Raw genomic sequence first — 117892 nt, forward strand, 5'->3', positions numbered from 1 at the left:
ATATGGACCATTTTAAAAGTCTTTACTGAATTTGTTACAGTATTGCTTCTGTCTTATGTTTTGGTTTTTTGGCCACAGGGCATATGGGATCTTAATTCCCTGACCAGGGATCAAACCTGCACCTCCTACATCCAAGGCGAAGTCTTAACCACCGTACTGTGAGGGAAGTCCCTAAGAACGTTTCTTTATAGATAGTATCTGTGCCTCCAATCAGCTCCTTCCTATGGGCCTATAATCATGTTCAAGACTTTTCCATGAGAAAAAACCAGGACACTTTGCCCCTACCCTCCCCTATGATCCATCCCCCTTCATCTTGCAGAGCCAGTTCTTTATCAAGTTCCCACTGGACTGCAGGTGGCCTTCTGGAGAGGATGGGTTTCCATTCCATGTTCCCACTCAGTCATATCTGACTCTTTGCAATCCCATGGACTGTAGTCTGCCAGGCTCCTCTGTCCATAGGATTTCCCAGGCAAAAATATTAGAGTGGATTGCCATTTCCTCCTCCAAGGGAACTTTCTCATCCGGGGATCGAACCCTCAGCTCCTGCATTATAGGTGGATTCTTTGCCCAGGGAGCCATGGAGAAGCCCTGGGTTTCCATTATCAGCAATATCAGCAATTATCACGAATTGCACCCCTCAATACTGTTCATCACATGCTTCCTGCTTAGCCATCTGCTGCCCTCATTCTGGGGTCCTGCCTTCTGCCTGGTGATTCTCTTGCATCCTCACCTTTCGGGTGGACTTCTCCCTTCTTCTCATAAACCTCAGGGTCCTCACTGCTCTGTCCTCTCTACACATGCTCGCTCTGATGCCGAGGTGAAGATGTCAACTTCTCTTGAGTGAACAACAGACTCAGGAGCCCCTGGAAGAGGGTGAATTAGGAAAAGGCAGCCCGCCCCCTCCTCCCTGCGGAGGCACAGCTGAGACCAGGGCACGAGGGTCCTGGAATCTGTGCCCTCAGGCATCGCCCCTGGACACTCGTTTTCCTGCTCCGGGTGTCTCTTTGCTTCTAGCTGGTTCTCACTGTTTCAGGAAATGCAGTTTAAAATGTTCCTCTGCACTGCAGGTCTCCTCCTTTAACTCACGGCCCCTTCATTCTGCTCTGATGAAGGAGACTGGCGTCTGTAATTACAAACAAGATTCACCTCCAACTGGCATGTTTTCTGAGAACAGCAGGAAGCACACAAGTACTGATAGTAATGTTTTCTGGATAAAATTACAGGTTTTTGTTTTTTTTTTCCATTCAGAGTAGCTTATCAGAATAGCTTTAACTAATATGATTCCCCACTCATCTCTTCAATGATATCATTTTAATAAAAATGTATGTGTATATATATGGTAGGAAAATTATTGGAGAAATACTGGGAGAAGGTGAGAAGGAAGTTGCTACCAGGAAATGGTCACTGATGATGTGTTCATTTAAAGATTAACATTTCACAAAATCTCTTTTCAATATTTCTTTGTATTTCCTAATTTTCAGTGCAATTTTGTCTGTGTTGACTTGCTAATGTATTTGTGTGTCAATGAAGAATAATTTGCAAGAAAAAATACAGCCTAATATTAAATAACAACAAACAGCATTGCTGTTGTTTCCACTAGAGGTCAGACAAAATAAACGTGCCGCAGACTTTGTTCCTGTGTCCTTCATGAAATATAATAAAGCTGAGCTATTTCCAGTGCATATTAAACACATGCTTTGTATTTCTCCTAGCTTTTCCATGGAGCCAGAAGAGAATGCATCTATTACTCTAGATTATGTAGTCGAAATCGTATCCGTTTATTACTCTGACTTTTTAAATGAAATGAATAGTTTATGAATTAGTAATGAAATTGTAAGCATTTACAACATTATATTCCTTACCCGACTGTTGCTAGCTCAACTCATAAAGATATATGAAGTTTCATATATATTTTAAAAAGACATACAATGTGAATCAGTGAAAGGATTTTGCCCAAGATTCTTTTATAGTAACTAGCCTTAGTAATGAGCATATTTTATACATTATACTATCTTTTTTATAAGATATGTTAGAAATGGACTTACAAACGCAGAGAACAGACTTGTGGTTGCCTAAGGGAAGGGGAGGAGAGAGGGCAGGGTGGATTGGGAGAGTGGGGTTAGCAGATGCAAACTCGTATATTTAGGATGGATAAACAACAAGGTCCAACTGTATAACACAGGGCACTAGTCATTATCTTGTGATAAACCATAGTGGAAAAGAATATGTACAAGATGTATGTATATGTATAACTGATTCACTTTGCTATACAGCAGAAACTAACACAACATTGTAAATCAACTATATGGCAATAAAATTAAAATACAGATATATTAAACACTGAAGCTCAGTAAAATCTCTACTGAGTACCAAGAGAATCTCCCTCTCCACTCCCCATCGCCCAGCCACCTCCTACCCTTGAGTCTTTACTGTGAAGATGGAATGGACAGGCCTGGGGGCAGGAGGACCTGGCTTTGATTTGCATCAAAGCTGTGACCTCAGGTAAGCTCAGCAAATTCTCTGAGTCATGGCCTGTGTTCACAGTTGGAAGGAGCCATAAGGACCAGGGCCAGCAGCTGCAAGGGCTTGGTGGGGGGCGGGTGGTGACTGGATTGTGGAGGCAGGAATTCTTACAGTGAGAGGTCCTCAGAAGAGCACAGACCCTCTTAGATCCTAATGGGTTTGGAGAAGGTGCTGGAAAACCTGTAGATTATGGGGCAGAGACTTGAATTAAATCACAATTTCCTCTAATATCCAAACAACACAGAAGCTAGAACTTGAGGATGTTTATAATATTTGTAAATAATGCTGCCTCAAACTATTTTACCTTGTGAAAGACAGTTAACTAAAACACAGCTTACAGGTTAAATACCATTAGCTGCTCATACCTCACTTCCCGAGAGTTGTCCACGTGTTGTGACTGCACCCTGTGGACCCCACTACCTCTGCATCCCAAGTCTTGCTCGCCCTGCTCTCATCTACTCTTGTTTATGTACCTGTCCCAGGTGATGCCCCTGTATCACCTCTGCGCTAGTCAATCAATATAGGCCCCCCCATCCTGGGCTCCATCCTGCACTTCATGTGTCTCTGCCTTGTCTCCTGCTGGCTCCTTTGTACAGGTATCTATCTCCCATCTCCTCTCTGTGATTCTGTTCATCCTTCAAGTCCCAGCTCAACTATTACTGCTTGGAAATGAAGGGCTGGGGGTGCACTCAGGCCAAAGCACTGACACTCCCTCCCCAGCTTCTGGGAAATGTGTGCTCCCCACTGAAGGGAGCCCCCTGGGCCTGGCCACACCCTCCATGGGCTGCAGGGTCTCAGGACTCTTTGGAGGTTGGTGGTGGGTCCCAAAGGCCCATCCTCTTGGCTTCAGCATGGACCAGCTCTGCGGTGCTAAGCCATCTCAGCAATGGAAGTGCAGTGTCCCAACCACTGGAACTCCAGGGATGTCCCTACTACCAGCATTTTTAGAAAAAGCCTTAAAATATTTTAGGGACTATTAAAAGACTTCCCTGGTGGCTCACATGGTGAAGAATCTTCCTGCAACGCAGGAGACCTGGGTTCAATCCCTGGATCAGGAACGTGCCCTGGAGGAGGGTATGGCAATTCACTCCAGTATTCTTGCTTGGAGAATCCCATGGACCCAGGAGCCTGCCAGGTTACAAACCGTGGGGTCACAAAGAGCTGGACACAACTGAGGGACTGATACACACACACAAAGGACATTATCAAAATGAGAAAATTTTCCAGGTCTACAAAATAGAGGCTGCAGGTGAATTGATTATAAATCGACTAAGCAGAGCTTTTGACCAAATTCAATCAGAGAATAAATTGGACTATCTTCAAATAGAATATTGTGTAGGTTTGACTGGAAGAGTATCATGAGTACAGAAGAGATAGAAGAAAAACAAATTAAAACGAGTTGTTGAAAGTTGTCATGGTCCGTGAGATCCATGTAAACCCCTCTCCATTTCAGTGAGGCCCACCCCCACCCCAAGCCACCCCCACTGTAGGTCCTATAAACCAGCCTTCTCCTAAAGAGTAACAAGTCAGGTGCTGCATGGATCAAGTACAGAAACAGCCTCAGAATCCTGTGGGGACATTCAGGAAGAAGATGCGCGTGATGATAGGAAATGGTTTTGGAACCGAGCGCATCGTGGGAAATGTGTGTAATTCAGCCACAGGAACAGGCTAAAAAAGGCTATTGAAAAGTTGATTCACTCATTGTGTGGGGCCAGATCCAAGTGTAATTGCAGTGGAGAAATTAGCATTCCATTATTGCAGAGCGGTTCTGAAAAACTGTGTCTTGGCCAATTTGTTTCTCAAATCTGTGTAACATTATCGAACGTGAGTCAGGCAGTAATATTTTTCAGGCTCTGCCTACTTAGTGCCAAAACCCCTAGATGCAAAGTTAAAAAAAAATTATTCATACAGATGCAGATGTTTTTAGCTCTATACCAAATATTTCACCTACAGTTTTTACTTTTATGAATAATAATTTTACAAGTTTTGGGTGAAAAAAAAAACCACTGATTTGCCTATTAAGTAGGATTTTTCAGGGTGGAGAGGAGAGGGTGACTGTCCTGCCACTGGGCTGTCTGTGGGCATTTCAGGATTGGAGTCTTTTAGGAATTGGACTTCTTAGCCCCCTCAGATTTAGTCATATCCATAAATGCATATAAACTTTGGACATATGCAGTCCTTTTAAAGAGTGTCTAATAATTTCAAATGTCCGTTTTTCAGGAAGAAAAAAGACTTACCATAATTATAAAAATCAATAAATTCAAAGTATTTTCAAAATAATGATTTTTAAAATTGTGGTCAGAGGAATGCTATTATTTGAAGAATTCTTGCACCCAATTCTGCCCTGGGTAAATGAGTCACAGGTGATGTTTCTACATTAAGTGGGCTCCGAGGTAGAAAATGAGAGCTATCTACCTCAACATCCATTCTCTTCTTTTCCAGAAGAGTGACAGAACTCAAATTCCAACTCTTGGCTACATACGCGTGCATGCTCAGTCACTTTCAACTCTTTGTGACCCCGTGGACTATAGCTTCTGTCCATGGGATTCTCCAGGCAAGAATACTGGAGTGGGTAGCCATTCATTTTTCCAGGGGATCTTCCTGACCCAGGGATCAAACCTGCCTCTCCTGCATTACTGGTGTTTTCTTTACTGCTGAGCCACCAGGGAAGTCCCTTGGCTACATATGTTATTATACAAAATAAAAAACTTCCTCTAGCATTAGTTAAGTCCATGTGACTAATTCTGGTCAATGAAAGTAAAGTACAAGTGTTATACGTGGTATGTAGGATGGACAGTTAAAGGGATATGTTAAGATTTGTGGCTCAGTTTTTGCTCTTTTGTCATTCTTGTCATTCTTCTGTTAGTCTAGAATGCAGGTGAGATGGCTGGGGTGCTAGTAGCCATCCTGGCTCTTGTGATGACCCTGAAGATGCAACCTAATGATAGGATGATATCTCATAAAGATTGATGAAACTAGAGCCACATTGAATTGTCTGCCATCCACCTTCTTGAAAAAAGAGAGAAAGCAGGACAGAAAAGCCCTTTCTATCCTTTGAACTGGGATTCCCAGGTGGCTCAGTGGTAAAGAACCCACCTGCCAATGCAGGAGACACAGCAGACAGGGGTTCAATCCACGGGTCAGAAAGATCGCCAGAGGAGGAAATGGCAACCCACTCCAGTACCCTTGCCTGGAGACTCCCATGGACAGAGGAGCCTGGTGGCCTACAGTCCATGGGGTTGCAAAGAGACAGACGTGACTGAGCACACATGCACCGTCACTTGTACTAGAGTTTTACTGTTACGTTCAGATGATCCAAATCTAACACAGTGACATGGCATCTGGTCCCATCACTTCATGGGAAATAGATGAGGAAACAGTGGAAACAGTGTTAGACTTTATTTTTTGGGGCTCCAAAACTACTGCAGATGCTAATTGCAGCCACGAAATTAAAAGACACTTACTCCTTGGAAGGAAAGTTATGACCAACCTAGATAGCATATTAAAAAGCAGAGACATTACTTTGCTAACAAAGGTCTGTCTAGTCAAGGCTATGGTTTTTCCAGTGGTCAGGTATGGATGTGGACTATAAAGAAAGCTGAGCGCCGAAGAATTGATGCTTTTGAACTGTGGTGTTGGAGAAGACTCTTGAGAGTCCCTTGGACTGCAAGGAGATCCAACCAGTCCATCCTAAAGGAAATCAGTCCTGGGTGTTCATTGGAAGGACTGATGCTAAAGCTGAAACCCCAATACTTTGGCCACCTCATGCGAAGAGTTGACTCATTGGAAAAGACCCTGATGCTGGGAAGGATTGGGGGCAGGAGGAGAAGGGGACAGCAGAGGATGAGATGGTTGGATGGCATCACCAACTCGATGGATATGAGTTTGGGTGAACTCCGGGAGTTGGTAATGGACAGGCGTGCTGCGATTCATGGGGTGGCAGAGTCGGACACGACTGATCAACTGAACTGAACTGAAAATAATTATAAGTCATTAAGATAACAGTGATTTTTTTTGTGGCTCTGGAGAAAAGCTCTAGATATTTGGATTGAACATGGGCCTAGAAATAAAGGTGAGATTTTTCATTTCTTACTAGTTTCTGTGCTTCAAAGGTATCACAGTGACAAACACCTGACACTCAGAAACGGAGGCTTCAGCATTAACTTGGACGGTATCTGGGAAGCTGGGAGTGAGTACCTAATCCATTCCTTGGGTGTGCAAGTCTCTGGAAACCCTTTGGAATGTATTTGATCTTCATTCTACTCTCTGAAATGTTTCCTTGAACTTGGTCTCCTCCCAGTTTCCTGCATGGTCGCCTTTGCTCAGAGCCTCACCATCTGCTCAGCTTTGCAAGAGCCCTGGCATCTGCCCACGCCCATCCCCACCATGTACTTCACCCCCCATCCAGATCTGAGATTTTTCTCAATCATGGATCAGGTTCAGCGTAATGAGGTGGGAGAACCATGGTGTTCAGAGTCAGACAGACCTGAGTGTAAATTCTAACCGTTCTACTCGCCAGCTGGGTGATTGTGGACAAGATGTTTAACTTTGGGGAGCCTTTGGTAAAATAAAAACACAGTGGCCTGCCTCATGGAGGGACATATCCTGAAGTCACACAGGTCCAGCATTCGGTGGCTGTGGTTTTCATTAGGCGCCCCTCCCACAGGTTCTGCCTCAGCCCTCTGCTCATCAGTTTCACAGTACTCAGGGCTCTCGTGTACCAAGGGCGAGGAAGCGGTGTGCTTTCTGATCCGCCCATTTCACGGTGTTCGGGTTGAAGCCAATGTCACCGGTGTGCTCCTGCCGTGTTCTGAGAATGTGCCGTATCCCCACACCCAGGAACTCTCGCTGACTCTGGCCACCTGGTCCCCACACCTTCCCTGAAGCAGATTCTAGCAGCTCCAGCGCCTGAGGGCTCCTTTAGTCCACAAGGAAGTCTAAATTTACCCTAGAGAGCAGACCCCACCCTCCACTTTTGTCATAAGAATCACCAGGGCCTTCCTACTGCAGTGTTTCTGTGCACATGGCTTTACTAATCCAGGCACTGCCATCCAGAAGATGAAGCTGCAAATAACTACCTTGTTGGTTTCAGGAACTTCCCCCAAATCCACTTATATGGACATTGGATTGGTCAACTTCAGGTTCCGTTTACTCTCCAATACTCCCTCCACAGCTCTCCTCTCCTAACTGGGGGCCACTGTAAGCGATTACACCCCACACCTTACCCAATCAGGCCCTTGCTCAGAAAGAGTTACCTAAGCCAAGAAGAGCCACCTTCACCTTCCCTTCAGGATCAGAGGTCCTCCTGCAGTGGAAACAATGAACTCAGATTTGAAATGCAAATCAAACCACCAAGAGTTATCATCTCACACTGGTTATAATGGCCATCATCAAAAAATCTGCAAACAGTAAATGCTGTAGAGGGTGTAGAGAAAAGGGAACCCTCCTGCACTGTTGGTGGGAATGTAAATTGATACAGCTGTTATGGAGAGCAGTGTGGAGATTTCTTTTAAAAACTAGCAATAGAACTGTTAGGGGAAGCACAGTGATTGAAACCGCCCACCCTGGCCAGGCACCATAGTAACCATTTGCATAAGTTGTTTTATGACAGGAGATCCGGATAAGGAATAAGCCACCACCAACCGGAAGAGCTCGGGAAAAGTCTAAAGGAGACATCGTGTGTCCATCCACTTCCCAGAATCCCTCTCGCTAGCATCCATCTTGGCTGAGTGATACGTGCACCACCAGGAAAGAGTTAGAATGATTGGCCAAAGACCACCCGGAAACTAATCCCATCACCATAAAACCCGAGACTGCGAGCCAGCGGCAGAGAAGTTCTCCTGGGTTCCCTTACCCTGCTGGTCTCCACCGGGGTGCCCTTTCCCAATAAAATCTCTTGCTTTGTCAGCACATGTGTCTCCTCGGACAATTCATTCCGAGTGTTAGACAAGAGCCCAGTTTTGGGCCCTGGAAGAGGTCTGCCTTGCTGTAACAGAACTACCATATGACCCAGCAACCCCACTCTTGGGCATATACCCTGAGATAACAATAATTGAAAAAAACACATGTACCTCAGTGTTCATTGCAGCACTATTTACAATGGCCAGGACAAGGAAGCAACCTAGATGTCCATTGACTAAAAATGGATAAAGAAGATATGGTACATATATACAATGGAATATTACTCAGCTAGAAAAATGAATGACTTCAAGTCAGTTCTAGTGAAGTGGATGAACCTAGAGCCTGTTATACAGAGTTCTGTTAAGTCAGAAAGAGAGAAACAAATATATATAATAATGCAGATATATGGAATCTAGATAATGGTACTGATGAACCTCTTTGTAGGGAAGGAAAAGAGACACAGACACACTGAACAGACTTGCAGACATAGAGGGGCATGAAGAGGGAGGGGCAAAGTCAGAGAGTCTCGCTAAAACATATACATTACTGTATGTAGAGTAGCTAATGGGGAGTTGCTGTCTAACACAGGGAACTCAATGCTGTTCTCTGTGACAACCTAGAGGGGTGGGATGGGAGGGAGGTTCCAGAGGGAGGGGATGTATATATTATGGCTGTTTCATATTGATGTATGGCATTAATCAACACAACTGTATAAAGCAATTATCCTCCAATTAAAGATAAAAATTTTAAAAATAAATTCAAATTCCTCCCCCACAAATTGTCACTGTTGCTTAAGGAAAAGAAGTCCACTGGATATTTTTTTGGTTCTCTAATTTCAGACTGGTTCCCTAAGCTTCCAGTTCAGCCTTGTAGGCATATATGTACTCAAAAAATTATTTCAAGGTCTATAGTAATCTTTTAAAACAGAATTTGGTTGTGTAGATTGGTAATTGTTAAGGAAAAAAAAAGCTGAAATGAGTAAATTTCAGGTTGTGTGAACACATTCAATACATTTATAGATTTAATGGTGTGATTAGCTGCTTTGCTTTCTTGCCTGAACACATAAAATTTATAATAGGTCTCGGATGTTTTCATAATTTGGCAATTTCTCCCTCAAAAAAACAGAAAAGGGAGGAAAAAAGCCCTGAAACTTCTCAGCTGCAGAAACACACTCATGGTTTTTCTGCTTGAACAGTCTTCTGGCTCCTCACAGAGGAAATGGTCTGATGATGACGTCCAGGAGATATGCAATGAGAGCGACACGCAGACTTCACATTTTCTAGCGGTTACATTAAAAAAATAAGTGTAACAAAATGAAAACTAATTTTAAAACTGTATTTTATTCAAGCTGTTATGTGCAGCATGTGTCACCCCACGGCACTAGCTGGCACTGAGCCGGCTGCTCCCGCACAGGGAACAGGAGGGGGACAAGAGGGCCAGGTGGGTGAGGGCAGTGTGGATAAGCACAGTCTCCAGGCTGGGAAGGGGCCCATGGACAGTGGGTCTCAGCTGAGCTCCCGTGACTCAGCCCCTGGGTGACTCCTCTTTAGAGTATGCAATGATTGCAATCATTCGCAGCTCTCAGAATTGTAGTCAGAGTTAAATCACGTATGCAAAACCCCTGGGAAACCCCTGCTGAATGTTCAGCACTGAATAAATATTAAAAGAGACACGTGTGTGTGCATGCATGCTGTAGTGGGCTACAGTCCATGGTGTTGCACAGAGTCAGACACGACTGAATCGACTTAGCATGCACACATGTTCTCCATAAGGAATTTGCATTCACTCTTCATTAATTTTTTTCGTTAAAATATTTATTTTCATTTATTTATGTTGCTTCACAGGGCCTTTGTGGGCTTGGAAGAGATGCTCCCGGTGAATCGGAGGAGACAGAGGGCATCTTCAAGCATGAACGGTCATTCTGGGCTATCAGTTGTTCTGAGAAGGAGTGTTTCCACTGAGAGCATGGCAAGTCCTTCCCAATGTGATATGTGTATAGTTGAGAAGCTGCTGACAAATACTGAAGATGCTAAAAGACTTTCTTCCTGGACAAGGATTTCCTGGAGTCAGGGAGACACTGGTGGTCTGGGTGTATCAGAGCATGGCATGGCCAGCAGAGTGTGGAAGCTTCTTCCTCTCTGGTCCGAAGGTGTTATTTGTTTATTTATTTTCTTGGTTGCCCTGGGTCTTTGTTGTTGCTTGTAGCTTTCTTTGGTTGAGGTGAGCAGTGGCTACTCTATAGCTGTGGTGCGTGGGCTCCTCATTGTAGGGGCTTCCCATTGTGGAGAATGGGCTTTAGGGTGCATGGGCCCCATAGATGTGGCAAATGGGTGGAGTTGCCCCTGGCATGTGGGATCTTCCCAGATGAGGGATTGAACATGTGTCCCTTGAATTGGCAAGTGGATTCCCAATCACAAAACCAGCAGGGAAGTCCCCTCTGGCCTTATTTCTGAAATTCAAGGATGCTAGTCTTGGTGAGAAATGTTTACAGCGATTTCCAATGGATAGATGTTTGATCCTTCACAAGCTCTGTTAATGTCTGTCCCCAAAGTGCCATTCTTCCTTCCAAACATCTAAACTATCTCCTCGTACACTCAGTCCTGGATTTCATGCCAGACAGAATAAGGTAATCGGTCACAGAAGGAAAATAGCTGCATTTATATATGATAATACAAATTTGAGCGGAAAACTCTGAAACAGCAGATGTTTCTTAGAGCAGGGAAATATCTTCTCTTTATGTTTCTACATATTTAATCACTGGTAAAGGTCGGCACAAAGTGTCCTTTACTCATTGGAGGCCAATGTGAAGCTGTCACTCCTACACAAGACAGCTTTGAACCCAACTCAATAATTATGTTGTTCTGCCTTAAAAACAACAGCAAATATAAGTCATTTATATTTTCCTTATTTGGGGGCAATTATAATCCATATGGAGAAGGAAATGGCAACCCACTCCAGTATTCTTGCCTGGAAAATCCCATGGACGGAGGAACTTGGTAGGCTACAGTCCATGGGGTCGCAAAGAGTCGGAGATGACTGAGTGACTTTACTTACTTACTTAAAATCCATATGAAGATTTTCAATCCCAATTTGTCAAGTTAATGATTAGGGTGTCAGATTTGCATGATGGGTCTGTACAAGGAAAACACATCACAGGGGTGTGGCTGAAATGCAAAAATGATGCTTCTTTGAACAACTTTATCCAGATTGGTGGTGACATTGACCCCTTCTGCCCTCAGGCTGTTGGGACGTCGGCTGGGAAGTCGGGGGTTGGCCTACAGGAGGGACAGGGGCTTCGCTGGGGGTCAGAACTGGGTTGAATCCTGACCCTGGAGTTCTCTCTGGCATGTGAGGCAAATTATTGACTCTCCAAGTCCTGCAATGCTGACGTAAACCTTTCCATGCATTGTGTCTAGGAAGCTATGAGGATGAACTCAGGACCTCAGGACACCAGGGGGCGCTGTTGTCCCATCAGGATTTAGGGATAGTCCACATATCTGGGCTTCCCAGGTGGTGCTAGAGGTAAAGAATCCCCCTGCCAATGCAGGAGACATAAGAGATACCAGTTTGATCCTGGGTTGGAGCGATCCCATGGAGAAGGAAATGGCACCCACTGCAGTGTTCTTACCTGGAGAATCGCATGGATAGAGGAGCCTGGCTTGCTGCAGTCCATAGGATTGCGAAGAGTCGGATACGACTGAAGCAACTTAGCACACATGTGCCTGGGCCCAACAAATCTTTTTTTTTTAAACATTCAACTTTGGAAAAGCACATGGCAGTATTTATTAGAGCTGACCCTAAAATCCTATTCTTAGTTTTAGACCTGAAAGAAATGAGTGAATACCAACAGATGTCATAATCTTGACTAATTCTTGTTTTCTTTTTTCCAGTTGAGACAACAGCCAACATGTGAGTAGATAGAGCCCCTTGGCCGAGATATTAAAAACAGTGGAAAGTGGTCCAATCTGACTGTACCCTTTCCTGGTTTTCTGGTCTTGGACAACTTATCCACTTTCCTGAGCAACAGTTTCCTCATCAGTGTCTTTGGGCCTTGGGATGTTTACTCCATAAATGTGCTTGAGGATTTCAGGACATGACTATATGGGCATCAGTGATGGGGTCTGACACTGTCACCAGTGATTAACCAATTAAATCTGCTTGTGTTGTAATCAGCTGCTCAATCATGACAGGAAATAGCAAGGTACTGCTCCCAGACCACAATAAAATGGATGTGATGGGTGGAAAGAGACGTAGAAAACACAGTTTTAAGAAGATTAGTAGAATATTTAAGTATCATGATGTCAGTTTTAAAACATTTTCTAGGGAGCCAAATCAAAGACTCATTTACCCTCTTCTTTTTGCTCAGAATGTAGTTACAGTAGAAGAATTTTACTTCTCTGCCTAAAGGCTCCAGGACTTTTCACAGGCTGGTGACAAGGTTTTCACTTGAAAACAACCACAGCAAAACTCATCATCAGTTTTTATTTCCTACCAAATATCAGAGTTACAGCACTGAACACAATTGTGTTGCCTTCAGGTAAGAAATTGTAGGACTTCCCTGGTGGCTCAGATGGTAAAGAATCTGCCTGCAGTGCAGGAGACCGGGGTTCAATTCATGGGCTGGGAAGATTCCCTGGAGAAGGAAATGGCAACCCACTCCAGTATTCTTGCCTGGAGAATTCCATGGACAGAGGAGCCTGGTGTAATTGTTTGAATGGATGGAACAAATTGTCTTTCATGGAGATTTGATCCTTCTTTGGTTTTAGATCTTTCTTTGGTATTCTGGAGTCTGTGTGTGGAAATTATAATTCTTTAGCACAGATGTTTATAAAATGTCCCCCTCTCCCACTTACCTGGGCTTCTTGCTTCTTATGGCCTCACTTCTCACTAATTTTTAGATATTTCAAATACCTGCTTGGTGGATGACCGTCTCATTGTCATCTTCTGTAGATGCTTCTCCACACTGCCTGCAATGCCTTTCTTCCAACTGCCAGCTCGTCTGTAACCAGCACTTCTTTCCAGGGAATCAGAGTCAGGGTGGTACCCTGCTCACTGCATCCACAGGAGGCTGTGTCCCTGTCACCCACTGCCTTGTCCCCCGCGAGGCTGAACTCCCTGGGAGCGGGCCTGGCACACACATCTTCTGATAAAACACCTGTTGTCTGAACGTCTCTGACTCACCATCCTGTCTTGTTTCTCCTCTTCTGCCACATCGACTGACTGGGATGTGTATGCAGCTTGTGGATGTAAAACTCCACAGAGGGCAAGATGCCTGTGCTCTGCAAGGGGTGGGCTAAGAACCATGGAGCAGATTTGTGGCTTGTGATCCTTTTATAGGAGGGATCACATGTGTGTCGTAGATACATCAACTGGTGATTTCAAGCGAGCTACAGGGACTTCCCTGATGGTCCAGTGGGTAAAGAATCAGCTTCTCAATGCAGGGGACACGTGTTCAATGCCCGGACCGGAAAGATCCCACATGCCTCGGAACAACTAAGCCTAATCACCACAACTACTGAGCCAGCACACCTGGAGTCTGGGAGCCGCAACTATCGAGTCCAGAGGCCGCAACGACAGAACCCGAGTGATGCAGTGAAGTCCCCCACTTGCTCCGACTAAGACCTGATGCAGCCAAATAAATAAATAAGAAAATTTTTAAAACTGTATATAAAAATACCAAGCGAAATATATATTTAACTGCTGTGTGCCAACCCCTATGATGCAAAGGTCTATTCAGGTATCGGTCTTTTCTCTGGGGACCCAGACTCCCCTTCAGTCCAATTTGCTTTAACACAAGGATGACATGGTTTCTTTCTTTTTAAAAAAACTATATTGAGTATAAATGGCAACCAACCTAGATATGTGTAAAAGTGAGCAAGAAACTGTAAAATTAAATTAAGCTGTTTGGAATAAGATAGGAAAAACACGTAAGACAAAGAGGTACTGTGAAGAATTAACTATTTTCCTTTAATCTGAGTTCAGCTGGCTTGTAGGAATACACAGAGATATTCCTCAAAGCATGAGGAGGCTGGGGCCTCTCTCTTACTGCTCACCAGATGTGGGTGAATTTCCAGCAAAGGTTTCCTGACATCGGAGGCAGCCCCCCTTCTGTATGTGCATTTACTGGAACTCAGGCGGGGATGGCGTAGCAGTTGGCAAAAAGTCTTCTCCACTTGGGGTGAGAAAACAATCCAAGCAGACTGGCTGGTGGACCCCAAAGAATCAGAGCGACTCAGAGGTTCAGGGGTGCCCTCTTCCCCCACACTGAGCTCCTGGGGCGGGGGGATAGTGTTTATTATGGGCTGGCCACAAGCATCTCGATATAGCAGCTCGAGAAAGACCACAGTGAAACTCTTTTCCATTTTTATTTCCTACCATACACCAAATGTACAGCACTGAACACAATCGGTTGCTTTGATGTAAGAAATATTAATTGTTTGAAGAAATGGTATACAAACTACTTCAAATTAAAAAAATGCATACATCATTGCCTTTTTTGTTTGTTTGTTTACAAAAGACCCAATTTATAGTATCGATCATTAACATCATGGAAAGAAACAAAAATTCAGTGCACGTTACAAAACAGACCAAGTACAAAGGAGGCAAATAAAAACAAACATCCTTCACAAAACCATCCTGTTCAAACTACGCGAACACAAATCAACGCACCTGAATCGCAGTAAATTATGGTAATAAATACATAGGTTGGTAAGATTTCTTTTAAATTAAATAAAATATATAACAAACTCGTTAAAATATTTAGCAAATTAAACCTTTGTCTTTGTAATAAGTGAACTCATTTGTATGCATCTATCGAGGACTGTATAGCAAAATGTTTGTAAATACATAACTTTGATAGAAAATTTCGTTTGGTGTCCTGTTTATAATAGACAGCACACGCGTTAGCTCTTTTTTCTTAAAGTTGATTTTTAAATACCCACCGCTCCTACCTAAGAACAGACATTTCATTTTCACTAGACTAAGAGTCAAGGATTTCAATGGACGCCAAACCAAAGATAAGCCCCACTTAATACAGACCAATGACTAGTGTCACGGTGGGGGGAAGTACCGCGCATGGCGCTTCTGCTGGTGCAGCATCAGTGACAACGGTGGGAAACAGCAAGCCCGCGAGCGCCATGGCATCCAGTCCACATACACATCCATGTTGCTAAGAAAAATAAACACTTTGTTACAGCACAGAAATCAAGCCCATTTACACGGAGGCACGTCGCACACCCGGGGTGTGTGCACAGCAAAAAGGCAGTTTAGCTGGTTGTCTATACCTTTCTCTTAAAAAAAATAAATATAAAAAAACTTTTGAAACAATGCTTAACTACTTTACAATCCCTGAAATAGACATTGCCTTTCCTATAGCAACTACTAACCTCTGATCCATCCAGAAACGCGAGATCGAGGGCTCAATCTCGTGTCGGTGAGCGTGTCTGTGTGCCTGTGGGTGTGAGTGTGTGTACTCTGCAGCACTCCTCTGTCTGCAGAAAGACTTTCGTCAAATCGAAAGCTGTCTGTTTGCCTCAGGGGGCTGAGACAATGTTGCCAGTGTTTAAAGCAATGACTCAGATCCGGGTATCATTGGTGCTTGTGTGACTGTATTTTCCATTCCTTTCCAGTCAACCCAGTAAGATAAATGCTATTTCAGGGGATATGGTATCTACACAGTTTTCCATTTGGGTGCGTTTACATTTGCTAAGTACAAATCTACAATAGTGTCCCTTGCGTATTGTACCAACAAGTGGCAGGAAAGCCTGGCCAGTTACATCAAGTCTTATTTCTCGTCTGGGGTAAGAGCCGCCAACTATCTGGTATAACCTGAAAAACAAATAGACAAACCTGCATCGCTAAAAAGCTTGTTTCTTGAAGTAATTTCAAATAAATAATTCATATGAACTGAAACCGGACAGCCAAGTCGAATACTTTGCTGATTGCTCTATTTAATTATTGCTAACAAATTTGAAACAGGCTGGTTTTCAGTCAACTGTGCTTCTGTAAGGCACACATCCTGTGAGTGAGTGCCTTTTATCTGTGTCCCTCCACGCATTTTACCCAAGCCCGTTCGAAAACACAAAGCTCGTGAAGGGGTTGGGGGTGGGGGGTAGAGTGTGCAATAACAATTAAACTGGTCCACAGTGCAGTCCTTAGACAAGGATTTTCCTTCATATTTTTTTTGTCTTCTCCTTTAAACCCAGCCAGATATGTGATTTGAGAATAGCATTTCTAATATTTAAATTCTATTGGAAAATAAATTAATAAACACACTTGTAAAAATATGGCAGACTTCAAAATGCAGTTAAAAGATAAAAAACTCTTTGATTAGAAATAAATAAAATATAAAAATGTCACATTTATTTTACATATACTGTACAAAAAAAAAACCAAAAGAGTGCAATGAAGGAATAAAAGGAAAACATATGAAAATAAATAAGATCTAATATTTGACTGCATTGCTTTTTCATCCAAAGAGTCTATCATAGTTTTTCTTTCCTTTTCACTTCAGTTGGGGGGGGGGAAAATTAGTGCAATGTTGCAATTGTAAATGCAATATGGCCACTGCCTGCCCGGGTGGCCTGGAGCCCCTCCAGGTGCGTCTGTGAGGCTGGCAGGGCTCCCCAGGGCTGGGGCACTGCGGTCTACACGTGGATGCCCTTGACCGCCTGCTTGATGCTCTCCAGCAGAGCTTTGCACTCCGGCGAGTAGTCCCGCTCCAGGTTGCTGTACATGTCTGTGAGCGTGTTGACATACGCCTCGAAATTCTGCTCACTGATGGGCCCCTGAAGGAGGACAGAACACGGGGCTCCAGTCACGTGACCTGGGCTGCTGGGAAAGGGGAAGCAGGTCTATGGCGTGTGGTATTCTGACCCTGGAGCCTGGGGAGGGGTGAGGGGACCCGTGTGGTGGTTGGAGTTCAGGGAGAGTCAGAGGTGAGTGTGTGGTGGGCTGGCTCTTCACTCAGCTAGCAGAGTGAGTGTGACCACTTATCTGTGTGTGTGTGCCAAGTCCCTTCAGTTGTGTCCCACTCTTTGAGACCCCATGGACTGTAGCCCACCAGGCTCCTTTGTCCATGGGATTCTCCAGGCAAGAATAGTGGAATGGACTGCCATTCCCTACTCCAGGGGATCTTCCCAACCCAGGGGTTGAACCCACATCTCTTACGTCTCCTGCATTGGCAGGCGGGTTCTTTACCACTAGTGCCATCTGGGAAGGCCGACCGACTGTCTATACTTTGGGAAAAGCTTGGAGCCACATAGGGTGGAGGTCTGGCTACTGGGTCAGGCCCCTCCCAGCTGCACCCCTTCTGCACCCCTTCTCCCGAGGAGGGGTCTCAGCCTCAGCTCCTGTGTGCATGAGCTCAGCACAGAGACCTCGTCTGTGGAAGGGGGTGCAGGCCAGGCAGGGGAGGGGAGGCCCTGCTCATGCCAGAAGCTTCCCCAGACCGCCCTGAGCTGGGACAGAAGGGATGTGGGGGTGGGGGGACAGCTGTCTGGTGGGAATTGTCCTCTTTCATCCTCCAACCCCTTTGTCCACATTCCCCTTCTGAGAGTCAGAGGCAGGCTCTTTTCCCCCTTTCTCTGTCCTTCTAGGTGATGATGGGATCCACAGTCAGGTTTGTTCACCTCCTGCTCTCTGTGTGCTGGGGCACCTCCTCTCCCTGACCTGATGGCTCAAACTGAACAGCCCCTGGACATGTGGAAACTGCACACGAGTGGAAGGACCGAGTGACCAGCCCAAGCCACCCCTCTGCTCTAGCCCTGGGAGGGAGCCTGGGGGCACGGGGAGAGAGCCGTGGCCTCAGACTGACCATCTGTGGGAGCTGGATGTCCGCAAGGCTGGAGATGAGGGCCTGGCTGAGCCCCGCCAGCTCCTTCAGCAGGCTCTCATTGTTCTGTTCTATCAGCTTGTTCTCCTCCTCGATGGTCTTTAAGTTGCTCTCCATGGACGTGATCTGAAAGGGAGAGAACTTGGGAACGTGGAAGCAGATTTCGGAAGGACAGGGCACCAAGTGGGTCTTGTCCCATCCTTATCCCTTTCCCTCTTTATTTCTTTTTACCTGTGTCTGGAGTTTCATCATATCGGCTTCAATTTTAAGGTTGGACTCATTGAGTTCCTTTATTTCTTCATCCAAATGCCTAATTTCTTCATCACTCTCTATACCTGTAAAAAGTCAGATTGTTTCATTTCAAAGTGAAAAAAGAAGACTGACAAATGTGAGTCCATCTATGTTTAATGTGTGGTTTGCTAAGTGAGAGCTGGACCGTAAAGAAGGCAGAGTGCCAAAGAATTGATGCTTTTGAACTGTGGTGCTAGAAAAGACTCTTGAGAGTCCCTTGGACTGCAAGGAGATCAAACCAGTCAATCTTAAAGGAAGTCAACCTTGAATACTCATTGGAAGGACTGATGTTGAAGCTGAAGCTTCAATACTTGGGCCACCTGATGCGAAGAGCCAACTCATTGGAAAAGACCCTGATGCTGGGAAAGATTGAAGGCAAAAGGAGAGGGCGACAGAGGATGAGATGGTTGGATGGCATCACCAATACAATGGACATGAACTTGGGCAAACTCTGGAGATGGTGGGGGACAGGGAAGCCTGGTGTGCTGCAGTCCACGGGGTTGCAAAGAGTCAGACACGACTTGACAAATGAAAGTGAGACTTTAACTTGAAATGTTGAATTTTTACCCAAATCCATGTCCAAGATTCTAAGAAAGTGGGTTCAAAGTGTTGCAGGATGGACTCCCTTGGTAAGAAATGCCCCAGCATTCAATGTAGCTCTGCTGTGTTCCAGGTCTGCTGCCAGATGGGTTCACAAGTAAGGTCTCATTGGAACTTGGCTGGACCCTGTGGGGCAGGTGTCATCACCCCTCCCGCGAAGAAGGCCAGAGCCTCACAGGGCCTAAAGGAGGCTCACTGACCACTGACATGACCACATCAGCTGGCTGGGGCCAAGGGAAGGGGCAGGGCTGACCTGAGATCCAAGGCCTGTGAGTCCTCTTGTGCACAAGCTACCAGGACAGGAGCACCTGGACTGTGCTGATTAGTGACCAAACGTAGGGAGCCACTATTAGAGGCAGAGGGGGTCCTGGCAGGTGGGTTCGAGCCCAGGGACCCATAGCTTGACTTCTTCATGGACTTTAATCAGAAGCAAATGTGGTGTGGGGGCAGTGTGGCTTTGGAGTCTGAACACTGTCTGACCCTTGTTCTTGAAGTTGAGTCACTTCACCTCCTCGTGCTTCAATAAAATGCTGTGAGAATTAACACAAAAAAACATAAAGTGCTGAACAGACAACAGGTTCTCAATGAATGGGGTTATCTTCCCGTCATTCTTTTATAGGAGGAATATGAGTGCATTTTAAAGATTTTAAAAGTTAGGAATAGTGGCTGATATTCAGATGCCAGAAGCAGGATTTAAGGTCATCTCAACAGTCCAGAATGATGACTCTAAACCAGAAGATGACAATTCAGCAGGATAAATGTGATCACCAGCGTTTAGATTTAGTAAGATCAATGCCTGGAAGCAGGCTGGGTGGGAATCGACCGCTTATGTGAAGAGGTACAGGCTCTGGGACCCTCCTGGGTCACTGCTCTGGAACAACGGTGTATCACCTACTGAAGCTGGGCCTCGCAGGCTCCACGGCCGAGCAACTCTACTCCTAGGGCCACCCCTGGGGCAAATGTTACACACCTACAACAGGAGGATGTGCGAGGTGCACGAGGCATATTGTGCATGGAAGCACAGCCTGGAAACAAGCCACTGTTTCTAAGAGTCACGCATGGATTTAAAAGATGGAGCAATGCTTTCAGACTCGTGTAGAACTGAGTTCCAAAGATGCCATTGACTAAAATCGATAAAGCCAAGTAATGACTTCGCCTCTGTTCCCCAGATGCGTTAGGATGATCTTGTAAGAGAAGAACGCAAGCCTGAGAAAACGCTGATAAGAACTCAAGAAAAGTACTTGGAAATCAGAGGGACATGAGAAGATTCCAGTAGGGAGGGTGGCTTAGCCACTGTGTTGGGGGTCGACCCTGGGAAAGCATGCAGGGAAATAGAGACAGAGATGCTGAATTAAACCATCTGGATTCACCATAAAAATATCATTCTGGGTGTAGGACAAAAGGTAAGGAAGGATTCAAACATGGGTGCCCAGACCTTGAAATTTGAAAGAGGGCTCATACCAGGAACACACACACATGCAGGCTCATACAAAAACTGTCATTTTAAGATTGAAGGACAAAAGTTCAACCAGTGTACCCTAATTCATCCAGCATCATTGCCCGATTTTCTTTGTTGGAGATCCTTATTAAAAAATAAGGAAAAAACCAAGACATTGTTTTTTAGAGAAAGTTATAGCTTAGTTCAAATTTCAGGGAAGCGTCTTTCTTGCCCATTCAAATAGCACTTCCAGCATGGAGCAGGGTTTGGATGTAGGCCCCTCGGGGGGCCAAACCTTGGGGGTCGTGGCCCCACCCTGTCCTACCTCCAGATGCTTTGACCTTGATGGTCATTAGTTCTTCAGAGACCTTGCCCTTCTTGATGGCTTGTGCATTGAGAGGACATCCAGACAAGCTGTGAAAGTGAAAATTACACCAGTGGGTGAAACCCATACTATTTCTTAGAAAAATTAAAATTTTGTATTCACTACATACTCTTTAAGTCTTTGCCTGCCTACTCATTACATTATAGTCTGCAGTCTCTGTGCAGAGAGTAACAATATCTCCTAAAACAAAAGCAGTGAAAGTTGCTCAGTCCATGTTTAACTCTTTGAGACCCCATGGACTATACAGTCTGTGGAATTCTCCAGGCCAGAATATGGGAGTGGGTAGCCGTTCGCTTCTCCAGGAGATCTTCCCAACCCAGGGATCGAACCCACATCTTCTGCATTGGCAGGCAGGTTCTTTACTGCTGGGCCAGGTACCCGACAGGAAAATAAAAGGAGGGGCTGCAGGCACATTTAGGTGCCCTCATTGCTCGCAGTACACTGTCCTATAGACTGTTTATATATCTTTCCTACAAAGCTGTTCCATTCAGGCCTGCTTCTTTCATCTGTTTTATTTAAATTGCACCAAAATGATAATGACAACATTGAACAAAACATGTTTTCTGTTGGACATGATGAGATGATTTTTTGTTCTAAGCAGCCATTAATTTTTTGTCATTTGTTATATTTTTGGATCAACAACTTTGAAATAAAATTTAAAAATTATAATAATCAACCATTGAAAATATTTTTTCCCATGGAAATTTGGTTACTAATTATTCATGAAACAATCATTTTCCATCCAAAGATTAGGACATTTGGTAGAATGAAAGAGGATATTTCTGAAGCAAAACCCTTAGTAAACGCTTGTAGAGTGCATGCATTTTTTGAAGAATTTAAAATTATTCTATATTAAGATGATATGAACTAATACTAGATATGTATTTTACTACATGTAAAAGGAAGGCTGTGTGGTTTTCCGAGACGTGATAAATTATGAAATATTTTACACAGGGAAATAAAATAATGGAAAAGCAGAAACTGAACTGTGACCATGATATTCTGTTTTGGAAACTGCTCATGTAAACAGTGGCCTCAACTGGCACAATATTATAAAGCAATTATCTTCCAATAAAAAAAAGAAAGAAGATGTGAAAAAAAAAGAGTGGCCTCTATACGCTGCATTATCTTTCTTTATTTTTCTGGGAAGTTTTTGCCAGTCTGTCTTGTTTTATGTCACCTATTGTGTTCTGAGAAAAGGGTCACAAACAGGATTACTCTCTAGTTGGTAAATGGGACTTTAAAAGTGACCTGCGGGAGGCTGGGAACAAGATGGATGTTAACGCCTCCAGAGAGTTCTCTGACTCTTCCCTTGAGGGTCTGGGTTATCCAGACAACGCGGGGTGAGAGGAGCGGTTGTGTGGATGGTCAGTGAAGCCCCACAGCCACGGGACTGACATCGAGTAGAGTTCACGACAGATGCAAGACTCCGGCCTAAAGATGCCACTGGGGGCTTCCGTGGTGGGCCAAGGGTTAAGAGTCCGAGCCTGCAACGCAGGGGCACAGGCTCCATCCTGGTGGAGGAACTAAGATCCCACATGCTTGTGGCCAGGCCAAGAAAAATTTTTAAAAATGCCACTGGGTATTTTGTATCTCCAAGGATATGAAACAAATCCTAAATTTAAGAAAACTGGGGCTAAAAAATATTTTTAAAGTTCCTTTTTCTTTTGAGGAGGCCAGGTCCTCCACAAGGCTCAGTTCTTGCTGCTCAGGGAAAGGGGAGGTTGGCCCGGCGTCACCTTCAGGGTCTGGGCAATGCTTTGTAAAGGCAGGAAAGATGTGCTTTATATGGCTTGGACCAAATTCACAGTGCTATGAAAGTACAGGAAGGCAATTTTAAACTATATCTTTGTCTGCTCTGTTATAATGAAATTGCAGGTGACACATTTGTGTGAGGGACGTCCCTGTGTATTTATAATCTTCAATAAAATGACAGTTGTATCTAGTAATAAATGAGTTATATTTAGTCCCAGGACTTCTGGTTTTCAGCTTCGAACATCCATGAGCGTATGTGTGTGTTTGTGTATTTAATACAACACCATTTGTCACCTCAGTTGCCATTCTTTCAAAGTGGAGGTTTGTAACATGAAGACGCAAAGCAAGGTTGTAAAGTACTTATCATGTAATCCTGATGCTGGGAAAGATTGATGGCAGGAGGAGAAGTGGGCGGCAAAGAATGAAACAGTTGGATGGCATCGCTGACTCAATGGACATGAGTTTGAGCAAACTCCGGGAGATAGTGAAGGACAAGGAAGTCTGGCATGTGGCAGTCCGTGGGGTTGCAAAGAGTCAGACATGACTTAGTGATGAAACAAAAACAACAAACACAACACTGACGTCATGCACAGGTAACTGTCCTTCATAATTGTTCTCATTTTGCTGAATCTCAAATGGGAAAAGTTACAGACCGTGCCTTAGAGGATGCCCAAGAGGAATCTGCAGGAGTGTTTGCCTGGTGGTTGGAAGGAGCCAGGAAACACCAGGGGTGGGCTGGTACCTAGCTCACGAGAGGGGCTTTGTGTCCTGATGCTGTGAGCTGTGCACGGGGGCTATTCTTGAACTTCCCTGCACAACAATTTGTCTGTCAACGGAGGCAACCACAGCGCCTGTAGCTCATGGGGTTTGTGAGAGTTTAAAGGAATAAACAGTGTGAGGAACTTATTTGGAACAGGCTCTCTGCCAGGACAGAGCAACCTGGATGGCAGATGGCCTTTGGCAGAGATGGGAAAGACAACCGAACCACGTCAGGATGTTAGAGGCAAGAACAGGACAGATAAAGGTGTATCGTAGGCCAGTAGTGTGATCCCAGCACAAGTCATCCCTACTGTAATGAATTATTGCATATATGCACATACATTAATACAACTGTTCAAAAGGGAAAGGAAATAGTCTGTGTCAAACACTTATTATGTGCCAGGCAATAAGCTAGGCATTCTATTATATTACTTGTATGAAATCCCATAAGCATAAAAGAAAAGCATTCCACCTCAAAGAGAATTTCCCCAGGTGACGTTCAGGCTCTCTGAGTAGCAAGACTGAAAAGCAGTGCAATCTGAATTATTCATTTGTCTAAACTCTTAATTGTTTCTCTCCTATAAAATAATATCTCTGCATTAATATTGCAGCCTATACTTTTTGAGCTCCTAATTTGCTTTTTCACATTACAAAATAAACAGCCTGTACATAGATACACACAATGCATATCTGCAGTTGAAAGAACAGCCTTGAGGGGTTTACCATGCGTTTACCTGCAAACACAGAGCATGCTTTCAAGCCTCACCAGCCCCTTAGCAAGAGCTGTCTCCTGGCCCCCAGAGACGGCCACTGACTCCAACTATAGAGGAGTAATTACCTGACTCTTTAAAAATGGGATTTTGCTACATGTTTTTTCACTTGGTGGAAACAAAATCACAACACACGTGTCCCTTGGTGCTGTGTCACTCAGTACCTGCTCCAGTCCTCGAGGGCCTTCAGGCCCACACGGATCAGCAGCCCCACATGGGGAACCACTGCTGTTTCCTGTGCTTCGGGGACCGTGGTGGGGGGTGGGTGGGGGGCGCGTGGGCCCCGGCCTGGAGTCAGGGGAGCACACCTCCTCGGACACGTCTGTCTCCACCTCCAGGTTCAGTGGTGTCTCTGGGGCTGAGCCGGCAGCTGGATGACAGGGCACCCTTGCTCACCTGCCCCATTACACCTGATACATCAGCTTCCCGACAGAGTTCTTTCAGCTCCTCCTCCTCCATCCACAGCCCTGAGGGTCCCTGCACCCTCATCAGGCCTTGGTGTCATCATGTAAGACTATCCAGGTGTTTACAGAGAATTCTAACTGAGGGATGTGCTCGCCACTGTCCAGCATTGAAGTTTCATTATTGATGTCAACATGGATATTACAGTCTCTGTGATAAGGAAGCATGGCCGCTGTGGAGCCCGTGTGCTACTGGGCTCACCTGATTTGTGACTGTCCTTCCTAAATAGGAGATGGCAGTGCAGACCCAGCAGAAAACAGTGTGTGCTGCTGTGAACGTGCTCAGACATCTGAGAACCATCAGAAAAGCAACCACCGGAAGAATTCAGGGGCACTTCCCTGGTGGTCCAGTGGCTAAGACTCCACACTCCCAATACAGAGGGCCCAGGTACAATCCCTGGTCAGGGAACTAGATCCCAAAGGCCACCACTAAAGATCCTGTATGTTGCAACTAAGACCCAGCACAGCCAAATAAATCAGTAAATAATAAATAAATGTTAAAGGATAAAGAGTCCAGATTCCTCTACAAGCAGGTGTGACTCTCAGAGAAGAGAACCTCATTTCCCGACATACAGACACGCACCTGGGAATGGATTCAGCTTTGCTGTGTTTGCATCCTGCCCATGAGCAGAGCGCCAGGACTCCCTCGTGCTTCATCAGATCTTAAATCTGCATCGTGAACCACAGCCCCACAACGGGAAGGGTCCAGTGCCCGGAGAAGCATGCAGGAACCCTCCAGGTCCTCTCCTTGAGGTGGAATGAGGATGACACCTGGGCTAGGATCAGTGTTCCTGGCCACGGGCCGGGGTGAAGCGCATGCCACTGAGTGGAGAAGGAGCTGAGTACTTGGGAAGCTAGAAAGGCTTTTCTGAACCTCTCTCGTCCTCTGTGTACTTATCAGTGGCTGTGTCCTTTTCTTTCTGGCTGCTGGGACGAGTCATAGCTTCCCAGCTGCAAACTATCTACCATTTGGTCTGAAATGGAGCCAGTTCGTGAGCAGAAGGGAACGACACCAATGAGTAAAATGAAGCTTCACAACCATACGACATCAGAGACTCGTTGGGTCACCACCTTCTGGGTCACCACCCAGAAGTAAAACAAACCCTTGAAAGACAGAACCATCCGAAAAACAGTGGCATGAGCAACATTTGAGGACAAAAGACACAAGCACAGTTTTGAAAGTACCTGAAAGTCGAGCAGTGAATTTCAGAAATAGAGAAAAGAACATTTTCCATCTTTCAAACTGGTCTAATATCTCTCTGGCAAGACTTATTGCTTGAAATCTAAGGTGCTCATTTGTCGAACATTTCTGACCTTGGGGGGTCTCTCCCCCCAACCCAGCAAGTGACAATCAATCATAGCAACCACATGACAGACAGCAAAGCTCACCTCCTGTGGGTGACGAACACATTGTTGACGTGGCCCAGCCCATTGCAGCCTGGCAGGGGGCAGTGGGGAAGTTCCTGTTTGTTCAGCTTCCAGGAGAGGGGTGCCCCATTGATCGGGTTCTCCTTCTGTCTCTTGGCAGCCAGGGGACATCCAGACGCCGTGCGGTGGGACGTGTATTTACCTGATATGTGACCTTGGCCGTCACACCCAATCACAGGGCATCTAGAGAAACATAACACAGTCATTAGCTGCTGGGGGAGATGAGATAACCCAGGTGAGGCGCTGTGACCAAATCGAGGAGGTGATGGTGAGTTCAAATCACACAGGAATCAACTAAGGGAGATGACAGGGTTTACCAGATGTCTGATAGATGCTGTCTACCTTCAACCAGGGAGACAATGGGTCCCGGCAGTGACAATGGTCCCCAGGCTCTGAGCTAAGCAACTGTCATGCATTATCTGGAGGAGAGAGCTGTCATCCCACTTTATCAAGTCATTGTGCCAACTCCCTTCAGTCGTGTCCGATTCTTCCTGACCCTATGGACTGTAGCCCACCAGGCCCCTCTGCCCATGGGATTCTCAGGTGAGAATACTGGAGTGCATTGCCATGCTCTCCTCCAGGGGATCTTTCTGACCCAGGGATGGAACTCACATCTCTTAAGTCTCCTGCATTGGCAGATGGGTTCTTTACCACTAGGGCTACCTGGGAAGCCCATCACCCAAGGCTTGAGGCATATTTCTCAGAGGAGGGAATTCAATTTAGATAAAATTGTGTCTTAGGCAGGATGGAAGTTCCAGGGGAGGTACAACCATGTTGATGACACCAGGGCACATCCCCAGGAGGCTTCCTTTTGAAACAAACTGAAAAAAGAAACCCCCTACTCCTTCTGCAGCATCTGAGAACCGAGCGAGCACAGGTGGGGAAGTGGAGGTTTCCTCCAGCCCCTGACCGCTCTGTCTGTGCTGTTTCAGCACTCGTGATGCTGGGTCCCCAGCCACCTCCCAACCTGGATCCCAAGTCCTGCCCGCTGACCCTCGTTAGGCTTCTGCCCTGAAGCCGGGTCACTTACTTGAGTTCAGGGTCTTCTTTTTCTTCCTTGGTAGGAGTCACCTTGACACCACCTTTCCTAGCACGAGGGCAGCCGGACAGGCTGAAGCAGGGACCCAACAAAAAGCAAGAGAGAAGTGTGTGATCTCATGGTATGCTGCTGCCCCTCTGATCTCCATCTTGGGGGCGGGGTCTGTCCTACCTGCGGTGGGAGGCATAGTTTCCAGTCACATGCCCTGAACCGTCGCAGCCTGGGGTAGGACACCTGGAAAAATGAAAGCAGAGCTGGGGCCCTGTTGGCATGGCAGAAGAGTGGGTCCCACAATACAGCACAGAGCCAGGTATTCAAAAACAGGATGAGCCAATTTTGGGGGGTTCTTTTTGCTTAAATACAACTGGTTTTGGCTAAGAATTCATTCATGCTGATGTATGGCAAAACCAATACAATATTGTAAAGTAATTAGCCTCCAATTAAAATAAATAAATTTATATTAAAAAAATAATAATAAAAAAAGGAAATGCTGATATGTAACTACTTCCCAATGCTTGGGAGAAACTGTATCTGTTGTTATCCTGCACTTGTCTTTTCTTCTTTTTAACCTTATTTTGGAATAACCTGAGATTTGACCCACAACTTACCACTGGGCACCTGTCAACATCATGCAAGGTTCTCATCTTTTGCTCAAGGCCAGTACATTTCCAAGGCCAGTAAATGAACTAAACTAAATTTCAGGGACTTGATTTTAGTTGTGTACTTTCGGTAAGAGGGTACGTGGCTGTGGTTTACTGAGGTGCCATCTGCCCCTGGTTAGGACCACCCTGGCCAGACACAGGTGCAGAGGCTGGGTCCACACTTACTTGAGCTCCTGAGAGTTGGCTGCCATGAGGGATTTCAGGGTCTTATCCGCCAGGGGACATCCAGAAACACTGAAGAGGGAGGAGAGAGGCAAAAATAGAGACACGCTGCCACATGCAGGCCTGACCCGGGGGGCAGCCTCAGATTCTGAACAAACCCACGTTCAACCCATGGACAGGTGTCTGGGAAAAAGAACCAGGTCTGAACCCGGGTTAGCTGGATCAGGCTTTGGACACCTGGACTACTTCTTGTAGACTGTGGTTTGCTATTTACCAAGCCAGGGGCTTTACCCAGGGACACGCAGACCCTAGTGATGACCGACCCAGAGAACCCTCTGTCTGAATCCTGAGGGATGGTGCTCAGGGTTAAAGCCACAGCCAGAGGGACAGCGAACCACACAGTGACGCAGGAGAGTGGAAGGGCCGAGCTCTCACTGTCTGCTCCGCTGTCTCTTTACTCCTGCACCAGCCGCCGGCCCGGGGGAGGAAGTCCCCACAGCGTGAAGGGTAAGCCCGGTCACTGCTGTCCTTCCTACCTAGGTTTTGTGTAAAGCTAAATGGGACCACAGCCTGAGGTGAACCCTAGCTTCTGGGTTGTAGCCTGCACCACAGGATCAGAAAATCATTTTTGATCGTAAAAGTATAATTTCTTTACAACATAAGTAGAAAGACTGAAGATTTAAGTTAGCTTTATTTCTGAGAAACAAAATGAGCCAAACACCCAACTAACTCAGCCTCCAATTTCCTATGGAGAGAATGTCTTTCTAGAAGGGCTGAGGACAAGTCCTTGAAGAGGATGGGATGATGGAGCCTGACCCAGCAGGCGGTGAGCTACCTGCGGTGAGATGCATAGTTGCCCGTGACGTGGCCACTCCCATCGCATCCTGGTGTCGGACAGCTGGGTCAATAAAAACACAGAATCGGGATTAGGTGCATTCATGGGGGCATTGGCTCTGCCTGACTGGTTAAGAATGTGGTAGCTTCTCTTTTAAGACAAGTTAAAGGCAATGGCAACCCACTCCAGTACTCTTGCCTGGAAAATCCCATGGACAGAGGAGCCTGGTAGGCTGTAGTCCATGGGGTCACTAGGAGTCAGACACGACTGAGCGACTTCACTTTCACTTTTCACTTTCATGCATTGGAGAAGGAAATGGCAACCCACTCCAGTGTTCTTGCCTAGAGAATCCCAGGGATGGGGGAGCCTGGTGGGCTGCCTTCTATGGGGTCGCACAGAGTTGGACATGACTGAAGCGACTTAGCAGCAGCAGCAGCAGCAACACATGTGAGATGTGCAGAAGCTAAAGTAAATAAGGAACTAAGGATGTAGCTGTATAAGGACCCGCAAACTCGCTAAGAAGAAATTTGTATGGGCTTAGCTGCTCAGTCATGTTCCACTTTTTGCGACCCCATGGACTGTAGCCCACCAGACTCCTCTATCCATGGAATTCTCCAGGCAAGAATACTGGACTGAGTTGCCATTTCCTCCTCCAGGGGATCTTCCCAACCCAGGCGTCAAACACATGTTTCCTACATTGGCAGGTGGGTTCTTTACCACTGAGCCACCTGAAAAGCTCAAGAAGAAACTTATGGTCCTAAATTATGAGTTTCCAGCCTTGTATCAGTTCTCTGATTCAGAATGATGCCAGAAAGTGATGCTAAAACATGTTTTCTGGTGATGGGTGAGAGTCAACAATCAATGCTGTTCTATTTCTTTGAAAACACGAGTTAAAAAATAATTATTATAAACCCATGCTTTATCATGATAGTGGCTCTTAGGATTACTGGTACCAACTACATCATAGATTTCAGAAAGTTTTGTAAATTTTTAAAGAGAAAGATAACGTAGTAGCTTCATAAACATGTTAGAAATCACCTGAAAAAGATCTTTGAAAATACTACCTATGGCTGACACATAAATAGACATTTCAGATGGGAAAGCTGCTGACAGTACAGAAATAGTTAAGAGGTCTAGTTAATAAAGCTTGTGATCAGTTTCATCCTAAGGTTTGAACTCACCAAAGACACTCACGAATCAACAACCTAAGCAGTAGTCTTTCCCACCCACCTGCCCAGAGTCTGTCCCAGGCACTTCATTCATCTGAGAAGATGGTCACATTCTGTGTATCTTATGTGTGGCTTAAAAATAATGAAAGAGGATAGTTGTTCTGAACAGGTTTACTCCCATAGTTAACAGGTATACCTTGGTTTCTCAGCCATTTATTTTTCTCTGACACTACTAAAATGTTGCTGGGGGTGAGCAGATTAACCCCCGCCCACTCAGTGGCCTTTATGACGGTGCCAATAATCAGAGGAAGCATCAGCTATGTCAGTCATGCCTTCTGATGTTCTAGGCACCCTGCCTTATGGAGAGATTTACCCATGTGTGGAATCAGACTCTGTCCCTTTAGAGGAGTATCTGGGGATAGTCTTATGACATTTAAGATTTCTGAAATGTCACCTTCTCAGTATATTTTTCCTGTAAGCTACTTTCCAATCATTCTCAGGTAGTCTAAAGAAACCATAAGAGTAGAACACCTCCATCTCTCGAGAGATGCCTAATTTTCAGAGCTTGATCTGAGCTAAACCAGCCAGCTCTCTGCCCACCACCTTCTTAAAACATCAGGAAGGAAAATTAAAAACTACAAATATATGCAAACAAAAAAAAGAGAACAATAATTCACATCTGAGCTGAGTTATCCTGCAAGTGCCAGTCGCCCGCTCAACAGAGAAACAGTCTTTTCTGATCATTATGCAGCTGGAATATTCAGAGCGTGAGGGATGGCTTCTAACAGCCTGGGAATTCCCACTTTGGAAATACATCGCCACCTGGTGTGCCAAAACAGCATTGCGTTTATTTTATTTCACTTTAAATTTTATTTCTTTTTTTTTTAATCATCCTTATTAATACTGCCAGGAGAGGCAAAAAAGTGCCAATGATTTTTAAACCAGACAGTGATAAATTACTTAGAAAGTATAATGATAAAGTGTGCATTTAGGAAGTATAATGATAAAGCATGCGTTTAAATAGTGGCTAATTATTTTGTTGAAGCTTTGTGCTTTAAAGAGGTCAAGCAATAAAGCAAAGGCTGAAGGAATGACATAGTAGGAAAAACTGATGCGTTGGGCTCTGATGGCTGGGTTAATTTACAGATCTTCGATGAGAAATCTTACACAGTAACATGTGCCAGTTGGGTGATATGTTCTGGGAAGATTTGCAAAGGAAAGCGTCACAGTTTAGAGAAAGGAAACCAGCTAGTTCCCTCAGTAAGTGGCGCTCAAAATCTAAATGAATTTATGTTGATCCCATAGCATTGAAAAATCTACTCTAGTCAAACAGTTTCTGGTAAGCAATTAAGGCACATTTACCGGTTAGAAACATAAAGCATGATAAGGACTGGGTGAGTTGTTTACAGAACCTGTGTGTGACACAGGTTCGTGGGAGTGTGTGGTACCCACCCCAGTGCTCACCTGTCCTGAAAAAAGAGGAAAACCACAAGGCCTCTAAGGAGTTCTTGTCCTAGGAATTCATGACTACATTCTGAAAATCGTTCACCACATTTTTGGAGCCCTTTCTCTTTGCACCAATGAGAAGGGCCCATGACAACATAATTGCACTTCATTTTTCTCTCCAACATGGTGATGCAGGTTAATCATCAGTTTTTCACACTACATTTAGTTTGAAACAACTATGGAAATTTCCAAAATCTGCCTTCAAAGGATAAACATTGGCCCTTTTTGAGGATCTTTGAGATAATATTGCAGAAACAAAATCCATACAAAAATTTTAGAAACTTGACTAGCAGGCCATGAGGACGTAAGTACCTGGCTGCCCAGGTCACCTCCCAGGGGGTACAGTGATCAGGGACGCTCAGGCATCAGGAAACACTATTCTTGTAAGGGAACCCAATGCTTGGACATTCTGCCTTTTCTGCTTTGACTTGGCTGAACTTCCTATGGCATTTGAAACCACCAAAGGCCCAAGTGGGAATTTTCTGAGCTCTCAGCTCCCATGACCATCATTTTCCTCCTTGTCCCCAGGTCTGTATTCTTTGTGGGTGTCTCTGACCCTCTCAGGTCCCAGCAGGATGCGTGCTCTCAAATTCTGGGATGAGCACTCTGTCCCCTTCCTTCTATATGTCTTCCCCAGGAGCACCATCTCCCAGGCCACACCTCACGTTTGCATCTCTAGTTAACATTTTAGAAGATCTTTCTGACCCCAGACGGTCCCCCACATGCATACGGCCTCAGAAGAACTTTGCACACTGCTCTTCCCCAAATAGCCCAGCACTAGCTCATGTTTCTGCTCAAACATCCTGTGGTCTGTTTATGGAAAACTTGAACCAGGCCATCTTCTCAGGACCCTTGTCCTGCCCCTGCCTTCTGACTCTGTCTCTCTTCAGGCTGCCTGGTCCTGGGGCTCAGCGTAGGGCCTTCTGGTCCACGCAACCCTTCCTGATGAACAACCCACTGCAGCTTGACCAGTATTACCTGCCTGGGTCTTTCAACTCTCCTGAGTCACAGAACTCCTTGAGAATGTAACAAAACCCATGAACTCCCTTCCCAAATAACATTCTGCAGGAAGTTTTAAAAGTTTCTGGGCTTCCCTGGTGGCTTGGACGGTAAAGAATCTGCCTGCATTGTGGGAGACCTAGATTCGATCCCTGAGTTGGGAAGATCCCCTGAAGACAGGAATGGCAACCCACTCCAGTATTCTGGCCTGGAGAATTCCATGGACAGAGGAGCCTGATGGGCTACAGTCCTTGGGGTCACAAAATGTCAGATACAGCTGAGTGACTAACACTCACACAGACTACCTCTAGCCCTAACTTGGCTCCTCTGAGGTCAGGGAATGTCCGATTAAGATCTCTGATCAGAACATAAACATTTCTAATTGTTTTGCATATTTTGTCTTTCAATTTGACTTTTAATTCCCTTAGCACAAGATCAAGTTATGCACCTTTTTTTCATAATCCTCTTAGTTCTGAGTAGAGATCTAGGTACACACAGCATATTTAACTATCGGTCAGTCGAAATTGCCCTAAAACAGTGCCAAGTCAACTCCATAAGCCAAGGTGTTATTACTCAAGGCTTTGATCAGGAGTCTCCATTCTAGAACCACAGGTCACTCACGTGATGAGTTCTTTCTTGAGATCTCTGGTGTGGAGCTTGGGTTTAGGGCTTGGTATGGAGGCCTCTCCAGAGAACTTCTTTTCCTCTAAATTTTCTAGAGAGCTCACTGGGTCTTTCTGGAAAAAAAAAAAAATACAGAAGCACACAAGGTGTTAGGAAACCCTGGAAAAACAATTGTATTTGAAGTCATCGGGGTCAAATCTGAGTTCTGGCTTAAAGACTTAGATGACATCCCCTCACCGGATTTGTACACAAAATAAATAAAATAATAAGGGTACACCCGGACTGCCATGGACCTTTATCCTTGGTAAAGAATGAGAAATTATAACTCACAGACACAATTTTTAAAAGTTCACATGTTGGCAGATAAAACTACAGAGGAATTTCTTGAGCCATGTAACTAAGTTAATATTTTACTATATTAACTTCAATATATTTCGAGCTTTACAGTATAATAAACATTTCCTGGAGAACATGGAAATAATTCTTTATGTACATAGTGTGTGAGTGTGTTAAGTCGCTTCAGTCATGTCTGACTCTTTGTGACCCCACATAATGTAGCCCACAGGGCTCCTCTGTCCTTGGGATTCTCCAGGCAAGAATACTGGAGTGGGTTGCCATGTACACAGTAGGCACTGGTAAAACAAAAGAAATTCTGCAAAAAATGAATCACTAATTTTTAAATAGAGAATTGAGAAATAAATTTAGCTTATTAGAATGTCCTTCCTGATATGCAAATAAAATTTAAACTATTTGCTTAAATGCACAGTGGCTGAGTCCACAATGTCTCGGCAGCGTTTAGCTTGATTTTTCTGGACACCTGTTTTTAGTCTCACATCAATCACTTCCTGTTTTCCTTTACCTCTTTTGCTAAGTTGGTTTTTTCTCATGTTTTTACTCTCTGGATGGACTATCTTGTTGGATTATCATTAATTTTCATGGTCTTCTTTTAAGCTTAGTATTGATCCTGATTTCATAAGGAAATCTCATTGACCCTTTCACATCACTTATTTACCATCTGATATATTATTGTCAGGCAACTCATGATGGTTTCACTCAAACACATAATTAGTTTACTTTTATCGTTAAGCTTATATTCAGTAAATGTAATACTTTCTGGATTTAATATTAAAATCAGGTTAACTACTTTGCCAACAAAGGTCTGTCTAGTCAAGGCTATGGTTTTTCCAGTGGTCATGTATGGATGTGAGAGTTGGACTGTGAAGAAAGCTGAGCCCCGAAGAATTGATGCTTTTGAACTGTGGTGTTGGAGAAGACTCTTGAGAGTCCCTTGGACTGCAAGGAGATCCAACCAGTCCATTCTGAAGGAGATCAGCCCTGGGATTTCTTTGGAAGGACTGATGCTAAAGCTGAAACTCCAGTACTTTGGCCACCTCATACGAAGAGTTGACTCATTGGAAAAGACTCTGATGCTGGGAGGGATTGGGGGCAGGAGAAGAAGGGGACAATAGAGGATGAGATGGCTGGATGGCATCACTGACTCGATGGACGTGAGTCTGGGTGAACTCCGGGACTTGGTGATAAACAGGGAGGCCTGGCATGCTGTGATTCATGGGGTCGCAAAGAGTCGGACACGACTGAGTGACTGAACTGAACTGAACTGAACTATTAAAAAAAAACTGTCTCCTAAATCTCAAAAGTATTGATCCATTTAAGATGAGAAAACAATTTTGAGTTATTGAAGGCAAATCTCATTTAAATTGCATGGACATGACATTGCAAGGGTAAATACAATTTTAATCATTCTGAGTTGACACTCAAAATCAATGGAAAACAAAATCCGTGGATTTTCCCAACCTAAGAAAAATTCTAAGCCTTGATCTCAGTTATAAAGGCAAATGTAATCTCCTTAATTAATTACCTGGACAACAGTTCAATCGATTATTTTACACAAGACCACACAGTGGTGAAAACATGCATGAATGACCTCAAGGAACAGGATCTTCAGAGCAAATTAGTAAAACCTGGTTTGGTCTAATTTCTTTTTTCATATTAAATACTGAGTATTCCATTTTGAATTATTGATAAATGTTTGAAACTAGTAGCAGAAAATCATATACCGCTAAAAAACAAAGAGAAATGGGTGCTTGATGATCGCTGTCTATTAAGGTACAAGGAGAAAGGTTATTTTAATGCTGCTTCTGTGAAATATATAGAAAACAAGTGAATGATGCTTATGCTTTCACATTTCACAATGTGACTAGAACAAAGCAATTCCTAATTATAAGACCTTAAACTGGATACACTATTTTTTAAAAAATATTATTTGCTATTTATTTGCTGGGCTGGGTCTTCATTACTGCCTGGGCTTTTCTCTAGTTGTGGCGAGCAGGGGCTACTCTCTAGTTGCGGTGCGTGGACTTCCCATTGCAGTGGCTTCTCTCATGGAGAGAAGCTTGTGGAGCACAGGTGCTTCAGGAGTTGCAGCTCCTGGGCTCCAGAGCACAGGCTCAGTAGTTGTATCGCACGAGCTTAGTTGCTCCGAGGTACGTGGGATCCTCCTGGACCAGGGATCGAACCCGTATCTCCTGCATTGGCAGGTGGATTCTTTACCACTGAGCCACCAGGGAAGCCCCCAGATACACTATTATCCATTTCATTTGGAGGTGCCTGGATTCAGCGTTGGGTAGTGTTTTCCACTATAATTTACAAAACGTCTTGGCCTTTTACAAATGTATATCCAATGACCTCTTCTGCTAAGTTGTTATTTTGTAATGCTTTTACTCACTGGATGGAATTGCTATTAATTGATCCAAAAGCAATGTTGGATCATTACTAATTTTCATGGCCTTCTTTTCAGTTTAGTACTGATCCTGACTTCACAAGAAAGACAAAAAACAGACTTTGTTTTTCTGTTCAGATGTTAGATTTTTCACAAAAATGGCATAAAGCAGAAAAGAGCTATTTTATTATTTTCTTTGTGATAGAACTTAGCAAAGTATCTCTAAGAAGGCATGTACATTTACAGATGAACATATAAAGGTTATCAGCTGTTGTTTGTTGAATCTGCACACTGTAGAAGACAAGGGAATAAGAGATTCTGAAAGAAATAATCATCTATGAAAGCTTAACTTACTTGACTCAAATACATTCAAAATTAATTCTTGCAGAATATATGGTATTTAACTTAGCACAGTAAAATGTGGTGCTGTTTCAACAGAATAATTTTATTGGATATGACCTTTTAAATATTTTGTAACTTCCTTAAAAAATTATGGACTCTTGGATATGCAATCGCATTATGAAATAATTGTCTCTCCCTTCCTCCTTTTTTTTTTCTTTTGGCTCAGCGTTCTACCTCTAGAAACTTGCAGAGAGCATATGTATTAAAATACAGGTGACCCTCATTATAAGAATGTTTAATTTTGTTACTGAAGCATTGTATATCATATAAACTCCTAAATTGCATACCATAAAAAATATGTCAACATCATTTGTCAGATTTTTTTTTCAAAATTTATAGCATCCTTTTGAAAATAATAATTTATATTGGTGATACATAAGAGAAAATGTGGCATACATATATGTGTGTTTAGAGAGTGCATGGGTGCGATGAAATTCCTTTAATGTACAATAGGAGTTTATATTGATTTTAGTAAAAAGCAGAACATAATGAGAGCATGAATAACAGATAATAGCATCTGGCACTTTTAACATCTGAAGTCTTTGGAGAACTGACAGTTGAACAAAACTGACAGCTCTAGTTATTTCTCAGCACTTTCCTTTCGAGATAGTTTGAGTTTTTTCCAGATTCAGGATTTTTTTTTTAGGGGGCATCTGGACAGGCTATTTCACTGAGAGAGACAGACAATATTTTCTGAAAATTACCACCAAAATTAAGCAACTGTTGTGCATATGAACAAGATAACAATGAATTAGAAATAATCACCCAGTTTCTGGTCATGAGTACAGGCGTGAGTGTTGTGTGGGGTGGGGGGTGGGGAGGTATGGGGGGTGTGGGGTATAGGGGGTGTGTGGTGTGAGGGTGTGGGGAGTGTGGGGTGTGTGGGGGTATGTGGGGTATGAGGGTTTGTGGAGTGTGTGGAGTGTGTGGGGTGTAGGGGTGTGGGGTGTGTGGAGTGTGTGGGGTATGAGGGTGTGTGGAGTGTGTGGGGTGTAGGGGTGTGGGGCGTGTGGAGTGTGTGGGGTATGGGGTGTGGGGGTGTGTGGGGTGTGGGGTGTGAGGGTGTGTGGAGTATGGGGGTGTGGGGTGTGTGGAGGGTGTGTGGAGTGTGTGGGGTGTGGGTGTGGGGTGTGTGGAGGGTGTGTGGGGGTATGTGGGGTATGGGGCTGTGTGGGTATGGGGTATGAGGGTGTGTGGAGTGTGTGGGGTGTAGGGGTGTGGGGTGTGTGGAGTGTGTGGGGTATGTGGGGTATGGGGTGTGGGAGGGTATGGAGTGTGGGGCGTGAGGGTGTGTGGAGTATGGGGGTGTGGGGTGTGTGGAGTGTGTGGGGTGTGGGTGTGGGGTGTGTGGGGGTATGTGGGGTATGCGGCTGTGTGGGTGTGGGGTGTGGAGTGTGTGGGATGTAGGTGTGTGGGGTGTGTGAGGCGTAGGGGTGTGGGGTGCGTGGAGTGTGTGGGGTATGTGGAGTATGGGGTGTGGGGGTGTGTGGGGTGTGAGGGGGTATGTGGGGTATGGGGCTGTGTGAGTGTGGGGTGTGAGGGGGTGTGGAGTATGTGGGCTGTGGTTATAGGTGTGTGTGGAGTGTGTATGGGGTGTGGGGTGCAGGGTGTAGGGGTGTGAGGGGTTATGTGGGGTATGGGGCTGTGTGGGTGTGGGGTATGAGGTTGTGTGGACTGTGTGGGATGTAGGTGTGTGGGGTGTGTGGGGTGTAGGGGTGTGGGGTGCGTGGAGTGTGTGGGGTATGTGGAGTATGGGGTATGGGGGTGTATGGGGTGTGAGGGGGTGTGGAGTATGTGGGCTGTGGTTATAGGTGTGTGTGGAGTGTGTATGGGGTGTGGGGTGCAGGGTGTAGGGGTGTGAGGGGGTATGTGGGATATGGGACTGTGTGGGTGTAGGGTGTAAGCATGTGTGAGGGAGTATGGAGTGTGTGGGCTGTGGTTGTAGGTGTGTGGAGTGTGTGGGGTGTGGGTGTGGGGTGTGTGGAGGGTGTATGGAGTGTATGGGGTGTGGGGTATGAGGGTATGGGGTGTAAGGGGGGTGTGGGGGTGTATGGAGTGTGAGGGTGTGTGGGGTGTGAGGGGGTATGTGGGGTATGGGGTTGTGTGGGTGTGGGGTGTGAGGGTGTGTGAGGGGGTATGGAGGGTGTGGGCTGTGGTTGTAGGTGTGTGTGGAGTGTGTATGGGGTGTGGGGTGTAGGGTTGTGTGGACTGTGTGGGGGCATGTGGGGTCTGGGGCTGTGTGGGTGTGGGGTGTGAGGGTGTGTGGAGTATGTGGAGTTGAGAGCAGCCCAGGTTCACAGAGCACCCTGGGACCCTGAGCAGCATCTCGGCAGAGCTCCCAGGAAGCACAGCCAGGACTATCCGTCCCTGGTTTGCATGGTCACTGGCCATGTTCTGCACCCAGGCTCAGAACTCTGGTCCCACCATCCTGAGATGGCACCTGGTCCTGCCACCCAGGCCCATTACTTAATTTCTATATGACCAAAGAACAGCAAGTTCACTCCATCTGGCTTCAATTTCCTTCTCTAGAAACTTTGGTAATAATCCTGCTCTTCAGATTAGTCAGGAGAATGAGACACTGTACAGAAAGAGCCATCATCCTTATTCTGACTCAGTGTGGCCACCTTCTGCTACCTTCGCAACGAGGACATTGACTACCATCGATTTCTACAAAATAATAACTATTGAGCATCACATTTCTCATTCTGGGTCAGAACAGAATGTGAAAAATACTCTCTTTCTTTCACACACGTAAATCACCTTGGCATGGACTCAGGAACAAAGAGCAGGGGTCAGGAACCGTCCCAGGGCTTACGGTGATTTTGTGTGTGTCCCGCAGGGATAGCGCCCAGCAGTGAACCACCCACGCTCAGACCCAGACAATAGGCACTGAGCTTAAAAACTACCTTGTCAACTCAAACCTAGAGCAAGCTCTAGGACTCCAGGAACTCAGGATCTCCAAAGCCGTCTTTGTTCTTGTTATAACATCGAACTTCCAGTAGCTTGTCAATCCCAGATATCAGATGTGTGCTGTGTGCTAAGTCACTTCAGTCATGTCTGACTCTTTGCGACCCCAGGGACTGTAGCTGGCCAGGCTCCTCTGTCCATGGGATTCTACAGGCAAGAATACTGGAGTGGGTTGCCATTTCCTTCTCCAGGGGATCGTCCCAACCCAGGGATCGCACCCATGTCTCTTATGTCTCCTGCATTGGCAGGTGGGTTCTTTGCCACTAGCTCCACCTGGGAAGACCAGAGGTCAGATACTTAGGTTGCAAGTTGTAGCAGTGAGCCTGCACTAGCAGACCTGAAGGAAGTAAGCTGCTCTGAAAAGAGCAGACGTCTAATCGAAAGGATCCATCTTCCCCATGACTGTGCTGGGATGTCAGCTCCATCAGCGTTAGATAGGAATGGACCCCAGCTGAATCCACAAAGCTGCCCAGATGACTCCTCACATGTTTCTAAGGAGAGAATATTTGTTATGAGACTTCACTTTCTGCTAAGTGATAAGAAGTACACATAGCCAAGGAGGTCCCCAAGGGACCTACTCAACCCCTAAGTGGCAGGAGTGCCCAGAATATAAGGAGTACCCTGCAGACATTGCTACAGACATTATGGTGGTGGTTTACAGCTAAGTCATGTCCAACTCTTGCAACCCCATAGGCTATAGCCTGCCAGGCTCCTCTGTCCATTCCCAGGGATTTTCCAGACAAGAATACTGGAGAGGGTCGCCATTTCCTCCTCCAAGAGATCTTCCTGACCCAGGGATCAAACCCACATTTCTTGCATCTCTTGCATTGGCAGGCAGGTTCTTTACCACTGAGCCATCAGAACCTGTGGGAAATGACACAAAGACCCTGAAAGGGAGCAAGAACCCACTTTGCTTTGTTACTGGCGGGGACTGGACTGGATGTCTGACCCTGTGCAAGCAGAAAGGAGACTTGGGGTGAACAGTGACCATGGCTGGTATACAGTGGGGTTGCAAGGATGAGGAAGAGAAAGTCCAAGCCCCCAGCACATGGCACCAAGCCTCTCCAACATGGGGGTTTCATCCCAGCGGACTCGCCCCAGAACAAGGATGCACTAGCGGCCACTCTGTAAGGGACCATCCTCCGTGCCACACATTTTTGACTGGACCCCACCTCCAGGTCTCATAGCTGGGATTCAGTTCAGTTCAGTTCAGTCACTCAGTCGTGTCCGACTCTTTGCAACCCCATGAATGGCAGCACGCCAGGCCTCCCTGTCCATCACCAACTCCTGGAGTTCACTCAGACTCACGTCCATCGAGTCAGTGATGCCATCCAGCCACCTCATCCTCTGTCGTCCCCTTCTCCTCCTGCCCCCAAGGATTAGGTGCCCTCATTTGGGAGTGGTTTAGGCAGGAGACTGGTTGGCAATAGAGGGGGTCTTCTGGACTGGGGGTGTCCCTGACTCAGAAGAATCACCATCCTTGCTCTCATCTGGGCTGTGCTTCCAAAGGATCCACCCCCACCACCTCATCTCCACCTCAGACCCCAGTGTGGAGTGATGGCAGGTATGAATGTAGGCACATTTCTGGATTTTACGGCAATGACAAAACAAGGTGTAACCTTGGGAATTTGCACAAGCTGACTAGGGAATGCGGAGGAGGACAGAGACACATGTTCACCAATTCTCAATCACCACCTGAGGCAAACCAGCTTCTTACACTTTGCAGGGTCTGTTTTACATTAAAGTTGAATGTGTGTGATTTAATAAAATTTTTCTAAAGTAGTGTTATGATAGATTAACTCAAACCATCCCTAAATACTTGGGTGAACTTTTAAAAGCCAAAGAAAGGACAGTGACTAAGCCCCACATGGCATAATCTAACTGGAACCTGCTGCTGTAGGAGATCCCTGCCCTCCTGGGAAGGTGTGGCTGGTGGTGACGGAGACGCAGACCTGCCTTGGGTCCTGGAGGCTCCTCCAGGCCACCCCCCTCCAGCTATTCTGCATGCCTGCTCGACTGCTCACTCATCCAGGAGCTTGGCTACAGGTTGGTTCTCCTACCAGATGGGTGTCCTACATCCTCAGGGCCAGTCTTACTGGACATGGGGATGCCAGTGAAAGTGTGTGTGGGGGGAGGGTGGAAGGGAAGGACAGAAGGGGAACAGAAAACACTCCAATTTTTTGATCACTGCCATTGACACTGACTCATGCCCAGAGATGTTAAGGAAGATGCTAAAGTCACACAGGGAACTATACTCAGTATTATGTAATAATCTGTAAGGGAAAAGAATCTGAAAAAGAATACACACACACATACACATATATATGCAGAGTGAGTAGTGTTAGTCGCTCAGTCATGTCCGACTCTTTGTGACCCCATGGACTGTAACCCGCCAGGCTCCTCTATCCATGGGATTTCCCAAGCAAGAATACTGGAGTGGGTTGCCATTTCCTCCTCCAGGGGATCTTCCCGACCCAGGGATCAAACCCCAGTCTCCTGCATTGCAGGTAGATTCTTTATCATCTGAGCCACCAGGGAAGCCCATATATATGTATATATATATGTGTATGTATATGTATCTGAAGCACTGTGCTGTACTCTTGAAACTTATATGATATTGTAAACCAACTATACCTCAATAAAAAATAAAGTATATGTTAAAATCAAATTAGCCTCCCTCCAAAGTCTCTGAGCTTCACAAATCTGAAAAAGGGGGATGATGCTTACTTCCAAATGTCTACTTCAGTTCTTCAAACGTGTCAGCTGGCAAGCACCAAGCACTTCCCTAGGACAGACAAAATCACTTGCAGGAAGGCTGGGGTCACATGTGCAGTGACCCAGAGTCTAACCAGTGGAGGGTGTAGCCGTGAACTCTTTGGAATGACACTGAGTCAGGGCTCATCAGACCCACCCCAGGGGGCTCCAGCCATGAGAGGAAGCTGATGGCTTCCTGCGCAACATCTGACTTCCAGGGTGACTCCACCTCCAGAGATAACCCAGCTCACAACTCTGGGGTTGCCACAGCTTGGACACCCGATAGCCAGGATCAGTCCCTGGACTACAGCTCTGCATGGAGGGGTGCTCACACCATCCCTCCATGAAACCACGGAAGGGAATTTGACAAGAAGCATCCCTGTACAGATTTGCTCTCGTGTTCCAGCCTCTGGTGCAGAGACGCATGGGCTCATGGCTCACAGGCTGCCGTGTCCTAGGATAGATGACACCACCTCTCAGTGCATATAACTCAACCCTTAACGGTGATATGACAGACTCTAATGACATCTCGTTTTAGGCAAGGGATGGGAAATGTTGAATTCATTTGTAAATATCTCTTGAAATTTAAAATCATCGCTTTACCAAAATCAAAAACCAGCTACAGAATTACGTGTTATCTAAATAGGATGGTGAGAAATGGTGCAGGAGGAATAAGTGGACCACGCTCTCCGATCTCACTCTGTCTCCAACTTATTGATTGACACTGGAACAGTACCTCTTTCTCCTCCTCTGTCTTCCCGTGGGCTTTGCTATAGTTGATGGGTGTGTCCCAGCCCTCGTGGTCACACAGGGCCTGGTAGAAGGCAGCGTTGACCAGAAGGCTGCTGGTTTTGAACGGGGAAGAGGAAGCGGTTGGAACAGAAGGGTTAGTGGAAGTTAGGGGTGCAGCTTTGTCCAGGATTCGAGCTTTTTTCATGCTTAAGTCCAATGTGCCATTCTCATCCACTTCTATCTCGGCCCCCTGTGTATAACAGGAAACAAAAAAAAACCATGTAAGCAGTTTGCAGTGGTAGCCTGGCCATGTGGGGCTTTTAAGGGATCATTTTAAATGCAAGCTTTTATGGAAGTATATCTGATTTTAAATCTCGCTTTCTGATTCGCTTTGGTTAATGTTCAATTCTTAGGCAGACTTCTCAGAGAAGCCCCATTAGGGAGTTTCGTGTTTCTGGGTTTAAGCAATGTAAGCCTAAATATAAGTAAGATGGTCCAAATACTAAATGTACTGGCTAAATGTATTTTATCTTTTTTTTTTTTAAGTTTAGCTTTAAATCTTCCTTTCTAGTTTGCAGAATTATCACTCCCAATTCATCCTTTAAAGCATTAACACTGGAGTTAATAAAGAGACACACTATCCCCCTCCCAACATGAAAAACATGCAAAAAACAACCAGCTGGGAGAGAATTTTTATTGGGAAATATTAGAACCATATTAGATTACTGTGACAGTGACATTTTACCCTGAGTGACTTGAACCAGAAAAGCTTGGTTAACTCATGGGGGGTGGGCTGGGGGAGGTGGGCAGCGCACGCCTAGTTCCCCCTCGGGGACGTGAGGTGGCAGCTGGCAGCATTACCAGGGTGGGGGCAGGAGGTTAAGTTCTACATTGAAAACTTCAGAATAAAGGTGATTATTTTCCAGATACTCAGTATGAGACTTTAATTCTGCCTCACGACATTTCTCCTCGGGAGACCTTGGCTAAGCTTCGTTTTGTTTTTAAGGTTCAAGTGCCAACAAGGTCCCCATGCATCCTGGCCCTTCTGCAAGTCACGTGCCCGAGGATGGTGTGCACTGTCCTGAATCGTGAACGCTGCCAGACAGTAACTCCCAGGACTCTCGGAGAGCGAGCTTTTTACCCTCCTAAGTGGGTCAAAGGAATACCTTCCCGGGGTTCTCATTGCCGTCCGTCAATTCACAATTAACTTCTAGACAATGTCTCTTCTCTGTTTCTTTTGTCTGGAAAAGCAGGAGACTTCCCTGAATATGTTCCTAAGATCCCTAACAGCTACTTCCCAGGGGTTTATTTTAACCCCACAGTTACACTCTGCCTTTATCCCCTCCCCTACGTTCCCACTGAGATGAGGTCCACTGTACTGTTGCTGAATTAAAAAATAAAAGCATCTCTTCTATCTGCTTGTTTTACCTGCAAAGTTTTTGTTCTCAATCTCTCAGGTAAAGATGCTTTACGATATCTATGGGAGGTAAATACACTTCTAATGTATTTGTACTAAGATGCTTTCGTCCTGTCTTTCTGTCCTTTTTAGTAAATAGTTTAATCTCCTGTGATAGTTTTAAGCCCTGAATTTCACAGTAGAGCTTATCCAGGATAATAACTTAGTAACCACCACATCTTATGCCATCTGTATAATATCAAATACATTTTTATACCAGCATTAATAAACCTTAGTTACAAAAATCCAAGATATTAACCATATCTGTGCTGCACACTCTCTCCACGATACAATGCAGTCTGCCACAAGCACATCAAAACAACTTTTGGCTTCAACGCTGATATGTAACTATAGCAATGAAACAGAGCTATAGCAATCAAGTTTAATGGCCAATGTAAAGTAAAATGCTAAATATTGTAGTTGCTGACATTTTTTTCACAAAAAAATAAAAAACTTGGGTTAAGACTGCACAACCAACATTCACATAAAATTCCAGACCTCTGTGACAGATGGCTTAGGAAAAAGGAGCCACGTGACTGGGCTGCAGCGTTTTATAGTGCAAAACCCATAAATAGTGCAGATTCGAGCTTGCTGAAAAAAAAAAAAAATACCAACTATTCCAAGACAACACTAATATATATTTTAGTTTCTACAGGAAACTAAAAAAAAAAAAAAAAACTTCCAATGAGTAAATGAGAAAAAAAAAAAAACCCCAGAGATTCTGAGTTGTGGTGGTTCTACATCTTGAGTAATTATGGGTTGATCGAAAAAAAAAAATCATTCCTAATGTTTGAAAGAGGTGGTTTTCTGTGCCCCGTGCCCCAGCCGGCTGCTCTGAGCACCTGACTGTGCTGGGGAAGGGGAGGGGGGTAGCAGGCGGCCATGCGGGTACAGATGGGCTTTAAGTGAGCTCACAGATGCACTCGACAATTACACATAGCACCAGAGAAGGGCCCCTTTCTGCCCATGGATGGGTGGATCACACGTTTACTGCATGGATTTCATTCAGAGCAGTATCAATAGACATCATTTCTCTCTGTGCTTGAAACTCCACATGGCAGGGCAGTGAGGAGGGGGTGGTGGTGGTGGGAGAGGCCGTAGGAGGGGGAGAGGACAGCCCTACCCAGACAGGGACCCCCAGCCTGACTCCTAAGATGCTCATTTCTCAAAGGGCTTAGATCTTATTTGAATTATTTGAATTTTAAACTTCTTGAGCCTGGTCTAACACTGCTCATATACTCTCCAACTTCGGAGCAACATCAATGAGCATGTAATTCAGCCACTTCTTAGTTAGAGATATTTCCTGTGAGGTGCTGATTTTCAAAAGGATTGAGAAAGCACATAACATTTTCAAGCCACTATATTTAGGGCAAAAGAAAATGGAAAAATCTAGTGTCGCTGCCTTCAAGAAGCTTATTTGATGCATATAGGACATTTTTAGTGAAATTGACTACAAATTATTATTTTAGTTTATATAACTTATATATAAATTATACAATTATAAATTATTACTCAGCTGAAAGTTGAGGTGATTATCTATTATAAGCCTTATCTGTACTATAAAATCAGTAGTGACTCAGATGTCTGCCAACAGAGCGACAATATTACACTGTACCTATTGACTGGCACATTATGTGATCAGTAAAATGGTAATTTCAAGGACTTTGTTTCAACAGGGAAAAGACTTATGTCACTGAAAGCAGGAGACAACCTGGAATTTTGGCTACACTTACAACTAGGGAAAATGGGAAGAAAATCATTTTCTGAAGAACAAAAGGGAAAACACAGAAATTCTTGCCAGGATAGGCTTAGGGCTCTTTTCCTCAAGTATTTCCCAGGATAATTATAATAGTACATTGTTTCAAAAATAAAAAAATTATCTTACATTCAAAGATGGTGACAAAGTAAATAAAAAAACAAAACTGTAATTTTACTTAAATGTTCTGATTATGAAAAGCATTAACTTCCAAGGCGTTGGTAGAATAAGATAGCCTTGTTTTCCTTATCTGGCATATTTTCCGTTGTTAATAAGGAGAGGTTAACCACCTCCTCGTTTTGTGACAGCGCTAAGGCGAGTGCAAGAGGACGGGGTCTGCGGACGGGGTTCTGCTCCATCTCGCCACTAAGGCTTTTCTGTTCCTGATTCAGGGGTTTTTTTCTGCAGAAACATGTTCTTCATATTGGAAGTCCTCTGAAACATGTTTTCAAAGTAGGCAGGGTACTGAATACAGTTCACTGTGCTATACAGAAAGTCCTTGTTAACGATACCCTGCCTACTTTGAAAATATGTTTCAGAGGACAAGTGTGTATATGTTAACCCCAAGTTATTTATAGCACAGGGCACTCTACTCAATAATCTGTAATGACCTATATGGGAAAAGAACCTGAAAAAGAATGGATATATGTGTATGTACAATTGAATCAGGTTGCTGTATACCATGAACTAAAGAACACTGTAAATCAACTATAATATAAAATAAAAATTAAATTAAAAATCAAATTAATATAAAAAAATAAAATCCTCTTGCTTATCCTCAAAAAAGGGTAACCAGGTACTAACAATAAACAAACTGGGACTTCCCTAAGGTCCAGCGGTTAAGACTCTGTGCTTCTTCTACCGGGGGTATGGGTTTGGTCCCTCGTCAGGGAACTAAGATCACACATACCTCAAAAAATTAAATGCATAAACGAATAAAATAAATGAACTGAAAACATCTTATTCTTACTAAATAGCAATTGAATATTAATATTAATACTATTAAGAGTATGATTCATGAGATATACTAATAGAAATCCTGTGATGGAATTCAGAAGAGAAGTAAGTGACTGAGAGAAGGTATAAAATTCAAGTGTTGTTTAGTCGCTCAGTCATGTCTGAATCTCTATAATCTCATGGACTGTAGCTCACCAGGTGCCTCTGCCCATGGGATTGCCCAGGCAAGAATACTGGAGTGGGTTGCCATTCCCTCCTCCAGGAGATCTTCCTGACCCAGGGATTGAACCCAGGTCTCCTGCATTGCAGGCAGATCCTTTACCACCTGAGCCACCAGGGAAGCTAAATTTATAATCTTTTCCCCTAAATCTTTGTCTGACACTTAACGTCATAGTGAAAACTCTTGGTAGACCAGTAGTTTGTACACCAGGGAATGATAAATTCATCAAGGAGATCAAAAGTTAGGCATGAATTCAAGTTTTATCTCCAACAGTTGTAGCTGTGCCATTTAGGAGCAATTATTTAATATCTCTGCACTACTTTCTTCACCTGCAAAATGAGATGCCATTCAAGTATTCCTGGACTTCCCTGGTGGCTCAGACAGTAAAGAATCCACCTGCAATGTGGGAGACCTGGGTTCGATCCTTGGGTTGGGAAGATCCCTTGGAGAAGGGCATGGCAACCCACTCCAGTATTCTTGCCTGGAGAATTCCATGGACAGAGGAGCCTGGCAGTCTACAATCCATGGGGTCACACAGAGTCAGACATGACTGAGTGACTAAGCACACGGCACGTTATGTGCAGAGGGCTCATTTATAGTGCCTGACACATAGTAGGTATTCGGTAAACAACACAACTGATAATAATCATAATTTGATTGGGTTTTTGGACTCTAAGAGATCTCCCTATGCCGTTCTACATGGAAGCAAAGAGGTGGTTTCCCCATACACAGTGCTGGTTCTCTGAGATCCTGACTACAGTCCCTCAGAGCAGTTCACTCACGTTGTGCAGCAGCATCTGACTTCACATTAAAGTTACTGAAAAAGGCTGATTTTGGATTCTAACCATCCCCAGAGCCACCGGGTTATTTCTGAGAGAAGGCAGCAGGAGTGGAGATGTGATAGCATGTTGTTTCTCGGCCTTGTTCAAGCACAAAACAGACTTTGAACTTTAAACATTTCAAGCAAGTGTCAATTTTTTGTTTTCTTTTAAGGCACACTGTGCATATGCCACTTTGTCTAAACAGGTGGGGAAAACACCAAAACAAACAACAGAACACTTGGCAAGCAGCAGGGATTGGGATAAAGATAGACTGTGTGCCTGTTCCTACCTCTGCTGATGAGGGAGGAGGAGGAGGAGGAAGGTGGGGAGGAAGGAGGATGGCGTGGACCCCGCAAACCCCCGCTGCTCACTCCTCCTGCTGCCTGGTTGTCCTCAGCCCTGTGCTTATCTCAGGAGCACCATCTCCAGACTCAAGGAGGAATGTCTGAAGCTGTGGTCCATCTATGTTTTGCAAATTCACAGGAATTCCACATGGAAATGAAGCACAGGCTACAAATCTCAGGACCAAGGACAGTTCCAGTATCACACTATGGCTCATGCTTCAAACAAAAGTGTCTGTAACCACAATGATCTCCACTTGGTATTGCTATTACTAATTTTTCTCTGACTTGATTTCTCAAAAAGATACTTAAAACACCCACAGGTGATTTAGGCAGTGTGGATATGCTGTGTAAGTGCTGGATTGGATTTTAACAGGAGCAGTTCTTTCTAAGATCTACTTTTAGGATGCAGTGAATGTGAGCTCAGGCAGCAACTGAGAGCGTTTGCACCTCCACCCAGGGCTGGGAGGTGAAGGAGGTGTGTGGGGTAGGCAGACACTCAGGCTGAGAAACTCGGAAAGGAGAACACTTCAGAATGTTCATAACATTCTTCATTGTTTTTGGAAGAGGTTCTCTTGCCTCCCTGAGGCTTGCCTCTGCTGTCTTATCTTACACATGAGTAGGGATTTTGCATATCACGAATTCAGTTATCCTGCCAAACTTGGGGTGAGTTATGACTTTGCACATAGCTTGAAAGAACTTGTATTAGCCCTGATGAGTGGGTATGAAGCCAGTCTTTAGGTCAGTGTCCTTTGCCTTGATTTTAACAAAGTCATGCCCACATGCAAGATTCGTAACTTGTTCTCCTCTCGGGCTCTTTAAACAACTTCTGAGAAACTCACTGGGGGAAGGAAAGGACCAGATAGAGGCAGAAGAAAATAAATCCTTTGTCAAAGTTCTGGTCAAATTCCCTATAGAATCACCCACACCTCCGCTGGACCTCAGGAAAGGCCCCTCTGAAGACCTTGCTCTCCTCCTGCAGTGACAACTTTTTTCGTCCTTCTTTAACCATAAGATCCTTGAAGGCAGGGTCTCTGAGGGACTCTACTCTGTTGGGCAGCCCAGCACCTACAGACTCTCCAGTTGGGACAGCTGAATCCTCCTGCCAGAATCTCTCTAGTCCATCAACAGTGCTTCTATGCTCAGCTCCAGAAGTTGAGAATGGGGGAAAGCCATGTATTTCTATATCCTGTTTTCCTAACTAGGAACTCAAGAGGTCTCTGAATTCTAATCAGCAAAAACAAACACACCAAACATGCACCATGAAGGAAGCCCTGCATCCTGGTGGAGAGAGAATCAGGCTAGTATTCATTGCGGAGTGAGATTGTTTACACTTAATCCTACATGAAACAAAGGGCACAGAGCAGAGGGCATTGCGGACAACAGAAACGGCCGGCACAGGGCACTGCTGGATTGGAGCCCATATTTCGGGGTTAATTACTTTGGCTTTTTCTCTCTCTCTTTTTTTTTTTTTTTTTTGCTACAATAATTACTTTTTGTGGTTTCAGGAATGTATGAGGTTCTCTTTTAAGGTCAGAAAATAGAATCCAACCAGGATAGAACTCGGCAAATCATTACAGTCGTGTGCAAATGCAGGCGTGGAGGAGGGTGACACAAGGTGACCGTGTAGGGGGCCACACTGATCCCGTTTACCACCCACGATGTCCAACGAGAAATGTTCATGGGAAAAAGGTTTTGAAAACTGCCAGCATCACAGATTCTCTAAAAACCGACTGCCGCACTTTCTGGCCCTTCGACTCTTATGGTCTCATCTGTGGCGGGGCTTCTGCAGTTAAGGTGTGGTTGACAGTTTTGGGGCTCGGACATTTGGGGGGTTCCTGTCATCTTTGTTGGATTCACTGCTTGACTTCAGCAATTGATAGAACGTGGAGAATACAAAGGTAAAAGGCAGAAACGCGAAGGAGCCAAACTGTATCTATCCACGGAGAGCCTTCACCCTACAACCATTCACTCAAGCAAATTTAAGTAGCGTTAGCCATTATAACACTGGCACTTTTCTTTGTGCGTGTGTGCTCAGTCGCTATAGTCATGTCTGACTCTTTAAGACCCCATGGACTGTAGCCCCCCAGGCTCCTCTGTCCATGGGATTCTACAGGCAAGATTACTGGAGTGGGTTGCTATGCCCTCCTCCAGGAGATCTTCCTGACTTAGGGATCAAACGCATGTCTCATGCCTTACAGGTGGATTTTTTACCGCTGAGTCACCAGGGAAGCCCCTTATTCTTACAGGACAGCCTAAACTGACAATAAAGCAAATAAGAAGGAAGACAGTTTAGCATCAATCCAACGAGCTGCACATTAGAATATCCCTTTAAAAAGGAGAAATGTATTCAGGTTTTTAAAAATGAATTTAAGAACAACCAAAGTTACATTCTAAAGGACCCAAAATCATTCATTTATGTAAATAATCTCTGACTGTGATTTCTGGGGAAATTGGAGTTTTCTTTATATTTTTGAGGCAACGTGTTTTTCTTTGTTTAAGGAACTCATTTGTTTAAAACAGTTTTTGAGTGGTTTTTGGCCACCAACTCTTCCTGGGGTTTACTTGGCTCAGACCTGTCCAGAAGCTAATTCTGATTCTTCTGTCAAATGCGCCATGCCACTGTGCGCCCTGCTCTCCTGAAGGCCTGGCACGCACATAGGTGAGCAGCTGACTGCACCGGGATGGGCTGAGCTTAAAGGGAAAGGGGAGCGAATGCCTGTGCTCACTGAGTTTGGGTTAGAGTTTAACCGGGGCATCTTCCACCCAGAGCAAGGGGAACTCTCTTCTCTAATCACCACTTCTTTGGTGGCTCAGATGATAAAGAATCTGCCTGCAATGCAGGAGACCCAGGTTTGATCCCTAAGTCTGGAAGATTCCCTGGAGAAAGGAATGGCTACCCACTCCAGTAGTCTTGCCTGAAGAATCCCATGGACAGAGGAGCCTGGCAGGTTACAGTCCATGGGGTTGCAAAGAGTTGGACACAACTGAGTGACTAACACTTTCACTCTTCTCCAAACCAGCCTGGGCACGCTCTGTCAGCTAGCTTCTCCCAGCTAGGTAGGAAAACAATTTCTTTTAACAGCCTTCCATGTAGACAGAAGTTGCTGGCTCTAGCTGCCTGCAGCCAGTTCTGGCACCCCCATCTGATGGCCACTGTTACTCTGAAACATCACGATTCCCTCCTCAAAAGCCAACACACAAAGGATCTTTGGTTTTTATTTTCATCAAGACATCCTAAACACAGATGTCTACTTCTCCTTGTTAGTTGGAGAGGAGAGGTTATTAGAGAAAGGTGATTAATTTTGTGAGCTCCAGAAAGATGGGGACCTTCAGAAACTTCCTAGAATTTGGTTCTGGATTTGAATTTGGGCCCTGAGCTCTCAAGAGCCCTTGATCCTTCTCTTGTTGACTTAATGGACCTAGGTTTTATGATGTCCTTTGAGAAAACTACAGCATCTCAGACCATTTTATGCTCTATGATGGTTCCACACACAGTAATGAGATGTCATGAATTTTGCCATGTTTTACAAGTGGCGGTTTCATTAAACACATCCCACCATCTTTGATTCTCAGACAGCGAACAGTTTCTGCTGTTCAGACAGATTCTAGTGCTGTTTGTGTTCATGCCGCTGTGGCCAGGATCCCAACACAAAAAGAGGTTTGGAATCCACTGGGCTCCCCAGCCAGTCTCCACACCCCCCACCCAGCTTCCCTGCACAACCAGCAAATGAGCCATGGTCTCCCTGCTCCTTAAATCCACCAGGCTCGCCCCTTCCCAAGACAAAGGGGGCCAGGCCACGGGGGTGGTGAGCATGGCCAGGATTGTGGAGGCAGCCTATCCTCACGGCGAGCCGCTGGCCCCCCTCCGGGCTCTTGGCCTGCCTACCTTGGCGTGCAGACCCTGCTGTCTGTTGGCGAGGATGTCAGCGGCTTCCCGGCAGCGGGTGGACAGGTTCAGGATGGCCGCAGCTGCTGCGATGTGGGTGTCTTCACTGCGCTGGCCGGAGCCGTAGGAGCTGGCACGGCCTGGGCTCTGTGTGTGGGCGCCTGCACTCGGCAGCCGGGGGGGAAATTTCCCTGGACTGGAAAAATGCTTCGCTGTTGAAGAGAGATTTGATTAGCAATTGCACAAACATGGATTTACTCATTAAATAGACTTGTTTGAAAGACAACTTCTTGCATTAAAATACGTGAAGAATACACAGAAACACAATCCATTCTCTCTGTGTACCTTAAATGAATGTTATTCAGATTGGTTTTCACTGGAGTTCATAGATCAAACAAGGTGACTGCTGAGAAGGAAGGCCTATTCTCTTAATATTTTTTGTATTATACGTTTTATGAGAAAAACTCTAACTCAGGTTACTGGGCACGTGCTCTGGCAGCACAGGTGGTAAAAATGGTAGATTCAAGTCTATGCTAGTGAAACTTATCAGGGACTAGAGAGGCTTAAGGCCACAACATCCGCAAACAGTGTAGGTACGAGAATCAGCGATCCCTGTGGAGGAAATGGACTGCTTCATATTTGTTCTCACACCAACAATTTATACTTAGATTCAGAATTGCATGCTTTGCTATTTGTTATGCAGGTTTGTTTTGTGCTTAAATCAGTAGCAGTTTCTCTTCCTCCAACTTGGTGGACCTGAGGAGATGATGAAGCTTTTTTTTTTTTTTACTTCATTTTTGTGTTCAGGTGCAGGGCAGCGAGTAGGGGATGGACTGAGCCCAAGTTCTCAAGGTGAACAGAAAAGCACTGAGTTATCAAGGCCGAGTCCTCCCTTATGCTTCTGCTATGGGTACGAGGGTGTCCCTGAGAGAATTAAAGATGTTTCTCTTTACTCTGGGTGTTTGCAAACATCATTCAGGGACCGGGAGGCACATCCAAAATTTAATGTGGGCTATAAAGGCATTTGGCTGTTTTACTGTATGTAGTGTTTATTTTAAATGTTTGATCATTATTTTTCATAAAATATAGTTTAAAGCATTACCAAATGTTATTCCTGTAGTTATAAAAATGTCACTGAAAATTCTACTTTTTAAACCAGTATCCATATTATATGAATATTTAGAAGGCTCTTATTAACTAGTTTCACCTGAATTAAATATATATGTATGTGTGTCTATTTTATATACATATAAAATAAAACTATCTGCATATAGATACAAAACACTGTGTGTGTATTTGTGTGTATAATTTTCCCCTTGAATCTAATAGGTTGTCATTGGTTACCTATGTTGGTTATACTTTATTTTTAGTAAGAACAGGTAAAACAATCTTTTAGAGTACAATATATTCTAGTTGATGGACACACTCCTCCCTAGTCTGTTTAGCCACTGTTGGGTTTTATACCGCATTCAAGTTCTTTGAAAAATTTGGTGATTCATATGACAGAAGGGAGAAACATTCTGTGTTCCTAAGAGCACCACATCTAGGTAACTATGTGTCAGATCAAAGGGAGCCCAGGGACCTGCACAACGCTGTGAAAAATTCATGGTCTATGGAAGGCTCCAACTGGGGGATTATTTCCCTTTGTAGAAATCATTCCTGGATTTATCCCCAGGTGAAAAATCTCACCTACTCATTAGAATATTCAAGGACTCTAAACAACTGGAGAAAACTATTAGTAAAAACATCAACTTTTATGTGTTACAAGTGCCTTTGCATTATGACTGTCCATACAAATGTGTCATTGTTAGAAAATGAACACATTTCTGCATTAATTCTTAAATCTGTGGGTGAACATCTCCATAGCCACACTTTTTTTTTCCTAGTAAAATCTTGATTTTTGAATTGTGAGTTTCCTCCTAGGCCTTTCACTTTTTCTCCCACCTTAAGCCTGAAAGCTTTTGCTAATGCAAGTAATACTTTAAGTAGTATTTCGCTATTTTACCTATTAGATTTTCATAATTTTAATATGAATTAAAATTACTGTATTATAATAGCTATTGCAGTTTTCAGTGTACTAAACCCAATCTTGGCTGAATGAGAATTAAATATTTTGTCAGAATTACTGTATTTAGATTCAACAATGGCACCATATTTGTAGAATAATTAAAACACAAACTATTCACCATATTCAGTGTAACATCATGTAACATCAATAGTACTGATTAACTTATTATTGTTATTCTTATTTTATTTCACTATATATTTTCTCTCCTCCCAGAAATAGTATATTACCTATTAAATATTGCTAAATATTACCAATAAATAATATATTACTTATTTAAATGCATCCCCTCCCATCACACACACATACACAAGATACATTTTGGGGGATAAGTACTGGAATTCAAGCTTACATTCAGGAAATGGTGGTGTTTTCCGACCTGTTTGTACAAGGGGGCATTTACCAAAAACCTGGGCATCAAAACTGGCGTAATCGAAGGGTATTTTTCCAAACTTCTCTTGCTCTTTTGACACCGTGGCTCTGGGCGACGTGATGGCTTGTGATCGGAAGTTGAATTCAATTTGCTTCACCAAGCTCGTCCTGAAGAGAGAGGCACAGAGCTTGAGAGAAATAGGAGGACACTCTCAGTGAGCGTCCCAGAGTCAGAATTTAAAGCAGGTTGGATATGTCACACCCGTGGATGCTACAGAGACATGCACTGGGGAAAAGCGCTGTGGTCACAGCCAGACAGGGTGGAGGGACAGGGAGGTGCTTTGGGCCCTGGGTGGCCGAGTCGGGGGGTGTGGGGGGCAGTTGTACATGGCTTGTCTGAGTCTCTCATCAGTAAAAGAGGGAGCATCATCCTCCACTCATTAATAAAGATGCTTAAGGAGCAAGTATGTAATGTCTATTTGCACTCTGATCTACTTAGAGAAAAGGGTCATGTTACTACCACCAGGGCACTGATAAGGTGCATGCATCCCACTGTTCATCAGAGTAGCAGTGAAAGTCATGGCCGTCGCTAGTGAGGAAATGTCATCATATTCTGTTCGGCAGAGCCAGCAGGACCCTGACATCCAACAGGGTCCGTGTCAGCACCAGAGACTAGATTTCTGAACCAGGAACTTCTGAGCCTTTTTACTTTTTATCCCCCAAGTTCAGATTAAATGCTTTTGCTGTGTTAGGTAGTATTTCAATATTTTATCTATTAAATTGCCATTGCTTCAATATGAATTGAAATTACTATAATAGCTGTCACATTTTTCAATAGAGTTATCTTAATCCAAGCTAAATATGACTTAAATATTCCTTTAGAATTACTGTCTGGATTAAACCAGGGCATCATGTCTATGTAGCACCAATGTCAACCAAGGAAAACACAAATGTTGTGTTGCTGTGGTCTAAGGCTAAAGAACACAAATATACCTTTCACAGTTTAGTAGTATCAAAATTTATTATTTTTCTTATTTTTCCCACCAAAACATACTTTGCTCATCAGAATGTCAAAGTTTCTGTGATATTTCTTGGATTAGGTAAAAACCTTTTGAGTGCTACATCAAAATATTTAAGTGATTAGTTGATCTTGTTATGGCATAAATAACTAGATTTATAGCCCTAATATTGCAGCAGTGTTCTAGCCTAAAATAATACGTCTCTTTTAAGTAATGGGCAAAATGAAATAATGCTATTTCTGCGTTTGATAAATAACCTCCTTAGGGAACTTCCCTGGTGGTTGAGGGCTTAAGAATCCAACTCCCAATACAGGGAAAACAGGTTCGACCCCTGGTTAGGGAAGATCCCACATGCCATAGAGCAACTTAGCCCTTTTACCACAACTACTAAAGCCCTCAGGCCTAGAGTCTGTGCTCTGCAACAAGAGTGAAAGAAAGTTAAAATGTTAGTCATTCAGTCATGTCTGACTCTGTGCGACCCCAAGGACTGTAGCCCACCAGGCTCCTCTGTCCATAGGATTTCCCAGGCAAGAATACTGGAATGGTTTGCTATTCCCTTCTCCAGGGGATCTTCCCAACCGAGGGATGGAACATGGGTCTCCTGTATTGTAGGTAGATTCATTACCATCTGATCCACCAGAGAAGCCCCTGTAATAAGAGAAGCCACTGAAACTGGAGAGCAGCTCCTGCTTGCCACAACTAGAGAAAGCCCTGGAGGCAACAAAGACCCAGCATAGCCAAAAAAAAAAAAAACAAAAAACTTACTAAGGGAGAAACTAGAAATACAGTAATACTGACAAAAACTCTTGTTATAAGATTTTTAATTGATAGCTACTCAGTAATTCATCATGATCTTTGCTTGACTTATCTTTTTCACTCATGTAATCTTGATTCTTGGCAAAGTCATGCCAATTGGCCCTTTTAATTAAATCTACAGAAGCAAATATTAAGGGATACCATATCTTAAAAATGTTCCTAATAACTGTTTTTCTCAGCTCAGTGTCTCAGTAACAACAATGAAGATCTGGTTATCTGTTGTAATCCTGAAATCGTTTTTTTCCTGCATGTGTGATTTTTCTGTTAATAAGTGCATCATTTCACACTGTCTGGTCCTCTGTCATTATTTAGGTGTATGTAAAGCCCTCCAAAGTGCTTGAGAATGTAGAGGACCCAGGACCAACAGGAGGTATTTTATTACAAGTTACCAGTTTGGAATGAATTTCTGTTTTAAAGAAACTATATGCATATCTGAAAAAGAAGGATGAATATACAGCATCACATATTTTGAGTGATGAGATTTATGAGATGGAAATGAAATCGTTCAGTCGTGTCTGACTCTTTGCGACCCCATGGACCGTAGCCTATCAGGCTCCTTCGTCCATGGGGTTTTCCAGGCAAGAGTGCTGGAGTGCATTGCCATTTCCTTCTCCAGGGGATCTTCCCGACCCAGGAATCGAACCCGGGCCTCCTGCATTACAGGCAGACGTTTTGCTGTCTGAGCCACCAGGGAAGTGGTTACGTCAACCATAAGGTGGTGCATGCCTGACTCACGGGAGGGCTTGCATTGAGTGACACAGAACTTTGATTAATACATGCTATCATATGAAGTGAAAGTGAAAGTCACTCGGTCATGTCCGACTCTTTGTGACCCCATGGATATACAGTCCACGGCATTCTCCAGGCAACAATACTGGAGTGGGTAGCCTTTCCCTTCTCCAGAGGATCCTCCCAACCCAGGGATCAAACCCAGGTCTTCCGAATTGCAGGTAGATTCTTTACCAGGGGAACCCAAGAATACTGGAGTGGGTAGCCTATCCCTTCTCCAGCAGATCTTCCCAACCCTGGAATCGAACTGGGGTCTCCTGCATTGCAGGCAGATTCTTTACCAACTGAGCTATCAGGGAAGCCCATGTTATCATATATTTCATATCTTTTTGATTCATCCACATTACGTAACTCTGCACACAGATTAATTTTAAGTTGAACTTCTGGAGGGTCTAGCAGTTCATTTCAGTGACATGATGATGAACTGGGCCGGCCTTTCAAGTGGACAGTGGCTGCTGAGCACTGAAATGAAGGTAGCCCATGGTGCTGACATGTGGGGGGCGAGGGACCCTCAGTGTAGGATCTCCGAACACAGGGAGCATAGGGGACTGTCATACCTGTGACCCTGCTCAGGACACTGTCCGGTTTTGGGAGAATCAAGCTGACTTTTGTCCTGGGACATTGCCAGTTTTTCAGCTGCAGCAATTGGACAACCAGAAAGACTGTTAAAAAAAAAAAAGTGGGCAGATCTGAGTCAAAAAGAGAATGTAATTTGTCTGGGCACCTACCTCACTCATCCTTGGCGTGCACCAAATGTTGTTGTCATAATATTAATAGTTCTCTTAGCACCATTATCATCCTAAAAGATCCCAGAGGGCTTTGCAAACTACTGTGTCAACATTTGTCCCCAAATCTCATCTCAGAGGTGATAGAAAACAAACTCATTTAAAAATCAAAATATTATGTAAAGGAGATATAACTGAATTATTTGGAAACTTGGTGATGTTTTAAGTATTAACAGAATGCACTCATCCAACAGCAATTGTCCAATTATAGCTAATTTCATGATATAATAGCTTAGGGCCTACAGGCAAAACGTTAGGAACTTAATTTTACATCTTAGTTTAAATGGAGAGTACAGAATATAAGTTTTCTGGCAATATGCATATGCATCAAATAGTATTTCATGATTACATAATCTATACATGATATATGTAAAACAATAAGCATTTTACCAAACTATTTACATGTATGCAATACATAAATGCACAAATGTGTTTTAAGTTAGTTGCGATCTCTGTGGAATAACTCTCAATCAAATGAAATGATGTTTACCTTTAGTAATCTGAAGTTTTATGGTGACTGCTTTAATGCACATTGGATGGGGTTCAAGAGAACCCCTAAGCCACTCTTTCCAATATCAAACAGCTCTGGGGAGGTTCAGAGCAGAGGTCATACTCTGTGTGTGTCCCTATATGAGTATCTACCCCTGGTGTTCAAATATGACATTTTTTGTTGGCTGCTCTATGAAGATTTCTAGGGAAATAATGAGGCATTTTATTTTTTACTCTCCACACATTGAGAATATTTCTTATCTATGTCAAGTGCTAACACAGTTGACAGTGATCCAGCAATAGTGATAACACAGGTTAAGTCCCTGGAGTCTCATTCGTATTACCTCCTGTGCGTGTTGCGGTTGCTGTTCACATGCCCTCGTCCCGTGCATCCCGGGGTGGGGCACTTGAGCACATTTTCATGCATGGCAAGAACTAAGCACAAAATAGCACAGAAAAGAAAAGAGCGATTTACTACCAGTACATCACATGCCAAGATACTGACATCTCAACTTCGCATCCAAATGAATTTAGTTACAATCCAGCTTGCTCCCTTCCCATACAACTTCGGGTTGAAGACCAGAAGCCTATGCGGATGTCCAGTATTAAATGTCTTTGGGGCGGCTGGCACTGAGACATGCCCATGAGGGCAGGTTGTGTGGCCTAAGAGGTGTTTCAATAAGAGGCTCCAAAATAGAGGATGGAGCCTGCAGGTATTTCAAAGCTTAGGAGCAGCTCCTCCCTCCCCTCTCCCTCCAGTTTTGGGGCTCATGGGGGGACATGGGTGGAGGGACCAACAGGCCTTCACTCTGCAGGAATGTCCTGGGTGACGCCTCAGATGCCAGGTGTCCCTGCTGCCAAGGAGGCAGGGGACACAGGTGATGCTCTGGAATCTCAGGTGAGAAAGGACCACAGGGCACACAGAGCATCACTCAGGCCTTTTATCTCCTGTATATTCTGAGGCCTTGACACTGGGGTCTTGCTCACTCTGGGGAGATGGCCCCACCTCGTGCTCTCTAATTCCCAGAAGTTGTAAACACTTTTCAAATGCAAACCAGACAATTGGAGTCCACGTCTGACATCCTCCCCCATCTGATTCTCACTCCAGGGCGCTCTCCACCTGTTCTAACCCCCAGCACCAGGTCCCAGACAACCACAGACAGCCCCCAAGCTCCAGAGCTCCCAGGAAAAATTCCAGCTGGTTGATCTGAGACCGGCTTACTTCAGCGAAGGCTCTTGCCAACGATTCTTCCCTGCTCTCCTCAACTCCCCACCTTCCCTGCTGGCCCTGGTGCTTCCCTGGAGGCCCCGCCTGGCCTGAGGAGCCCCCTCCTCTTGGGAACTGTGAGAAGCAAGTTACGTTTTCAACGTCAGTCATCTCTTGATCTGTTGGCCTCACTGCACCCCAATTTTTTATGAATATGCTGTAGTTTAAAACACCTGGCTAGATAGAAATTGTCTTGGCACAGAGAAAAAACTTAGTGTTTCCATGTCTAATCCCAAACTGGAGGAGAAAGTGGGCGATCCCATGGACTTCTTCCAGGGCCAGGCGGCACTCACTCTCCAGGGGGACCCGCACTTTGTGGGGGCACCCCGAAAGGCTGCGGTGGTGGGGGTATAGTCCCGTCACGTGCCCTGTGCCGTCGCACCCAGGGATAGGGCACTTGGTCTCCCTCTTCTCAGGCCTCGGTGAGTCTACGGAGGAATTAAACAGAAAGACAGCTGGTCAGTCCTCGCCCTCCCTGCAGAGAGCGGCCCTTGTGGGGGCGGCCTTCTCACGCTGCTCAGCCTCCACATAATAAACACTCGCCTCAAATCACCCTGAATAAGACCCTCCACTAAGACCCACGGGAGCAGAAAAAGTGCTTTCTCTCTGATTTTCTTGGTGTCTTAAGCAGAGGCTGAGACAGGGTAAGGGTGTGTCAAAACACGGTGATGGTTTCAAGCTGTCATGTCAGATCGTAGTTGTGAAAAGTCAGCCCTACACCAGAGGATGAGTAGGCTCCAGAAAAGCAAGAGAAGGAATTTATTTAAACCCATTTGTCTCTTATTGAGGGAATCTAGAAAAGCCAGGCTCAGCCATCACACGATGAAGAAGCTGTCCTATTTGAGGAGGGACTGCCTGGCCAGCCCAACAGGTCCTGGTGGCAGGTGCAGTGGCCCCAGGGCTCTGGGTTCCAGCCACATTGGGATTCTGACCTGACAAGAGGCCACCTCTTGCCAGTCCCGGCCGGTGGACAGGGCCGTAGGGGCCTGGGAGGCCCAGACCCCCGTGGTCGACAGCCCTGGATCAACTCGCAGCAGCCAAGGAGGAGAAGGGGCTATGGTTTCACTCCTGGTGCAGAAACTGAAGACAGAGGCCTGGCAAGGACGCATCCTTGGGGGAGACCTGCAAAGTGTGGGAGCACAGAGAGTGGAGCGGCCTGGAGTGGTTCACAGGGCGCTGTCAGAACATGGTGTGGGGCGGGGGTAGACCATATGCGCAGCTGTAGAGGAAAGGGACACCTAGTAACGCACACAGTCAGGCGGCCTAGAGGGCGTGGGTGGAAGACAGCTCAGGGTCCTCATTTCGCAGCACACCTGAGGCTGGGGGTTAGACAATATGTGTGAGTAAGTGTGTCTGTGTGTGCATGTGTGTGCCATCATGTCCGACTCTTTGAGATCCCATAAACTGTAGCCCACCAGGCTCCTCTGTCCATGGGATTCTCCAGGCAACAATACTGGAGTGGGTTGCCATTTCCTTCTCCAGAGGATCTTCCCGACCCAGGGATTGGACCTGTGTCTCCTGCATCTCCTTCATTAGAGGTGAGTTCTTTACCCCTTAACAACCGGGGAAGCCTGAGGGTTAGATCAAGGATTACATCAATACATAAAATAAGTGAGGACTAACATGAATATGTTTATACTCATGACTGAGGGTAGATAAGCTTAAAAGCGAAATGCATTCTCAGAGGTGAAATTGCACTCTTAACTAGTGAGTGAAGTGACAATGCCAGCTTGGGACAGGTCTGCCCCTCACATTCCTCACACTGGGGCTTCTAGAGAACCAGGACCAGAACGGGCAGAGAGGGCCTCATAGAAAGGACCAGCATGGTGCAGAGACTGCGGCTCAGCAGAACTCCATCGTCAGGAATCGGGGAACGCACAGTGCTGAGAGTGAAAGTCAACAGTCCACGAGGTCCTGCCGCAGGGAAGCCATGGGCGAGGGGTGCGGGCACGGTCTCAGCTGCTAGGACGCAGAGGGCCATATGCTCCGGCTCCAGAGGTGGCACAGAGCACCAGGCAGCGCTGCCCGATGAGTATTGTGGAGCGCAGACGTGCCTCAGTGTGACCATGCCACCCCAATTTTCAGAGGGTAAACGGTCCTGGGCAGATGGGCACAGCAGGTTGTGTGTAATGCAATTATTGGGGGTGGCGGGGAGGGGGTGCTAGTTTTAACAAAGTGGGAAGAGCCAAGGACCCTTGGAGTTAGAAGTGCTGCCTGGGGTGGGGGGCCAGGGATCGGCAGGGAAAGGATGCAGTTGGTGGGAAGGGACACTGGAATAGCCACTGTGTGTGTTTTCGGAGACAGGATTTAATGCCAGGATGTGGAGACTACACTGTTTTCTGTGAGAGACAAAGGGACGTATGAAGAGTTCTGACATGTTGCATGATTTTGTGGGCCTATTTTTCACTGAGTCTGAAAATGCTGCCAAATTTCAAGTTCGTTTGGGTACAGAATGTCTGCAAAAAGCTAGTCAAAACCCTCGACGTTTGATTAACATGAAATCGGGATGGGGGGTGCTAACACCCTAAGCGAACGCATTGGAAAGAAGAAGCAACCTGAATTCTGATGGCCTCCCTCCCTCGGATCTTGGCCAGGTGAGGCTGCATTTCCAAACCAGAGTGAGAAGTCTGGCCACGCTATCTGCCTGCCGGAAGCCAGAGGGGGTGTGGGAGATAAGGGAGGCTGGCCCCTGCCCAGGTGGGGGCTGTGTCTGCCAGCCCCTCTTCGTGGGAACAAATATGCCCACAGTGCTCTCTAGGGCCAGCCCCGTGCCTGAACCAAGCACAGCAGCAGCTCTGGGGGTGGAAGGGCTCTCTGGCCTGGCTTTTCTTTCTTCATTTTCTTTCCTGGATGCTGCTTAATGAAAATGACCTTGTACTCTGGTGACCTGACATCCTGATGGACTCGTGGGCTTGTTCCCATGGCTCCCCTTCACCCTGAAAATGTCACAGGCCGCAGAATAAATTATACGGTGACTCTACTTACCCTGCGACCCAAAATCTCCCTGTGGCTGGTGGCAGCAGGACAGCCAAACCTGGTAACTTAAGACCTGGGTGAAATGATACTTCAAAATCCTAGTATTCCTGGAGCGCAAAGTCCCATGCCCGAGGCGCATGGGAAATTAGTGCTAACTTGTCGTTGTTTAATCACTCAGTTGTGTCCAACTGTTTGGGACCCTATGGACTGTAGCCCACCAGGCTCCTCTGTCCATGGGATTTCTCAGGCAAGAATACTGGAGTGGGTAGCCATTTCCTCCTCCAGGGGACCTTCCTGACTTAGGGATTGAACCCGCATCTCTTGTTTTGGCACGTGGATTCTTTACCACTGAGATGCCTGGGAAACCTGATGTTAACTTAGATGCATGGAATATACTCTCAAGAGAAAAAAAAAAAAAAAAACAGCTCCTCTTATGATCCCACACCAGGGATGAGAGGAAGAGTATGAACCTGGACATTCTCTGAGAGAAGCCTGAAGCCCCTGCAGTCGGCTTCACTGTTCTGCCTGTTTCTTCCTGTCTGGAATGAAGTTCCCTGCAGGGACTTGACATCCCAAGGCATGACCTCACCCCCTACACACACACACACACACACACACAGGCTACACCGTGGATTCATCTAGTCCCATCAGCGATTCTCTAAGGCTCCACCATGACCTGTATTCCCTAACTCACATTCTATTGCCTTGCTAATTTTTGTAAACAAAAAACGTTTTAAAAGTTCTATAGAAGAGACCAAAGTATTATCATGTGTTTTAAACTGTGGAACAAACAAAGTGTCTCCGAAGTCGAGATATCAGTGGCTGAAGATGCCATCAGTTGCAAGAGGAAATATTATCCTGTGTGCCAGTGAGAAAGGAAAAACAATTGAAAACTGAATAATGGCACACCCTTCTAATTTTACAGAGATGCTAAAATGGGAAAACTGTGTGTCTTAGAAGGAGGAAATAGAGTGCTTTGGAAATGATGGGGTTTGGGAATAGGAAGTAAATCTCATCTTTTTTTCTGATTTTGTTGCTCATTAAAACACATACACATGCACACACACACAGGTAAGTTTCCAAGCTGAGTGTGAATGGAGTGCTCAGGGCTGCTTATACAGCATCCTGCCCCAGACTACATGCTGGTCCTTAATATTCAGCCCTTACAGTATGTACCCAAAGAACTACTTGTCTTATCCCTCACCAAATGACATTATTTTATTCTTTTTTTCCTCAGAAATGAGCTGCAACACAGTATTAGACAAGATTGCAGGTGAGTACTAAAATGGATTTAAAATACCCACCTGATTTCTCGATAAATTTCAGTGATCAAAACATCTAGCCAGATAGCACATTATTCTCATCAACCCTGTAAGTCCCCAAACTTGACCTTCTCTAGGATATTCCTCCCCTAATTCTGTGATTCTCAGATTTTATGGTGTCCAAGAGTCACCTCAGGAACTTGCTTTAAAAAAGCAAGATATGCACATGAAAAGATGCTCAACATTGCTAATTATTAGAGACATGCAAATCAAAACTACAGTGAGGTACCCCTTCATGCCAGTCAGAATGACCATCATTAAAACGTCTATAAACAAAAAATGCTAGAGAGGGTATGGGGAAAAGGAACCCTCCTGCGCCACTGGTGGGAATGTAAACTGGTACAACCACTATCGAGCACAGCAAGGAGGTTCCTCAGAAAACTAAAAATAGACTTACCATATGATCCAGCCACCCCACACCTGGGCACATATCTGGAGGAAAATGTGGTTTGGTTCAAAAGGACATATACACCCTAGTGTTCATCGCTGCACTATTCACAATGGCCAAGACATGGATGAACCTAAATGTCCACTGACAGAAGAATGGATAAAGAAGAGGTAGTACACACATACAATGGACTATTACTCAGCCATAAAAAAAATAAAATAAAATAATACCATTTGCAGCAACATGGATGGACCCAGAGAGTATCATACTAAGTGAAGTAAGTCAGACAGAGAAAGACAAACATCATATGATGTTGCTTATATGTGGAATCTAAAATAATGGTACCTATCCATGAAACAGACTCACAGACATAGAAAATGAACTTAAGGTTACCAGTGGGGAAGCGTGGGGTGGGAGAGATAAATTAGGAATTGGGGAATGATGTATACACACTACTACATGTAAAATAGATAACTAACAAGGACCTACTGTATAGCACAGGGAATTATACTGAATATTCTATGATGACCTACATGGGAAAAGAATCTGAAAAAGAATAGATATATGTATATGTATGACTTAGGGCTTCCCAGGTGGTAAAGTGACGAAGACTCCACCTACAATGCAGGAGATGCAGAAGACACAGGCTTGATCCCTGCGTAGGGAAGATCCCCTGGAGGAGGATCCAGGACTCTGGAGTAGGTTGCCCTTAAGGACCACCCCTTGGGACACCCCACTTAACTGAAGGACTCATCACCAGGCCCACACAGTGCGGGACTTGGTGGTGGTGGGGTACATCTTCATGGGAGATGCAACTTCCCAAAGTCTGAGGATCGATTTTAAGGTCTCCTTCAAGCACATTGACTTTCTCTTTCAAGTTTGGTCCAGATGTTTCCAGACCCAGAGTCAGAAAGCTTGTTTAAAGCATAGGCTTATAAAGGAATTAGCTCCCAGTCTCCTCCCAAGAATGATGAGAACATCTTGCCTGGCTTTGCAAGTAGCCTGACGTTGATGAAACTCCAAGCTAGTGAGATGATCCCAGAAAGAGGGTGGGAAGGAACAGTTAAAATTCAGTAAGTACTAATGTACTTCTAACGTATCCAACATACCACTTTTTTAAAAAAGTACCATATATTTTTTAAAAAGTCATATTAAGAGAAATACAGTCAATAATTTTTCTTGTGTGTGAAAACCAAGTAAAACCAACCAAGCTTGATCTGAGAACAAGCTAGAGAATAGGAGAAAAATTTGGTAATTTTATAGTACAAATTGGATTTTTAAACTGTGTTAAACTGTCAAAAAGCTATCTGGCAGAAGCAATCAAATCTCACTCGTTCTCCACCCCCAACTCTAAAGCAATGTTAAATGAAATAAAAGCAAAACTGGGTCTTACGTTTATTGGGAAAGACTTGTCTTCCACCCATGTCGATGACTTTGGTTTGCCTCCTCTCCCCGGAGAGATGCTCCAGCAGAAAGCGGTCCAGCTCTTTGTAGGTGTTGTGGAAGACGCAGCCTCGCTCAGCCTGCAGGGCAATCGCCTGCTCCAGCAGACTCAGGTTCCCCTTGGCTTTCTCCAGGGCAGTGGCCTCCTCCGTCCCCGCGGCCGGACACCCACGGCCGTGACCACGGTCCTCACTCCTTGGGAAGGAGGGCTGGGCTGGGCCATCGGATGGGTCCAACGGAGTGTTCTGAGGGTCTTTCCTTTCTGTTTCTGAATCACACACATTTTTGCAGGAGATAAACTTGTTGCCTTCAGTTTTTATTTCGGGAACTTCCAGTAGGTCTTTCCTATCATCCACTAAAACATACTTTGGGACCCTCGGAGGTTTGGCTTCTTCTGAGAAGCTGGAGCCACTGTCCCAACCATTCTCCGCACTTTCAGAGTTACTGTCGCTGTCGGAGGAGGGTGAGAACCGCAGCTGGGAGATGTCGGTCTTATCTTTTCCATCGTCGGAAGGAACCATAAAGCACTCGTCCACTTCGTCCCCCTCTGCTTTTAGAGACTGGATGCCACTGTCGTTTAAGTTTTCACTTATGGTCTGAGCAGATGCACTTTTTTCCAGTGTCCCCAAGTGCATTAGAGATCTGACCATGAGTTCCTGATAACAGCCATATCTGTCTTCCTTCCCATCTGAGTTTTCTTGTGCGGTTGAATGAAACTTCTCATCCATGGGTTTTATCATGATTTCTTCAAGGGGAAAAAGAAAGCCATTATTTGAAAAACAAGAATAAAAATATTTTAAGGAAATTACAATGACCAATAAATAAATAGATACATATACAATGGGCTTCCCTGGTGGCTCAGCGGTAAAGAATCCGCCTGCAGTGCAGGAGACACAGGTTCGAACCCTGGGTCAAGAAAATTCCCTGGAGGAGGGCATGGCAACCCACTCCAGTATTCCTGCCTGGAGAATTCCATGGACAGAGGAACCTGGAAGTCTACAGTCCATAGGGTTGCAAGGGGTCAGATGCGACTGAAGTGACTTAGCACACACACATACATATATAATAGATGCAATATGTGAATATGTGGACTCCATCAGTTTTATAAACATTGGGTAGAAAAATATACACTCTCGACAAAACAAAGTAAAATTCAGACCTTAATGTTCTTAAGAATTACTTTTAAAGAAATGAGCTATTTGAATTTTCAACATGTCAGAGCTAAGTGTGTTTAGTTACTGAAATAAATGCTCAACCATCAGAGTTCTGAATGTGAAATTCACATTACTGTACGTCTTATATTTGCAAGTCTCAGCCAAATGGAAGAAAATCAAATATATGTCCTATTATACATTTTAAAGGAAGTATTCATTGGTTTTCTCTGCTCGCTGGCAATATATTTTCAAAGCTTATTCAGTCGATTTTCTCTACTTCTGTAGTATCCCAAACAAACTTTCAGATTTTATGGAATGTTAGCTAAAATACACAACTCATCTACACAGAGATGGTAACTAAAAGAAGCCCTGATCACTTTCATACTTGTAACATGAAAATTCCACACCAAAGGAAACACAAGTAAATGGAAAAAGAGTAAGACAGAATAATGCCTTGACCAGGAGCACAGTTTCTGGCCTGGCACCCATGTACACTTATGTGAAAAGAGAGGTAGGGAGAGTTAGAGGATGCTGAATGTCAGCTAGTTGTTCCCCGTCCTGATGGTCAAGAAGGCCTGGGACTGAGGACAGGCGCCCATACCCGTGTGTCCTTGTTGTATCCACATCCAGAGCAGCCATCGGTGTCGCCCCCTTCCCTCTTGGCAGTGGCCTAGTCGGGGTGACAGACTGTGTGTTTATTTATATACACTGTCCCCGTGCAAACACACCAGCTGAGGTGCAGGTCCGTGGGTGCCCCAGCCCCAGCCTGGCACCTGGGGAGGGGTTGCCCAGGGAGCTCAGCGCTTGCCAGCCTATGAAATACACCAGACAACCCAGCAGTGGTCCCTGGCATTCATAAAGACAAAAAAAATAAAGCAGGACCATTGCTGTGTCTCTACAGGCAGAGTGGGGGATGGGAAGACAAAATAATAAGCCTCCTTAAAGACTGTTAAAGACACCAAGTGCAGGGCATTCTGCGTTAATGCACATCTCGGGAGGAAAGAAAAGCACAGACGTCCCGCGGAAGGGCTGCGGGAGAGGGTGTCTGTGCAGAAGACAATATGCCTTTTTTTGGGTCCCATTTAATTTTTTATAAACATTGTCTCTGACAAGGACACTCAAAAATACATCTCCATCATCTTCCTTTCTGGTAATTATCTCCCTAAATCAACACTGGACTGCCAGGATCAAGTAAATATTGCCATAGTAACTAAAAGCATTTTTGGATGAAGAGAAGAATTGAGTCACAACACTAGCCCCTTTAAATACCACTGATTATAGGGTGCAGTCCTTTGTTGGGATCTATTCAACATAAACTGAAAAATTTAACATTTTACTTCCTAGAAAAGAGGCTGGCAAAACCCAGCCCATAATATTTGAGAGGACGGTCTATCCTCTCCTGAATTCATATCAGAGGAACTCCAGGTTTAAATAATGTATTAAACATAGTCTAAAATGCAAATGAAGTTTTTCTCAATATCACGGCTGGCTATTAAGAGAAAGTGTAAAGGGTTATGATAATTTTAGAGTATTATGAACTACAGAAAACAAATAAAAAGCGTTTTCCGTGAATATGCTCAATTCATTGAACTATTCTCTCAACTCCACTTAAGTACCCACATGTGTACAATAATGATTTATAGACATTATACCTAATTATGCATATTTGGGCTGTGTGAGAGTGCTAACAAAAGCTCTGGAAAGCAACAATTACCTCTGTTGCTTAGCTACATAGTTTAAAATATTCCTATTAAGTGCAGATCGTCGGAGAGGCGGGGTGACAGCCGTGCACGTGCGCCCGACAATGCGTGTCACCGAGCCGCTGCCAATGCGAGCGTTTTGGGTCACTTCCAGTTTCCATAATTGTTTGGTTCAACTGTTGGTTATATGCTAAAAGAAAATATTTATTAATTATTCTTCAGAAAGAGAGGAGCCCTGCCGGGAGAGGTGCCGGCGAGCGGTGTCCGGGGGCTTCCAGGCATGCTCAGCAAACCTGCCAACCAACCTGCCCCGCGCCCACCCGCTGCTGTCGCTGTCACAGAGAGACCCTGAGTTCACTTCGAGCCTGACAGATCTGTGATGGGGTGCCCAGGCTCCCTATATTCTCTATGCTCATGCAATTTTATTTTCCGGGGTGGCTCAGTCATCTATTTTGTGCTTCTGCCCCTGAAATAACCCAAGAGACCTGTGTTGGGGACCTCATTTGAGTCTGGGCCTGGCATGTGTCTGTGTCAACTGCGATGGCTCCTCAGCCTCATGGGAGAGCAGGTGACACCCTACGGGTCATCAATAAAGGATGGACACTGTCCCTTTCCTGACGCTGCAGCAGAACAAGCGATGGCAGAGGAGACATAGGAGCCTCCATCTGGACAAGGTGGGGCCTGTCTTCATTCAGAGTGAGTAGTGACCTGCTGGCCATGGAAGGGCCCAGTCTTGCATCTGAAGAGGACTCAGCCCTGGTTGCCATTGTCTACATCACACACGCTATGATCACCAGCTGCCTGGGGGATGTGAGGAGTCCCCCTCCTCACGTGCACAGTGTGGAGGGAGACTCCTCCCCAGGTTTGAAGTCCAGAGACTGGGGGTCATGACCTGTGTGATCTCAGGCAGGCCACTGTCCTTGGAGTCCTGGGTCCTCATCTTTAAAGCAATGATAAGGTGCTCCCCTGGTAGTCCAGTGGTTGAGAATCCACCTTTCAATGTAGAGGACCCGGGTTCGATCCCTGGTTGGGGAACTAAGATCCCACATGCCTCGGAGCAATGAAGCTTGTGCACTGCAGCTACTGAGCCCGGTGCTGCCAACTGTGGAGCCCACGGGCTCTAGAACCTGTGCTCTGCAACCAGAGAAGTCCCCTCGTGCTGCAACTAAGAAAGCCCTTGAGCCACAACAAAGACTCAGCACAGTCAAAATTTTTCTAAAAAACGATGATCCGATATCCCAGTGACCAACGAGCCAATAATAAGATATCCTGACAATAAACTGGTATGTCCTTGATATAGTGTCCAATTACTTATTTCATTTAATCTTCACAATAACTCCAAGAAAGGTACTTTTGAATCTCTTCTACCAAAGGGAAACCAGGGTTCTAGAGAGCTAAGGGCTTGCCCAGTTCACATGGCCAGCCAGTGGGGGGCTAAGAGTCAACTCTGAAGCCAGGTGCCTACTGTTTGCCCAAATCTGGATACTTTCAAGACTGAATTATAGGCAAATACTAAAATACACCTGTCAGCTAACTGGTGATGAAAAACAACACAACCTAATGTATAAATAAAAATACAAAAAACAAACACAACAACAGAGCAAAAACTAACACAGTGCATCTCACAACAACACGTGATGGAAAATTCCTCTGGTGCACTCCTGGGCTTGGAGAGGGGCAACACTTTCCTCGTAGAGCAAAAAATAAATAAACTGTTCTTTGGGGGGGGGGGCCTGATATGTAAAAGCTCACATTTGTTGATTTACTTTACGTCAAAGTCTCTTCTCTGAGGGGTCTGGTAATCCTGAATGTACAGAGCAGTGATCACCCATGCATGTCAGCTGTTCTGCATCAAAACGGTTTAAACAAAAGAAATCCTCCTGGTGGTCCAGTGGTTAAGAATCTGCCTTCCAATGCAGAGGACACAGGTTCAAGTCCACGTTGGGGAACTAAGATCCCACATGCTGTGGGGCAACTAAGCCTGTGCTCTGCAACTAGAGAAAGTGTGCGCTGCAACTAAGACCCCATGCAGCCAAAAATAAAAATAAATATTAAAAGAAAGCAAGCCTCCGAATGTCACAACACGTTTTGAGTTTGATTCCTTTAGTATAACTAAGTTTCGGATTTTAGTTCTGTTTCTAGCTAAATGATTTTTACAGGCAAATTAGTTTTCCAGGCCTCCTGAGTTATGTCAGTTTTGCTGAGAATAAAAGCCCTAAGAAATGAATTCGTCTCTCAGAGTTTTTAAGTGGGAGTGGCTTATCCCTTACTTGCTGTTTCTTGAGAGATAATACATTCAAAATGTCACCCCAGCCCTCAGAGCTCCCACGAGTGTGAGGAGTTTCTCAGATCCACGAGCTAGTGCTCACAGCCTGGGAAGGACTCCAGACAGTGGTTCACCCTACTTCTTTCCTTCATCTGCACTGGGAATGTGTGAGCTCAACCTGCCTCCTGATGGTGCTTTGAGCTCACCTTCCGTTTGCCCCAGTGGAAACGGTGCATCTGCATTGTTTTGTCTAAATTCTCTTCTATCTATTGCTCTTTTCCTAAAAATGTTTCTTCTGTGGCACTGGGCTTTTGTCGCAGCATACAGGATCTTTAGTTGCAGCATGTGGGATCTAGTTCCCTGACCAGGGATTACACCCAGGCCCCCTGCATTGGGAGCTCAGAATCTTTGTCACTGGACCACCAGGCAAGTCCCTCTTCTATGATTCTTATTGCCCACGGGCAGCTCTTGGAAAGATAACCGGCAGAAGGTGCAGGAGGCACAATTTTGCCATTAAAGGGACTCAAGTTCATGACCTTAGCTTTCATGAGCTTGTATCCTCTCTCATCACCTAAACTGCCCACTGAAGACACAGTCAGGCACACACCTGGTCAGGTGAATACCTTGGGGCACCTGGATGGTAGATAAAAGCCCTTAGGCTGGGCTTGGATGAAAACCCAGCTCTCTTTCTCTCTGGGGGACTTGCTTAGCAGGCTAAAGACCACTTAGAGTTTTCCTCTCTCAGCCAGGGAAGGGAGCACCTGGGACTGGTCATTTCTGGACATGTGACTTCGTGACTTGACATGGGGGGAACTTTGCCCAATCTGCCTTCTAAAGATACTAAGAGCATGAGGACTGGATTATGGAGCATGGTTAGCTGAGAGATCAGAATCTTGCTTGTCCTTTGACTGTCTCTTAATTATCTTCTTTCCAACAGCTACAAGCTGCATCACCTTCAGCATTAACTCGTTTGTCCTCAGTGGTCTCATCTGCACACCTGTGGTCACAATTACACAGTCATGTCACTGTTGGGTGGGTTAAGTGATATGATTTATGTGTTCAAGATATAGTAAGAATCAAAAGTAATGGCCACCACAGTGTAAGTTTAGCATATTCATTATTAGTAGTGGTGGTTCTAAAATTGAATATAAAAAGAGTGAACCTTTCTGAAGCTGCAGAGAGATGTCCATCAGTGCTTATAAGTGAATATTTAACTGAGAACATTTGACAGTATATTTTCCTGATCAATATCAAGCACCTACAATGATCATTCAGCGACAACAGAAGGTGGGAAGCCAGTGGGCAGGTACAGACCTGGTCTTCATGGCATCTACAAAATGTGTTGGTGTAAAAGATGCCCATTTTCTTGAATACTTGGTAAATTAATGTCAATGGTATTAATTATTGTGTGTGTATATGCTGTGCTCAGTCATGTCCGACTCTTTGTGACCCCATGGACTGTAGCCCGCCAGGCTCCTCTGTCCATGGGATTTCCCAGGCAAGAATACTGGAGTGGGTTGCCATTTCCTACTCCAGGGGATCTTTCTCACCCAGCGATCAAACCCGTGTCTCTTGCATCTCCTTATACCTCAAGTCTAACCATACTAAATCAAGGATTTTCCCTGACACTAGATTCAACCTGCAATTTTCAGGAATCAACAAGAAACTGACCAGCCCAAGGAAACAAACAAACAAAAAAGTCAAGGATGATAATTTACAGATGAGCCATGAGGCTTGAAGACGTATGTTAAATACAGAAAAGCCAGGAAATTTACTCCAACGCTAATAAATAAGAATACAATTGTTTTAACTACAGAATCTCACACTACTTGCAAGTGGAGATTACTGGAGACCGATGATTGTGCTCCAAGATTTGCATCCACTCAGTCAATACACTTTGACACTTTTTCTGTTAACTCCTATTGCAATTACTACCATTTTATATGCAATAGCTTTTTATGACCTAAGAATCTCATTGCCTTAGGCTTGTATAAAGTATATTTCTTTCCAAACGACAATTTATTTGGTATATTTTGATTTCCTAAAAACACATTAAAAAAGATGTGTATGTAATAGCACATGAAAGTGAAAAGTGTTACTCGCTCAGTTGTGTCCAACTCTTTGCAACCCACGTACTGTAGCCTGCCAGGCTCCTTTGTCCATGGAATTCTCCAGAAAGGAAAACTGGAGTAGTTTGGCATATCCTTCTCCAGAGTATCTTCCCAACTCAGAGATCAAACCCGGGTCTCTCACATTGCAGGCAGATTCTTGACTGCCTGAACTACCAGGGAAGCCCATACTTAGGTCTAATAGCAGATACGTACATTTAATTTCACTTTCTAATTAAGTCAAGGTTTAGATCTCCATGTATTTTTAAAAACAAACTTTTGAGATACTTGGCATGTCCTTCAATGTCAGCCTCATGCACAAAGTGGTCTGTGATGGTCTAGCTCCTGGAGGTACCGTGAGAACCGGGTCTAGTGGGTGTGACCGTGAACTGGGGAGAAGCACATCCTAAAAATTTCAAAATAAAATTTGGGATGGGGGATTAAGAGATGCAAACTACTATGTGTAAAATAGATAAGCAACAGGGTGTATCACACAGCACAGGGAATTATAACTGTTTATGGTATACAGAAAAAATACTGAACACTATGCTGTACACCCAAAACATAATATTGTGAATCAATTATAAACGTCAGTAAAAAATTAACAAAGTAAAATTTCAAAATGGAGACTGCATCTCATATGTCATTTGGAAATGTTGTAAAGCTCATTTTGAGGTTTTCTCTTTTAGGGATTGGACATCCGCCCCATTGCTGAGTCAAGGTCTTTTTCAATTGCAAGGCTGAGCAGCTTTTACCTTCTGCAGAAAGAGGCACAGTCCAAGCTTGTGCTCCTGCAAACGGCCCAGGGGCAAGGATGCTCTGTGGCTTGTGTTTGACCTCCCTGCTGTAACAGAGGAAAGCCGGTCCTTGCTAGCAGATGCTGAGGGAAACCAGTGTCTGGTTTTGATCCCACGTTGGACATGCGGCATGTTCCCCCTAAGGTGGGCCTGGGTCTGTGTACTGGGGAGGAAGTGAAGTAAAGCTGGGGCCAGGCCCCGTGCTACCTGTGCTGGGGTGATGGTTGGTCTCTAGGCGGCCGTCCTGCCCCTCTGCCTCCGCCTGGTCTGCACGTCCCTCCTCGCAGTCCACGCTGGGGCTGTAGTGTCGGGGCTTCATGAGCAGGGACTTTCTCTTGTTCACCGGGACCCCCAAAGCCTGCTCCCCGGCTCTTCTCTTCTTGACCGTGGTGCAATCGTGTGCACTGCAGTAACAGACACAGGTTAAGAACACGGCAAAAGAGTTCACAGCTCCCTGACCCTTGACCATCACCAAGTAAACCCAGAGGAAGTTGTAGCCCAGTTTGGGATTAGTTGTCGGCACTGACAAAAACAGCCGGGGAGTTGAATCCATTGAACTGTGTAGATTCTATTTTACTGCTGATCAGAAGAGTTAAAAAAAAAATCATCCTTAATCCTGAGTAAGCATATGTTAATCTGAGCTTTGCCTGGCACTAGACTAAATACCCAGGGACGGATGAAACAAGATTTGCACTGGTTTGTTAATCCCAAGAAAGAGCTAATGTGAAAAATATACCACCAGCTACGAGAAATGTGTCCAGTATGGATAAATCACAAGGTTTTTTGGATAGTTGTTTGCTACTGAAACTGCTTATCTCCGCCACAGTTGCATGTCAAACTTGAGATGCCATATCCTGGGCTTTGACTTGAAAGATGGGGCATTAAGTGTGTGTGTGGGGGGGGGGGGGGCGGTGGGTAGGCTGTGAACATTTGATCAGCCCATCTCCAGGCACAGAAAAAAGTGGAAGGATGCTCATGGCACTCTGCCGTTTGAGTCTCACCCATTTGGCACACAGAACAAACAAATAAAAGGAGGAGAAAGAAGACTGGATTTCACAAAAATGGACCACAGTTTATCCTTACTCCTGCTCTCATAGCGTTTTATTTGGAAGTCCTCCTGAGGATGGCCCTTTGAAAACACATTTCCTACATATAGCTCGCTTGGCGTCAGTGCAGCTCACTCTGTGCTAAAGTTAAAGCAAACATTCTCTTGGTGAGATCTAGGAAGACCAGAGGGTTCAGCCAACACTGAGTCTCTGACATATATTTATTAAATGCTCTTTGGAGAAAAATGCGAGGGCTTAAGATGAAAAGATCCAGAGGAGAGAACCCTAGTCACAGAGTAATGAGATGTTATTCATTCCATCTCTAAAAGAAGGTCGAATATTCAGTAATTATTAAGACAAGGCCTTAAACTGTTCTCTTAAAAACATCAATACGGAGAAATACCCATGGTGGCCTGTTTGTGAAAATTATCTGATCATCATCATACATGAATTCTTGGGCTTCACAGGTGGTGCAGTGGTAAAGAACCCGTCTGCCTAGGCAGGAAACTCAAGAGACTCAGATTCTATCCCTGGGTTGGGAAGATCCCCTGGAGAAGGGAATGGCAACCCGCTCCAGTATTCTTGCCTGGAGAGTTCCATGGACAGAGAAACCTGGAGAGCTACAGTCCATGGCATCACAAAGAGTGCGACATGACTGAGCACAGGCACATACACATGAATTCTTGAATTTAGAAGGGTAGCCTTTAAAATTTCAGAAGAAAATAAGTGCTATTCTTTCTGGGAAATAAAAGATTCTAGAAGGAGGGATAATTCAAGAGGGATAGAAATCCCTCAGAAAAAAAAAGATTAAAAATTGAGAATTGAAGATTATCCTGATGTGGAAGAGAAGAGCAAGTTTCTGAGACAAACTAATGTGCTTTGGCAACATTTCTCTGATGAGTCCAAATTTAAAGTGACCATGTACAGACAATGGGGTAGAATAGAATCTAAGCAAATGAGCAGGAGAGCAGACAGGGGCCTTCAGGAGGAGACTGCATGGCCCGAGCCTGGCCAGTCAAGCAGCACAGTCCATAACACATGTGTCCTATGTCACGGGAGCAAACGCAGACAGATAAGCAGACCTCCTGGGGCCCATGCCTTCTCTGGCCAGGAGGACAACCTGTGAAAGGGGAGGGACAAGAGAAGAAAGCTCCCAGGAATGTGAAGAGGGTTCAAGAAGCCCCCTAAACCAAGTCTCCTAAACCAAGAGAGTTTCCATCAAGATGCTCACAAAACACACAAGTAAGACCACTTAACCACTATCCAGAACCAAGAAGATTTATGGAAGATGAAAGAGGCTTCCAGCAAATGCCATTCAGATACTAAAATGGGGAAGGAAAGTGGACTCTAAACACCAATGTAAGCAGAGCATGGGCTTTGGAAAAGAGGCTGGGAAGGTTTATTCAAACAAAGCTTCATCAGCACCAGGACAAACACTGGTCACAGACACCTGGCTGGAGGCCTTGGCCAGTCCAACAAATACCATTACTTTCTGATGGTTGAGGTGATGGATGAAGTGGAACATCTAGTTCCGGTGGGATTCTTACAGATTTTGCCTTGTCAGTATATATTTTTGAAAATAAATTATCTCCTGGAGCTACATAATTTGTTCTCATTTTCTTTTTTTTTAATATAATTTTATTTATTTATTTTTGACCATGCTGGGTCTTCACTACTACATGGGCTTTACTCCAGTTGCAGCAAGGGGGGTCTACTCTCGACTTGCAGTGTGCAGGCTCCTCGTTGCTGTGGCTTCTCTTGTTGCAGGGCATGGGCTCTAGGGCACACGGGCAGTGCATGGTCTCTAGAGCACAGGCTCAGTAGTTGCCACACATGAGCGTCATTGCTCCACGGCATGTGGGATCATCTTACATCAAGGATCAGACCCATGTCTCCTGCGTTGGCAGGCAGATTCTTTACCACTGAGCCACCAGGGCAGCCCTGTTAATATTCTTATCTTGTTAATGTTTTTATCCGAGTTTATTTAGGAAGACAAGGAACTTCTCAAAATCACATGACCTGTAACTTGTGGGGCTGATATTTGAATCTGGCCTGCTGGTCCCCAAAGTTCATGTTCTCCCTGTGTGTCGCCAAATCAGAACAAGGAACCTGGGTAATTTCCATCTGCCTTTGACAACTAGGTGAAGCAGGCCCTGTTAAACCAGTCACCGCTCTAACCGAAGGAAGCCACCTGCCACAGGGCTGATCCCAATGATTCAGGTCTCATTAAATGAGGAGATGACACTCAGTCAAAGCAAAGAAAAATGCTGCAAAATGTGGTTAAGACACAGGGTCCCCCCACAATGTCCATAGTGCAGAGCAGTGGAATGAACATAATGAGGAGACATTAATAATAATAAAGATCAAGTTCAGCATTTGGGTCCAAACAATAACTTGTGGAAGGATGAAAAGGATATTATGGTTCTATTAAAAAATACAAATATAGTTTCAAATAAATTAATGCATTTGATATTAACAGTGCATGAAGCTCCTTATATAATATTAGCTGTGTCATCTGCAACGAGTAATTGAATCTTCTGGGATGCTAAATTCCTCATCCAACGAAGAGGGATAACAATTCCCATATCACATGTTGTGGGCAAAGAAGGTGCTATTCGTGCTGCTGGTGACAAAAGCAGGTCAGGGCAAGGCGGTTCTGACCCCCGGTTCTGACCCTCTGTGCCTTGGACTCCACCAAAACTCGGCTGAAGGCTCCACCCAGCAACTCCAAACTCTCCCCCACCGGGTGCCCTGCACAGACTGACGCAAGCTTCTGTGTCTGTAAATGTGTTCTACTTTTTGACGTCGTATTTGTATTTACATAAATTACATTAGATTTATATACAACATTTGCTTTAAATCTCACATTCTGTGCATTTCTCCACTGCAAAGTAGCTGTGGCCCAGGCAGCATTTGGAGCTGAAATGAAAGCCTTTATAATAAATATTGCCCTTTGTGTGTGCATGGAGAATGGGCCCCCTCCCTCGTTTTCCCCGAGGGCACACTGTTTTGGCTTTAGTGTGACACTTCACTGTGGCACTGCAGTGAGGGAAAGCCAGGCTTTACATGCCACTGAAAGAAATGCCACAAAATGCTAACATATCTTCTCAAGGTTGCCAGAAATCATTTCCACTGGGTTGTGTTTTCCCATCTGCGGAGCTCTGAAATGTTAAGGAAATAAATGAGCTCTATTATCTATATTTTTCTAGTAGATGAGAAAGAAAGAGAAAAAATACACTCAGCCCTGCATTTATTGTTCTATTCAATCAAACTGTTGCTTTAAACATGCAGAGTCCTCCAGGGAGCGTTACCGATGCACCGACTGCCTTTCAATGCCATATTTCATATCTGTGGTTTTGATTTTATTAAAATATCTTTAGAAGATCTGTATTTTTACCTGAAAAATTTGGTTACATTTTCAGAAAATGCTTCCATTTGGTAACTTGAATTCTAACTTGAAATGGTGCTCCCTTTGATGACAACATATAGCTGAAATTTTATTCAAAAATGATGGAGGACAATAGCAATCAGATAACACTGATGATAGATTCATTGTTGGAGGTCTGTTTGACGTCAAATTCACTGACCTTTCAGGTTTAGGAAACTGTGAGTCCCTCAAATCTGTGCAATGAACACTGGTTTCTAGAATAATTTTCCAGCTTATTTTACACAGTAATAAATCCTCAATGCAAGTTAACAGGAGATATGTAACACATTTAAAAACACAGGTTCATATATGGGAATGGGCTTCCCAGGTGGCACTAGTGGTAAAGAATCCTGCCTGCCAATGCCTATGTAAGAGACGCAGGTTTGATCCCTGGATTGGGAAGATCCCCTGGAGGAGAGCATGGAACCCCACTCCAGCATTCTTGCCTGGAGAATCTCCATGGACAGAGGAGCTTGGCGGGCTACAGACCTTAGGGTCGCAAAGAGTTGGACATGACTTAAGTGACTCAGCACAGACATATATTGGGACATCTATTTCCCACATATATGGGAATAGAATCTAAAAAAGAGTGGATATATGTATATATATATAACCAACTCACTTTGCTATATACCTGAAACTAACACAGTATGGTACATCAATTATTCTCCTATAAAAATTAATTTTAAAATGTAGGTTCAACAATAGCTATATTTTGAGTACATCCCACCAAAAGAATAGAACAGGAAAACAAATGGAAGTTATAAATCCCTGAGTCCAAGAAATTATTTACGTGCTCCAATATTTCCAGAGAAAATTCATATTGGGTATTTCTGTTGTTTTCTTCTGGTTAGAAAGAAAAGCACAGACTCACAGGAAGGGACCCAGAAGAATGAATTTGAAAAATGACTGGCAGGAAAAAAAATGCAGGTATGATGTTTGAAAAAGAAAAAACTTATACTATATTTTCAGAGACATGATATTATTTGAGGAAACCCCCAAAGACCCTACAGATAAAGTATTAAAATAAGGAAGCAAATTTAATGAAGTCACTGTTTAAAATGATTTGAACTTCTATAAACCAGTGATAAAAAATGAGAAAAAATTAAAATAAAACCATTTATGATGCATGGAAGTATGAAACACTGAGGAATAAATTAATACAAGACATGTAAAACCTATACAAAGCAAATAACATTTTGTGAAAATTAAAGACAATCTTCATAAAGGAAGAAATAGAAAATGTTCATGGAATAAAAGATTCAGTACTGAGAGATTTCAATTCTTCTCAAATTTTCCCTACTAATTTTAATGCAACCCCAAACAAAATCCCAAGAAGAATTTATATATATATATATATATATATATTTTTTTTTTTTTTTTTAGCAATTGACAAGTTAACTCTAAAATTTGGATGGAAATGAAAAGAACCAAGAACAGCAAAAATGGTCTTGAAGAAGAACAGTGAGGAAGTTGAAACACTTACAGACCTGGATGTCAGAGTTAATCATAAACCTTTAGTACCTGAGACAGGTATTTCTGGTGCAAACATAAACAAATAGAGGAAAAGAACAGAGTATACAGCCTGTCTACTGGATCCAGAAATAGACTCACACAAATACAGGCAATTTATGGCAAAGGTGTCACTGGGGAAAGAGTTGTCTCTTCAGTGGCTGGCACTGGGTCAACTGAATATTTATCTGAAAAAAAAAGTCTTGACTCTAATTGATGGTGCATACAACAAACTATTCATGACAGGTTATGGGTTTAAACCATGTACTATGAAGCAATAAAACTTCCAGAAAAAAAAAAGTGAGAAAGTTCTTTCATGACCTTGGCAAAAACTTCCTAAGCAGTTTACAAAACATAATGATTTAAAGGAAAACACTGGTAAATTAGAACCTCTTAAACTTAAGAACCTTTATTCATCAAGAGATACCAGCCAATAAGGAGAACTTCCTGTCAATATTCTGGTTTTTAATCTATTTACACAAACTTGTTTAGGTCGTGAAAATTCATTGAGCTCTCCTCTTATCATGATAAGTACATCTTCTGTAGATATATTACACTCTTCAAAACAATAAAAGGCCAAGACAAAGAATTCTTTCAAATAAACAGGAAAAAGACAAATAACTTAAAAGTGGGCAAAAACATGGCAGAAAAACTGACATGCAATTGAAGAGGCACTCAGGCTCTTTCCTCTCCAGGTAAACACAAAAACATAACTGGCTTCTTGGCAAGTGAAGTGGGAACTGTAAGTGGAATCCTCTAAAACTTCTCCGTCCCAGCATCAAAATAGTAACCCCCAAACATCATGTTCTAGAAGAAATGACAGTGGTTAGTGTCACTTAAAACTTAGAGGATGCACAGCTGGTGGGCCCTATGTTCTTTCTCTTCATTAAATTTAACAGTGTGAGTGAAGGAAGTTAGAGAAATAGCATATGACATCCTTTATCCATGGGATCTAAAAAGAAGTGAATCAAAATAGCTTATCCACAAAACAGAAAGGGACTCACAAGACTTCAAGAAGAAACTTGTGGCTGCCTAGGGGGAAGGATGGGGGGAAGGGAGAGTTAGGGAGTTTGGGATGGGCATGCACACACTGTTGTATTTAACATGCATAACCAACAAAGACCTGCTGTACAACACAGGGAAGTCTGCTCAGTGTCACGCGGCAGTCTGGGTGAGAGGGGAGTTTGGGGGAGAATGGATCCATGTGGATGTATAGCTGAGCCGCTCTGCCATGCACCTGAAACTATCACAACACTGTTAATCAGCTATATTCCAAAATAAAATAAAAAGTTAAAGTGCAGACTCTTAGTAAGACTGATCCTCGGGGTTAACAGTGGGCAACCACAAACTCAAATAATAGTTCTAATTGCAACTGTTAGACCAAAATAAAGGATATTTGCTTTACAGATTAACATAGATGCAACTATGAGTGTTTCGCAGTCACTGATGTGGCAGATACATACTTTCCATCAGCGAGGGGAACCAGGACTGTTGGCATCCCCCCACTGGCTCAGCAGTAGAGAGTCCTCCTGCCAGTGCAGGAGACATGGGTTTGAGCCCTAGGTCCAGAAGATCCCCTGAAGAAGGAAACGGCAACCCACTCCAGTATTCCTGCCTGGGAGAATCCCATGGATAGAGGAGCCTGGAGGGCTACAGTCTCTGGGGTCACAAAGAATAGGACACAACTCAGCGGCTAACACACACATGTACTTGAGTATGGATTCGCCTGGCCCATCTTCAGCGCTTCAGACAGCACTGCTATCTGAACATTCTGCCAACAAGCATTCTCATGCATCTCTAAGAGACCCAGCTAGGAAGACAAAGAAAATAACTGGATATACCACTGGTATGACTTATAGCATATCCTGGCCTGATGGAGTGGCAGAATAACTTCTCAAAGGCAAAGCTGAGATGCTGGCTTGAAGGTGCTACCCTGCTGAGAGGGCGTGCCTTCTTTGGGGCCAGTATGCACACATGATGACCGTTATAGTGTCCTGCCCTCCATGGTTTGGATATTTGGGCCCAAGAACTAACAAACAGGTGGCGTTAGGAATGACTCAGTTTACTATGATTCCTAATGACTAACTTGAAGGATCTGTACATTACTCCCCCTAAATCTATCCTCTGAGGGTCTGAAGATCCTGGTCCCTTAAAAGAGGGCTTCCACTGGGGGACACCTGAGAGTCCGATCAAAGTTCCAGCTCTGCCTGCCTCTCAGTCATGTGGATTTCTTGGGCGGGGAGTCCAGCAGGCAGGAGAGGATTGCCGTCCTGGCAGGAGTATGGATCCTGGCTGTCGGGAACAGCAAGGCTGTCATTAAATTTGGGGAACAGAGAAGAACACATTTAGTGACCCTCTTGGCCTCTCCTAGTTCTTTCTGGCCAGACTTGACAGCCAATCAGCTGGGCAGCAGCCAGAGAACTTGAAGGTCGTGGTGACCAGGGCTCAGGTCCCTTAGGGATGAAGGTTACCAGGTAAGCCATCTAGGCAAGCAGGGATGCTAGGCAAGAAGGAGGACGTGGATGGAGGGGTATGTAGGCAACGAGAGGGACCAACGCTGGGAGCGGCCCCCACAGCTGAGCACCCGGGAGGAATGGCGAGACTTTGGCAGCAAGTCTCGCCCGGCTACTCGACCAGCTTCTACGGAATCAGGAGGCAGGCGCCTGTGGGAAAGTTAAGTCTGTGTTCACTTGAAATGGGCCTCCTGATTCCAAGTCACAGGCTACCGCAAACACAAGTTTACTTTTACACAGATGAGCCTGGGGGTCACTTTTCTTTCATGGAGGACAATCCCCGAGTCCACGCCCAGCTTGCTCAGCCACATGGTGGACACGCGTGCCCACGCTGTGTGAAGCACAGAGCTGTGTGAAGCACAGCACCCACAGAAAACCTATAATTTAAGCTTCTCCTGTGACTCATGTCATCAATTCAGCAGCCATGTCGTTGCTATTTATCGATGGTTGGTTTGCTGTCATGGAACACTGATTCCATCGGCAAGGTTATTTGATAATATCAGGTTTATAAGAGTGAGAGTTGTTTTCCCATAAGGCCAGAGCTAATAGATGTTTTTTCCTCATTTAATTGGGATTAAGTTTTATGAATGATCAATTACTTGCATAATGTCCACAACAGTTTTTTCATAAAATGGTCAAGCCATTAAAAGCCACACTGTAATAATAATAATGATAACAACAACAACAATAATAAAAACTTACTCTGAATCCTGAGTAACAGTGGAAGAAGCTAAGAAGACTCTCTGAACCCTCCTGCTCCCCTCGCCCCACCATGCTGGTGGACACACTCTTCCCAATGATATCATTCTGGCAACACTGTCAGAACACACTCCTTTTGTGCCACCATGGGGGTCTGGAAGTTTCCATGACTGTAAAACTTAACTCCCTAATTGCCGTTGTCTCTCCCAGTAACCTGGAACTGTCTTAAAGGGAACAGAGTGCTTCTTGTTCATTTCTTATCTCCTGTACATCTATAGACATCCCAGGTGGCGCAGTGGTAAAGAACCCGCCTGTCAATGCAGGAGATGCAGGAGACAAGGGTTTGATCCCTGGGTCGGAAAGATGCCCTGGAGGAGAAAATGGCAACCCACTCCAGTATTTTCACTCCATGGAAAATTCCATGGACAGAGGAGCCTGGAGGGCTACAGTCCGTGGGTTGCAAACAGTCGGACATGACTTGAGCATGCATGCACCAGCACCAATGCATCTATGAGCCTGGGTCTTGGTATCACATTTTATAAATGTGGCCTGAAGCTGAAGTCCATCTAGATGTAAGTGTATGAAGATGACTTCATGCAAGCAGGAATTGCCTTTCCCCAGGAGAGGCATCAAAACCTACCCAGTGACTGTTCAGATGATGTGGCTGCCCATTCTCCTTGGAACAACAGGTCGTTGATCCACATGGGCTTTTGCTCCTAGTTGCCCTCTCCACCGAGGAAAGCCAGAAGAGAGATGGTGGTGGGTGGGGTTAACAGGAGCAGGTGAGTCAGTAAATCCTACTTTATTTATTCACAAAGTAAAACCATGAGCTAGGGATGGGTTTGCAGCCTCTTTGTGATCGTGGGGCCGTCACTCCCGGAAACACATCAGGACCATACAAGTAAACCCTACATTTGGTGGCTTTAAATGAAGATCAGGAAGCATAAAGTACCACCTATTTTAGTACTGAATGACTAGAACACAGGTGTCCTCTGTTCTCTCCTGTGAACATTTACTGACTTTTTCTTATCCCAAGATATGCAGACTTGAACTCTTTCTAAAGAGCAGGCTCTGAATGGCTCTGAATATTGAGAATGACAGAGAGTAAGGCTTAATTTGTTTAAAAATTTGATTTAAGAATGAAATGTTTTGGGTGCTTCCCTGGTGGTCGAGTGGCTAAGACTCCACTCTCCCAATGCAGGGGGCCCAGGTTTAATTCCTGGTCAGGGAACTAGATCCCACATATCAAAACTAAGACTTTACAGGCTGGAACTAAAAATCCCCCACACTGCAGTGAAGAGCAAAGATCCCATGTGCCACAACTAAGACCTGGTACAGACAAATTAGTTAATTAATTAAAAAATAAAAATATTAAAAAAGAATGCAATGTTTTTACATTCAAAAGATAATCATAACCATATTTGGCATATTAGCAACTAACATAGTGGCTTCATGCTCTTTAAAATATAATGAATTCGCTTCTTCAGATGACATTTATATACACATACTTCTGTCAGGCAGTCTTTATATTTGATTATTGTGTAGTAAGAAGGAGAGTCACATCATTTTTGTCATCTAGAATGGATTTTATCAATGTTGCCCTTTTTCATTATTTGCTGATTTCTTTCCCTGGTTATTCCTGGTGTGGTTTCTACTATACATATTTCTCAGTGTTCAAAAGAATGATTTTCTCAGGTTCAAGAGGGGTGGGTCTAGTAGAACATTGAAAGTAGACATTTGCAAAAGAAGAAAAGGTAATGTGAAGAGAAGGAAAGGGGGAGAGAGGGAGAGAATGTGAGGTGGAAACATCAGGGAAGGGAGGCTGGGAGGAAACTGTGTGTACCCATGCCTGAGTGTGCACCTGTGTGTGTGCCCATGTGTGTGTGCGTGTGCACCTGTGTGTGTGTGTGCACTGTGTATGTGCCCATGTGTGTGAGCATGTGTACCTGTGTGTTTGTGCACTGTGTATGTGCCCATGTGTGTGTGCGTGTGCACCTGTGTGTGTGTGCTGTGTATGTGCCCATGTGTGTGTACCTGTGTGTGTGCTGTGTATGTGCCCATATGTGTGTGTACCTGTGTGTGTGAGCACTGTGTATGTGCCCATGTGTGTGTGCGTGTGTACCTGTGTGTGTGTGCACTGTGTATGTGCCCATATGTGTGTGTGTGTACCTGTGTGTGTGCACTGTGTATGTGCCCATGTGTGTGTGCATTTGTGTGTGGGTGTGCCGAGGGCACAATGTCAAAGACCAGCAGAAATAGACACCAAGAACGACCACCAGGAGGGAGAGGCTCACCCACTGATGGAAACAAAACAGACCAGGGACACACACAAACACAGCAACACAATTCCCTCAACTAACACAGTGATGTCTGGCTTTTAACATGACTGTGACAAAAGACACTTTTAGAGCATGTGGCTCTTTTATGACTATCATCGTAAATGCCGATTTTATTTCTTGACATTTACCTGAATGCAGATATTTGGTCCATAAATCTAGTTTCCTTTCTTAGTTCCCTGAACTAAAAAAAAAACTAGAAACTTACAGATACACACAAGGCCATCGGTATGAACAAGAGTTGTCTGACATTTGGATGGCTTACATTTATCCTTCTCCACTTCACCAAAACATATCATGAATCATTTCACAGAACTTGCTGCCGTGCAGGAGAAATATTTAAAAGGAGGATCAAGCATTAAAATAATCAAGTGAGTGCTGAATTAGCAGGGATCATCTCCTCCAATGTATTATTAAAAATGGGTGTATGTAAATGTATGTGTCATCTCACTATATATGTGTATGTGCAAGTATATATATGCACACACAAATCTGTGCAGTGCTTTGGCAGCCAAGTATTCCACTGAATCTGAAATAACTTGTTTTTAGAGGCTGTCCCTGATTTAGAAGCTCTCAGCTAAAGATTGAGCCTGCAAGTCCACAAGTCACTTCCCATCAGAGTGAGTCTGAAGTTCAGGAAAGAGCAGATTTGACATGCAAGTGGATTGAAAGCCTGGAAGAGTTCACCAAGAAGTCACCAGCAAAGAGGGTCAGGGACACACCTGGGGTGGGGCTCCAGCGTTTAGAGACTGGGGAGCTGAGGGAGAACCAGAGCTAAGAGCTAAGATAGAATCAGAGAGGCAGGGGAGGTCAGGAAGGTGAGTGGGCCTGCCAGTTCTTCCTTCCTGCAAGGAACTTGGAGCCCCTGACCCCAAGACAGACGATGGGCTCTGTGTCTGCCTCTACCTTCAAGGACACAGGCCCTCAGAGGGCTGAGGGGGTTTGAACTCCCTCAGCTTTCACGGGGTACCAGGAAGAGCAGAGCTGACTCCATGGTCACCCCGGGCATATGAGATCGTTTCCCTACAAGTGTGGCTGTCCTGGCCTGGAGAACATCCTGCCCCATGAGCAGCATGCCATGGAGTGGAGGCATACCCCTGACCTCAGGTGGGGACCACATGAGCACCTTCACGAATCAGACGCTCCAGTGCTCACCTTCCTGCAAGGGTCCATGCATCCAGTAGCAGCGGTTCCACCTGCTGCCCTGGGACCCCAGGCCTCCTGTCCACACACTCACTAGCAGACTCCTTACAAAAGCATCTCAGAAACAGGCAGTAGGCACTTATATTCTGGCTATGATTTCTCTTCCTGACTGAAAATGACCAAAGGAAACGAAGGGCGAAAGTAATAGAATTAAGAGCACCTTGTTTTTATGTTGGATGAAATAGACTGTAGAGGAAAACATGTATTGATGGGAGAAAATAAATGAGAAATGACTATTACAGTGAGAGTGGCCTGGTTTGTAGTCAAGGGGCTGGTGGAAGCTTTGCCAACTAAACAGTCTTGATTTTATTTATTTTTGTTACTTTTTTGGCACTTTTTAATATTTTATTACTATGGGGTCTCAACCCTTTTAAATAGCCTTGACTTTGAAGGGACAGAAGTAGGGAAAGAATTGGAGAATTTGAAAGCAGAGAGGTTATAGGCACTATATAAAAGAGAATCAACATATTAAATAAAAATTCCTTCATATGAGTCACTAATTACATCAACGTAAAGGTGCTTGCTCAGTCATGTCTGACTCTTTGCAACCTCATGGACTATAGCCTACCAGGCTTCTCTGTCCATGGGATTTCCCAGGCTAGAATACTGGACTGAGTTGCCAATAATCTCTCTGCCAGGTCTCCAGGTCTTCCTGACCCAGGGATTGAACTCCGGTCTCCTGTGTCTTTTGCAATGGCAGGTGTATTCTTTACCACTGTACCACCTACCACTAATTGCATTACTTATTCTCTAAATGAACATTGGTAGACAATAAGGAAAAAAAACACCTCAAGTAAGATCATGTACTAAAGATACAATAGTAAATAAAATAGATTTCTTGTTTCCAAAAAGTTAACAGTATATCAAAAAGAATTATGTATGATTCATTAAAGTTTTGTTCAATAGTTTGCTCTTTTTTTGATGTCTCACCAGCTAAATTCTAAACTTGAAGGCAGGGGATCTGCTTTCTTCTGGATGGGTGGACAGATGGATGAATGAATAATAAAATAGCTATAATTCAAAGTAATAAGTGCTTTAAAACAGACAGGAAAAGAAGTGCTTTGGGGACACAATGGAAGAAAGTATTAGTCAGCCTGGGAGGTCATGGGGACAACTCACGGTGGAGATGACATTAGTCATTAGCCTTAAAGAGTGCCTACAAATCCCGCAGGGGAAAAGATAAAGGAGAGAATGCTGCCAGGAACAGATGTAATAGAACTGAGATGGAAAGAGAACGATATAACATAAAATAAAATAAAATAAGAAGGAGTTTTAGGCTTGGGGTTTCCTGCAGAAAACAGTCTGGTGATGAGACTGGAAGAAGAACATTTGAAAGTGGATGTGATACGAAAAAAGCACTTTCTGTTTCAAGGAGGATGAAATAAACAAGGAGAATGATCACACAAGGGGAAAAACGAAGTGAAAAGGCAGCAGAGAGCTTCAAAGGCGAAGACAAGTCAGAAGGCACATCTGCATAAAGCTGGAGGCCAGTTTAGCTCTGCTTGGAGGTGGGGGACAGTTCGCGGGACCCAGAGGCTGAGACTGAAAATGCTGCATGGAGCAGCCTTAGTCAAGGAGGCAGAGGGATGTGACATTTGAACTTGGCTCCGAGGTCCCACAGAGGGTCTGACCCACCACTAGGTCCCCTGGATCCAGGGTGGTGGTTCACCCAGTTTCTCCCCAACACACTCCCCTGACAAAGTCCCCGTCTGCGTTGAGTTCCAGGAAGTCGCGCACAGAGAGGAAACACTGCAACTAAAGCACACACACGCTTTAGGGGTAGGGAGTTGACATGTCAGCAGGTGGGACACGTTTATCTGGGTTCACACTTCCAGCGGGAAAAACACAACAAAGAGTCAGAACTCTTGTTTACAAACACATACTATAATTGAGAGGAGACTTCCAGTGGGTGCATTAATAGCTTGCTTGAGAGATAACAGCAGAGATGAAGAACCTGCCAGTGATTCAAGTCAATCCTTCCTTCTCAGAAGATGAAGGAGAAATAAGAGATGGAATGAAATACTTCTACATTGGGTTAGAGATGCTCCACAGAACAACTGGGTGAGAAGACAGTGACTGCATCTGAACTCTGATGTGCCTGGGCAGGTTGAGAGGAACCTCAGTGCATTGGCTACCTACACATCAAGGTGACAAGGCAGTCACGTAATCCATGGAAGCTGAAAGAGACTCTGGATTTTGTCTGAGACATAACCAAATCCTCTGAGAATATATTGTAGATGCCTGTGAAAAGTGAAAGTGTTAGTCACTCAATCGTGTCTCACTCCTTGCAACCCAACAGACTGTGGCCCGCAGGCTCCTCTGTCCATGGGATTTCCCAGGCAAGCATACTGGAGTGGTTGCCATGCCCTCAGAGACCTCATAAGAATGCAGGTTCACTCAGTCTGGAGTTAGCCTGGGAACCTGCACTTCTATAAGCACCCAGGGGTGCTCCGAGCAGGTAGGCTCTGGGTGACACCTGGTCCCCGAGTAGGAGGGGACCTCTCCCTCTACAATGTCACCCACAGGGATGTTATCATATAATCCCCTGGTTTATTATACCAATGTGCTAACTGGGGCAACACTGGTGCAGAGTAAGTGCTGAACAAACACCACGGAAGGAAATATTCTTTCCTCAATCAAGAGTAGCAAATTGTGCTGTGTAAAAAGGTTTGTGTATCCAGGTGGCGCTAGTGGTAAAGAAACTGCCTGCCAAGGCAGGAGAGGCAAGAGATGCGGATTCACTCCCTGGGTTGAGATCTCCTGGAGAAGGAAATGGCAACCTACTCCAGTATTCTTGCCTGGAGAATCCCATGGACAGAGGAGCCTGGCGGGCTACAGTCCATGGGGTCGTACAGTCAGACACAACTGAAGCGAGCAAGCACCAGAGAAAGAAGAGCTGAGTGGATAAACAGTGATCTGTGTGGTTGAGTTCTGCAAGCGGAAAGCCTCGGTGGGTGCATCTTCATGTGTGGCCCACAAGGGTGGCCTGCATCACAGTTTTAGAAAAGGTCTGGTTTCTGGAGATGTTAGCGCCATATGTCCTAGAACCATTGGCTGACCTGTACCACCCATATCCTTGTGATAATATTGGAACATGGAAAGAAAAGGTAGAGAAAAGAAAGCACGTTTGCTTGTTCTTATTTTTTTCTGAGAAACTTTACTTGGAATAATTATGTATAAGCCCCATGCTGTTTTTCCCAAAATTCAGGCTTTATGCTGGAAAGTAGAACATACACAGCTAAGCTGGGGAGCACCCGCCCCACGCAGCCGTCACGTTATAGATGCAAACGGGAGAGCACTGCTCTTCAGTCTCTCAGTTCCGCCTGCTGTGTTGGCCCCGTTCTAAAGACCCGTCCTTGACCTCAGGCCAACGGCAAAAACAACACGCACCTCATGATCTGTAAAATCCATCTTGGAAGGACAAGGCCCACGCCAGTTCATCGCCTGGGAGACAGCGTTTTGAAAGGAAAACAACTAGAATGAACAGAAATTTGTACGTACTCCAGGTATTTTAACACAGACTTAAAATCACATAACCCATTCATGGAATACAAAAATCCGGAAGGAAGGACAGTGATCTCTAATCAGCAGAGAGTGCTGTGAATCAAGAAAACGCGCTGGGCTTGGTTTGTAGGTCTGATACAGTCCACCTTGATTTATTCATCCATTGGTGAGGTGTAAGTAATTATTCCCCCAAATGTGGATCCTAAGATGGGATCTCAACATGGCAGTGCAGGTTCATCAGCTGTAACAAAGATACCACCCGGTAGGGGTGCTGACGGTGGGGGAGGCTGTGGGGGGTCTGTGTGGAGTTCTGCACCTTCTGCTCAGTTTTGCTGTGACTCTAAAACTGCTCTAAAAAGTAAAGACTATTGGGGGAACAAAGGAATGCTAGGGTCTGCAGTATCGGGGCAATACAGTGACTACACTGTGTCCAGTGAGAAATGGAGTACACTCTGGACCACAGACAGGCCCACAGTTCTGACTCTGGTCCAGTCTCTTTCAGTCAAAGACCCTTGCGGGAATAAAGCACTAACTTCCCCCAACCCAGCTTGTCCATTAAACCTAGACAATGTCACTTGAAATCAACACTGAATATTCATTGGAAGGAATGGTGCTGAAGGTGAAGCTCCAATCCTTTGGCCACCTGATGTTAAGAGCCGACTCATTAGAAAAGACCCTGATGCTGGGAAAGATTGAAGACAAAAGGAGAAGGAGGTGGCAGAGGATGAGATGGTTGGATAGCATCACTCAATGGACATGTATTTGAGCAAACTCCAGGAGATTGTGAAGGACAGGGATGCCTGACTTGCTGCAGTCCATGGGGTCACAAAGAGTCAGACACGATTTAGTGACCGAACAAAGTAAAGAGACAACTAAATTAAAATTTTATTACAAAACTTCAGCTAACTAGGAGGCAGCAATAAGACCATGAAAGGACAGTGGGATTTACCTCTAATATAATTAAGAGCCTTGAATTCACTTGTGCCTCTAAAGAGTCACATCGAAAAGCCATTTCAGAGGCTGGAATATATTTTCCTAATGAGAGGAGAGGGGCTGGACTGGTGTAAAACACTTTACCGACGCACAACACAATTACCAATATTAGCAGATGCAATTGCAGGAGGATCAGATTAAGGATAACAGTAATAAAAGAAAAGAGCACAGAAAATCCAACGGTCATGATTTAGACGGACGCACGAGAGCCCCCTCAGCACCACATGTAACCTGAATTGTGCTGGAGGAAAAGCTGGAAATGCTAATAAGACACATGATTAAAGGTGGGTCTGGGGTTATAAATTGCTTTTTTAATGGTGAGGATAGTAGCTGACATAGAGGATCATAAGAAGATGAGAATGTCAGTATCAATTTTTATTAGTGTCAGGAACAATATGCAGTATATTTAAATCAGCTTCATTTGTATTAGTGTTTTTGTAAGTAGTAGCTGTAGAAGCAATAACATGTTCAATACATTCTAAAAGAAAGAACTAAATAAAGTTGCCAAGGTTCTCTGTAAAAGAGCCACAAGTTTTACACTGGGGAAAATCAGCCACATTTCCTTAGATACTCAGAATTCAGGAGCAACAAATTCTGGGTTCTGGACTAGAGCAAAGCTACAGAATCAGTCAGAGGAACAACTGTAGCAAATGGATAAAGTTGGACAAAATTAAAAAGAGACCAAGACTATAATTTTCCATACAAATCGGACTTTTTTTCAAGGTTTATATAGAACGGCAATTAGGGTTCATACCTGGATCAACTTGAGCCATTTAAGAAACAGCTTGAGACCTATTTAGCCTGAGCATGATCAGGCTGTTGAAAATAAGTAATTATCAAATTAACAATAATCAGTAATTTTTATAAAATCATTCTCAGTAAAGAAAAAATAGGTGAATTCATTTTGCTTATGAATTTTCCAGCAATTATCACAAGCTTTCTGAATTGATTAACTAATTTAATGACAAGTTAGGTAAAATTGAATATCTAACAAACATTTATTTAGAAAATTAGGAGACTAGGAAATGTTATTTTTAATTGAAGTGTATTCTTTTTTGAATTTCAGAAAACTAGGCTTTGAAATGCAAGTTTGATCCCTGGGTCGAGAAGATCCCCTGGAGAAGGGAATGACAACCCACTCCAATATTCTTGCCTGGAAAATCCCATGGACAGAGGATCCTGGCAAGCTACAGTCCATGGGATCACAAAGAGGTGGACACAACTGAGCAACTGAACACCAACAGGCTTTGAAAAATAAACCATAAGGGTTACACTACAAAATTGTAACAATCCAGATTCTGAGGACATGGATGGCAGACTTTCTTTTTGATTCATATGCTGGATAATCAGCATTAACTGCGCAGGAGAGAGCACGCAGCCAGGGTGAGGAGCTGGCCTGAGTTAGAAGTCTGAATTCCTTACTAGTTGTTTAATCTTAGGCTATTTATGTAAACTATTTATTTTCACTTTCTTCATCCAAAAACTGGAAAAATAATAGTTTCTACCTTGTAAGGTTCTTGGAGAATTGATGAAATAAACTGCTCCAGGACACTCAGGACTCTCTGGCTCTCAATAAATATTAGTTTGACTGTAATTATTGATGTTAATAAATATTAACATATTTAATTATCACTTAGATAGTAATCTCTATTTCTCCATTAGTTAAGTTCAGTTCAGTCACTCAGTTGTGTCCAACTCTTTGTGACCCCATGGACTGCAGCACACCAGGCTTCCCTGTCTATCACCAACTCCCAGAGCTTGCTCCAACTCACATCCATCAAGTCAGTGATGCCATCCAACCATCTCATCCTCTGTTGTCCCCCTCTCCTGCCTTCAGTGTTTCCCAGCATCAGGGTCTTTTCCAATGAGGTTATTTAAACAATGCTGCTTCTCTCACAAAGCTGTTTCTCTCTGCTAAAGTCCTCTTTTTTTCTCTATGAATTTAGGTCAAACACAAAATATATTCATTTCTCCAAAATTTTCCTTTGTTTTTCACATTATTCTTCAAGACACATTACTCAAAAGGCCTTCCCTGCCTCTGAGTAGTTTAACTCCCTACAAAGAACCCTACTGGAAAACACACTTAGTTCTTCAGCAGTGAGACCCCCAAGAATCCCCCCTGGGAGGGCACGTATCACAGACCCCTGAATCCTTGAGCATTGTCCACTTCTCTCCTCTACTCCTCAGAGACGTCATCTCCAAACAAACAGGAATTGTCAACAAGAAGAGATGCAAAAGCAAGAATTTAAGGGAGCCAGATACTTCAGCCATTTAATCCTGTCCCTATGTGTGGGTGTATTCTGGGCTCTACTCTTATAAAAGCAGTTTAAAATGTAAAATTCTCAATGACAACATCCATGAAGAAGGGGCCATGGCTTTCCTACAAATACATTTCCACAGAGAAAAGCACCAGCATGAAGGCTTGTACCCAATTCTGACAGATCTCGTCCCATTCAATTGATGAATGGACCGAAGGTACTCCTTTAGGGAGCCACAGGGCACAGCTGCCTGGAAAAATGACGATGTAAACTGTCAATGCACACACTGTAAATTTCCAGGTGTACCAGACACTGTTACAGGTTCACACACCAGTGCAGGTCCAGACACTGTTGCCCGTACTCCAGTTTTCACACACTTCCCCCTAGGAACATGCATACTATCGCTGCTTCCAGAAAGATGGATTAGACCCTGAGTTTGGGACTTTCTGGGTTTGCACACCTAGAGAAGAGATAAGGGGTTCCTCTTGCTTGACAAATCTTGTTAAAAAATAGCACCAGGACAGAAAACGTATCAGCAACATGCGTTTCTTTTTAAATATGCACTTCAAAACAAAACAAAGCCAGACCTTGCAAAGACCCCATGAAAGAAAACCTATGTATTGGAGTTTACGCTGCAAAAACTAGTCAACTGGAATTTCCAGAGCATTGCCTGAGGCCCATATCACAGTCTCTCAGTCTGAAGTGCTTAGATTCACCCCGATTTCCATGTCACATTCAAATACCTACAGTCAAAAATTCACATGATTATCTGGTAATTTTTAAAAATTTTTTAAATTGAAGTATGTTGATTCACAAGGTTGTGTTAATTTTTGGTACACAGCACGGTGATTCAGCTACATATATATTATATATAATTTATTTTTCATATTCTTTTCCATTAGAGGTTATTATAAAATATTGAGTATAGCTCCCTGTGCTATACAGTAGGATCTTATTTATTGATTTTATATATAATAATGTGTCTATGTTAATCCCAAACTCCTAATTTATCCTCCTCTTCCTTTTTGTAAGGATAACTTTGTTTGCTATGTCTGTGAGTCTACTTCTGTTTTGTAAATAAGTTCATTTGTATTAGCCAAGACATGGAAGCAACCTAAGTGTTCATCAACAGATGAATGGGTAAAGAAGATGTGGTACATATGTACAAAGGAATATTCCTCAGCCTTTAAAAGGAATGAAGTAATATACTTGTAGCAACACTGGTGGACCCAGGGATTATCAAACTAAGTAAAACAAGCCTGACAAAGACATATCATGTGATATCATTTACATGTGGAATCTAAAAAACAATTATCTGATTATTAAGGAGAACCATGCAGCATTCTGAACTGGGCTTATTCCTCAGTCGGGTTCTCAGATGACCTCAGTTCTCTGTTTCCATCAGCGGGAAAACAAACCACATGCGGGGTGTGCACACAGAGGCAGCACACCCTGTGAGGAGAAAGTGGGAAACTGCTCACGTTACAGAAAAACGGTGTCTTGTTATCAGAATATTAGCTTGGATTGCTTTAGATGGACAGTCCGTAGCTTCTCCCCTTCTTTGTCTCTGGTGCAGAGACGGAGGCACACAAGATAGGCCCACTGGCTTAGTGCTCACCGTCAAATGAGGATCTGAGGCTTGAAAAGTACAAAACATTCTAATAATTAAAGCCAATCAATCTTAGAAAAAGTAAAGTAGGGCAACTCTTACCTGAGCTCCTGGATTAGAGAATCCATTGGTGCTACTGACAAAAAGAAAGACAGAAAAGGAAAATCAGTGCATAATTTTGTAAACTGCATGAGAGCAACCTTTCACCTCCTTGGGATAACGGCCAGGGCATGGTTAGTGCATTACATGCGTGCTAAGTCACTGTAGTATTGTCTGACTCTTTTCAACCTCATGGACTATAGCTCACCAGGTTCCTCTGTGCATGGGATTCTCTAGACAGGAATATTGGAGTGGGTTACCAGGCCCTCCTCCGACCCAGGGATCAAAAACCCAAGTCTCCTACATCTCCTGCATTGGTAGGTGTGTTCTAGCGCCACTTGGGAAGCCCTGGTTAGTGCAGACCCAACAGTTTCCCTTTGTGCTGATTCATCTTTCCGGTTCTGGTTCTTTGGACACAAGAAGACAGGTGACCAGGGCCCAGAACAGATAGTTCTGGATCAGGCCTCCAGTGACCCTGGGACTTTGCAGTCATGGATCAACTTCCAAATACCTGTCTCTAAAATCTCACCGAAAAAGTACAGGAGCACAGAGGACAAATTACTTTTTATTTTAAGGTTTTTTTTTTTTTAATGTGGACCATTTTTTAAAGTCTATTGAATTTGTTACACTATTGTTTCTGCTTTATGTTTGGTTTTTTGGCTGCAAGGTATGTGAGATCTTAGCTCCCCGACCATGTATTGAACCCACACCTCTGCATTAGAAGGTGAAGTCTTAACCATTGGACTGCGAGGGAAGTCCCTGAACTACTTTTTAAATCAATTTTGTTGTCTCTATGAAAATTTTCAAAAGAATCTTGTTTGCATTTTATTTATATTAAACAAGCATTTAAATAAAATGGACAACATTTTATTAATAAATGTCCTAAGATTCTGTTCCATAAATTTTATTCCTGGAGAAAGAGGAGAAGTTTGAGTCATGTTAATTTCAACCTCCAATTAAAAATAAGACACTTATAGAAAGAAGAGCTTTGATTTTTCCAAAGACTTATGGACATGCGGAGAGGGGAGGAGAGGGTAAGATGTATGGAGAGAGTAACATGGAAACTTACATTACCAAATGTAAAACAGATAGCCAATGGGAATGCTGTATGTCTCAGGGAACTCAAACAGGGGCTCTGTATCAGCCTTGAGGGGTGGGACAGGGAGGCAGATGGGAGGAAGGTGAAAGAGGAGGAGATATATGTACACCTATGGCTGATTCATGTTGATGTTTGACAGAAAACAACAAAATTATGTAAAGCAATTATCCTTCAATTAAAAAATAAATAAATTTGCAAAAGAAAGCAGTTAGAGAAAAAAAAGAAATGATGGGAACTAAAGAAGTTCATGTTTATAAATACCTGCCTACCACAGAATAAGCAGCATATTGAGAGAGACAACAGGTGGTTTTAAAGATGACTCACGCTACATGAGAAACAGTTGTTTCATTTCTCCGACAACATTTTGGCTCTGTTTAAGAGTGCTTATGTATGTGCCAAAAGGATTCAAAGTCCAAAAAGAATGGCAAATTAAAATGCATTTGAAGTAGGAGAGAGTCATGTGCTTTCAGAAGCCAGAATAAGAGATTCGAACAATCCAAATACAGTTCCTAGAATACTGATATTTATGGCAGACGTGAGCCTATCCTAAATAGTGCTAGGATATTATCACTAAACTCTGATTCCATGGAGAACTTTGCTGCCTAAAACTTTGATGTTTCCAAAATTGCATTCCAAATATTAGGGACTGTAGCCCACCAGGCTCCTCTGTCCATGGGATTTCCCAGGCAAGAATACTGGAGTGGGTTGCCATTTCCCTCTACAGGAGATCTTCCAGAGCCAGGGATCAAACCTGTATGTCCTGCCTTACAGGCAGATTCTTTTCTACTGAGCCATCAGGGAAGCTGCTCCAAATAATAGGATACATGATGCAATTACTTTTAAAGTACCTTTAACTAAACCTAGGAAAGAATATTGCACAACTTCAGTTTGGGTACAGAAAATGTCCATATTTTGGACCAAATGCAAATGCATGATTCAGCATTTTGGTTATCATGCCTAATGATAGTCAGGGTTCTATTTTAACCGAAAGAAAAAAATCATCCTGGAATTTTAAAAAATGGGTGATTCCATAATTCACTGAAATGGGGATTATGTACCTTGACTACACAACATAAACACAGCTAACAAAAGCATCGAATTTGATTAGATGCTTTCAACTGTAAATCTCAAAATGCTTCCAAACGACTGTGTGATCACTCCCCAGCCCAACCCTTCCTCCATCAGAAGGCCAACCTGAGGTGGGTCAGGCCAGGAACAGCTATCTGGCTCCCTCCAGAGGCCAGGCCGAACCTTCCGTTTAGAATAGAGGGTCACACAAATATAGCTAATTATAATAAAAGTTATTTTCCTTAAGGGGTATTATTGCCAGTCAATCCTGTTTTCCAGATGTTTCGATCATCAAGGGCCTGTTTATATTTCAATATTACATTACCATCTGTTGGTTACAAAAAGAGAGGGTAACCGGCAAGTTAAACCTTTCAGACATGACTTTGCAGAGCTGCCGGAATCCCTGGCGGGGACAGTCTAAAACCAAACATCGTCATTTTATTCGCGTGAAGTTTAGATTGGGAGCCACTAAACCAGATAACATAAAAATCAAAACCCACTTTGGCAATAAATGAACGGTTTGGACTTTTCCCTTGGATGTTAAAGGTCATGTCGGTAATTTGAGGTCTCCACAAAGCCTTCTTCCCTTGCTGACCCTTATACTGTTTTGCAGGATGTTTAAATCTACTCATGGTTGCATTTCGTAAACATTAGCATCCTACATTATTTGGCCTTTTCCGGGTCCTTCAATTCCTGGTTCATATTCTTTAGCCTCAGAGTGCCATGATACAGCGTCCTGGCTTGATTTAAAAACGGGAACCCTAAGGAAGTTGTGATCCTCCTGACTACCCATCAGGGACCAAGCATGGGATGCCCACATTTCATGGTGTGCTGGGCACAGGGTCACGGAATCTGCATGCTAACTCACCCTTGGTTCCTTTTGCACGGGTACGAAGTGCTTTATCTTCAGCCTCTGCGTCCATCTGTAATGTGAACACAAAGTCCTGGGTCATTCCTTTGACATTGACTAAAATACAAACACAGGCCACTAGAAGTTCTTTAGGTCATTATGAAGAGCGGAGGAGCTTTCCCATTCCTGAACAGCATCTGACTCTGCGGAGACAGAACCGTGACTGCTCTTACAGCCCGCAAGCTCTGGAAATACTTCTGTAGATGCTGAAACCAGAGGAAATGGACAAGAAGGCAGATGTTCTTGTCTGCAAGTGTTCACTAGCGACTCAGACACTTTCAGCATCATGAAGATGGAAAGAAGAATGGTCTGACTAACAGTGGTTGTGAAAGAGACAAAACCTCAGATACCAAACCCAAATGTTCCAGACTGTTACTCAACCAGATTCCCTTGTATTTCTAGATACAGGCCTATGGATACAGGCCTTTTTTTTAAAGAACCCGCCTGCCAATGCAGGAGACACAAGAGATGTGGGTTCTATCCCTAGGTCAGGCAGATCCCCTGGAGGAGGGAATGGCCACCCACTCCAGTATTTCTTGCCTGAAAAATCCTATGGACAGAGGAGACTGGCAGGCTACAGCCCATAGGATCACACAGAGTTGGACACAACTGAACACACATGCATGACCAGCTTCAGATACGGGCCTGTTTCTAAGTTAGAAAAAAAAATTCCCAGTGTAAAAAACCAATGTAACACAAAACCTCAAAATGCCCCTATTGTAAAATACCACTGGAAATGATGATGACATTTACTCTGGTAATTCCAGAATAGAGGTGAGTTATAATCATCCACATCTATAAGGAGAGAAAACTTTGAGTGTTGTTTCCGTCAGCATCAATTCCCTAAACCATCATTACTAATGATCTTAAATATAACCAAGTGAATTATCAAATGGATGCCAAGACTTAAAAGTCTACTATTTTAGTCCACATGGAGATAGATTCTGACCTGACTACCTCCAACCATTTCACTAGGATCTGTTAAGCATCTCAGTTTAATTACATTTGCACTTTACCAGAAGAATTCTGAAACAGAAAGAAGTTGTTTCGCTGGTTGGAAATCAGAGGCAGGCAGAAGGTGCTCTCCATGGCTACCATCCTTAAATCCTGACACAGGCAGGGATGCGGTGTGCCTGCAATAAGGATGGGAGACGCATCTCTGCTCTCCGAGGCTGAGTTGTGATGGAAAGCGCTGACCTGCCATAGACTTATAATAGGGGAGCAGGTGTGGCAATGATGGACTTTAATTTCCTTTAATAAACCTTTTATGTGCCACACTTTTACTGCCATTCGACGCTCTCCAAGGTCCTGCACATAATAGGTTCATTACTTTTGATTACTATAGTCTATTGAGACAAACAACTCCAGAACACACTATATATTATGTTCAGTTAAACCAATATAGACTATTTATCCATTGTGCATTTTTTCACCTGCAACACTACAGACAAAATTAACGACAGCCCTCGTAAGCTAAAACTATTAAAACCACCAGCACCCTTTTGTCATCATTTTATAATAAACACCACACCAATCACTGAACTGTTTTGCAAATTAACCAACAAAAAGTGTCCGCTGCTTTTTCAAGCAGCCATGGCTTTCGCCTACATAAAAACAGTCTATTGTTACGACTATTTTAAAACTACATGATAAGAGAAGACAAGAAAACAGAGGTTTTTTTTTTTTTTTTCTCCTGTAGATGTCCCTTCTTTTAAAACCACGCGGATTTATGACAGATGTGATGCTGTCTGGGATTACAGTGGCTTGGTTTACACAGGATGGTGAGCCCTATGTTGTGAAATCCTCCTCTGTGAGTGTCCCTGCTGCATATAAAGTGGATCGACTCGTGCGAACCCCTCTCCCTGCCTGCTAATTGAGTCGCTTGATTATAATAAGGGAGATCAGCAGCTTAAGGGTTAAAATGGTGACAACCATCCATTTTGCTTCTGCTGCTCATGGGGGGGCGCAGGGCGGGGGGTGGAGGGGTGGGCGGTGAGAATCTCCTCAACGTGAGTCTTAAGGTTATCCTGCACATAGGCGCTCTTAGCTTCCAACCACTCTGAACATCCTCCACTCAAACACAAGTGAAGGCTGGACTCCACGGATTTCTTTATGAAAACTGCAACGCTGTGTGAAGAGGAGTGCCAGCAGCGCACAGAAAAGTTTCAGAAACCTGCTTTAACCTTCTCTCTAACAGCTTCGAGACGGATGCTCTTTCGCAATCCAACTGTCTGAGCACCTGACGGCTCTGCCTTCCCCCTGAGCAGCCGCCTCCCTGTCACAGTCCCGGGAAGCGAGGCATAAATAAATATTCATGGACCCTGGTTTGAGGGTGCCTGGAGTGCCAGCCTCAGGACGGCATTTTCTGATGCTATTGTCCTCTGGCTGGACAATAGCGTCATACTGGAGCACATACATCCCATCCAAGCTTTGTAAGAACTGGTAACGCATCCACGAAGCTCAGCATTCAACATAACATGTGGGCCAAGTGATGGGCATGGGAGGGATCAAGGCCCCCACATACAATTCACGCATTTCAGCTCTCCCTCCTTTCACACCTGAAGGACAGTTCCTAAGTTCTGGGTTTAGTTACGTCTTGCAACAACTTGGGGATAAGGATATAAGACACCTTGGGCCTTTCTTTTGGGGCAAGAAGTTTTAACATTCATGAGAAAGCTTGATCTCCTGGGAGACCTCAGCTTGGAAAAAAGCCTTTGTTCACAAAAACCTTACACCTGGGAGCAGAAACCTCTAAGCATTCTTCCTATGGATTATGTTCATGGACTTCAATAAACTGCTGATGGGTAGACTTAATTTTTGTAAAATGGAACCTTGGATTCAGTGGGCACCACATTCCAGGGATGGTTCCTTCATGGGAAGGAGGTCCTACCTCATTGCTGGTGCTCAGACACGAGGGGTGTGCATGGGGGAAGGGACCAGCTACCCGGTCAAGTTCTCCTGGTTACAGAAGCAGCCACCACCGTAACCCACATGGGCTGCATCCTAAAAACTCCACTTCTTATGGAGAACATTATTTTTTTTTTCTCTTGGAAAAGGAGGCTTGATCAGCCTTACTGCCTACACCCCAAATGCTATGGACAAGCCTGCAATTGACTTTGTAAAACTTAATGAAGCATTTCTTTCCTCAAAACAGAGCTTTGATTTTCCAAACAGCTGTCCTTCTTCCCATTTCTTAGGGCCTTTATCTGCATCCCATTGTTTATGGATGGGAATAAGACATTTTCTGAGACTCTTACCATTTCCTCCTGGCTATATCAATCTATTCAATCGAGATAAAACAGTAAGGGCAAATTTTGCCACTCTTATTTTTCATGAAGCTACGGGAAAAGTTCTATTAACCTGTAACTATGGATATGTTACATATAATATTTATGTTGAAGGGAAAAAAAGGGGTTCCTGCTTGGTATCTATTTCATAATGAAGTCATGAAAAAATAATTTAAGGAGCTTCTCCCCCAATTCTCTGGGGGAGATTAATTAATACAAGGATAAATGGCAAGAGGGAAAGAAACTTATAAAATAAAGGAGGCAAAGAAGCAAACTTAGAGGAAGGCTATGCCAACCAACAATGGAGATAAGCAAAGAGGTGGTGAAGAAGAAAGATGACTATAAAATACATTTTTATTATTTACTTGAATTTGGAAAACTCATGTAACATCTTCAAGGGATTTACAAAGCTATGTGCAGGTGCCCCTAGTGACATGAACTTGACCACCTTCTCCTCCTGGCACTTAGATACATCAGGGGCTATCAGAGGATCTTCCTTCTGCATCACTCCATGGCACCAACTAGGTGCCTTCTTTGGGGTTCAGTTGTGTCCAACTCTTTGCAACCTCATGGACTGTAGCCCACCAGGCTCCTCTGTCCATGGGATTCTCCAGACAAGAATACTGGAGTGGGTTGCCATGCCCTCCTCCAGAGGAGCTTCCTGACCCAGGAATCGAATCTGGGTCTCCTGCATTGCAGGCAGAGTCTTTACCATCTGAGCCACCAGGGACCCCTGGAATTGATGATTTGTGGAAGGGAGAGATTCAAGAAGCAGGACACCAGATTGATAAACTCAGTTTTGCTTCCATCACACACGCAGATGACTGGTATGTGAGGAGATTTAGTTCCCTTTGATTTTATTTTTCACTTAAAACTCTATTTTGATCAATGGTTAAACAAAATTGTTTGTCCACAAAAACAACCTCCAAGTAAACATTTAATCACTTCTTAAGATTTGGGTAAAACAAATCTCTTGGTAATCTTTAAGTTTTATTTCTCCTTTCAACAGAATTCTATCCACTCTCATCCTTGATATAGATTTATAAGTAGTCTCGAATTTCTTAATATTAGTAGAAAAGCCATGGTGATCATAACATTTTGAGGACACTCTCAAAATCTTTATACAATTAATTGTAATCTTGTCTGAAAGTGAAAGTGTTAGTCGCATAATCGTGTCCAACTCTTTGTGACCCCATGGACTATAGCCCCTCAGGCTCCTCTGTCCATGGCATTCTCCAGGCAAGAATGCTGGAACGGGTTGCCATGCCCTCCTCCAGGGGATCTTCCCGACCAAGGGATCAAACCTAGGTCTTCTGCATGGCATGCAGATTTTTTACCATCTAAGCCACCAGGGAAGCCCTGTCTAGTTACATATAATTTCACACCAGTAGCTACTTTTAATTTGAGAAGTCTTTCACTACATTTGACTTACAATAAGTCCCACTTTAAAGATTTCATAGTGTTCCTCTCCTGGGAGTTGTAAACCGACAAGGCAGGCTGTCTGTTGTGTCATGTGACTCTTCCATTCCTGAGAAGCTCACAGTGATGGCGAGAGGAAGTTAGTTCCGTGCCTGCCGAGAGGAGGTCCGGGGGTCCTCCCCACCAGGAGCTCCCCATCCTCAGTGGATGCTTCCTTTACAAAAGTCAGCTTTTTTTTAATGACAAAAAGAAACTGAGGAAGTTGGAAAAGGCTAACCTCAGAAAATGGAACAGCTAAATGATGTCTGTACCTTGGGACAGAACTTGGCCAGATTGAAGAACAAAGAACCCTACACTGAGTGCCCTTCCTTTTGATGATTCTGGCATCATTTTGTTTTCAACAGAGCTTTGAATCGACGGAAAATGGCAGCAGAAGACGCTTCCCTGTTGTACAAGGAAAAGATGGGGGAAATGAGCTATGATCCTAAAAGCACAGTTGACTCGTTGAGAAGGAAACCAAGATTGAATGATCAAGTATATTTTTCCTCTGTTCTTATCCTCCTTTTATTTTCCTGGTTCTCTTTTCATACATTTACTTATTTCTCAGGGAGAGTAATTCAGAAAATAAATGTAAGGACTTCCCTGGTGGTCCTGTGGTTAAGACTCCATGCCTCCAATGCTGTGGGCAAACGTTCAGCCCCTGGTCAAGAAAGTTCCATATGCCATGCGGTGCAGCCAAACATAATAATAATTTGTTTTTTAAAAAAGAAAGCAAACTTAAAAACATCTAAATGAATAAAATCAGGAAGTTTGACAGCATCCTTGATGACATATTATTAATTTTCTGAAACTTTTTTGAATCCTTTCTCCTAAATGAAATGAAAAAATTTCCAAATCTTTTATTTAGGGCACAGGATCCCTGATTTCAAATCTCTGTTCCTGTCCAGCTCTATCTGTACTGCTTTGTATTCTGCATAAAAAGCTGATGAACCGAACGATGGCATCCTGCACATTGGTGACCCATCTCATGTCATTTCACCCCTGATGGGGAAGCAGGTTCAGCCTTCTCTCAGACCAAGGACAGCTGTCTGGGGAGAGCTCTTCCTGAGGCTGAGGGCATGCACACCCTCACAGAAAAGCTGCCTTTGAAAGGGAATTTCTAGAGTCAAATGGAAGAAACCTCAGGCCTGTGAAAGCTTGGGTGGCTTTAAGAGGAGGCTGCTGTGTTTGGAGTCTCACTTTTGATGTCTGAGTTGCTGCTGCTCCTCTGTACCGACTAACCCTCTAACTTTGCACAACTGGCAATGTGACCATGAACCAAAGCCATATGTCTGTGTCCTTTTGCCAAACGACTCCAGCAAATAGTTCTATCATTCCCTTAGGTGGACGCCGGGTGCCAAGGATTTCTATTAGTCTCTGTACCGCGGCCTCCGAGTCACAGTTTTGTGACCTAAGGGGGCAATCACCAGCTTTGTGTTTTCATAGACTTAAAAATATTTTTAATATGCTCTGATTAAAGAGAACTCAGTGAAAGTTAACACCCTGAAACCGTCTAAAAATTTTTTTTCTTGCTGGTATTTTGAGATGCATGTGTTGAAAAATGCATAAATGTTAGAAAACAAGCTTCTTCATAGAGGGGTAAGCCATTTTAAACAGATTTTTCCCAAGGATGTCCCAGTTCCTTACTTTTCACTCTTTGTAGGAATTAACTGTAGAAATCAGCTACAATGCTTTTAAAAACATGCTTTTAAAAATCTCACTTATTTACTCCTGATCCTTAAATAAACTAATTTCTAATACAAATGAATTCAAATTGGAATTTTAAAACAATTTTAATGCTGAGTCTCTCTCTAAGGGCAAACATGTGCAAACAAATAACACATACTAATCAATATGCAAAAGGACTTGTAGGCTCAGAGAACTTCACCTGTTTAATATTTTAAAACAGTAAAGTGATCACGTTTCTGACAAAAAAATCACAATCCTAAATTGGGCCTTAACAATATATTTTTGTGAAAGTAAATCTACAGAGATAAAGCAATGTCATAGGGGAGAATCTTTATAAAATGCTTCAATCGGATCCATTTTATTTCAACATATTCTGCTTTTTAATAAAAATGTTGCCTTACCTCTTTCTCCAGGTAACTTGTACGCTGACTCAGTGAGCCCCCCTCCGTCAGAATGAATGAATACCTGTGTTTGTTTTAGTGAGAAATCCTGCAATTCATTCTATTAAGATAAAAAATAAAAGAGAGAAGGTATGTAAGGTGGACAAAAAAACAGAAAAGCGAAAATAACCAGTGATGTGAACAGTAAACAATTACCTATAATTCTGATGGACTATGCTATAAACAGAATGAAAATGTCATACTATTTAATAGTATATCAATGGGGAAAAGATGTTTACTTTTATCCTGGCTGTCTGTGTTAGTTGCTCAGTCATGTCTGACTCTTTGTGACCCCATGGACTGTAGCCCACCAGGCTCCTCTGTCCATGGATTCTCCAGGCAAGAACACTGGAGTAGGTTGCCAGTCCCTTCTCCAGGGGATCTTTCTGACCCAGGGATCGAACCCAGGTCCCCTGTATTGCAGGCAGATTCTTTACCCCCTTTACCTTTATTAAGGTAAGCCAAATCAATTTTTGTTTTTCTTACCAAACTAGATATATAGATAAGATATAGATAAAGAAGGGCATGGCAACCCACTCCAATATTCTTGTCTGGAGAATCCCCATGGACAGAGGAGCCTGACAGGCTGCAGTCCATGGGGTCACGAAGAGCTGGACACGACTGAGCGACTAAGCATGCACATAGATATAGATATAGATAAAATGCCTGCCCTTTACCTAGGAAAATTGTATAATAGGGCTTCTCAATGTCATTATTCTCAGTTTTATTTTTAACCACCAGAAGAAAAAGATCAGTCAAGGTTTGGCATGTGCTATCCTCAAGAAGTCACGAGAGACAAGATCCCAAGGCGTGTGGATTTAGGCCGCTCTTGAATGAGGTGTCCCGAAAGGCTACTAGCACTTTTTGCCAACGTTTCATCCTGCTTTCCATGGGAACAATCTGCGTGTGGTTTCCTTGCTTCCAGACATAACACACAAGCCTGCATCTCCTTTACCTGGTCCCAGGGATGGAACTGAATCTGTCTTCAGGCTGTTTGGCCCTTGAAAGAAAACTCCGAAATTCAGTGTTAACACACTCAGCCTGACAGTGAGTGGCTACTGACATGAACACTATATATATATATAGTACCTATCTTAACACACACTTGCTGCGGTTTGTCCGTCCATTCTGGCATTCTAGAACACAAGTTACCAACCTTCCTGGCAGATGATTTCTAGGGTCCGTGTTTACCCCTTGCAGTAAGTTGGAGGGTCCGGCTTTTTAACCATGGATTTCTGCGTCACTTGAAAGTTCTGACCAGACATTAAGCAGATGCTTCTTCAACTCAAATCAGTAACTGTAGATCCTGGTGAAAAATGGGGATAAAACCCTTAAGACAGAGCAGATGTCTTAAGACACAGATGTCTCAAGACAGGATGTCTCACACAGCAAAAGTCTCAAGACACAGGATGGAAGGACTGAAAAGTCCCATAGGACTTGGGAGTTCTTAGTTTGCTTGACTGCAACTACAAAAAAGCAAAAACAAAACCCAGCTTTCTCTACAACTGTGTTTGGCTTACCCTCCCTCGCCCTCGGTCGGTCCACCTGCCTGTCCCCTTTGTTTGTCACACTCTAACCTAAGACAAAAGATCTGGAAAACACTGGTGGGCAGAGCGCTTTTCTAAACCCTGAAAGTAATGGCTTTTTGTCTACACCCAATCGTGGTGTGTGTTTATTAGCAATACATTTTCCATTTATTTTCTCAAAGATTGCCAATAAAGAACCGAATCACAGAAGGGAGTAGCTCTAAACCCTCCGAGTTCCCTAATGTCAAACTCATTAGCATCCGAATAAGCACACAGCAGCACCTCATCTGCACAATCGTGATTTTTTACTACTTTTAATAGCATTTCTCAGAGGGCTCATTTTCAACTTTCTTCAGTGGTTAGTTGGTTCTCAGGGGAAAAGGAGCTTCCTGACGCTTGCGGCTTCCCCGCAACAACCCGGCCGTTTGCTGTCAGATGCGTCAGCCCTCTGCCCTAACCCCATCTGCTGTCTCTCCCCTCCCCAGGGAGCAGAGCAAAGGCAGCACAGCTGAGATCCACGTGGAGCCCTGCACAGAGGATGCCGGCAAAATATAAGTTCAGAAATGTGATGTGACACAAAAGGCCTGGGAAGTCCAAGTGCACCGGAATACGGGTGGGAAAGAGGAGCTGCAGAGGCTCGCTGTTCCAAGCATCCATCGTTCACAGCTCCGCCCACGGCCTTGTGGAAACACACTGGCTGATACCAAGAGGAATCTCCCACTGCAATGGGTTCCCTTCACTCCCTGCATGTATCCTATTACTGTATCAAAGAGGGACCTTCAAAAACCCATTTTCGATAGTCGCCATACTCTTTCTTAACTTTTTATTTCGTACTGGAGTATAGCTGATTAACAATGTTGTGATATTTGCAGGTAGATAGCAAAGGGACTCAGTCATACATACACATGTATCCATTCTCCTCCGAACTCCCCTTCCATCCAGGCTACTACATAACATGGAGCGGAGTTCCCTGTGCTGTACAGTAGGACCTTGTTGGTTATCCATTTTAAATATAGCAGTGTGTATATGTCCATCCCAAACTCCCAACTATCCCTTCCCCTCATCCTTCCCCTTGGCAATCATAGGTTCTTTTTCTAAGTCTATGAGTCTGTTTTGTAAATAAGTTCATTTGTATCATTTCTTTTTAGATTCCACCTATAAGGGATGTCACACGATATTTTCCTTTCTCCGACTGACTGACTTCACTCAGTATGACAATCCCTAGGTCCTTTCATGATGCTGCAAATGGCAATAATTGCCATACTTTTAATCTCTTTGCTGATCTTAAACCATGCTGTAAAACTTAAGGACTTACTAAAATATTCTTAGGAGATACACATTTTGGAAGACAATTAACCTAAGATTTGGAATCTTGACCAAGCTCCTCCAACTTGTAACTGAGTTAGTTCTCTCCCCTGCCTACCAGGACGGACACTTTTCCATTGAAGTTCATCTTTTCATGAAACCGAAATCTTAGAAGGTGAAACTACATGACAAACCAAGGTGCTGGGAGCCTAGTGGGCTGCACGGTCTTTCGGCGTGTGCTATAATTAAGACATGGCTTCACTTGCTAAATGGAGTCATCACAGAAGACCCCATTTGTGTGCTCTGCTTTATGCCAATAATCATGGATGGAGTGCTAAATTTACAGACACTTCAAGGATAAGTATTTGCTTCAGAAAAGGACAGTTCTTTTTTATTTTTTAGCAACTTTCAAATATGCACTACAGTATTAGTGTTTTTTATTTTTAATTGGAGCATAATTGCTTTACAATGTTGTGCTGGTTTCTGCTATATAACAACTAAGTGAATCAGCCATAAGTATACATACACCCCTTCCCTCTTGAGCTTCCCTCCTGCCCCCACCCCACCCCCTAGGTCATCACAGAGCACCGAGCTGAGCTCCCTATGCTGTTCAGCAGTGTCCCACCAGCTATTTTACAGATGGTAATATGTATATGCGGAGAAGGCAATGGCACCCCACTCCAGTACTCTTGCCTGGAAAATCCCATGGACGAAGGAGCCTGGTGGGCTGCAGTCCATAGGGTCTCTAGGAGTCAGACATGACTGAGTGACTTCACTTTCACTTTTCACTTTCATGCACTGGAGAAGGAAATGGCAACCCAATCCAGTGTTCTTGCCTGGAGAACCCCAGGGACAGGGGAGCCTGGTGGGCTGCCGTCTATGGGGTCGCACAGAGTTGGACACGACTGAAGTGACTTAGCAGCAGCAGCAGCAGCAGTATGTATATGAAAGACAGTTTTTAAACCTGATGACATGATGTAATGAATCTGAGATGTTACTTTTTTAAAGATATATCAGATTATATTTTATTGGTGGTGGTGGTGGTGAGGTGACCTAAAGTGATAAGAGGCAACTGTCAATTGTGTCCTTAAAGCAGAGAACCATAGATTTACTTATGATTCAGAAACAAATTCTATATTAAAAAAAAATCCTCCAGACTAAACTCAAAGTGAAAACTTTGATGAAAAGGCAAGGAAATCGAATATGAAATGTCATAGTGCTGGAAGCCCTGTGAGACAACTGCTACGTTTGGAGTTCACTTACCAGTGGGACTGGTCCGATGCAATGCCCGGCAGCCTCCTCTCAGAAGTTGGGTGTTAATTCAAACTCCAAACATCACCCTCAGGTCTAGTTTCCTGCCAAGTAAAATGAAATGGGAGAATTCAGCATGGTAACCTCAGCACTGGGCTTCTCTGCTGGCTCAGAAGGTGAAGAATCTGCCTGTAATGTGGGAGACCCAGGTTCGATCCCTGGGTCGGGAAGATCCTCTGGAGAAGGGAATGGCAACCCACTCAGTATTCTTGCCTGGAGAATTCCATGGACAGAGGAGTCTGGTGGGTTACAGTCCATGGGGTCACAAAGAGTTGGACACGACTGAGCGACTAACACACACATACAACCTCAGCACTGCTGACCCATGAGGCCCTGTCTCCCAACCTCCCAACACTTTTAACCTCTCAGTCACTAACTTTGGGATCTTCACCAATTGTTCATTAGTTGGAATGGTGAAAGGGGGAGATTTTTCCTTGCTCTTTTTTTTTTTTTTTTTTTAATGGGAAAGCAAGTCCTTTATAGTTCTGTCTAAGTCACTTCTGTCTAGTTTTATTTGTTATATTTATTTTTTAATTGGAGTATAATTGCTTTAAAATGTGTTAGTTTCTGTGTACAATGAAGTGAATCAGCCATATGTACACATATATCCCCTCCCTCTGGGGCTTCCCTCCCACCTCCCATCCCACCTCTCTAGGTTTATTTTTATATTAATCACCATGATAATTTAAGTGAGAGTCAAATTTCGTATAAATTTGGACAGACGATCGAATCCTTCAGCTTTCCACTTGCCATGTTTCATCATTAAATTTCTAATGAAAATTTAAACCTCTTATTTTGAATTTTTTCATCAATGAGATTTCTCATCATAGCAAGAGAGTATATATTTAGCAACTGATGTACAAAAATGACGTTGGCCTACTATCACATTATATTTATGCTGTCAAACACGGCTTCCTTCTTCTTAGCCTTCCAGATTGATACAAGGAGGACTTGCTTCATAGACAGGAGCAAATGAAGAGAAGTAGTGGGTTCCTTTTCAGAGAAGGCGATGGCACCCCACTCCAGTACACTTGCCTGGAAAATCCCATGGACGGAGGAGCCTGCTAGGCTGCAGTCCATGGGGTCGCTAGGAGTCGGACACGACTGAGCGACTTCACTTTCACTTTTCACTTTTATGCATTGGAGAAGGAAATGGCAACCCAATCCAGTGTTCTTGCCTGGAGAATCCCAGGGACGGGGGAGCCTGGTGGGCTGCCGTCTATGGGGTCACACTTCACACGACTGAAGTGACTTAGCAGCAGCAGCAGCAGGTTCCTTTTAAGTTGTTTTAGGCAAATAAAAATACTGTTTATTGGCTATAAGCTCTACTTGTCACAGTAGGAGTAGAAAGAACTTCATCAAAACTGAAACAGCCCCCACTGCAAAATGGGGCAGTGGCATTGCTTCCTCATAGGGGGAATGCCTTAGGTTTTAAATCACAGCATATTCAGCAAGACTAATTATTTGATATCAGCAACCAAACTGCTCTTCATGATACATTCTGAATTTTTTTGCTTCCCCAGTGATTACTGAAGTTCAACTACAAACAAAACTTATGCAGTAGAGTTTGTTATTTTACAAGAAGAACATAAACATGATTTGTCAATGTACAAAATTTCCATTGATGGACTTAATTGATTTTTACTGGTTTGCCTGGCTTTTTGAGCTCTCTGCCTTATGGAGTCTTTCAAGGAATCTGAAGTACAAAGAATGCTATGGCAACTCTGATCTTCTCTAGAAAATGTTTTTTGTTTTTGTTTTTTTTTGTTTTTTTTTGCTCTGCAAATTGCTGCAGTCATACAGAACATCAGAATAACTTCTGGTTTCCACTGTGATCAATATGAAGTCATTGTACTTGTACTAGCAGGCATTTTATTATTCATATGTGTCCTTCTACCACCTGTAAAAATAAAGCACAAGCCCCTTCTTCTGAAACTCTGAGGCAATGCCAATAACTCGTGCGAGACCCATACTTCTCCCTGCAAGAGGTTTTAACTTCCACCTGATTTAAGTCACAAAATAGCCCTCAAAGATCCTTAAAGCCTTGCTGCAATTAACATAAATGCATTCAGATGCCATTCATGACTGATAATTCCAACACCTTGTGGGAAAAAAAAAAGTTGCATGCTGTAAACATTATAAACATATTCAAATAAGCTTAACACAAGCTGCCATGCTTATTTCTGCCTAGATCATGGACCAGCGAAATGGTTAATGCAAATGGATTTATAATTTGCTTTGGGGGGCCAGTTTCTTCTCCTTATTTATTAGCCCAGCTGATGGGGTAGATTTGATGAGGCACTTCTGGAATAATTGAGTCATCACACAAAGAAGGCCGCTAGCATTCAGAGTGGTTTTATCAGCAGCAAGCAGGCCTGATTACTGACAATTACACTCTGATCCGGTGATGGAGGAGAAAGAGCCAACGAGTGGGAAATGTCCATGTTTCTATCCAGGAATAATTTCTACATTCATTTTACATGCTAAGTGTTTCCTATCTCTGCATAATAAACTGTAAACAGGAATCGATGGCACAATGTCCCTTAATATTTCCTGGTAATGAAGACACAAATGTACAGTGAGTGCTGATAAATATAGATGAAACATAAGCTATTCTCCTAGTCGGTATTGTTACCTTTAAAACAAATGCATTTTTCTGGTAAAAGCATAATCAGAGCTAATGCAAAAAAATGACAGAAGATTGAAACTGTCCTTGTAACTACATAGAAACTTTGGGAAAGTCCTGTTAATCACTGCCGCCTTAAAGGCTCACAGGCTGAAGGTGAGACAGTGGGAACCACGTCACTCGGCTTCTCAACAGTCAACGGTGAAGAGCTCCTTGGGTTCACACAGCAGAGGGCACGGCGACAGTAGCCATCTCTAGCACTCAGAGCGCATCTCAGCGAACCGGCATGAGGAGGACTTTGGTTTCCTTCCATCAGGCCTTCCGACAGAATGGTGATCGGGAATAACCAAGTTAGACCTGAGACGGAGAGCAGGGCTGTGCTGTCTCCTGCATGGGTTTTTAACCACTTGTTTATGAAATGGTTCTTAACAAAACACTGTGAGCAAAAATTGATCTCATTAAACCAGCTTTCTCTCTGACTCAGATGCTAGTTGGGAATGCCCAGGGATATGGAATGTGCATAGTTCTTAGTGTGCTGCTATAGATTTTAGGGGGAAAATTTTAATTTCCTGTAATATCAAGTTTCTACTTTTAAACAAGCCAATCAGGTGCAAAGCCCTGCATAATGAACCTGCCTGGGTCTGTTTGCTTAATCTTTTCTCTAAAGCCCCTTTCTGGCTTCCAAAGAAATAAAAGTTATCTTCTGTTCTGCTGTGGTAACTATGGAAACTCTGTTTTATTAAACTAACCACTTAACTTCAAGGCTTGTGTTGCAACTAAATGTGCTATTTTGAGTAAATCTATACTAAACAACCCTATAATGTCAAAACATTTTTAATAAAGTTCAAAGAGCACTTGTTGATTCAAAAAGGAGGCTTTTTATTATGTAAAGGGAATTTTCTCTATTTAAGCTGTTTTATTATATAGATTGTTACACAATATGCTTGATATCCTAAGACATTTTATATTTTCCTTGTCCGTTTCTAAGAGGTTTTCTTAGAATTTTTTCCAAAAAGTGTGCTGTTTCACCCAGCAGGAACTGTTTGTTTTGCATTAAAATCCTCACCATATTCTGTACAATTGGATTAAGATAAAAGAATAGAATCATTTATCTTTATTGTCTGACCAGGCAATATGGAATGGGAGAAACTAACGAAACTGTCAAAGAAATGACTTGATTCTCAAATGTTGAGGCCAGTGGGCATTGGATTTTTGCAGAAGGGTTTTTGGATTTTGTCCTCATTACAGTTAATTTAATGCAGATTTTGTTAACATAAGTCCCTTTCTGCTAAACACTTTACTTATTATTGGTTCAATACACATTTATTGAGAACTGATCTAGGAAACTCCATGCCAGTCTTGGGCATTTAAAGATACAGAAAGCACAGCTCTTATCCTCATGGTACAAATCAGCAAACTGAGGATTCCAATAGGATGTGGAAATATGATAAGGGAGGAGGCAGAACAAGCAATGGGAGCACGGGCTGAGACCAGCCTGGAAATGCTTCCAGAAATGATGAATCATGAAGAACGCATCTTCGGAGATTCAGAGACTTTGGCTAAAATAAATAAATGTCCCCAAAGACCAAATGAAAAACCACAGTCAAAGTTGTACTTGGCTTGGTTAAGCAATGTATTTAAGCCACAGTTTTGTATAGCTAGACAAGTGTCAAAGGAGACTAGCTGGTCAGGGTAAAGAGCTAAAATGAAATGTTTAGGATGTGTTTATTTTATTTGCTACTCTCAAAGGAACTCTTCCCTTTGGTATCAGAGCTGCAAAATGTGTCTGGTGAGAAGCAGTATCACCCATGCCATGGTGAAGCGACTGAATGGCATGGTTGTAAGTGCCAGTCCTATTTTGATGGCACCTCCAACCTGATTCCTTGAGCTCCCTGACATCACAGAGTCAAGGTCACTTTATCCTCCTGGTGCCAGTAAAGCTTATGGACTTGAGGGGATGTGTCATGTTGACCTTTCACTGAAACACAATGTGGCCAGATTGGGTACTCAATACTGAATTGAATTGAATTCAGTTACTACTGAATTGAATTAAAATAAGCCTAAAATAATATTCCTTGGATGCCTGAGATACTATCCTATTAATTGTTTTCAATACATAACATCCCAGGACAACATCTGGAGCTTATAGATTTTGTCTGATTGCTATGCCAGTTAAGAATTTACAATTTTGTCTTCAATGTCCTCTTTCCTTATGTATAAAAGTCAGCTCCCAAAACCAAAGGAGAGCAAGCATAGAGCGTAATAGATTTCACAGTCAGTTTCTTCCCCAACGTCTACTTTTATCTGATTTACATGAAAACTAACAGTACGTGATTTAAATCAGTCCTTTCATGGGAATAAAAGCCAAAGGTAACATGGACATATTAGTCTTATTTTTCCAAATTTGGCAAGAAAACCATTTAGAAAGATCTTCAACTCATTTAAACTATATCCAGTTTCCAGTTTCTGTACCTCACTTTTCTTACTCAGAATTTGTCAGTATGTCCACTGTCCTGACTTAAAGACACACTTACATTTTATTTTAAACAGCATATGTCCATGTCCTTCAAATGGATGAGCTTTGTACTGGAGATAAAAATGGAACCACAGGGAAAGACAAAACTAACCCATTACTTTTACCATGAAAGTAAAATGGTATGACATTTTCTGGGTCAAGAAGATCCCATGGAGAAGGAAATGGCTATTCACTCCAGTATTCTTGCCTGGAAAATTCCATGGACAGAGGAGCCCGGTGGGCTATACAGTCCATGAAGTTGCAAGAGTCAGACACAACTCAGCGACTAAATAACACCTTGACTGAACTCTTTCCCTGAGAAAGGCACTCTCACGAGCACCACAGTGCACTCTTTTCCTGTCATCATCCCATGCCTACGGGGAGTTGTCACCATTTCACAATGAAGAAAACCTTCCATGCTAACACCAGCTTCTGCATGACAGCCCTGGGAATCTAGGTGCCAGGCCCCGTGAACCCTGTAATAGTCAGATCAGTTTTCTCTCTGCATCATGGACCTCGTCTTTCCCATGGACATTGTATTCCTCTTGCTCAAGCTCAGTGAAACACAAACATACTAACTATCCCAGTAAAGCTGGTATTCATCTGTACCTCTGATGATATAGGCATTATGCTTACAAAAATACCACGTGGAGAACATTCTTGGTGTGAGGAGGGGTGCTGCAATGCAAAAATGGAAATCTCAGAATTCATGATAACCATCATCATGATTTACAAATTCCATTTCCTAAAACTGACTTCTCAGTCTTGGGTGCTCAATAAATCTTTCTTCTCTTCATTCAAACACAAGAAATTCTTTAGAGGATTTATACTGTCAGCTGTAAAATAGGTCCCATCTATCGGTTGACTTATCCTCCATATTAGTTTTCTGTTGTTGCTGTAAAAAGTCCACAAACTTCATGGCTTCACACAAATACATTACCTTACAGCTCTGGAGGTGTGAAGTCTGGGACAGTTGCACCAGGCTAAGATCAAGTCAGGCTGCGCTCCTTTCCAGAGGCTGTATGGGGAATTCATGAGGACTGACTGGGGGCATACGCCAGTTCCTTGTATTGTAGGTCTGAGATCGTTGTTTTTTCAGTGGCCATTCTTAGTGTCTCGAGGCCACTGCATTCCATGGCCCATGGCTCCTTCTTCCCTCTTCCAATTGTGGGTCCTTCTCGGGTCACTTCTCCATGACTCATCCACCTGCCTTTCTCTTACGGTCCCTGGGATAAGTTGAGCCCACCTGGATAATCCAAGCAACTCTCCCATCTCCAGACTCTTAATTTATTCACACTCCTTTTGTATGTAAGATAATGTATTCACAGGTTTCAGGAATTAAGACATAGGCATTTAATATCACTGTTAATATTTGGGTTCAACATGCCATGTTTCCATTTGTTTTCTATTCGTCTTATCTTTTGTTATATTTTTTTTCCTCTGACTTAAGTTCTTTCAGATGTTAAAGATTTTTTTTCCCCATTTATTCTAAAAAAAAAGACAGTTTGTGGAGGCAGGGTGATAATACTGCCACTACATTCTTCAGCTATGTATGTAAATCCTGATTGTGTTTAAGTATTAATGCTCCTCATATGAGACAAGTGACATCATCAACCAAGAAGGCCTGGTGTACACAATTCTCAAAAAAATACATAATTGTAACTCAAATGACCAGGAAGAGACCAACATTAACAAAATCAGGCATCTTTAGTTGCCCTCAAAAAACAAATACCTTAAATTTTCAAGTTTTTGGAGGCCTTTGGAAAGTTAGGGGTACTTCTCTCTGGAGGGGGAAATTTATTTCTAAATAATCTTTACTCACCTTCCCTAACATCCACTGGCTCTGAACTGGAGACTTTCCATTGCTATGGACAAGAAGTGTCATCAGAGGGAAAATGGAAAGAAAAAGAGAAACTTAATTAAACAGTAATTATCTACAGCTTATTAACTGTATGAAACAATCTTTTCAAGTAATTTACATACTGACTATGAGAGAATGGACCAAGGCACTAACCAATCGTCAGCAGTCCAACAATATTCATTTGAAAGAACTCCCCTCAACAAGAAAAACAGGTGTCTACTGTGATCAGAAAATGCTTCTTAGATTTGAGTTCCTTTGTCCACAAGTACATTTGAGAACCTTTTCTGGGCACACACCTGAGAGTGAAAGTGAATTATCAATGACAGTCTTTAAAAAAAAAAAAAAAAAAGAGTCAGTGGTTTAACACTAATTTCTAATCAGATCCTACAGAAAGGAACAGCCCGCACGGCAGCTGTACTTTTCCCAGGGTTAATTACCTTTCACTGCTCTCTGCTAATGAGTCAGCTGTCCCTGTCAGCGCACAGCCCTGGTTCATCTGGAGGCCTCGCTGTTGGACAAACAGCTAGTGACAGTTCTATTTACATACGGGGGTGTTTGTTGTGCAAAGATTTCCAAAGGCTTAAAAAAAAAATCCCTTCATTTTCATGTGTTTCCATGCTACAAATGTTCTTACAAATAAGATGCTACTTGGTCAAGTCTTCTTTTCTGCTCAGGCCACTGGCTTCACCACCAGAAGGTGGAAAACACCAAGTCCTGGAAAGAGGCAAACTTCACAGCTTCAACAGAAAGCTTTGTCTTCCTGGTTCCTCAGCGTTGTAACAATGACCCCGTGGGGATGAGATGGGACTCAAAAGTTTACAACGTCCTTCCCTGGTAAAAAGACTTTCTAAGAGACACATTCGGGAAAAATAAATTTGAGGGCAGAAAAAGAGAGACATGAAACATAGATTTATCTGTACATGAAAAGTGAATCAGAAAATTGAGCTTTCAAAAAAAATTACTTGAAAACTACGCTTTCACTTAAAATGTCTAGGTCATTGTGGGATATATAGATATATATGTGTCTATATGCGTGTGTTCCTATGTCCATATATGTATGTATATATATATGTGTGTGTGTGTGTGTGTATTCATGCACACTTAGGATTTATTATCCAGTTTATAGCTCTGCTCCCTAGACCACGGTTCTGTTCTCCATCTCACAATGTAGACACAGTGTGCCTTTACATATTTCTGAACATTGTGACGAGAGATTTACACATCTCTTCCCTCTTTGTATCCCAGCAGGAACTGAGGGGGATCCACAAACAGTAAAGTGCTCACTGATTCCACTCAACAAAAAGGGGTATTGTTTGCAAGCCCTCTGCTAGAGGCAAGGCTTCATCCAACCAAGAGATGATTGCAAAAGTTTTGGCAAAAAGATAGATGCTGAGAATTTCTTTAGCTAGTTGAGAAATGAAGACTGATACAAAGCATGGAGTTATAAGTACAGGAATACCACATAAGTGCTTTCTGTTCTGACAAAGGACAGAAAAACTGGAAAATGGAATGAAATCACTGGTATGAGTGGTACAAATAATAACTGGGATTCAACGTATATCATTTAAAATATACAAACCAGCTAGTATGAGGTTATATTTTTTAAAAAAGAGCTAAAGAAGAGTAAAAACAAAAGCATTGATATATTGATGTAAATACTAGAATAAA

At 43.8% G+C, this 117892-nt stretch overlaps 1 protein-coding gene across 1 annotated transcript; it reads right to left on the bottom strand.

Annotated features, from left to right (window-relative positions):
* Nucleotides 1–16622: 16622 nt before the first annotated feature.
* On the bottom strand, nucleotides 16623–99295 carry ST18 (ST18 C2H2C-type zinc finger transcription factor). The gene is made up of 23 exons (XM_055546385.1): nucleotides 99223–99295; nucleotides 98165–98263; nucleotides 97622–97713; nucleotides 76059–76096; nucleotides 74138–74334; nucleotides 73889–73891; nucleotides 65856–66650; nucleotides 60070–60204; nucleotides 58854–58944; nucleotides 57793–57897; nucleotides 54592–54779; nucleotides 52175–52386; nucleotides 42739–42984; nucleotides 33137–33252; nucleotides 28842–28904; nucleotides 28010–28078; nucleotides 27354–27416; nucleotides 27174–27254; nucleotides 26105–26326; nucleotides 20911–20999; nucleotides 18488–18591; nucleotides 18239–18382; nucleotides 16623–17210 (listed from the first exon to the last, which is right to left on the bottom strand). Exons 1-23 carry the CDS (start codon nucleotides 99293–99295, stop codon nucleotides 17070–17072), a joined length of 3366 nt encoding a protein of 1121 aa, XP_055402360.1. The 3' UTR covers nucleotides 16623–17069.
* Nucleotides 99296–117892: the final 18597 nt, after the last annotated feature.

Source organism: Bubalus kerabau, chromosome 14 (genome assembly GCF_029407905.1).
Source record: "Bubalus kerabau isolate K-KA32 ecotype Philippines breed swamp buffalo chromosome 14, PCC_UOA_SB_1v2, whole genome shotgun sequence".
NCBI classification, from domain to species: Eukaryota; Metazoa; Chordata; class Mammalia; order Artiodactyla; family Bovidae; genus Bubalus; species Bubalus kerabau.

Excerpts from the sequence above, each read along its gene's own strand:
- ST18 (XM_055546385.1), bottom strand. The coding sequence starts at position 99,295 with ATGGAGAGCACCTTCTGCCTGCCTCTGATTTCCAACCAGCGAAACAAC. Across the intron at positions 52,387-54,591 it reads AACACCACCATTTCCTGAAT|CGAAGCATTTTTCCAGTCCA; the intron begins GTAAGCTTGAAT and ends TCTCTTCAACAG. Across the intron at positions 28,079-28,841 it reads AACTATGCATCTCACCGCAG|TGTTTCTGGATGTCCCCTGG; the intron begins GTAGCTCACCGC and ends CTCCCTCTTCAG.